The sequence below is a fragment of the Amblyomma maculatum genome, chromosome 4 (genome assembly GCF_055883805.1).
Source record: "Amblyomma maculatum isolate TAMU_Amacu chromosome 4, ASM5588380v1, whole genome shotgun sequence".
Taxonomy (NCBI): Eukaryota; Metazoa; Arthropoda; class Arachnida; order Ixodida; family Ixodidae; genus Amblyomma; species Amblyomma maculatum.
Window position 1 is genome coordinate 45,516,512 of NC_139347.1, and position 143,243 is coordinate 45,659,754.

Genomic DNA, 143,243 nt, shown 5'->3' on the forward strand with positions numbered 1-143,243 from the left:
GAATGGGCGTACACGATTAATTGTGTGCGCCGCTCGCTGCGCACTTTTCACTCGCTACGGTTGGACTGAATGCAATGAATGCAGCGGCGCGCTCTCTAGCCCGTTTTGTTTTCACGGGCACAGAGTGCCACACCCCACCTCCCACCAAATGCGGAAGAGGAAGGGGAATTTGGGTTGCAGAGGCTAGACGACCGGGCTGGAAAGTGAAATTTCAATAACATTTTGCACCGTTGCGTTCTGGGGGCGAAGTCTCACAGTCACTGGGGAAGAAAATATTTTCGACCGGAGGGTGGACAGTGGCCTGGCCCTTTAAGACATGCATATTTGAAAATTCCAATATTCGCATACCGCTAATAGCGACCCTTTTTAGTCTGTAAGGATGTCAAGAAATTGAATCATGTGGCGGATAGATCATTAAAGCCAATTTTTTCTGCGATTAATGAGCATTTCGCTGCTGTATAAATATCAGCGTAGCAAGAAAGAACCACGTGATAAATGTTTACTTCGTTGTCCTCAGTGTTCCTTAATTAAGTTGGCTTTCCCTTACTGGCCGTACGCACGCAACATGCAGCGTAACCGCCTCTTACTAATATGGCAGTGGAGCGACCCCAGAAACACTCCCCCCACTGAAAACTTTATGGCACCAGACTGCTTCCTCACTTTGGCCGAGCAGGGGAAGGACACAAAAGTCAACACTGGTGCTGTTTGTGAATGTTTTTGCTATGCTCATTTCCGGCATGTCCTTCACGCCATGGGATGACCAAAGTAAATTCCTGCGTGCTGTTGCCAGTGTTCATTATGCAAGCTCACAACAGGCCGAAACAGCGTGATTCCCGCCTCTATGCTTAAACTAACTGATTGAAGAATTTTCTGAAAAATTAGGCTTTTTACTAGAGCCATCAGACACAGATGTAGGATTGTATGTGGTACCCGGGTGTTTTATTCTTAAGGAAATACGAGCTTTTGTAGCAGCGTTTATCTGGCTTTGTCTTTGGTACAGTTTGTTGCTGCTGTCATATACGGTGTTCAAGTCAGCGAGTACCCCATCCGCCAGCTTAAGCTCCCATTCTGTGCACAGATAGTTAATGCAAAAAACAAAACATACTAGAGACAAGGCAGTTAGTTGCCCTGCCATGGTGGTGCAGTGGTTAGGATGCTCGACTACTGTGCCCAAGGACGCGGGATCGAATCCCGGCCGCAGCAGCCGGTTTTTCAATGGAGACGAAAAGCAAGGCGACTGTGTGCTGTGCGATGTCAGTGCATGTTAAAGAACCCCAGGTGGTCGAAATTTTCGGAGCCCTCCACTACGGCGTCTCTCGTAGCCTGAATCGCTTTGGGACGTTAAACCCCACAAACCAAACTAAACAAGGCAGTTAGTTGTCTATGGGAAAAACTTCCTCTTGAAAATTGTATTTACATTGAAGGCTCACATAGTTTTGTTTTCACTGCTGTTACCTGCAATTGAAATGATGCATCAGTTATGCTGATTGTACATGTTTCCTTCTTCAGAATGAAACTCAGCAAAAGCTGGAAGAGATCAAAGCTATGAAGGACAAGATGCGGGACATCTCTGAGCAGGCACGCACCAAGGAGGAGTTGCACAAACAATTGGTATGTGCTTGCCTTGAAGGAATTCACTTCTGCAGAAGTCTGAAAAAAATGTTCTAATCCTTAGGTCAGCGAGTACGAGAAACTGCCCAAGGACGTTAACCGCTCCTCCTACACCAAGCGCATCACCGAGATTGTTGGCAACATTAAGAAACAGAAGGAAGAAATTGCCAAGGTAAGAGTGAGCCTGCATGTAGGGCTCAAGAGTAGAAAACATGGCACACGAATGTAGAACGAGGAAGAAGATGACACATGCCAAATCTCTCTAGTCCCTCGTCTGTTTTAATTGAGGTATATCAATCTACCCATATTTCTGCCTTGTCGCAAGAGTAAATTGCTTGCAACTAAATGCCAGTTCATTAAACGTAGACTCGCAAATAAATATCTGTAACTTAAGGTAAAGCTTAGCATAGTGGAAATCCTGCGTGCAGCTTGGCAACTCTAAACACACGAAACTTCTTAAAGTGGCAACTCTAAACACACGAAACTTCTTAAAGTATATAGCTAGAATATCAGTGTAGGGCATAGTTTTTATGTTTATGGATATTTTAACATCTGTTCTGTCTTGAATTTGAAGAGTGCTTGCATTGGCAGTACTGAAAGAGTCATGGGGATAAAACTGCTCTTGTCACGAGGCGTGAAAAATTTTGTGGGCACTTCACTACCAATTCGGGGTACCCGGACTCAAACCTGTTAGGGCGGCCATGTTTGGATGGAGACCCCAGGTGACGAAATTATCTGGAGCCCTCCACTATAGCATTCCTCATAGCCAGAATCAGTTAGGGACATTAGGTAAGCACCATAAATCAAACTTGTCATAAATTTTAGATATGACATTGTTGCAGCATAATCATTTGTCTAAAGCGCTTGTAGCAACACTTTATATTTATTTGTATCCAAGTCGATACTCTGACTGACCTTATGCTGTGTGATGCTGTCAAATGTTTCAGGTCTTGCTGGACACAAGAAGCTTGCAGAAAGAAATCAACCAGTTGACTGGGAAGCTGGACAGGACCTTTACAGTCACGGATGAGCTCATATTTAAGGTCAGCCTAGCCAAGCATTGCATTGCTATTCTTTGATGCTTTGTCCTAATTCTGTGCTATGTTCTCTTAAAAGGATGCCAAGAAAGATGAAGCTGTGCGAAGGGCCTACAAGTATCTTGCTTCTGTGCATGAGGTATGAATCCTAACTTGCTTATCCTTTATATGGTTGAAAGGCAGTACCAATTATCTACACACAATTATCTATCCAGATCACCTTGCAGAAACATGGATGAGCTGTTTTCGTTTTTCAATTAAAGTTAAGTCACCCTTTCTAAAAAGCTATGCTAAAAAGCTTCATGTTTATTTTGAAACGGCTAAATTATGCAAAACAGCCATTATTAAACTAGAACCAACTAGCCTAGCAGCTGTTTCTCGATTATGGTTGAATTTTGCTGCTTAAGAGATGCATGCTATTTCGTAAATGTTCAAATTTTATATCAGTCTATGCAGCAACACAAGTTCATGTCGTCAGTGCATATCATGATTAATCTTGTTTCTTTGCATTACAGAATTCAAACCAGCTTTTGCAAGCAGTAGAAGAAACTGGGTCAATTATGAGAGAGATGCGTGATCTTGAAGATCAGATAGAGCAAGAGAGTCAGAAAAAAGTGACGGCCAATTTGGAGAGGATTACCGCTGACTACAGGCAAATGAAACAAGAGAATGCATCGCTATTAGCCCAGCTGAAAGGCCAATAACTGTTGCGGCTTAAGTATAAAATATGTGCAGATGTTATTTTTGTAGTTAATTTATATACTCGTACAAAATAAAGATATGATACTCTCCTTGGTTTCGTCACGGAACTTTATAAAGTATTTCACCATCATTGTCATAGTAGCACTTTCCAACTCTGTGGAGGGACGAACCACGGTTCTTGAGGTGACTTGGAATTTTGATTCGCCTTTTGAGTACTTCTCTATCGACTCCTTGGCCATCTGTAATTGCACTACCATCTTGGTGAAACATTGCAGAATTTCCATCAGTAGCCTCAAGAATTTCAAAAGTCTCTGTGTGTTGTTTTGCAGAGTTCACCGGAGTTGCAGTTTTATCCTCATTCCCAGGCACTGCAGCTGAGTGTGGAATCTGTTCTCTGCTGTTTGCGTACTCTGAAGCTCCAAGCTTGGACTTCCCGACAGCTGCAGCCTTGTAGTCTTCAAAGCGAACATGGGCACCACGACTGCTCAGTTTTCTCAGCGTTGTTGCAGATGCCACGTCTTCGATATAAGCATCATCGTATTCTTGTTCGTTTTCCGACTGCACATGCTTTTTACTGAGTAGCTTCTTTTCGGGGTTCTTCAGCTTCATATAGGTGGCGATAAGTTTGCTGTACTGGCCAGGCTTTGGGGCAAGGTCAGAAAGCTGCAGGGCCTTTGAATGACTGTCTTCAGGGGGTACAGGAAGTGCCTTATTCACGTACGACTGGTCTTCTTGAAGCTTGCCATCCAAGTACAACTCTTTTGTGATCGGTGAAATCTTTTCGTCCCCTTTGCCTGTTTTCAATGACTTCCACTTGAGCTGCACCTCTCGATCATGTTCGGCAATCCTCTCTGGAGTTGCAACAGTGAACCGGGACTTGAGCAGTTTCTGGAAAATAATGAAAACTAAGCATCAATTATGCTCAAATACTCAAAAATATGCACTGTGTCAAATAACAGACAGCTGTGCATACGACTTCCATGGGAATAAATAGCACTACAGTAATCGGTCCGCCCAGAAACGTTATCAGATGCACTCTACTGAGTGAATCTGACACTTATTCATCTAAAAACTAGTGCAGGTGATTGCTCTACAGCATCCTCCTGCAAGCTATGCTATTGGAGGCGGATAGGGGAGTGACTACAGCGATCAATTTCTGGAACAGGCCCTATGATGTGTGGTCTTGATGCACACAGGTCTCTGAGCAGCTGTTTCCACAGCGTTCCGCATATGCTGCCAGGAAGCCCTGTCTTTCTTCAGTCTTCTCTTAACTGACAGATAGAAGAATGCTGCCAGGAAGCCCTGTCTTTCTTCAGTCTTCTCTTAACTGACAGATAGAAGAATTCATTGCTTTCTCGAAAAAGCTGCCAAGCATCTAACAATGTTCTTCAATACCCTGCATCATTACGCTTATACATGCAAGGAGAAGGGTGGGGAAAACTAGCTGTCTTATATGGTTGGGACCCTGGTGAAAAAGGTGTCCATTAACCCATGCTTTTGCTGACACTCGCACACCACTCTACCTTACTAGCAAATACTAATAGCTAGCATAACAATGCAGTTTAGCTGCCACTTCAAGGCTATTTGGCAACAGTTCATCTACTCGTGCAGACTTGCATAGTTTTTATTCCTGTAATAAAAGTGTGGATTGTAATGTATGGTACTCGATTCAGTAACCAGAATATAATCGGGCTCTGAAAAAAGACGCAAGTTAACAAAAGAACTCGCGTCTTCTGAGGTTTGCTATTCGCTCTTGTATTTCATACATTGCGCTTCATGCGTTGTGGTGGTTTTCAACCTGCTCAGATCGCCCGCATACTACTGCGTATTTTGACACATGTGGAAACGCCGCCCGCTTACCTTCACCCCTTGCACGCTTATGGGAAAGGACTCCGATATCTTCTCTGCAGTCCACTCTTCGGGATCAAGACTGTGCAAGTAATGGATTTGTTGTTTTGCTGCCCATGTCAGCAGATTTGTTTCGGGTGGAACCTTGAAGTATTTCCGCCGTATAATTGCGTTCCTGACTTTTCTTCGTTCCAAGCGGAGTTCACTGGAAAACAAGAATTATCAGGGAGCGTTAACAACGTCGATACGAACTATCCAGCAAGATCGCTCTTACTCCATATACTGGTCGTAGTAATGTTCAGGATGTTCCAAGGGCTCTTCTGGATCTCCTTCCGCGTCATCGAAGTCATACGAATCGTTCTCTAGTTCCAAGTTTCGGTCAGGTTCATGCAAAGCTACTGCAAGCGGTTTGACCCTCTTGAAAGGGTTTCGAGTTATGACGTGCCTGTGTCTGACCGGCTGAAAAAGGGGATTTGCCGAGTTGACAATGCCATCACGCAGAATGCAACAACACAACCTTATCATAGCTAGTACTCGCTGAGGATCCAAGGCAAAACTTTTCCTTTGTACAGATCACCGCGCACACAGCGCACGCTTTCAGATTCAGCTAGCGCTAGTAGACTGCTATGGACGACGCCATTTTACCTGCGAGTGTATTCTAACGATGATGATAGTAGTGAGCTAGATTGTGTTTGGGTTTCTTTCGCCAAGTCAGTGTTTTTAGCGGCAGCTTTCTCGGGCAGTTTCTAGCTTGAGAAAGCAAACGTTGAACTTTTACGTGTTAGAATTTTCTTTTTCGTTTCAGCAACATTATAAAAAAAAAATGACATTAAGGACATTGTATCAAAATTTGACTCAAGTGAATAACGTTATTATAACGCTTCGGTGCTACTTGGGTATGGGCAACAGCCAACTCCCAGCTTTAGGGAAATGAGGGAGCTTATAATTTCATACTAAAACAGCGCAAAAGAACAAAAGTCAGCGCTCGTGTTGTACGTTTCGTTCTCTCGTCCCTGTTCTTTTGCGCTGTTTTAGAATGTATACATACCAACTCGCCCAGGCTTCTATTTTGGCAGAGCTTATAAGCTTGCCTCTGACCCTGAGTACACTCTGAGAAGGGACAGGCTAGTAAGCTATAAAGAGATTACTCAGAACTATCGGCTAAACCGGATATGCAATGCCCATCGGCAGCTAGGCTAAATAAGAACCAAGAAAGCACCTGCAGGCGCGTATTCCGAGTTTGCGTCGTTATCGAAAGTGTCGCTATTTCTCCGACCTCGAGTCATCTGATTGGTGGAAACGCCATAACATGATGTTGCCACCTCTTCCGGTTCCGTAGCAGCAACACCCGATTCCGGAATTTCGACCAATCAGATGACTCGAGGTCGAAATAGTGGCACTTCGATAACGACGCAAACTCGGAATACGGGCCCAACAACTTGAGGGAGGTGGTGAAGGGTGGCTGTTCTTGGCCCTACGAGGCTGGGACTGGTAGGTCACCGCCGCTTGCGGCGGTGGCTAGCCTGCCACCGAATATTTCTCTGTTGTAGGCCGTCATTGCACCCGCCACCGCTTAGGTGGTGGACGGCGGCTGTTGCGGCGCGCGTCTTTCTCTCCCTCTTCTTTTTCTTTCTTCTCTATTTTCTCTCTTCTGTCCGCACGAGGCAGCGGAGGTGTCTCAGCTACAGAGCCAGTAGCAGGCCCGTGCATTTTCTTTTCCTTCTTCCTACAGCCATGACAACAACGGGCCCAGCTACCCTTAGCCTGTGGTACCCGGAGCAGTTCGGAGATAGATGCAAACTATGTCTGGATAGGGCAGATCTGGTACATATGATATGAACGAGTCCAGAAATTCAAAACAATAGATCAAGAGACAAAAACAGAAGAATTTTTGAAGACTGCTGTTGAGCTCACACGCTGAAACTCAGCTAGGTGTAACCCGACTGGCTGAACATGTCGTCGGGATCAAAGGGCTCCAGGCCGCTATCTAGGCGGATACGCTGACGCCTATCCTGTATCTCTTGGACATTAAAGTTTTACCACCTGATACGCCTGCTCTAAATGCATTTCATGTTTACGTCTACTTTCAGTTTTTTTTTTGTTTATGGGGTTTAACGTTGCAAAGCGACTCAGGCTATGAAAGGTATCGTCGTGGAGGGCCCTGGAAATTCGACCACCTGGGACTTGCACACTGACGCTTTGCTTTGTCGCCTCCATGCAAAAGCGGCGCCACGGCCGGTCTACTTTCGGCGACGACATAGACGATTAGGTTTTAGTGCGAAATCACTAAAACCTAACAAAGTTAGCCTAGAAAAATTAGGAGGACTCTCCAGCCGCGAATTTGTGGTGTTGAGCCTGGCGCAGAGATGGGCAAGGTGTTACGCCTTTAGTAAATGCACATTGGTTCACAGGGAAAAAAAAAGCTGCAATAGCTGTCACACTTCTTCCTTGGACATCTCAACAGCGCCGTAATGAAATAGAGAAATGTGAAACAAAGCGGAAAGAGAGAAATAGGTCCTTAGTGGGGGGCTTCAGAGTAATTTCGACCATTTGAGAATCTTTAACATGCGCTGACGTCGCAGAGCAAATAGACGTCTCTCCATTTCGCCTCCATCGAAACGCAGCCGCAGCGGTCGGGGAACTCCGGCACAGTAGTCGGGCGTCTTACCACTGCACCACCGCGGCAGGGCACCTCCACTGCCTCGTGCGGATAGAAGAGAAAATAAAGAAAGCAAAAGAACAGGGACAGGAAGACGCGCGTCGCAACAACCGTCATCCACCACCGAAACGGTAGCGAGTGCAATGTTGTTGTTGTGGCTGTAGGAAGAAGGAAAAGGAAATGCACAGGCCTGCTACTGTCTCTGTAGCTGAGCGTGCGTCTCCGCTGCCTATATTAATTATAATTGGTTCACAGGAAGGGAAAGGCGCAGTATCTGTCATACTTGCTCTGTGGACACCTGAACCGCGCCGTAAGGGAAGGATGAAGGTGGGATTGAAAGTGGAAAGAGAAAGGGGAGCCGGTAGTGGAGGGCTGCGGAGTAATTTCGACCACCTGGGGTTGATTGATTGAATGTCCTTTATTGAGTGGGAAGGCTCATGGGTATATTTAACGTGCGCTGACATCGCAAGCACACGGACGCCACCGTTTCGTCTCCACACCTCCGCTGCTTAATTAATTGGTTCACTGGAAGGGAAAGGCGCGGTAACTGTCTCACTTGTTTTCTGTGGACACCTGAACCGCGCCGTGAGGGAAGGGAGGAAGGTGGGAGTTAAAGTGGAATGAGAGAAAGAGGAGCCGTAGTGGAGGGCTACGGTGTAATTTCGACCACCTGGGGATCTTTAACGTGCGCTGACATCGCACAGCACACGGACGCCTCTTCGTTTCGCCTCCATCGAAACACAGCCGCCGAGGTCGGGTTCGAACCCGGGAATTCCGGACAGTAGTCGGGCGTCTTACCACTGTGCTGCTTCGTGCGGACAGAAAATAGAGGAGAAAGGAAAAAGAAGAGCTAGAGAAAGGCGTGCGCAGCAACAACAGCCGTTGTCCACCACCGAAGCAGTGGCGGGTGCAATGACGGCCTACAAGAGATACAATTCGGTGGCTGGCTAGCCCCCGCCGCAAGCGGCGTTGACCTACCGTCCCAGTCCCGTACGGCCAGGAACGCCTTCACCACCTCCCCGGGTGCAATAACGGCTTACAACGACGTATATTCTTGTACTGTGCTTACAACAGAAAAATATGGTGGCAGGCTAGCTCCCCTAGCCCCGTAGGGCCAGGAGTAACCACCCTCCTCCTTATATCAGCGCACGTTAAAGATCTCCAGGTGGTCGAAATTACTCCGCAGCCCTCCACTATGGCGCCCCTTTCTCTTTCCGCTTTCACTCTCACCTTCCTCCCTTGCCTCGCGGCGTGGTTCAGGTGTCCACAGAAAGTGTTACAGGTACTGCGCCTTTCCTTTCCTGACAACCAATTACTACGTCAGACACACATCCACTTCCGGTTGGCGTGCTCTCACATCCATTGGACGTCGACTTTATCAGAATGGTTAATGTCAAAGTATGTTTGATTTTACTTTTACATATTTGAGGGGGGGGGGCTTACTTAATTAACCAATCATCCTATTCGCATAATTTTTTTTGCGAAGTTTATTGCCTCAGGGCATAAAAGGAATGTTATGATGGATGAAGGGTGTGGTCAAATAAATGAAAAAAGGTTGGCTGATGCAATGAAATCGAGTAGTGAACGATGATGCGGTCCCAGTGTCCAAGCAGCATATGACTGCGGATTATGGGGGGAGAGGCCAGCTGCCACCAGGTGCCGGATCCGCGTTGGCTTCAACGCTGGACAATCCCACAGTAGGTGATGGATGTCAGCTTCTACAGGGTTTTGAATATTTGGGGGCTGGGTTTTAAAAAAATCCTATGCAAAATCTACAACCCCATTCGAGCTGAAATTACGTTCACAAAGTAGCAAAATATGGTCTACGTTATCTCATAAGTGATTCAACATCGGTACTTGCCTAGATTTCTCGAAATCGAGAAAAAACTGCTCTCGGTGGCGTGCACAATTTTCGCAGAAGACAGTCGAAAAGCTACTTTAACATGACGCGCCATCTGTCGAGCAGTGAGACAAGCTCCATCCCGGCCGTTGGCGCGCTTGCCTCGCTGCCCGACAGATGACGCACCATGTTAAAATAGCTTTTCGACTCTCTTCTGCGAAAATTGTGCACGCCGCCGAGAGCAGTTTTTTCTCGATTTCGGAAAATCTAGGCAAGTACCGATGTTGAATCACTTATCAGATAACGTAGACGATATTTTACTACTTTGTGAACGTTATTTCAGCTCGAATGGTGTAGTAGATTTTGCATAGAAATGTTTTAAATCCCAGCCCCCAAATATTCAAAACCATGTATATTTCTTGACTTGCAGATGGGGCACCCAGGGTGTGGATATACATACCGAAATTGTGGCCACTTTCGGATCACTGCTGGTGTTAGGGCCACCCCAACTCGAATCCTCCGAAGCGCCACCTCCTCTGCACGGGTTAGACCGCGGGGGAGGCGCACCGTACACGGAGGTATAAGAGCACGTGTACGGCGCCGGAGGTGCTCCTTTCTTGTTAAAAGCAGGGTGGCATTGTCCAATTTTATGAGGTTTGGCGGTGTCTATGTTGAGTTTGAAAGGCGGGTCGCAGAATCTACTTGACTTTGATCACTTAAAAGGTCACGCGGGGTCCATTCAATACGAATTCGATTTGGTATGCGAGCCGCTAGACTGTGTATGTTCTGGCAGATTTCCGGGCTACTACTAACTCGTCTAAGTAGCTTTGTCACCTGGAGGGCATCTGTACGTATGATAATACGGGCCGTGGGAAATGGCGGTCACAGAGCGAAGCGCCTCTTGCACTGCAAGCAGTTCCGCACAAAAAGAAGATGGAGGTTCCGGTAATTGAAATGTTGACGTCTTATGAAGATTTGCTAGGACAGTAAACTGCTGTTATCACTTCACAGGCTTTGATGCTTGCGTCGACGTAAATTATAATGGAACCATGTGGCAAGTGGGCGTCTTGTTCCAAAAATTCGGTCGCGAAGTGACGACGCCGTTTCCTGTGTTCTTGGTCGGCATAAATCAGTTGGCTCGTTATCGCTCAGCTGTACAAAACGCCAAGGAGGAAGAACTGGCAGTGGCGGTGGTAGTATTGAATGTTTCGAAGCATAAGCCTTCAGAGCGCACGTTGCGTGAGAGAGTGTGGCCTTAAGCTTGCGTGCATCACGTCGTTGCTGCACCATGCAGTTCATCTATTGTGTTTAGTTGTGCGTTTTCTTGGAGCGCCACGACTGATGTAATGCGAGGGAGGCAGGTGATGACCCTCATTGCCTCTCGATTTATAGCCTCAAGTCGATCCCACTGTGCCCTTGTCAAATGCTGAAATTGGGCTTGATAAACAAGGCGCGGTTGCACAACTGCCCATTCGCATAATTTGTTCTGCAGCATCCTCATATCATCATCTATCGATCACTACCATTCGTATGATCCTGACTCTTCTGAGAATGGCACAACGGCTGCGGACACGACCTTACCGACATACCCTAAAGAGGCTGTGGACTTAATAATAATTGGTTACTAATATTAATCGAATAATTGGAAGTAGTAGTAGTGAGTGGTTTTTATTCAAATAAACAAAAACGGAAGTAAAAAGATGTTTATTGGCAATCTAATCATCAGAAACACCTAATTGGGGCGGCGAAACTAAAGGGATAGTAAGGCAGAGGAAATCGGAGGTGAGCGACAGAAAGAAAGGAAAGGGTATAATTGGTTCACAGGAAAAGAAAGGCGCTGTATATGTCCGACGTTCTGTGGACACCTGAACGCACGGGACTGCGTTCCTTGAGCCCAGAAACGTTTTCTGTTTGTCGTAGCCAGCGCCTTGCCCCGCCGGGGTGGTGCAGTGGTAAGACGCCCGACTACTGTCCGGAGTGCCCGGGTTCGAACCCGACCTCGGCGGCTGCGTTTCGATGGAGGCGAAACGAAGAGGCGTCCGTGTGCTGTGGGATGTCAGCGCACGTTAAAGATCCCCGGGTGGTCGAAAATACTTCGCAGCCCTCCCCTGCGGCTCCCCTTTCTCTCTTTCCACTTTCACTCCCACCTTCCCCCTACCCTTACGGCGCGGTTCAGGTGTCCACAGAAACAAGTGTGACAGATACTGCGCCTTTCCCTTCCTGTGAACCAACTATTATTCGTAGCCAGCGCCACTGTTTTTAATGAAATATTTTCCGATCGCCCCGTGTGCAGAGTTCAGCATAATCTCTTACTGGTGCATTGCATGTCATCGTCTCCATTAACTTCCATCTGTTAACAAAGGAGTTCGCATGTCCGGCTCAGTGTAACTATGCTAAAACCCTACCATTTTTATTAGCCACGTCGCAGAACATTAATAACGGCCACGCAGAGTTTACTTAACTACTTGCACATGAAAATAGTGCGCGCAGTTACACATGCCGTTTAACAGAGCTGGGCTCGCATTCACAACGGGGCATTTGCGGCCGTTTTTTACAACGGCGAAAATACGCTAGAACATTAAGCGAACCAGGCCTATGTCGCATTTGTATGGACAAGCTGTCAAGGTTGCTACTAACTCTTCAGTTTATATTTAGCGTTCTGTTATAAGCCGCCTCCAGCCGTATTTGCGCTGCACGGACACTTGTCTTCATAAATGGCGCATACCCACAGGAGGGATTGGCCACGACTAGGCGGTGATTACAGTTTCTGAGATTCCGTTGTGTAGAACTGAGATTAGAATTTTGATAAAATTATTGTCAACTTTTCCTGCAACTGCACGTGCTAGGGAGCCGCTGTACCTACACCAAAGAAGAGAAAAATCCGAGCCACGCATGCAGAGCCAGAGCACGCGACCGCGCGCCGGCCCTGGTCCGCCCGCAGAACACCGACGCGGTGTCGTGGCGGTTCAGCAGCCCGGCCACCCAACCATGCTATCGCCGCTGGGTCGTTAAGGTGCCTGCGATCAACGAGAAGCCGAGGAAAGGTGGTTGGGTGCCATCAGATCGCCTTAGCGCCTTTCCTCGTGGTCCGCCATGAAAGGGGCCTGCACCAGCTCCATGTACCAGCGCGGCGGTGAGTGTCTCGAGCAGGCAGCCTTCCGCGCCAGGCCTGCAGCCGGCGGCTCAGCGCCCGTGCTCTTGGGAGTGTATGTGGCGTTGTTCCTACTCGTCTTAAGCTGCGCGCTGTACACCTGGATGCAGCATCGAGTGCTGCAGGCAATCGACTACATCAACGGGCACTTCTTTGGAGACCTGAGCCATCCCCAGGGCTGCCCTGCCAAGAAGAAGACGGCTAAGAAGGCGCAGGCGCAACGAAAGAAGAAAAAGGCGTCGCTCCCAAAGAAGAACTCAAACACGCTGGGCGAAGCCGTTTCGGGCAAAGACGAAGCACCTGTCCTTATGGGCACAGGTGACGCTGCAGAGCCAGGCGAAGACGACGACTTGGAAGGCTACGAGATCATCCACAGAAGTGACACTGCCGACGGTGAGGACAGCTGCTTGAACTGACCACTACGTCTCGACTCAAATTCAGTGAAGCGCTCTCGGGGCTTCGAGGACATGATCTCTACTAGATGCTTGCGGGTGGGCGATGCCGGGAATAAAATTAATAGTGTTTGCTAATTGATTTCAGTGTAGGAGTGAAAATGTCTTAGTGTGAATCGCGAGAGATGAGCAAGCGGAACACTGCTGCTTCCTCTCTTATCGCCAGAACCATTACGTTGGCTTAAAACGATTTCTTTTTCTTTTGTGTATGCGCGCCTCTGAAAGACGGAAAGGAATGGATGAGTCAGTCATCTAGCTGCTCGCTGATACTCTCGTCAGCGGGTCACTCTCGCCCGCTCGGTTCTTTCGGTCGACGCGGCGATGGAAACGCGCCGCCGATTTCTAGATAAGCGTTCGTTGCGCGAAACTTCCGCGCCGCCTCGTGCGGCCTATGTGCTACCGCTGCAGTCGAGCCCCGCCGGCAGTGGACAGAGGCCGGTGCACGTCAAAAAGGCGTCCCGGTGGTGGTTCCCACAACTGTAGTGCTGCCTTCGTCTCGGTATGAGTAGATGTGACCGCAAGAGTGGTGCTTCGGCCGAATGTCGTACCTCCATTGAGAAAGGCGTCCAAGACAAGTCCAATGGCGGCGGAGCGCGTCCAAAGGCGAGGCAACAAGCACCGCCGAAGTCTGGCGGCGTGAAGAATTGGACGAACAACCAGAAACGCAGCGGTGAAGGCAAGTTCGGCAGATCTGCTGCTCCCGCGAGCACCACGAGCACTGTTAGAAGCGACAAGTCTGGAGCATTTGACTCGTTGCTCAAGCGAGCCCACCGAAGACGAAGCAGCGTAAACGCGCCCGCAAGCGAAAAGGCCACCACCAAACAGGGCTCGCATGACGATGATTGCAGCCGGCAAGGTGATTCAAGTGATATCAGCGACAAACACAAAAAACGGGAAGACTGCGCTGAAAATGAGTGCAGTCGCGAAGAAGCCGGCGACGAAGCCTTGTGTTGGAACGCTGAGGAGGGCGGCACGCCGGCTGACGAATCCGTCGAGTACACAATTCTTTCCAGGCCCGAGCGACATGTTGACTCGGAAAAAGTTCACCGACGCTCGCCAGGAACCAACTGCGATGACGGACTGACCTTGAAAGATCTGCGGCTCCAGGAGCGGTCGCGGCACAGTCCCAGCGTCCACCCTACGGGCCCCTACGCAGAAGCAATGGGCACTTACGCACCTTATTCCCCGAGCTCGCCGCAGGAATGCGGCTTTTTCCCGCCAGAAGCTCGCCGTGCATCATCTTCGCTTCCCCTACCCAATGCGCCCGGATGCATCGCTGACGAGGTGAGCTACCCGAGGATCGGCGAGATCGTTTTCCCTGACTTGCCGTATCGAGAAATCTACCCACCATGCCCGCCGCCACCCTCACCCACAGAACCGTCGCTCGCGCCTGTTGGCTTGGGGCCGTCGTTCCCATATCCAGGTTATTTTTCTGACAGGGTCGGTAGCAGTAGGCGACGAACCAGGAGCTTCCCTCGGAGAATCCCGGAGCGAAGGCTTTACGACTCCCATGGTAGGTGGACAGGTCAGGACCGTCGGCCGCTGCAAGACATTCCTTTCGATCAGGGAGGCTGGCTGCTCAACCCCGACGAGCACCGACTGTATAGGGACGGCTGCTTTCCGTACTTCGGAGGCAGACAAGCCGCTCGCGAGCAGAGACCATTTCCCGGCAATGGACGAGGCTACAGCCGCCGCCATTCTTGGCCTTATTCATCTGTTCCGGACGATGACATCGAAGACCTCCTTCCACTCATTGATAAGCTCGGAATCGAATACGAAAACTTGGACTCTTCTGTAGAAAGCTCGCCTGAAGCGCAGATGCCTGACGAGGGGTCGTGGTTTTCTGTGCTTCCCGAAACAGCCAAACCGGAAGACCGTTTCATATGGTCGCCGCGACGTGACCTGTATCGACCCCAGTCCGTGTGGTCTCCGATAAAGCCGAGGCTCGGCGGCAGTCCGCAGGATAGTTTCCGAGAACAGCTGGCCAGGATGAAGTACCGCTCCAGGACGTTCACCGAGCACGTGTTTCAGGAAAGCATGGATGCCTTCGTTGAAGGTCGACGCTCCGTATCATGCGAGTTGCCTTCGCCCACTAGCGACGACTGCGCAAGTGGCTGCAAGACGGGCGACACTGGCTGGTCACCTTGGAGCTGTCAACTGCTCACTGCTGACTTGCTAAATGTGCCGTAGGCGCTGCGTTTGGCATGCGACAGTCAGCTCCGCATGTCTCGGTGCGTCTTCTAGCGTGTCAACGCTTTTTTTTTCTTTAATTTAAAAGCGCTGTGACAGAGCGCCTATTTTCGCAGCACGAATTTTGTGCATTTTGAAAATAAAATTTTCTTGACTAACCATATTGCCGCATTGAATACTGCCTGTGACTCCATATTCTACGGCATGTTTATGCAGTGGCTTGGCGCCCAGGACCACTGCGAAACGTGTAAATGTTGTTTGGTAGGCATCAAAGAACTTTGGAACAAATCCACTATGGGGGGATGTTATTTGCATGAGACGGGAGCATTTAGACAAAAAAGGTGAAAAGGACCCTCGTGTGACCCTTTCGCTTCATTTTCGACGCCATTTCCGCCCCAATAAAGAAAAAGGTCTGTTCAATGATGTTCTCAGCGCCGCTGTGGGGCTCTCGAGCCTACGAGTTTTGCAAGGGCATGTCCGATGTACTTTGCGCTTCACCCCTCGTACAGATGTATAGGGTGTTGCACAATTAGACGCGCGCTGTAGAATGCTTCTCCCAGCTAAACCGCGGAATCCTTGCAGTTCAGATTTCGCACAGAAATCACATTTTGTCGCTAGTATTTTTTAATACTAAATTTGTTTGGGGTACTTGCCTGATTCGATCAGAAGAAGTGCGATGTTCCCATCGCCTTTGGCGGCGGCGACGCCAGACGAACCGCTGCCACAGCGATGGGACTGGTGGCGCCACCTCATGCTGCTTACACCAACTCTCTAGCAGAAAAAGAGCGGGCGAACGTTTCTGGCAGAAGGTTTGAGTTGTTGTAAGCAGCATGAGGTGGCGCCACCAGTCCCATCACTGGGGCAGCGGTTCGTCTGGCGTCGCCGCCGCCGCAGGCGATGGGAACATCTGACTTCTTCTGATCGAATCAGGCAAGTACCCCAAACAAATTTAGTATGAAAAAATACTAGCGACAAAATGTGATTTCTGTGCGAAATCTGAACTGCAAGGATTCCGCGGTTTAGCTGGGAGAAGCATTCTACAGCGCGCGTCTAATCGTGCAACACCTTGTATGCATGCTACCCGCACAACGTTACGCAGTAATTTCTGATAACAGCAGACGTAAAGCGTCCGAGACGCAGGGCGATGGAACGCACTTTTTTCTATCAGCCAATGACTGAGTAAAGTTTGTCACGAAGCAAGCATGTAGTGAGAACGAAAAGAAAGTAAATCTCGTTAAGCCTTGTAACTTCTAATACAGGCAGTGAAACAAGGTCGAAAGAAGAATACAGGGCCTGATTGTGGGCGTAGTATGCATATGCTGACCACCATTTCTGACCATCTGAAACGCCCACTCGGCTTCGGCGTGCCCCGCACGCGCGCATTACGCGCGTTCTTCTCGAAAAAAAAAAAAATCTGTTTTTCAGCAGCAAAATTGTGGTGGTCGGCATCATCGACAGTCAGTTGTTTTGTAGTTTTTTTATTTTTCTCAGGTAGAAATCAGATTTTACGAAAGGGCGCAAGCTCGAAAGTGGAAGAAAAAGGCGTCAAGTTGTTTATGAACGCTATAGTTGTCGCTCTACGGACACGTCTGTGTTTTACGCCGGTTTCCAGCCAGTACTCACCGTTACGCAGCATTTATTCGTGCGAGCACTAGCGGAATCTGTGGTACTGATAACTGATAGCGATGACATTGCAGCGGCCCGCGTAAAGGGAACATGCGCTGCGTAAATACGCAGCCGTGAAAATCATGCTTGTTTAATGGCGTCGTTCGCTGGCGCGCTTTAAATGCTTGACGTTGTGTTGTGTTCCGAGCGCGCGCCGGCAGCTTACCGGCTTTTGTCTATGGCGCGCTTGCATGCAGAAACCAGCGCTTCGCGTCTCCGCTTGGCGCACAGTTCGGTCCTATAGACTATCACGTCAGCAAAACCGCGACTGGGCCTGCCGAGATTTCCGTGACCGTCTTCCTTACTGTCTGGTTACGACGGGAACAAGGGAAAAAAAGAAAAAAAGTTCTTACAAGTCATGCAGAAACTAATGAAACTGCATTGGGAGAATGCGAAAGGATTACCGTTGCCGCGACGTTTTTGTCATAAACATTTTACTACATTATTCCGTTTATTTTATTTTATTTCTTTATTACTTAGACATGGTTTGGTTGATGGGGCTGGGACAGGTAGGTCACCGCCGCTTGCGGCGGGGGCTTGGTTGGTTGGTTGGTTGGTTGGTTCAAAGGAAGGGAAAGGCGCAGTATCTGTCACACTTGCTCTGTGGACACCTGAACCGCGCCGTAAGGGAAGGGAGGGAGGAGGGAGTGAAAGTGGAAAGAGAGAAAGAGGAGCCGTAGTGGAGGGCTACGGAGTAATTTCGACCACCTGGGGATCTTTAACGTGCGCTGACATCGCACAGCACACGGACGCCTCTTCGTTTCGCCTCCATCGAAACGCAGCCGCCGAGGTCGGGTTCGAACCCGGGTATTCCGGACAGTAGTCGGGCGTCTTACTACTGTACCACCCCGGCGGGGTGCCTGCCACCGAATTTTTATCTGTTGTAGGCCGTCATTGCACCCGCCACCGCTTCGGTGGTGGACGACAGCTGTTGCGGCGCGCGTCTTTCTCTCCCTCTTTCTTTTCTTTCTTCTCTATCTGCACGAGGCAGCGGAGGTGGCTCAGCTACAGAGCCAGTAGCAGGCCTGTGCATTTTCTTTTCCTTCTTCCTACAGCCACAACAATATAACGACGTCCTAAAGCGACTCGCTAGAGAGACGCCGTAATGGAGGGCTCCAGAAATTTCGTCCACCTGGGGTTCTTTAACGTGCACGGTTCGAACCGAGGTCGGGTTCGGCGGCTGCATTTCGAGAAGGCGAAACGAAAAGGCATCCGTGTGCTGTGCGATGTCAGCGCACGTTAAAGATCCCTAGGTGGTCGAAATTACTCCGTAGCCCTCCACTACGTCTCCTCTTTCTCTCTTTCCACCTTCCTCTCTTCCCTTAAGGCGCGGTTGAGGTGTCCACAGAAAACAAGTGAGACAGTTACCGCGCATTTCCCTTCCTATAAATCAATCAATCACCTTACGAGAAACTGGGGGACCGCACGAGGCAGCGGAGATGGCTCAGATACAGAGCCAGTAGCAGGCCCGTGCATTTTCTTTTCCTTCTTCCTACAGCCACAACAACATAACTGGGGGACCGTTTGCGCATGTGCAGTGAGGCTGCATGACAAGACGAGTCGGCGCAGCGGAGGAACACTTGTGGAACGACGCAGTTGGTTGCCATAACTACGACGCGCGCAGTTGTGGCCTCGGACACGCACGGCGAAACCATGCTTCGACTAGCCTAGTGTAGATTTCACTACAAAATACCGCGGTGTCCCACCGTGGTGGTGCAGTCGGTTAGGTCGCTCGGATGCTATGCCCGAGGGTGCAAGATCGAATTTCGGCCGCGGCGGCCGCTTTTCGATGGAGGCGAAAAGCAATGCACGTGGTGGTGGTGGAAACGTTTATTGGTTAATTGGAATTTGGGAACAACAGAGGGGTCCCGCTACACGGTCGTGTGCTGTACGTTGTCAGTGCACGGTAATAAACTCTAGGTGGTCGAAATTTCCGAAGCTCTCCAACTACGGCTTCTCTTATTAACGCGAAAGCGTTACTTCGTTATGTTCACAGATTTCTGTTCGCAGACCGTGCGCAGACCATGTTTGCAGACCGCGTCCGCAAAATCGTGTCCGCAGCAGTTGCGGGTAATTAAGAAGTGGTAGAGGTTAATGAGTGGTGTCAATCAAAAGAGGCTGACGTAATGTTGCTGCAGAAAAAATAATTGCGACAATAGGTTAATTAGGTAATTAATTAGAATAACTGGTTCACAAGAAAGGAAAGGCGTAGTATCTGCCACACTTTTCGGTAGACACCTGAACCACGCCGTAAGTACTCTTCTTCACTGTACCGTAAGGGAAGGGAGGAAGGTGGGAGTGAAAGCGAAAAGAGAGAAACCGGTGCCGTGGTGGATATGATCTCAAGAATGTGACGTCATGCAACCGGAAGTAGAGCTGAAAAAAGGGGCATAGGAAAGGATTGGCGCGCAATTTGAAAGTACCAAAGACTGAAATGGGCTAACAAGAAGTGAATTAAGCTACTCGAAGCAACCAACAGCAGCATCCGTGCTTTCGCATTACTTCAATGTAGATTCTGCAGTGCTCTTTAATTTTGTATTGCCTGAGTTGCTTTGGGACGTGAAACCTTCAAGCAAAACTAGCCCAAGCAATAATCCGCGGCAATCGGAGGTCGATACGATGGGCCCGAAAGCGAGACAATAAATCTTCACGACCGATGGCATTCTTCTAGAATGCGTCTTTTCGATTTCGCTTTGCAATTCACTCAAACACTCAACTTCTCACTCTTCTATTCGTTGCTGTTGCTGGCTGCTGAAACAGCTGATGATTTGTTGGTTGGTGCATAGGAAGGGAAAGGCGCAGTATCTGTCACACTTGCTCTGTGGACACCTGAACCGCGCCGTAAGGGAAGGGATGAAGGTGGGAGTGAAAGTGTATAGAGAGAAAGGGGAGCCGTAGTGGAGGGCTACGGAGTAATTTCGACCACCTGGGGATCTTTAACGTGCGCTGACATCGCACAGCACACGGACGCCACTTCGTTTCGCCTCCATCGAAACGCAGCCGCCGTGGTCGGGTTCGAACCCGGGAACTCCGGCACAGTAGTCGGGCGTCTTACCACTGCACCACCCCGGCGGGGACAGCTGATGAGCTGTGCTCAAATTTCGCATTAGGAAGGAATGTAATCGTCGGAAATTTTTTGTTTATACTTTTATCCAGTGGTGGCACCAGTCTCCTGCTTAAAATATAATTTTCGATTCTCCGATATAATTGCAGACGCTGGCCCATGCTCCGGCAGTCGGGCGCCACAGAAAGACACTGCGCCTTGCCTTTCCTGTGAACTAATTATTATTATTATTGTAAGCTCTAATTTAGAGGAGCAAAGACACGCCGCTTTCATGAACGCTAGGGTGCTTCGATACTAGCGCCGCCGTCCTCGTTGTTGTTGTTGTTGTGACTGTAGGAAGAAGGAAAAGATGCACGGGCCTGCTACTGGCTCTGTAGATGAGCCACCTCCGCTGCCTGATTGATTGATTTATATGAAGGGAAAGGTGCGGTAACTGTCTCACTTGTTTTCTGTGGACACCTCAACCGCGCCGTAAGGGAAGGGAGGATGAGTGGAGAGAGAGAAAGAGGAGCCGTAGTGGAAGGCTACGGTGTAATTTCGACCACCTGGGGATCTTTAACGTGCGCTGACATCGCACAGCACACGGACGCCTCTTCGTTTCACCTCCATCGAAACGCAGCCGCCGAGATCGGGATCGAACCCGGGTACTCCGGCACAGTAGTCGGGCGTCTTACCACTACACCACCCCGCCGCTGCCTCGTGCGGACAGAAGAGAGAAAGTAGAGAAGAAAGAAAAAGAAGAGGGAGAGAAAGACGCGCGCCGCAACAGCCGTCGTCCACCACCTAAGCGGTGGCGGGTGCAATGACGGCCTACAACAGATAAAAATTCGGTGGCAGGCTAGCCCCCGCCGCAAGCGGCGGTGACCTACCAGTCCCAGCCCCATCAGAGCCAGGATCAGCGACCTTACACCACCGCCCCGCCCGGCCTCAGCTGCAGAGCCAGTAGCAGGCCATGCATTTTATTTTCCTTCATCCTACAGTCGCAACATCATAATCAAAACAGCAGTGTAGCCGCGTCCATAGCTCTCTTACACCACTGCAGTGGTTCTGATCACCGAGCGACTCGGAGCTGAGGTCGAGGCAGCACAGAGCATACATTTCTGGTTAGAGCGTACACTTCTGCTGTCCGTATAAGCCTTACGCTAGGAGAGCGAGTCCGAATTTGAAAGAGTGCGAGCGACGCGCAAAGGGAAAGAGAGCGCAGGCGCGCGTCGGACCGCCATCAGCGAAATTCTGATTGCGGCCAGAAAAGCTACGCACTAAAAGCACTTAAATACGCAATTACCCCTTGCGCTGCGACTTAGTTCGTTTTATCTAAGGCCTGTGTACTGTGCAGTATCGGTGGACGTTAAACTCCGAGTGATCAAAATTTCCAGAGCCCTCTACTGCGGCGTCCCTCATAGCCCGATCCGAGGCGCTTTGGGACGTCAAACACCATAAACCAAACTCTCTCTTTCTCTCTCTCTCACACACACACACACACACACACACACACACACACACACACACACACACACACACACACACACACACACACACACACACACACACACACACACACACACACACACACACACACACACACACACACACACACACACACACACACACACACACACACACACACACACACACACACACACACACACACACACACACACACACGCACACACACACACACACACACACACACACACACACACACACACACACACACACACACACACACACACACACACACACACACACACACACACACACACACACACACACACACACACACACGAGATAGTTGTACAGGTGGACTGTGCCTAGTGCATGTTTCCTTCCACCTGACTTTACAAGACAATCATGACCCAAAGAACGCTGTGTCACGCCTCATCTGGAGCACCGAGCATCGCTGAGCACCGCAGCGCGATTTGGTGGATGCCGCCGAGCGCTCACCGCAGGCCCGCGATATTCGAATTGCGCCATATATGCAAAATTTGCTGAGTCGCAGAGCGAACGGTAATTACGCTTTCGAAATTCTGAAGTAAATAATATGGCTCTTATGAATCACCACCTCGAAATCTCTGGACGTAAGTAGGCGCGTATCTATCACGGTTCAAAAGTTTGCAATTAAAATTCAATAACTAGATTATTCAGTTAATATTATTCATACGTTTTCTGCTGTCTGCCAAACATACCATTACTATGCCGCAAAAGGAATGTTATGATATCAGAGAGCCTATTTATATTAAAAAATTGACGCGAGCTTCCTGAAACACTTGGTATATGAGCACTGTTGAAACAAAACACACTGAGAAAGTAGGCTGAAGGGACGAAAAACCGCAGAAGAAAAGATGACTTCACGCTGGCAATCCGCTTCTTCTACTCTGTACTCTGGTTAATATGCCTGCGCGAACGTTCACTCGTTTTTCCTTTCTTTAGGAACTTTACCCTTTTGCTGTCATCGTGAGGGTCGGGTCCCTTAGCACGTCCCTTGATTTCCAAGCAACAGGCAACAGCGCTCGTCCTGTTCACTTTCTACGCCTGTGTAGCTTTTTTGCTCTCCTGTGTCTTCCTGAACATGCGAAGGGCTGCAAACAGCTCTCTCGCCCTCGGTCACAACACGAGTAGAGCAGCAAGGAAGTCAAACGGGAGGAATATATATGCGACACCACGCGAGTCCCTTCGCACGGAGTCCGCATAGCTGGCCACCGACTTCTTTTTCTTCGCTCGAGTTTTTTCTTCTTTTTTTTTTTTCCTGACAGCAGACAATGGTACTGTACGGGTAGACCGGATCCGTCTCGAGTGGAAGGGGAGCGTACCCGTGGTGCGCAAGCTGCATCCGCCGTGCAGTCGAGACGAGGCTGAGACGCTCTGCCCGTGATATCAATTCGTACGGCTCCTCTTAATGGGTTTGGCGAAGATTACGCTGGTTTGGATGCTGCTTCTTTTCGAGCAGGGTAAGCTACAACCATTTGTCTTCTTTGTTTACTACTGTCAGTGGTTATACCCGCGATAGAATAGTGGTGCGGGAGAGGTCTGAAAGCGCACATATTCTTTCCAAACTTTTAAGTGGTTTATTTCTGCAGCCAGCTTGGTCAAATTCATAATAACACAAGTGAAATTAAACATCTTGTTTGACGCGCGAAACTCATTTGGGTCAAACGCTACGTATTTTTCTTTGCGCAGAAGAGTAGCACTTGAAGATTTTTCAGAAAAGTGTCCCGGCGTGATAACTGACACCCAGCAGGAGTATGTGCTGAACTTTTTGCTTCGAAGAGGCGGTTTGAACGAGTAATTAACGCCAAAGTCGCTACCACTTAGAAAACTTACCTGGCCTCCCTGGTTGCCTGCGGCTAGCTTTTTACGAAGTAGCAACATTGATGTCAGCCTTGCCATCGTGCGACATTTTCACGTCTCGGGGACATGCTGTTGAAGAGCCGAACGTGTCTGCTTTCTTCGTTGGCACAAAAAGTTGCCACTTCTCACGTGTTAGAGCTAAAAAAAAAAAAAAAAAGGCAAGTGAGGCTGACGCGAAAGATGCAGCCCGCGAACAAAGGCTATTTAACAAAGGCTACAGGTGTAGAAAAATACCAAACGCTCCTACAAGATTTCGGGGGAAATTATCCCCTTCCCCTTTCCGTGCGACACAGTACGGTACTAAGACGTTGCAGCGCTGATGATGATCCCTACAGATGGCATATGTTGCCCTTTCGTGATGGAGCACGGTAGTATGTGGAATTGTGTGTTTTATTAGAATTTCAACATTTTTTGGGAATAACATTTGTTTTTCTTAAAATCATAGCTAATAACTAAGATTCGGAACATCGTAAAGATGGTTCTAAATTTGTACATTTTACGGATAATTGTGAAGATCTGGGAGATATGGGCGGCCCCTGTTTCTGGAGCATCGCAGAGCAGAGAGAAATATGGCAGGCATTATCTGAACCAGCGCCAATTATAAAAAAAAAGCTTTTCGGAAAGTTGAGCATATTCAATTTGTTTAAAAAGATTCGTTTTAATAATCAAATGGGAGGATTCGAACACTAGTCGAAATTTTCGAATATTCGCATACCCCTACTTACAAGTTATTACTGCCTCTTTTGAAACTTACAGCTTTTTTGGATTAAAAAAAAAAATAAATACTGGAGTCATACAAACACTGTTTTTTTTTTTATTATTATTATGGTGGCTTAGTGGCTTTAACATTCGGCAAGTGATCCCAAGGTCACGAGTTCGATCCTTGAATGCTGTTCTGCTGACGAGGTGCATTTGTACCTGTGCTTGGATGGAGCTCGCCAAATGCAAAATATGGGTGCTGTGTGACATCATCGCATGCTAGAGAACTCCGGGTGTCTAAATTAATCAGGAGCACTTCACTACAGCGCATTCTATGTTTTGCTTGAACAGATTATCTTCCGGTCCTGTCCGAGCTATACAATCAAAAAGAGGCGAGGAAATGTGAGCCCCGGGTGCACTACCTCTTATTCTTGTTGTGTTCTTGTCATACAAGCAGATTTAGGGCGAATTGGTGTTCCTTCTTGCCACTGCGTGCGAACCTCGCCATAAGCGGATATGAAATTATGGCTCATGTTTTTACCCATTCTAGGCATGGAGCGAAAATCTGTGCGCGGGAGCTGTGCGCGTGATCTTTGCGATATTTCACTCGCAAATAGCGGACGTGTGAGAAGGGAGATTAAGAATGAAAACGATTGATGGGAATAGGTAATGAAAAAAACATAAATAGATACCGATAGATTTAGTGACTAATGCTAATGACTGATAGTGATGAATAATAATGACTAAAGTTACTTGTAATGACCAATATGTAAACCTACGACTTGAAATGACCGCAACTGATTGGAAATGAGCAAAATGCTTAGCGATGGTTGGTAATGACTACAATGACTAGGAATGACTCATCATGACTACGAAACGACCGATATGTCAAACGACGACTTGAAATGACCGTAAATGACTGGAAAAGAGTAAAAATGCTTAGCGATGAGTGATTGTGATTACAATGACTAGGCATGATTTATTATATGACTACGAAACGACCAATACGTCAAACAACGACCTGAAATGACCGTAACTGATTGGAAACGAGTAGAAATGCTTAGATATGAGTAATAACGAGTAGAATCGCTAGGCATGCCTTATCATGGCTGCTAATGACTATGTAAGACCAATATGTCAAATAACGACTTGAATGACCGCAACTGACTGGAAACGAGTAAAATGCTTAGTTATGAGTAATAACAACTACAGTGACTATAGGCATGAGTCATCATGACTTGGAATACTAGAATGATTGTTTAGACCAGCAATTATGTGCTGCTCGAAACCGTTAAGTGTAGAGGAATGTCCTGCTCGCCTCCCTCAGGAGGGGCACTGCATGGTGTCAAAGCCGTGCCGGAATGGTGCAGTGGTTGGGGCACTTCACTGCTGAACCCAAGGAACGGGTTCAATCCTCGCCACAGCAGTCGATGTAGTTCGGATTATGCGGGTAATGTGCGCTATTTGCTTTCATAGTGGGCACATTGAGCTCACGCGTGAAGCGAAATGGAAAGACATTTGCTTCGGTTTGTTTCAGGAACATGCGACCTTTGCGACATCTGTCGACGAAAGCGGGACAGTGCAGTCCGGATACCGTACAACCAGCGGTGGTACTTCGACGCGTCTTCCTTCCTGTGCCAGCCGTTCAATTTTTGCGATGACGAGATCACGGAACGCATGAAGGGTCGTAAGTCCAAGGCCGAAATCAACTGCGGAGGTGAGCTGGCATGCCTTCTTTCTTGCTGCTTACTTTCCGAACGGCGCGTGGACAACAGGGCATGCACGTTCGCATGCACGTGTGACTAGGATTTTGAGGTGTGCGTGGCCTAACCACTTAAAACGTGATTGAATAATGCGTTTTGGAAACCCCAACGTGGAGTATAATTTGTAATAATAGTGTAATTAGTAATTAATGTCCACCCCGAGGGTCAGCCATTTGACTATAAAGGAAATTGATCTATACGACTTTCACATTAACTTTGTAGTTGAAGAAAAATTCTCCCTGGTTTGGAGTATGGCTACACTTGGGTGTATTTTAGTAAGTAATCACTCCCTTAATTACTAAATGGGAGCGTTGCTTAACCGCTCCCTTTCTATATATAGTGGCTTTCTTAGCTGAAAGCTAGGCAGCCGGGAATAGTTCGTACAGACTTTGCTAGGAGTGTAGAGTCCAGGCGGTCAGCTTTAGAGCTATGTATAGTGGCGCTCAATTAGCATTAGTGGAGCTCTTTCCCATTGGAGAGGGTAGGACAAAAGAAATCTTACCATCAAGAAATCCGGAAGACTCGAAATGCTAAAGAAGAAATTTACCTTCCCCCCCCCCCCCCCCCCCCCCCCCCCCCCCAAAAAAAAAAAAAAAAACGAACACACAAGGGGATAATGGACTAACAACTGATTTCTTTATTGAGTACAGACCTCCTGTGTTTGGTTTTTGGCTGGTATATTTCTTCTTTAACATGCCATACCTACAGGTCACCCATTCAGCCCTGCTTACAAGCCGCACGAAGTGGCTCAGAAGCAGACCCTCTGGGCTCTACACTTTTGACAAAGACTGTACGTTGTCGTGTGATACGACAGTGAGAGAATGATTTTCATCTGCGTATGCCAAGTTTTACAACTGATTCGCAGCCATTTAAAATATCTTAATTTGTAAAAGAACTTACTAGCACGAATTATTAAAATAGGCATTAAGTGTTATTCGCCGCGTCTCAGACAAAGCGCTCTTGGACTTAACCCTGCTGTGCCTTACCGGCCGACACAAAACCGGATTTCCTCGGACGGGGATTGCCATCAAGGCCCTCCATGACGTTATCTGCAGACCAGGTGTGGCAACCTAAAGTCCCTAGGCTTTAGGTTGCCACCGGGTAAAGGCATCGCACGTTTCAATGGTCGTGAACAACACCGTGGCGAGAAACACTGATGCATCGTGGCTGGGCCACCACCACGGCGGCGAAGAGAAGATTACTGTTCGGCCACTCTAGGCGAAATGTGTCCTGCCAGCCACAGCACACTTAGAGCGAAATGCTTGTCGGCTTGAGGGGAATGCTCGAGTCAATCTTCGGCCAACCAGGACATTGGAATGTTCAGTTCTTCTCACGTCATATCGCGTTTATCACAAGAGGGACGTCTAGATTAAACACTCCTACAATTGCAGTCATACCAAAAATTGCAACAGAGACATTTAGGACAGCTTAGGTCTGATAATGCGAAATCATTAGACTTAGCATTAGAAGCCACAGCCCAGTTTTGTTTTCGAATGTGCCCGCCTTTGAACAGGTGGCATTCGGAGATTACAGCTGTACTGTAATGAAGGGGCATATTTGCAAGCGCACGTCGCTTTATATGTACATATCGGGTGGATAGGCAGAGGCGTGGCATTGACGGAAATCATCATTAATTTGTCATCTGCGAAATACGTAGACCTCTCTTTGCCGCATCTCTGTGTCTTGCTGCTGGTGCTTCTGTTGCATCCACTCGATCACTAGTAGCTGAGGTTCTTCGAAGACATGCTGTACCGTATTTTGAGGACTCGCGCGACGATCACTTAATTTGTACGATTTTCCTCACATCACACGAATCTTTTTTTTTTTTTTTTTTTTTTTTTTTTTTTTTTTTCACGGTGTGCCTCAATATTCCGTTAGCGCGCGTTGCTGTTTGCGTATTTGCCGGGATGCCCGCCTGGAGACCCAGTCACGGTGGACGGCGAGGAGGAACGCACAACTTTGGAATGAATCGATAGTGCCTAGGTGGTTGAAAAGGCTCGACTTCTGGTGTCCATCTTGTGTCAGCACCTCTCCAAACCTTGCACAGTGAGGATGTTCTTGGCGCGAACTCTGGACGATAACCTTACGCTGTCGCCACTACTCCCAGCACGGGTGCTTCGATAGATCGCACCTCTCCCTTTCAACATGCACCGGCTCTTTTCGTACTGCTGTCGACGACAGCTGGGCTTTGGTACTCTGTGAGCTGCCTCACCAAACGCCAACGGATGTTTGATCAACGGGGCTGAGCCGCATTTTCTATTTAGCGGCGCACTGCAGCCTATTGAACCTGGTTCGCAACAAAATACGCAGCGTAGAGAGGGCCAATCAGACCCATGTAAATAAAAACTCAGAGCGGAACCGATATCGTGGCATCGTTACCTTTATTTTTTCGTATGCGATAAAATTTCCTGTTCTAGAAGGCCACAAATGTTACTAATCTGAACGTGCTAAAGGAGATTCGTTGAGCTGTCTGCGAGTTTATTTGAGGATCCTCGTTTCATCATCATCCTGACTATATCCACTGCAGGGCGAAGGCCTCTCCCATATTTCTCCAATTAACCCGGTTCTGGGCTAGCCCAATTAACCCGGTTCTGTGCAAATTTTGCGTACGCAAAATTTGCTACTCACTTAATCCCAAATACACTAAATTGTACCTTTATTATCTCGCACATACTAATTGATGCAGTCGTAAGTTGCCCAGTTATGTGAAAAATCATCCTACATAGAGACCTACAAATACATATTCGATTGTCTAACCAATCATGAGGAAACGGCTGAAAGGAGTGAAAGAGAAAAGAAAGAGAAAGAGGGAGGGAGGGATGGAGAGAGAGCATGATGTCGATCCATAGGAAAAAAAACAGGTCAAAGTTTTTAGAGCTAAGCTTACCGGCTTATCACATTAATTAAGAAAAGCTGATTTGCTGTAAAGGATAGGCATGAGCTGCCGAGAAGTCCGCAGCGGAAGCCTTGACTTCACATTTCGCCGGCCCTTCTCAAAGGTCTGTCTTACTGTCTCTCCGATCGCGTGTACAAATACTTCAGTGGCGGCTACTGGTTCCTAGTTTATCATATTCAGCTCCGCTAACATATCGAATCTACGAGCACCGTACGATGTCATCTTTGCAAGCGGCGTCTGTATACTCCCTGGCACGGTGAGCCGCGTATCAGTTGCAATTCGCGGCCTTGACCAAAGTAACGGTAGTGGTAATGCGCGATCTCCCACTCGTTGGTTGCCAACTTCTGGTCGTGACAACATCCTGGGGAATCGGCATCCGGGACGTGATAACAGAACACAAAATCAATAGACACCACATCAGCGTCATCGAACTATTATTTAGCTCCCACTCAACACAGTCTGCTATACTCGCGAGCAGCTGGCTTCTATTGGCCCAACCGCACCAGCTGATACATGTACCGACGCAGTGTTACATATCGCACAACTTGATGCCTACTATCGTTGCCATAGCAACCGGCGCGACCTCCGCTCTCGTTGAGAACCTGTGTTCCGCCAGGCTTTCACTCTTCCATAGGTATCCACTTTTCTCATTTCCCCTCGTGGTGCACCGCGGCTTGACATCGGCTCTACCTTGTACCCCTTATATTTTGCTCTAAATTATTCAAGCTTTAACTTTAAAACGTTGAAGACGTTCACTGTCTGTCGACAACGCAAACAAGCACGAGACCTAGAAGGAAATGCGAACAAGCATTTTCAACTGATTTTATTAAAGAAAGAATTTGCATACAAATACGATGCAAAATAAAAGCCAGACAAGCATTTGAGGCTGGGACAAGTGGGAGGCAATAAGATAGCCCGCTTCCTTGTTATTCTCAGCTCTGCTCTTTGTTTCCGTCTAGTCCTTTCTTTGTTCGCACTATGAAAACAAAATGAACACTTACCGACACACCTAAATACCAGTTGTAATGAAAACCGGGTAGTACGTGGCTTCACAGCGCTTTAAGAAATTGCAGCGTCGCATAATTTCTCAACGTGAACAGTCCAGAACTCGTCCTCATCATATTCTAAGCGATCAACTAATCCAGCTATGCGCTCTACTCAAAGCTTTAAACTACTGGGCTGCGGACGTCCAGCTACTGGAGCGCGTAATACTTGTAAACGTAGACGTGCTGTCGTTTGCTTAGCGCAAAGCACGGCTGCAAGTTCTGCGCTCGTCCGCTTTTGGCACAAACGAGGCGGCGCTCGTGCTTCTCTCGATCTCGCTCAGGTGTGGACTGCTTCGAATGGCTCCAAGAGCTGCTGAAGAAGAGGCAGGCGCAGCAGAGCGACCTGCCCAAGGCCATGCTGGGCCACCACCACCCTCACCCTACGCATCACGCTGCCACGACTGCGGCGGCTCCGCCTGTACGACGCGCTTCCACTGCGGTGGTCGCCGCTCAGCAGCAGCAGCGTAGCAGCGAGGCTGCGGTGGCAACTACGTCGCAGCGTCCGGTGGCCAAGGCTTCGCCTCAGGAAGACCCGCTGGCCACTAACGAAGCTGCCTTCGAGTTCGGGATCACCAGGCCAGATGCGGTGCACATCTATTTAGGTCAGCATCGGACCCTTTGTACGGCTTACTGTCCGCAAAGCTTTAAAGACGAAGGGGTATATAAAGGAGGCTTTCACTTTAATGGCATCGACCTAGGCCCGTATTCTGAGTTTACGTCGTCTCCAGAAGTGTCATTTTCGCCTTCACCTCGTGTCATCTGATTGGTGGAAACACCGGAACCGGATGTTAGATGGATTTCCACCATTTCCGGTTCAGACGTTGCCGCTAATCAGATGAGGGTGAAAACGACACTTCTGAAAACGAGGGAAATACGCAATACGGGTCCTAGTTTCATGGAGTCGGGATCAACCATCTCGTTCCTAGCTTGGCTTCGCAGTTAGCTGATAAGTCGATGGTGATTGACAGCAGTATATTATCCTAATATAGGGAGGCCACTGCAGGCTCGCGGGCATTTTTTAGGGGCGAGGCTACTACTTCGTCCTACTGTTTTCTACCATGCAGTCGAAAAACAACAACCATGTGTGATGTAATTTACAACTACACAGTTGGAACGAAGTCACTTGGCAGTTGGTTGTTTTAATATGCATTGGAATCCTTATCAGGCAAAAATGGAATGTATTTCATAAAACTTGCTGAATGGCGGGCGGGAAGTGCCGTCGCCAGATCGGGAGTGTTCCCTAGCTGTTATATGTAAAGCAGTTATATCATCATGTCGAAAGTTACAGCACTGCATTTTGACGTACATTTATTACATCCGAGTTGCCACCTCTGGACACCTTCCTCGGAGCACCCACAAACCAGATATAGAGGATCCGGATAGATATGCGTGCAGGGGTCCATAAAGCATGACGTGAAACTGGATGTAAATGTGTCAGGAGCCTTCAGTGCTCTCGAATTGCAAATACGTAATGTAATTAGATGCATCAGTGATTTTTAACGCATATTTTAGGCGCCGGTTTTTGCGTTGAGTGGCGCCGGCGTAAATGTTAGCAAGCAACGTTTTTATTTCACTGTATCACTCCCCGATATCCGAACCTTCTATCGAACCATTTCGATTTTGTCATTCAGGGATACCTCGAAAATTTTGTTTGAATGCTGGCAGTAGTAGTGAGCCTCAGGACGATGTTATATAGTTTTGAGGGTGGACACGCAAAAACAACGTCTCGAAACAACTGCTGTTTACCGGAAATCATTGTTTCCTGCCTGCTCATACTGTAGTAATTTTTTTGTGCCATCCAAGACGTAATGTGGATGTTCACAGTATACTACGGCTGCTGTTTGCCGTCTATCTATATTACATGGCCAAGATTTGGTACCTGCAGCTCTAAATTGCAGCCATTCTACCCGAAAAAAGAACAGGTATAGCGGCGGCGCAGTGGCAATAGTATTCCATAAAGAAAGCAATAAAGTTCTAATAAGGGAGACAGGGAGACATGATCTCTCCCATGCCGTTCTCTGCGTGTTTACGGAAGGCGTTCAAATACCCGTTTTGGTAAGAGTTAATGGAGAATAACTTGAAGTAATATGCGATTCGCTGATGACATTCCTCTGCTAAGCAACTCAGGAGAGCAAATGTAGAGCATATAATCAATGACCAACGTAGGAAAGGCGAAAGTTTGCTGGATGCGGATCCGCGAAAAATATTCCGGTGTCAAACCGCCAGAAATTAGATCGGTATCGGTTCTATAGCTTATAGAAGATGTAGTCTAGTCATGCAACTATGCTGCGCATTGGCTCGCTTTGGTCTATCACAAAGAAAGAAAACGTTTTCCTCTAATCCGCTCCCACAAAACTTTCGAATATGATTGACATTAGTTCTGGCATCCGGCATACTGATAACAGTCGTAGTTTTTAGTAACTCTGCGTATAGTTGTAAGATATGTCTGTTACTTTCATTTTCCTAGATATTCAATTATTCCGTAAGAACCGTAAGTGACGTCATTGTGTTCGAATCAATTAGCAATCAGCATTGTGGTAAAACAGCGCATGACATTGCGCGTGATGCGCTCTATTGGTAGCAGTCATCATTGCGCAGTCATGACGCTGAGTAAGTATTTAAATGTAAGGTTTGAAAGAACAAGAAAAAAGCGTTTGTCTTTACCACTTTCGTATAACAGGCACTTATGGTTGGCTTCGCTCAATTATGACTCTTCAGTGTTGAATCTTGTGTTACAACGCAGACGGCATATAAACAGAAGACCGCCTTTAACAGACATCGTTGTAAAATTACGGGGTTGGTCTCACTTAAGCGGTTTGACAGTACACCTGAAATGTTCAATTTAGCACGTCCTTTTCCACGCGCCGCTAGACTTGAAAAAAATACTGTGACCACTGCCTCAGTACTTTCAGCACAACAATCACCAGCTTATCCAGCAGATTCTGCAGTAGCGGCATGTTTGCCTGTTCCGTAGAACGCGAAGTTACGCACAACGCGCGGTTTAAAATTGAGCTTGCGAAAATTCTTTCCTCATTTTTTTGTATCCGACGTTAATAACCGATGTCACTGAAGTCTCCTTTATCTACTGCGCAAAGTGTACAATAGAATTTCAGCGATAGACATAGAGTACGATCAAGGTGGTCACTTTAATACCGTAGAGTTCTGGTGCAGTGTACATTCTGAATTTGAAATTGTGAATAGAAAGAATGTGGTGGGCTTAACAACGAAAAATATGCATGCTTAACTCTTCTAAACCTAGATACAGACCAAAAGCTGTGCATCTACGGCACAGTGTAGTCGCAGACGGTGCTGTTGGGCTCTGCTCCGAGCCGAAACTAAATGCGAGCGGTGGCCTCAGCATCATACCAGGCTCAAGGTCAAAGGTCAAGGTCGTTGGGGTAATGCCTACTTAACTATAAACCAACCTGAAAGTTCCATTGGCGAAACCTGGCGTAGTAGAGCTTTCGCTAAAAGCTTTAGTTGATTCTGTTTTGATTGCTCTGCGCATTTTCGTCCCACAGCTCCCCGACCCAAGCACAGCCATCACCGCAGACCCGAGCTGTGTACGCTGAAACCGAACCGGGGCAGCCGCTGGCCCTGCTTTCAGCGCTGGTACTACAACGTGGCCGAGGACACCTGCAAGACGTTCACATTCTGCGGACAGAAGGGGAACAAGAATAACTTCCCCACAAACGAGGCCTGCCACAGGGAGTGCCACGGTTAGTGGAGGTCACGTGCATGTAAGGCGACGTGACCGCTCCTTCGCCGCCAGTGGGCGGCGAAGGAGCCCACTGCAAACATTGTTGAGCGAAAAACACACTCGGCATGGCTGAACTTCATCTTTTATTCTCGGCAAAAGTTCATTTTGCTGATCTTTCTTTCGACACTGACGTTTCCATGCAAACACTGCTGAGAATTTTACATTCCAGAATGTTTTTTTTCTTCCTGAACCCGCGTAGCGTAAAGGCCGTAAAGGAACCCGTATTCACTATTTGTAAGCGACTGCTATGGTATGGTATAGCCTACATAAGTGATATGTGACAAAAAGCTTGTCGTTATGGAAGAACGGCCACTGATATAACTTTGACCATTTTTATTCTATAACTGTTTCGTTTTCAATGAAAATGACATCGTTGTCTTTAGAATGCTGTAATCTACCGATGCAGGCCAACGTAAGTTCATTCCCAGTTCTGTCTCTTTCTCTAACACACACACACACACACACACACACACACACACACACACACACACACACACACACACACACACACACACACACACACACACACACACACACACACACACACACACACACACACGCACACGCACACGCACACGCACACGCACACGCACACACACACACACACACACACACACACACACACGCACGCACGCACGCACGCACGCGCACGCACGCACACACACACACACACACACACACACACACACACACACACACACACACACACACACACACACACACACACACACACACACACACACACACACACACACACACACACACACACACACACACACACACACATCATAATCATCAGCTGGGCTATACCCACTGCAGCGCAAAGGGCTTTCCCATACGCCTTCAATTAACCCGTTCATGTGCTAGCTGCGTTCACTTGACCCCTGCGAACTTTTTAGCCTCATCCGCCCACCTAACTTTCTGCCGCCCCCTTCTACGCTTTCCTTCTCTCGGAATCCAATTTGTTTCCTTAAGCGAACATCGGTTATCCTCTCTTCGCACTACATGTCCTGCCCATGCCCATTTCTTCTTCTTAATTTCCACTAGAATGTCATTAACTCGAGTTATTTCTCTTACCCACTCTGCACTCTATCTCTTGACGTTACGCCTGCCATTTTGGTTTCCATAGCTCTCTGCGTTGTCCTCAACTTAAGTAGAACCCTATTCGATAGCCTCCACGTTTCAGAATCATTGGTGAATACCGGTAAGATGCAACCCGTAATCTGTTAGTGATAATCTGTGAGTACTCGCCAAATGCGCTCCATTCCAATTTTATTATCTGAAGTATTCCCCTTTAATGGTCCGGACCTGCAGTTACTACCTGTCCAAAGCAGACATATCCTCCTATCACTTGCAGTGCTCCGAAGCCTGTGGTTACCTGCTGTTTCTTTCTGGGGCTGTTGAACATTATCTTAGTCTTCTGCATATCAATATTTAGGCCTGCCTTTTTACTCTTTCTGTCTAGGCCATCAATAGTTATTTGCAATTCCTCCCCTGCGTTACTTAGCAAAGCAATGTCATCAGTAAATCGCAGATCAACTCTTGTTCCTAGCTGCTCCCTTTCCAAGTGTTTGAGTGCTTCTTCTCTAAGCAAGCTCTGAATAGTGCTGAGGAGATCGTGTCCCCTTGCCTAACACCTTTCTTTTTGGGATTTTTATTGCTTTCTTTATGAAGAACACATACACATGCACACACACAAGCGCACACAGAAGTAACAATCTAGTTTTGTTGAGTTTAATACTCGGGAGGCTGGAAGGGGGCGAGCAGCAGCGATGCTCACGTTAATTTCTATGTCATTCATTCTGCAGTACACGAAAGGTGTACAGCAGGAGGCAGGAACAGGAGCTGTAGTCTCATTCTCAACATTGCCTTTGTCTAGGTTTTCGGCCTTTTACATATTGGAAGGTCACCATGCCCTTACCTTTTTTGACTCTAGAAGCAATGACGCTATGGGGCTGGACCAATCAGGGTTCAGACCGACTGCTGTGTACCGATGTAGAAGTGAAGAAACACGGATACGTCTTCCTTAAACGATTCTGCTCTTTATTTTTGCTCGCAGTTTTGGCACTGTTTGAAATCCACGGATCCATGGCAACGTCTGCCCTTTTTCAGGTGCCCATCCCTAAAAGCGGAGCTATAGGTACCATGACTGTACCTTCTCCCGCAAGGATAACGCAAGGAGCTGTGGAGTCTACGTATGCTGGAACGTGGCCACGGAACGACCGCCTGAATCACACTTTTTCGAGCATGCCTTTTGCAGGACAACTTCCGGGAGGTCACTTGCGTGGATGCCCATTAAAGTCTATTGGAAATTTTGCCAGTTGAAGTAGACACACTAAATGTTAGTAAAAAAAAATTCAATCATGTAACGAGAGGAACTAACCGCTCGAGTTGCGAGAAACAACTCGTGTGAGGCTTCTTAACGACTCTAGCATGATTTCGTAGAAATGGATGTCAGTTGTACACTCAAGGGAAACTTATGTGGAATGAAAAGAAAATAGAAGGATGGAAGATGGATAACCTACGGATGATTCGTGTAGCAAAGTGCAAATAAATAAAATGGGATGGATGGAGAATGACGGGCCTACATGCTCAGCAGTGCACTTTTTTCCAATCCCGCACATTTCGTACAGTGCGAGCTTTCGCCAGTTGGAAATGAAATTACGGCGTCAGACATAAGGCTCACCTTAATGAAGCTGCCATGGGAGGCACTGCACGTCATCATTCGCTGCATTTTGAAAACAGAATTACTATAGTAATGTCCTTAGCTCCATAAGCTGCGATGCCTGGCGATGAAGCATGCCTTGTTCATTCTGTACCTGCTATGATTACAAGCATACGCAAGAAGGAAATGATGAATGCTAATGAGCGTGCAATGACGCATAAGTAGCTGCGCTGTAGCTTAATTGCATTTTGTGTGATAGTTATTGTTAGTTGAAAAACAAAAGGAGTATTGAAAGCAGCAGCAATCAGTGTTGCGTGTTAGCCGTACTGCTGGAGAGCACGTGTATCCTCTTTTATAGTCATTGTGCAGCGCACATGCTGGACGAAGCGTGTAAAGCTTAATGCAAAAAAAAAAAAAAAAAAAAAAAACGAAGGGGAGCGCACAGGAGAAAGTGTGTACTCGGAAAGAGTGCAGCGGCGCCCATAACCGGCGTCGTGACGACGTTGGCGGTAGCATCGCCCGGTCTTTCAAGGCGCCGCTTTGGTTGCCCCCGGTCTCGGAGTGCGCTCCAGGGCGTCATTGAGGAACATCAGTAGGCTGGGCGGCAGGATTTCGGAGGCCGGCTTGGCCAGGGTCCAGAAGAGGACTCTGCCCACCTGGGATCCCAGGCCGTCTCCGGGTGCGGCCGGAGAACCCTGCTGGACCTGTGTGCGCGCCGCTCTTTATACAAAGGTGCCCTTCCTGCAGGCGGAGCATTTTTGTGCGCAGGAGCTGGTAGCTTCGCGAAATTTTAGATTTTACCAAACCATTCTTGATAAATGGTTTTCTTTCTAATGGGGGGGGGGGGGGTTATATCATATTGAATTATATTTTCAAAATTACCTTTTCAGTCCTTTGGGGCACATCAAATTCAGTTGAAGTGTTGTGGCGTTTCAGTGCATTGGAAATTGTCGTTGTGCGCTGTCCTAGCACCTTTGCAATTTGATAGAGCTTATTCAGTGTATCAGAAGTCTAGGCGAACAGAACGCGTATTCTGAGAGTGCCATATACAAGTATTCGAGAAAAAAAAAAGAAAAGAAAAGAAAGCAGCGCGAACAAGAAGAAAACACGAAGGGAACACGCTGCAAGTATTGACAATAGGAATAGAAGACTAGCATACTAGAAGAGAACTTACTGGCGCACTGAAGGTTAATACCCGTAGAACATACATGTAGGACACCAAGACAGGGAGGGATCCTTTAAGCATCATGTAATGATGCGTCTGGTGGCGCCAAGTACGAAGGCGACAGGCCTCGCCTACCCATGCCGCAAGCGAACAGATTTGGCAATAGAGCGGCATATTTTCAGTGTTTCTAGGTTGCCGCCAGCTCACCTCGCGCCAAGTGCTAGTTTCACGTTTTAAGACTAAACATCCTAAACTATATACGATAAAAGCACTGATAAATATTATTCCGGCAATACATTTAATTACCAAACATCAAAGAACACAGTGAAGGGGCGCCGAACATTACATTCTGCGGTGCTAAGACCTGCAAACAGTGAAGTCTGTCTTTCACTCTTTTGCATAATTATTTACTGCCAGAATAGCCTCCCTTGATCAATTATTCCTGCCAAGCTTTCACTGAACTACGTCCATGCGTTTCTTAGACTAAATGAGCGTCGCAGCTTCTTCGCTGTAGTCACTCTAGAAGAACAAACACTCGCAGGATAGCTAGCTGGGAAATTAAAATTCCTGCAAGGCATTCTGCTGTTGGCTACAATCTCGTGAGCTGGTTCTGGGTGATGAGGAAAATTTTCTGCGAACTCAAACTGAGCGGGGCCCTCAGCTGAACGCTTGGCGTGTCGCCGCGAATTATATGCCACTTGTGTTTAGGAATTCATGGACAGCGCTTGCTAACGTTGTTTTATTAACAATCAGTATGCAAATATATCCGTCCTTGGCTGATTAAGGCCCTCAATTCATACCGCTTGTCCGGGGCACGTGCGTATATAACGGGGATGGGGTGATCGTTCTACACCCTGCCAACGTAGGAAAGCCAAGCTGAACCCGTTTCCTCGAAGAAAAAGTCCAAGAAATAAATGATTCAATGACACCCCCCTTCCTTTCCTATATGAGTGTTCCCTTTCCAGTAGTGGCCCATAAGTCTCCCCCGGTTCCGAATGCTATTCGTACGTTTTTCCATCTCACTTACGCTGCTTAAATTAACGACCAACTCGCTTACGTATGCACAATGAATATACGCGTTTATAGATACTTACGGATACTTCATCGGACGCAAAGTCGACGGTGGAGTCTTCAAACTCAGAAAACTGGAGCCTTCCATTTTTTTCCTTGAGTTTTGCTACGGTGCTGACAGTGACGTCATGATAAGAGACGTCACAACGACCACTGCCCCGGAGTGGAAAAACTTCGTAGAGGGAGCCGGCCACGGCGTAGTGCATCCTCCCGGATATCTTCGGAGCTTGGAAAGCCAGACGAACTTTGAGGTGCTCTGTGTCCGCTCTAAGCTCGGTAATCTCGAACGTGGAGAGATTTCGGATCTGAAACGGATTAGCATGAAACAGAAATGAACGCCGCACACAGAGACAGACATATCGTATACAATGCATCACAGCTTGGTCTCGTATTCGTATCAGGTCGCTGTTTCTGGTGAGCCCTCTGCACTTTACCTTATAGTTCAGAAATTCTCACTTTAGCTTTCTCACTTCTGGACTAATTCTTTTTTTTCAAGAATTAAAATAAATAAATGTGGTCCGTTGACGAGCATAAGGAGCGCTCATGAGTACATAGTTCTGTCTGTCGTCTTGTGATATACATACGTTGTGCCGCCTTGTGGTGGTGGTGGTGAAAACATCTGTTGCGTTCTACACACTAGGTGGCATCTTTAGTCTGGGACGCCACTGGACAAGACCGCCGCTAGTGACATCGCACCAGGACCTTTTAATCATTTAGGTCGGAGCTAGCAGCCAAGTCCCAGTGTGGCCATGTGGCATAGCTGTTAACTGGTATACGCTTGGCCAGAATTTGCTGTAAAGTAATTAACCAGAACTGCCTCAAACTTCAAAGTAGTCAATATTTAGTTTCTCTGTAGGATAGCAAAAAGCCTACGGGCAACAATGCCAGATGACTCGAACATGGCTACCTTACACCGTCGATCTCGCTGGGATGGACACAGTTGCAGAGAAGGCCTTTGGCCACTGACAAACAGCAGCAAGGTCAAATGCGTTTGCTGAATGACAAGGTTTTCAGGGGTGCCGTTTATTTTGGTTTTGCAGAATGGGGCCGTGGTTGGGTTCCTGTTGGCACAGTTTTTCTGGAACTTGCAGCGTTGAAGAAATGACGGCTCGCGCGGTTTCTCTATTGAAAAAATTAGCGGCACAGTTAAATGGCCCCTGAAACGGTGCTTACGGTAATATTCTGATGCAAGAAATCTATAAAGGTGGTTTCTGTGAGTATTCAATTCAGATTTAAAATATTTGCGTGGAGTCTATAATTTACAAATCATTTTTTTAAGAAATGGTTCTGATGGCTGCTCGCAACTGGTTATGGCGACACATCCTCGCGCGCAAACCTCCCCCGATGACGTCAACGGGCTTGCTGGGTGCGCTCATTAATTGAACGCTTCCAAGCGACGCGGGTGGCAAGGGGTATGGTGGGGCGCTGTTGCGACTTATTCTTTCTCTTGCGCACCGGTGTGCTCTTAGTTGAGGAGGGAGAGCAGGAACATCATACTCGATCGTGGATATGATCGATACTAATGAAGTCAGCTTTAAAAAAATTTGCGTTCTGGAGACGACTTGTGCAATACCTATTGCTCGTGCGCGCCTTCTAGTGTTAGTAAATAGCTTTTCGTGAGCTCTTTAAGGTCCACCTGAGGGGTATGAAGTAACAGCCGCCTGTAAGACTCTGGAGTGCTTCCACATTCAGGAATCGATGGAGGCGTGCAACTGACCCTGTGAAAGCCACCTTCGAAGTGGGAAAGTTGAAGCCGCAAAGCGGTTCACCCAGACGCCATCTATTGGACAGTGGCGTACCAGATCGCGAGGGAGTTCCAATGATCGCCGCATGCCAGCACCCCTGTGCCACCTCACGCAAATAAACGCCAAAATCCACTGTACTTACCTAATTACTACTTCCGTAATTAGAACGTCTCTAATTAGACACATACTAGCATGCACTCGTAAAATTACACTTTACGTTAAAGAATTGCACACTACATATTATACGTATACGGCCGCTTGTACGAGGTCTCACAAGCTTTCCTGCATGGCACGGCGTAACCGTTCGTGTGCATGGCTGGTGACCGAAGATTCATTAGTTCAAATCAAGTTTCGAAACATGGGTCATATCACTTTTCTCACGTGACGTTTCATCGGCCACTGCCACCTTTATTCTGCTTTTCTTTAGCTTTCAGTGTCTTTTTTTTTTCTTTTTGCTCCAAATGAAGGCATGGAGGCTATATTTGGGAGAAAATCTTGGGGGTGACTGCAGCTCCAGCGCTTTTAAAGATATTATAGCTATAGATTTAAAGACTCCCGTCAGCAGGTCCTCTAAGGGATCCTCGTTGGCACATGCACTCGTTTAATCCCTACTCTATTTATTTGCGCCTACATTATCCCGCGTATACTCACTAACAATAGCCATAAGCTACGGCATTATGTTCAAAATAACCTGACATAAAGCCCTGCTTTAATCAAGCCGTGAGAACGTGCCTACCCGGCCTAAGGGTCTGACACGATTTAATGATATGCCAGATGATTCGATTCCAATCTCGCCCGCCTATCTTAAAGGAGAAGCCGGAGTTGTATGCTTCAGTCAGCTTGGCCATGCCACGTGGTCTCATGACGTCACAAAGCCCGCCTACCAATCAGTCAGTGCTCGGTCATGTCCCTGCCAACATCCACCTGATTGCCCGTGATATTTAGTTCACTGCGACGCCGGGTTTTTTGGAGAACGGGGCCTTCAACGCTACTGCGTTAGTATGTGGCTCGCTGAATCGTTAGGTAGACCTGTACATTTATAACTCGTTTTTACCTGCGGGCTTAATATGCAACAAACATCGCCGTATTTCAAACTTCCGGCACACTAGCATAAAGTAACTTCATCCTTAAGTTCAAATCCCAGCAAGAGCAGGCTTCGCGCGCTCTTTAAAACTTTCTCGCAGATCGCGTACCCTTTACGACAAGCTTATGCACGTTCTCTCCCTTTTCAGACATGAGTCCTTGCAATGCCTTCAGGCGGCAACACCTCGTTCCTGTTTGAATGGCCTTCTCCTTCTGTGAGCTTTACAACTTGGCCATTTGTAACTACACTGCGTATGTCTCTCCCGTATCGCAATCTCTGTTCTCGCCGAGCTAATTGGCACATATTCTTGGTACCACGACTCCGGTGAAACAACAGGCCGGCTGTGTACTCCACGGCGTACTAAGCTCGTCGCGTCGCAAGTTGTCGGGACGGATTCGTCACCTGAATGTTCTGCAACTGAAAGCGGAAGGCGTCCCCGCCGAAGATGGAAGACACGTCTGTGGGGGGAAGGTTGAGCGGGTCCATGGCGGGGATGGAGAGGCTTGGGTAGCCTGTGGGCATCACGGATCGGAACTTCTCCAGCTTGTGGTGCAGCAGCTCCTCCATACGCCGGTCGTAGTAGACGCTACCCGGTGAGCGGGCCTCTGAGCAGGGAAAATTAAAAGTTATAACTTAAAGGAAAGCTTACGCAACCGGATAAGTTTATTAGATGCAGTTAAAACAGTCAGATAAAAATACAACTATTAAGAGGCTTTACGACGCAAAAAGTTCAGTGGAGAAAGTCACGGTTTTACGAGAAATCACAATTTTTGTTGCAGTTTCTTAGCGCAGGCTTATCGAGCTGTTTAAATATGATCTACCAATTCGCTCATGAAACCCGAGGAAGTGATATTTCGCATTAGAAGCGAAAGCCACCCGACTTGCGCGCTGCTCAATTAGCGGAAGAAGAACAACTCGGACGTCAATCCCCTCAAACAGAACTGCAGGTGCGAATTAAGGTACAGCTACTGCAACGTACTTGCATGCGCAGAATATTGTACACTCGTTCACCAGCTTACTAGCAACAGGCCACGTATAAAACCGCTTGCAAGGCCCTTACCACTTTTGTTTTCCTCTCTACAGATTCATATACAGCTGTAGTGTTGTTACTAAAGCTGAAAATAGAGGGGAATCATGTAGCAACGGTGTAATTTCCAACATCGTCGAATTTTTATCTATCTCACGCTTTGAAGAATGAATGCGCGCAGAACTTCATACGTGATACAGGTCGCCCGTGCGTACTTTCAGTGCGACCGCTATGCTAAATATCTGCGAGGAATAGACTGACGATAATTCAAACTTCATGCAATCTGCTTGTACAGAGCGCGGAGGGCGTTTTCGTAACGACGCTGTAATTATGAAAGCCGCAATATATTTTATTTCTTTTTATTAACTAAAACTTCTGGGTCAAAAATTTCAGAATAGCCCAGTTACTATCGAATAAGAAGTTATATCACCGTCTATAAAAACAAAAACGTTCGCCTTAGGATACCACGAATGGTACTGTTTTAATTGCATTGACACACATCAGCTTAACCCCTTAGGTATCAGTTAGTTATGTTTAGATGTCAAGAAAATGAAACTGCCCTGCAATCTATTATTGAGTGTATACTAACGAGAAAGAATATCTTAGTAAACTTATTGCGGCTTGAATTGATGTCTATGTGCATGTCGCCAGAAATTGAAACTAAGCAACAATGGTGCTACGCTCGCACGCTGCATTCTCGCGGCCCGGAAATGCGATCGAGTGACCCAAAGCCTCTGCCGAAGGACAGGTTTGGTTCCGCATGAAGCGAATACTTACTCCTTTCACTCGGCTGGCTCCTTGCGCTCACGGCGGCCACAAGGCAGAGGAGTAGAAAGCACACTTCCATCTTGAATGGAAAATGAGAGATGACGGATAAAACAGCCAGCAGCAGCTGGACAGACAGGCTGACAACCAATGCAAAGAGATGGTAAACGAATGGAAGAAGTCGATGCTCGCTACTTAAATACATGTGCAATCCAAGGACATGTGATCAGTCTCTATCAACTAATCAAAATCAAGCAAAGTTCAATGCGCGTGATATCGTAGGCGATGCAGCGAATAAAGAGATCACAGGGTTTCAATGACATGTGTGAAGTTCGGGTCATGCAGCTTCAAAATGACGTCCACAAATAAAGAACAAGCAAAAGCAAAACACACCGCAGAAAAACATCGTTCAGCAACCGCCATCGATGAAAGCATAGCACATATATTCACTTGACACGTAGCCGTGTAATACAGAGGAACGATTACAATGTTGTATATAAACATGTGTGCAGTTCTAATGACGCATCCTCTATAGGTTAAACAGAATAGCAATCACAACTATCCTAATTTAAAACTCTAAGCATGGCTACATAAATAACATATACAGTGCTAGCAGCAAGTAGGTGATAAGCAATGTGTCCGTCATATGTTGGTGTACAATGAAAAACGGAAACGCAACCAAAGCCAAAAGGCGTCGCACTATTACAGAGAAATTGGGGGTATGGACGGAATGCACGAATAACTGAAGGCAATGGAAACATCAGCAATGTGTGGGCTCATGAAAACAGTATCGCTATTTTGGAAGAAATCATATTTTCCCCCGATTTTAATTATTACCAGGAGCTATCGCCTTGAATTTATAGATCAAGAAGGATCCTAGAATATCTCTTTCACGGTGAGATTCAAGATAGATTTAGGTATAGCGGATGAAACTTTGCCAAACCAGTGACCCGAAATATTGACGTGTTTTGAAAATGGAAGATTAGGCAGAATTTGTGTGTTTTGATCTGTGGTTAATAAACCACGACTTAAATGGCAGTTCAGTGTCTCCATTACATACTGTAGCTTACAAATATCATTCTAGTAGATAACATTGCAGCTGACGCAAATAAATTTCCATTATCATCCCCGCACGAGACATGCAAAGCTACAGACCCCCCACAGGACATCTAGCCGCCTAAACCATAATCATAGCATTGCACGTATCAACTGTCGCAGCTTAGCACTAAATTCTTCATTTTTTCCGGACGCAATAGTACTATGGAACGCCCTGCCAAACACCATCGTATCATGCACTGATCGCAAATCATTCAGGATAAAATTAAACGACCATCTTTCGTGAAGAAATCGCTGATGACGTCGGCAGAATTGTGGGCGCGCGGGGGAGGCAGCGCTTACCTTGTCTTGACTTTTTTTTACGTGTGTTTGTAGTTCTGCTGACGTTGCCATCGATGACGTACCAACCGGCTCAAGTTTCACCAGTTTCGTGAAAGCGTTTTTCTCATGCAAATTTGTATAACATTTTCGGCGTCATTTACTTATGGTATATTATTATTTTTGTTTTTAATATTGTTTCGTCTAACCCTTGCATTATTTTTCTTGTTTCTGTTCTTTTCTTGTTGTTTTAATGTTTTCCTGTTCTTGTTCGCATTGTATATTGAGTTTGCTCCCGCCTTATGTAATGCCCTCGGGCCTTTAAGGGAAAAATGAAATTTATAATGCAATAAATGGGGCTGAAATGGGGAGGCTAACCAAGAGGGTTCTACTTAAGTTGAGGACAACCCAGAGGGCTATGGAACGAAAAATGGTAGGGGTAACATTAAGAGATAAGAAGCGTGCAGAGTGGGTCAGAGAAATAACTCAAGTTACTGACATTCTAGTGGAAATCAAGAAGAAGAAATGGGCATGGGCAGGACATGTAGTGCGAAGAGAGGATAATCGATTGTCGCTTAGGGTAACAAACTAGATCCTAAGGGAAGGTAAGCGTACCAGGGGGCGGCAGAAAGTTAGGTGGGCGGATGAGGTTGAGAAGTTCGCAGGGGTCAAGTGGACGCAGCTAGCACAGAACCGGGTTAAGTGGAGAAATATGGGAGAGGCCTTCGCCCTGCAGTGGGTATAGTCAGGCTGATGATGATGACAATGATGATGAATGTCAGATACTATGTTTTTAGCTACTGCACCAATATTCATATGAGCGCACACCTTACAACGTGATCTTTGGGAGGGGCGGCAGTTGTTTTTTATGAAGTTAGCATTTCTAGCAGGCTTCGTGACCTCCGGCGTGGATAGGGGAATATATGTGTCAGGCGGCTGTTCTGCATAGGGATATATTGTCGTGTCTTCTGAGAACACCGCTAACATTACTCACTGGTGCGCAGTGAGTAATACTTACGTGGAATTTGGCGGTTGTTCAGTATACTTTTCTGAGCGGAGTAGTATCGTGGTCAAGTTTATCGGCACGTTTTGTTTCGTCGACAGTGGTCTACAGCAATCATTTTTGTTTTGTAAAAGCGTTGCAAAGCTTTCCACGATAGTCCACAAAACCTGAGTGTCTTGAGCACACATTTTCAAAGTGTAGTGCTTGGTTGCACGGACTACTAGTATTGCAGTGTCTCACATGGATGATTGGAAATGAAGGAATTGATGCCTCTCAATCGGTTTCCTATAAAAGTTAGTTGACCGGTAGACATTTCCGCTCTAGCAACCCTACTGTTCCTAATTTTGCAATTGGATAATTTAGAATTCAATGAGGAGCATTTCGTGCAAGTAAGCGGCACCTTAGTGGTGTCAAAGACAAGTCCAAATTACGCTCAAATTTTCATGAGTAAACTCGAGGACAAATTCATTAGAGAATGTAACTTAAAACGCTTCTTTTGAAGCGTTTTGCTGATGGATTTTTTTCTTATCTTGTATCACGGCGATTCAGGGCCTCTGCCTTTCAAAGTCAAAGTCAACATCGTTCACCCGTCTATATCGTATAGACCCTATTCACTACCAGGTTTAGCTGGTGGCAGTTATGGCAACCCTGTACTGCGTAGACACCATCACGTTAGGCGGTTCGAAACTAAAAGCAAAGGAAAGAATGTTTCCCAAGCGTCGGTCCCGGTCTACTGGCCTACGCCGTTTCCAACGCCGCCCAACCAGCTCGGATTTCAACGACGCCGTGTCATGAATTGCCATAGGCCCTCTTTCTCTCTCTCTCTCTTTCTTTCCCCCTCTCTGATACTGCGTTGTGCGTGTCATGGTTGCCAGTAATGCTGCAATGACGTCACGTAATTAAGCTCTATACGGAGTCACACTCGTCGTCATCCATTAAGTTTTTTCCATGTGAATGAGTCCTTGTGTGGTTCGAAGCTCATGAGCTTCGTGCCATGCAGGGGATGAGGAACGTTGCACGATCCGGGACGGGGCGCTGTTGGTAAAGCGCTCGACTGGGGATCCAAGGTATGGAGGTTCGATTCCAGGTGGAGGCAAGGTTTATTTATTTAATTATTTAACTATTTTCCTCGAAAGCGTGCCATCTTCTATCGACAGTCTCTGACAACGATGAGGCATTAAAGGTTTTAGCCTTAATAATTGTCGGTACATTAACTCACAGAAAGATAGCAGGGTGCACCAAAGAAAAAGTGCGAGCTGATAGTATATCCTAGCGAAATGGCGAGGACCTGGACACGAGGAGGGCATGTATCTCGAAGAGAAGATGACCCCTTTACAAAAGACAAGCGTCATGAGGTGACGGACAGTCGAGTAGGCGAATGCGATAAGGGATTCTGAGAGGGCAATGTGGTTGCACCTGTCTCGATACAGAGATAATCGGGGGTGCGCGGGAGAGGCTGTCGTCCTGCTCTTTAAGCGATTGCGAAGTGGTCATGAGGACAATGAGGACGTAATCAGAATGCCGAGTGTCCGTAACTGAATTTCATTCGCGTATTTTCAGCCACACGTCGGGGATTAAGTAAGTAAAAACATTTTTCGTAGGCAGCGAAGTTGCACTAGCTATATTGCACTAATTGGCTCACCAACTAATAGACTGTGCCAAACTTCTAGACATCATCACGCATCTGCACTTATAAGCAAATGCATGCATGCACACTGTGTGTAAGCATTACCCAGGGTCTGGGTAGTGCGTTGTAGTGTAAAGTGTCAATCCTATTTTTTTTTCTAAAATTGTGCTTATTTTGCCTTTTCCTCGGCATTTATCTTCCTCTCTGCGGACCCACACTTCGTTTTATGAAACAAACGATCAGTCATACTCCGAAAATTTTGTACAACTGCATTTTTCAATAAAAATTTTATGATCAGAATTTTTGATTTTCAGTGTTGTAAAAAATCTACTTTACCAATCAATATTTCCGCGCATCTAAGTACGGGAGGCTCGTAGATTTTGTTATAAACGTTTATGTTGTCGTCACGAACGTTCCCCATTCATATTTTTACGGTAGTTACTCGATGCGAGAGGAGTGCAGTCATTTTTTTTTTTTTTTGCTGTTCAACGCGTCTGCAATGTATACTAAAATAACAGTGTGTTGTAATATTTCACAGCTGCCTCCCAATTAAAATTGATATCCAGGAATCTGGACTGCATGCGTAGTCCCTGCCATATTTTAAGCGCTGCGTTCTCGGCATGTGTTATCTGCTGCAGTTTGGTTTCGGTACCAAGACAAACTACCAGTTTTCATGGCACTTGCGTGATGCCCTACTTCCGTGTTTGAGCCGGTATATAGTTTCTCAAATTTACGAACCCGAACTGAAGGCATTGAAAGCGAAATAAAACCTGAGAGGGACAGCGCACGAATTCCGTGCTGTGCTTGGTTCCCTGGTTTGCGACAAGTAGGAAGAGAGTAGGAACACTTGCATGCATAGGGTTGAGAAATGAGGAGATACGAAAAAAAAAAAAAATCACAGGCTGCTTAGTTTCCGGCTATCACGAACTATCGTGTACTATATACCACGGTTATCCCTAGAACTTTTTTATGGCTTCGTTGCTTTGAATTTTAAGGGATTGGGGAATTGATGGCAGCACAACAAAAAAAAAAAAAAAAAAAAAAATTAGGGATCGCTTCCCGCATCTGAACAGGACATTGAGATATCGGTGTGTTCTGAATACATTGCGCACGGATTGAACTTAATGAAGATGACGGCATTATGTGAAAGACTACGTGACTTATATAGAAAGCCTCAATTTAACTAAACCGTATAAATATGTCCGCATAACCTAGGAGCAACTTGCCTGACTCGTAGTTTCAAAGATTTCGATGCATTCGATCACCATGTGAAAACTGCCCAATTTGGCAAATCCTGCCAATACGGCCATGGCATGTAGTCTTGTGACGATGCAAAACCTGCCTATCAGTGCCCGCCATATCAGTTTCTGGCTACCAGACAAGCATCGGCGAAATCGATGAATTGGGGTTCCAGCTGCCTGCCAACCATCAGCCAAGGTCCGCATAGACAAGAGCTTGTTAACGAAGATGAAGCCCTATAGTAGCGCACTGAAAAGAAAATGCTAGGATGTTTCACTGTATACATAATAATAGCGAAATTTTATATTTACGCCAATTACCGTCGTCTAGCAGCCTCGCATAGACGTCAGCATTACACACAGAAGGACTGACAACAGCTTGTACCCAAGTTTGTGGAGCTGGTGACTTAATGGCGCAGTTTAGGGGAACAGTGTGAACTATACGGCGCACACAGAACAGCCAGCACCACCGCGCTTGTGCCCCGCCGTGGTGGTGCAGTGGTAACGGGCTGTACTTCTGTGCCCAAGGATGCGGGATCAAATCCCGGCCGCAGCGATCGCTTTTCGTTGAAGGCGAGAAGCAAGGCGCCCGTGTGCTGTGCAATGTCAGTGCACGTTAAAGAACCTCAGGTGGTCGAATTTTCCGGAGCCCTCCACTAGGGCGCCTCTCACAGCCTGAGTCGATTTGGGACGTTAAACCCCACAAACTGAAAAACCAGCCGCAGCGCTTGCGGCATGCGTTGCTTTCTTTTTGTTCTGCGGTTCTTATAAACCATGTAGCGAAAGTGACGACGAGCAGTGACCAGTGTAAGCGCAGGGTCGCGAGTACGACTGTTGGCATTAGTAGCCAAGTAGTAGCCGTGGCCGTGAAACCGCGAGTGGCCTACGCCAGCACGCCCCGGCAACCTTAGCGAGACGCGGCCGCTCACCTTATCGAGGCTGTCTGTGCCGGCGTTGGTGCCTCGGGGGAAGACGGCGTGGTCGACGTTGACTTCAAGAGGAGCCGGTATGCGCTCGTGGATAGCGACGCTGGGGTAGAAGCACCGGAAAAGACAGACCGGAGCAGAGGAGGTTTGTAAATACGAAGCGAGCCAAATGAAAGGACAAAACAGAAACCCGGTGAACCGGTTTGTATCGCTATGCGGACTAAGTGTGTGTCCTTGGCTGGCTTCAGGAAGTGAGATAAAGCGGGGGAAGCAAAACACAAGCAAAGAAATAAATTAAAAGTAATGCAAGCCTAGCTGATCGGTCCTGTATGATTGGCAATGGTGGAAGCAGAGGACATTTCATACCTGACCAGTGTGTGTATGCTATATATACCCCCGGATATATATGGCACTGAAAGAGCGTCGCTTAAACACTTGAAGGGCAGCATGTGAACACAATATATTTATTTTGGTACTTGCATTCGTATCAACGTAGCAATTAGGCAATGAGACAAGCTACTCATAAGAAACAAAAAAAAAAAAAAAGAACATAGTATGTTGTTTTATGTTGCGAGGGCTTGAACGCGAGTCACTGGGAACGAACACTGATACTGACTTGGAAAGGCGCTTCCTTGATAATCTGTTGAAATGGCTACTGCTTTATGCGCTCTTGGTACGACCACATGCGTTATGTAGGCCAGAGGTCACCTGCGGCATATGGGTGCATAGTGTGTATCCGTGTCAGCAGAAAAATGGGATATTCATGTCTATGACAGCAAAATGTGACATTACCCATTACTAGTCGGCTACTGATATTAGCGATGCCGTCGCTGATAATCAGTGTTAGACAGCCGCCATACATTGTCAGGACTCCCTCGCACGTGTTGTATTCACGAAGAACACCTCGTAATCAGGCTCACAGTAGGGTCGACAAATGGCTATAAATTTTAATGACATTTTGTCATTTTTAATTTTATCGGCTTCCTTGACCCAAGTGCAAGTTATACAATGAGGATGCATTGCCGATAGTTCCTTATTCACCTGGCGGAGATAACTTATCAGGTGTGAATGACCAACATGAATTCGAAACAAGGAAAACAGTTCACCTGCACTGAGCCAATCTCACCCGCAGAAATTTCAATGATGCTCGGCCACGTACATGCACTTTGCTGCTTGGTTAATGTCGTGTCCAGCATAGTTTCGTTTTCCCTACGGGTCATGCTATCATCATCAGCAATTTACTCTCTCTCTCTCTCTTCTTTGGAGCGCATACGCTCACACATTCTTTTGGAAATAAACAGTCTACCTTGAGCTGCCATCTGTGTCGGTTCGTTCCCTCCGTCTAGATACCGCGTGCACACCACTGAATGGCGACGAGGACTCGAACATAGTGTCCCGTTCCGAAAACTGTACTTTCGGAATCATGTATACGGCGGATCGTTCCCGCCGCCCCCACCGTTCCTGACTACACCATGTGAACTTGCAGTACCTTGGCAACAGTAGAAGCTGGCCTTCCTGAACTTTCTGGAAGTGGTTGGAGGCGACCGAGCTGCAGCTCAAACGTTGCAAGGCAATACTCCTCAACTCTCTCGGCTGCGCCGGGAAGCAGTAGTCGAAGTTTGGAAGTGGGTTGCGAAACGTCAACTAACCTGTTTGTGATAAAGCCAGCCACGAAATCTTTGATGTAGTGAAACTCTCTTCTGTCCGGATGTCAGCGCACGTTATCCCCGCCGGGGTGGTGCAGTGGTGAGACGCCTGACTACTGTGCCGGAGTACCCGGGTTCGAACCCGACCTCGGCGGCTGCGTTTCGATGGAGGCGAAACGAAGAAGCGTAACGGATCGGCAAGAGGAGACAGAATTGAGCAGAACAGTGCGTCTGAGACTTCGTGCGCAGCAGGGTCACTTAGTGCGGCTATCCCATGGCAACCATTTTCCAAGCAGCACGATACAAGGCGTCAAGGGAATGCCGAAGGGGGAGATGGGTTCGAAACAAAGGACGCAATGACTTCGAAGGCCACCGTGTGTACCACAGCCTTGGCGTAACAAGGGGCACCGCAGATCCTTGGGTGTAAATGTCACGTTAAATGCTGACGAAGACCCCTTCAATGCTGTTGTCGGCATGTTGGAGGCTCACTTCGCAACGTCAACAAACGACCTGGTGGAACGTCACCGGTTCCAGCAGCGCAAGAAACTATACCCTGTGGGAATTTTCGAGCTTACCCAAACGGTCTTCGAGAACCTTTCACTACGTGCAATTTTGGAACTACAACAGACAGCATGATCCGTGACCAACTACTTGAGGGAACAGCTCCACAAAAGATACGAGAGCGCTTACTTTACGAGGGATCGTCTCTCCCTCTTCAACGCGCAGGTAACATTGGAAAGCAGACCGAAAAAGAAGAAATGCAATTTGAAAAATTCACCGTCAGCGCTTCTCTGAACGCGTTCGAGAAACAAGAACGGAAGCATTCAACCCCTCTCATGGCACCTGCTACCGTCGTGGTTCGGCTTCGCATCTCGCAAATTTCTCTGCATGCCCAGCAAAAGCCAGAAACCGACGCAACTGTGGTAAGATTGGACATTTTGGAAGCGCCTGCAAGTCAAAGAAAGATAAAACTGCTATAAGGAGAGCCCCCTGACATAAAGCTGAGGCAGCCAAAGCCATCACAATTACGATAGGGGAACGACATTTTCTCTCATTGTTGACACTGGCGCTACAATCCATCTGCTAAGCGAAGAACATTGTCGCAGATTCTTCGCAGATATATATGCATTGTGCTCTCCTGCTGTTACCCTCCATAACTATACCCTGGTGAACAGGTAAAGATCGTCGTATTCTTTATGGTCGAAGTAACTGATGCCGAAACCATGGACTGTCGGTGTGCTGTTCCGCCTCACAACCAAAGGACGTCTTTGCTGGACACTCTTGACGGAAGCTGCCGTCTGCGCCTGTTCGCTTCCTCCGTCCCGATACCGGACACCACAGTTAACAATCCCTTAATTTATGTATCTATAATCTCACACGTATTGATTTGCATATACTCTTAAAATACCACATGATATGAAAGACCGCCCGAAATATATATGATAAAGCCCCGCCTTAACCAAGCCGTACGAATTTACCTGCGTGGAAAAGAGTAGCGTATATGATTTGAATCCAAAGATGCCGGAAGGTTCACTTTCCATCTCACCCTCCGATTTCAAAGGAGAATTGCTCGATTTGGTCCCGCTTTCCATTTCGGTCGTGTCACATGTGCTCACGTGACACCACGCAATCCGCCGACAAATCAGTGCGTCACTAGCCATTCACTGTCACCTGCCGAAGGCAAGGGCGTAATTTTTTGCTTACTACGCCGAGGCCCCATTATCTGGAGAATGGGGCCTTTACCGCTATCGTGTTTAAATGGCTTTGAGATCAGGGTCCTAAGTGTTTCGGTAGCATTCAATTCATACATTTCAGCGCAACGAAGCTTGAAATATTGATCTTCACTTCTATGCTCCTGAATCTCAGTGATCCAGAGACTATCACTGGCCGCTAGTAAAATGCCACCAAACGTGTTTTAGCTAAATGGGGCAAGTCAGCCTGTCAGGCAGGCCACAATGCATTGCGTCGATGGAGAATTTGAGGAGCTATTGGCCTTCGGATAGCATGAGTTAGTAAAAAAAAGTGATGGTTCAATTGCCATGACTTAGCGCAGAGTATTGTGCAGTAGCACTGCTTGCACTAGTTTAACATTGGTAAATTATATCGTCAGAGCCACTAGCTTATGACCCGTTGATTCCCACGCTCGCCGTCGTGTTGCCCGCTGCTCCCTGCCGCGGTGGCGCAGTGGTTAAGGCTTTCGATTGTTCTATCCAAGGATGCGGAATAGAATTCCGGCCGCGGTGTCCGCTTTTAGGTGCAGACAAAGAAAGAGGCGCCCGTGTGCTGTGCGATATAAGTGCATGTTAAAGAACCCCAGGTGGCCGAATTTTCCACAGCCCACTACTATGGCGTCTCTCATAGCCTTAGTCGCTTTGGACACGTCAAACCCTAAAAATCAATCAATCTTGCCGGCTGCTCTTATAGTCGTCTAGCATGACGGTACTCGCGGTGTCAGAAAATTCGTAACAGCCCGGATGAGCCTCCATACTGTTAAAGATGGCGACGACGAGCGCGAGAGCTGCCGCTTTCAACCATCAAGACAAGAATTCCCGATCGAAAGAGGTGAAGGGGTCAAGAACGGCGACAGCGAGACCGGACTGCGAAGGACCATCACAAAATAAATCCGGAAAGGAACGCGGGGTGTTCGGCCGGATGGCGACAGCGGTCAAAGTCGGGACATCGGGAACAAAGAGGTTCAAGTGGATCCCGGCGTCTCCCGTATGGGTCAGTATACCCTCAAGGCGGCCACGCGGTCATCCCCAAGCTTCGTCTGGCCGACAGCGCGCGGCGGCCCTTGCGACGCAGACGGCTGTGCCCAGACCAAAAGGCGCTGACAGACGCCGAGCTACTCTCTTGCCATTTACACTACGCTTCTCCAATTCGTCTTGCCGTCGGCGCGCGGTGGCGCGTTCGACGCAGGTGTGCCCCCGACCATGAGACGTCGACAGACGCCGATCGACGCAGGTATGTCCCAGGCTATGAGACGCCGGCAGGCAGCGCGCTCCTCGTGTGCTGCCCTCTACACCGCCACAGCGGCTTCCTCCTCAGCCTCAAGTCCAAACTTTCGAGGGGGCGGGTCTGCAAGAGTGAAAGTGCGCTAATGTGAGTGACATTAAAGTGATAAGGACACTCCCTCGACGAGGAGCCCGCCCTTCACCTAGGGAACCTGGGGAACACGAACCCTTTAAAACTATGTGTGCGTGCGGGCATCATCAGTTCTTTTCTAATCCTCCTAACAATGTAAATAAACCAAGTTTTCATCCTTCAACTCCTAACTCCTTCGTTCAGCGGCACTTATTCCTGGGTGGAGCGGGCTTCGATGCGGCCGAGGATCCGTCCAGCGGCACTTGAATCCCACCTCTAACAATACTGACTCACGAGAGTGCAGTTGCCGACAGAATAAGCAGAGCTAATAACACCTTTAGAATACAACCTCATCTCTCTCCGTACTTACCCTACAAGCAAGCCCAACCTGCTCAATCAACAACGACGTCGTGAGGGTGCTTCGATGAATGCGCCCTTCCGCCGCTCTGTGGAGGGCGCATGGTGATCTACAGCGCTTCCGCGGAAGTGGCCGACATATTTGCGCCCAATCGGCACTATGCCTCCACCAGTTGCACGTGTGGAGGATTGCGTCCGCTCTACTGATGTTTCTCTTGGGTTGCAAGACTGCCAAGACGCCGAAGGTGTTGTATGCCTTTATGCCCAATCACTCTAGAAATGGGTGGAGAATGTTAGCTTTCCTAAGAGACCGCAAAAGACTCCTCTGGACCATGAAGATAAATCAGAATAAGCGACAGCCAATAGACACTTCACGTACGTGAAGCGTAAGGTACAACAGTCTTTGTTTTGCTTGCTATTCTTTAGTGGTTACGTCTCCACGTTTGAATAACGTCTAGCGTGCTGGCTAAATATGGCTTTATTGCTTCTGCAGGCATTTGTTTGAGTCAAGCATGATACCAGATAAATCTTTTGTACACGCATGAGCCACTTGGAGCTGTGTTTTTTGTTTCAGGTGATTATTCAGGCATCATTTGTCTAATACGGAAGTGCGAACGTGAGTTGCATTTTCTATGTTGCTGTAGAGGCTAGCAGGCATGGAGGAAGGAAACAACTTAGGAGAGGCCCTTGCCATTCCCAATGCATTGGAGAAAGGGTGGCGGAAGTGACGTCAAAATTTAGGGTTAGCCAAGTCGGTCCATTAGCAACGGCGACGTTGTTGCTATGAAAACTCGCGTCACTAGCAACAGCGTTGCTAAGGGCCCTAGGTACGTGAGCGTCGCGGAGAAAGAGAATGCGGAGGGTAAAGGAGGAGGAGAGACGTTGCAGTGTCCGGTCGCGGCGTGGCCGCGCCGGCTTCAAAAAAAAAAAAAAATGACGTCAGGGCCTCTCCTAAGTTCTTTCCTCCATGCTAGCAGGAAATTAAAGGAGATGAGCCTCTTCGTCCTTGTTCTGTAGGGTACCATTGCCCGTTTCTCGGGATTGGGGTACAGGCGGTGTCTACTCGCAAACAACTTTCTTTCGCTCTTCAGCAGTGGTTCGGCAGGAAAGCAAGTAATCTTCGTCCACGTTATACGGGGAAAGCGCTATCTATGAACAGCGAAGTTCACAATTTATGCAGATGACAGCACTGTATTATTTTCCGGTCCAGATGCACCCGAATTAGTAATAAAATGTAATGACATGCTTGACTCCTCTTGCTCTGGTCACAACGCAACAAGACAAACATTAAGGCAGCAAAAACAAAAGCAATTTTTTTTTCGAGCAAAAAATAGACCATTTGAAAATAAAAACGCTATTAGGTAGGCTGGTAGTGAAATTTAAGTTGTACATGAGCACACAATTCTGGCAGTTGTTTTATCGGCTAATCTGAAGTGGGATGCGCAAGTGAATAACATCTGTAAAAAGCTTCTGCGACAACGGGAGCATTGTCATTATGCCGAACACTATTGCCCTCAAAGGTTAAGGCACTATTTAACTCTCACATTAATTATTGTTGCTTAATTTGGCCAGCCACTACCAAAACAAATATCGCGAAGATTCTCTGTCTCCAGAAGAAAGCTTTACGCCACATCGCAAATGTACATTACTTATCTCCAACAAAAAGTTTGCTTCAAATATATCAAATTATCCGAATGGACCGCATGTATGACTTCTGCATACGTTTGTTTTCTTTCTCTAACTGCTCTTACAAGGCTTTTATTAGCGAAACGGCATCGTTAATAAGTAAACATACTTCTGTTAATACTGTTAAAACATTTCAGAACTAATTATAAACTCCAAACACTAAAACAAATATAAATACACTGCAAATTTCAAATTCAAAGAATTGCGGAAGTATTTTATTGAGCTGTGAGACATTTGTATTTTTATTACTTCTGATCTTGTAGGGGCACACTGACGTACAGAGCAAATTCCATGCATTTTTCTATCAAGTATTGATTGTGTCGTACTATTTGATGTGTAAGTCAAAGCAGAAAGCTGGGCTAGTTGGTGTGTCATCATAAATAAAAAGACTAGCGCAAATAACACAGACACAGACATAGGAGCGCTCGTCCTGTCTTCTCCTATGTCTGTGTCTGTGTTATTTGCGCTAATCTTTTTATATATGTTGATGTGTCCATTTTGCTGGTTACGAATGTACATCTGTTTAAACTGTACATAGAGAAAAGTCAGCGTGTCTGGGTGAATTTTCTACATGTCCCTACACATAGTACTTCTAATTTTTCTAATTGGTGACCCTAAAGCCTGCATAGTTTACATAAAACAATTGCATTTATCGAGTGTATTAACTTTATGTACCCTGTAGTGTGTATTTTCCTCTTTTTTACATGCATCATTCTCATGTAGTATTTCTCTTACATGTCGATGCCACTGCTTTGTAAAACTTTATAAGGGTTTTCCGGGCCCCGTTAAGCTGTAAAAGAAACTTTTTGTCAGGAAATCCCTCCAGTTGTACTGGTTAAAAAAAAAAGAATAAAAAAAAAAGAAACACCCCGCACCTTTTATTTCCAACCTCGGCCCTTCACACAGCTACACTTCTAGCCAGAGTTGTGAACACCCAATTGCACAGCACACACAGCAGATCCCTATCCACCGTGAAAAAAATGCTGTCTGCGAATTGAGTGTGGGTTCCTCGCCAGTGCACTCACTGTCACAAATTTTCCTCACAATCCCTCTGCTTCGCTGGCTGCCGTATTATACAATCATTGCACCATTGGATGTCCCACCAGTTAGTGATTCGTTTGGGACCGCCCTCACTTCTGCGGCATTGTGGTATAGGCTCACGTTTCCCTCGTGTTCCGAGCCTGTCGGCATCAGAGACCCTCACGTTAACCCTTCCTGATATTAGCGCAGTACAGTAGGGCAGGACTTACGCCGGCGTCAGCGCGCCTCTGTTCTTCGTTCCGAAGCGACCACATGAGCCGGGATTCATGCTCGCCACTCCTGGGCCATCTTGTCGTGCGTGCACCATGCTTGGCGTCTTCGTCTCGTCGCCACGCAAACTCCAGCCGCTAGCCGCAGGGATCCAAAACGCCACCCGACATTGTCTGCCTCACGGTCCTTATTGTTAATTCGAAGAATCGTTAGTTTTGCATCCTTTACTTCTCGATCACGCATTTCTCTTCGCATTCTAGTTTTTCTCAGCACGTTGTCAGTTATCTCTAAGTCCTGTATGTCATAATTACTAAACAATTACTGCAGTAACAATCCTGCCCTGAAAAATGATTGGATGATACTAACGTCTCCCGCGCGCCCTTAATTCAGAGCTTCCGGTTGGGCTTTTTGTACCCAAGGAATAATTACTGAAGTTGAAAGCAGTCATTCATCGACCCAGTCTGGCTAAACTTTGAGCGACCCTGTTTGGCGGTGTGTGCTTTGGACCGTCTATTAGGTGAAAAAAAAAAGAAAGAAAGAAAAAAAAATGTGCCGTTTAACTTCCAGAAGCGGTTTCATGGGGCACAAAGTTGAATGACCAACTACGGAATAATTTAGACCATCTGCGGTTATTTTACTTGAGCGAACATCACACAGCGAATGGGTGTTTTTTGCCTTTCGCCTCCATCGGAAATTACCCGAACGGCAAAGTAACCGACAAAGAGCGGCGGATGTCTTGACCATGCATTCCGGGATATGATCAATGCCAAAAATCTACGGGCGTCACGCCAAGGCGACATTGGGGACCTCCACGACGCGGTCGTGGCCACGCAATGTCTTCCTCCATATATATGATATATCTTCACTGTTGCTTACCTTTCTGACATATATATCAGTAGCGTGGCTTTTTGGGCTTGTTGGTACATAGTTCCAATACACTATAGCGCAGGTGTTTCCTGAGAGACACAGCTGAAAAAACAACAACAAAAAAGCGTAGTGCATGTCCTCTCTGCACGCAGGAGGCGAATGATAAAGCCCAAAGCAATGCTGAGTATGTAAACATTTTTATTCTTTAGGATTATAGATTAAGTACAAATCTCAATAATCTCGTCGCGACTCTTCACAGTCAAGCCATATCCCACAGCGTGTTATCACACGGAATATAGATGCCGCACACGGTCTCATATATCAGTTCTATATACACATTCGCGCACCAGACGCTGGGTCTCGCATGAGCGATGACCACAGTCGGGGCACTCTTCCAGGACGTCGACATACGAGACAGCGCGCGGCAGCAGCTCACATCGAGGAGACATCGACAGGCGTCGCACGGTACGTATCATCTTTTTTTTTTTTCTTTGTAGCTCTCGTTTCTTCTTACCGGGGACACGACAGTTCGAGCCAAGATTGACACACCCCGAAACACACACACACACATGCACACACACGCGCACACACACGTCAACAAGAACTGGATCCAAGGACGCGCCCTTTTCGCCCGTCGAGAGACCGCGGCTTTTTGGCACCTCTTAGCGACAACTTGTATCCCAGCTGGGATGCGAATTCCGGGCGCAGCTATAGGTGCCTTCATTCTCTTACGTCTTCCTTCCTAGCCAGGCTTGGGCACCACACAAAGCAGGTGCCAAAGGATTGTTAGCGCTACCATCAGTCACGCAGTCTTGACGGGCCCACTCTTCGACCATTGCATGCCCCGTTAAAACGATGGCCCTGAGGCGAGCAGCTAAATAGGTCCAACGACGCCTTTTCTGCGCTTAAATATATATATATATATTTTCTTTTTATTCTCAGCGATGAGAACTGTCTCTGGTGAGATATATCTTCTAGCAGATCCGTGATAAAAGCTTCGACCTCGACGGAACAGTGCATCGATTGGGAAATCTAACACTGACCGAACTTTCGGTACTTCGAAGAAGCGCCAAGGCGCCTTATTCGTGTGATGTGGCATGAGGAACGAATGAGTAACCTACGTGGACAGTTCGCACAAGGCTTTCGAGCTCGGATCACGTCGACATACAGAAAGCTCGGTCAACACTCAAAGGCGGACGCGAACAGGGATTGAGACTACATCGACACGAGAACGCAGAACACACGTATGACGGTGGATACGAACAGAAAGAGAAGCCGAAAAGACAGCTGAGAACACCGAGGCATCAAGGTGGGGAGGTAGGTACAGTGTTTACGAGGGACAAATCAAAGGACGCTCTCATAAGGCACTTCATGTCACGAACCAACAAAAGCGGCACATTTAGGTGTACGCACATTTCTCTGCACAATCACACGCCTCGCCATAATGCGCGGTCGACAAGACCACAAAAAGTAAAAGGCGAAAGAAAGTATGCAACGCACCGAGAACCTCAAGAGCACCGTCAGAAGTGTCATTCACGCCCAAATGACTTAACCACTCGAGACAAACAGAGAGCTCAGATGACACCGACGAAATCACGTAGGAAGGAAATGTACAGCGTGTCCTTGTCTCGTGTTGTCCAATGGACACACCAGGTCTAGGGCACGAAATACCCTGAAAATGGACCGAGAGTTTGTCTTGCGAGTCGCGACAGCGAAGCACACCGTTCAGACAACGAGAAACAAAACGACATCTTGTTCTTTCACGGACTGAGTTTAGGACATATGGCTTTTTGTTTTATGTACAAACGAAAAACTGTGACACGCACGGCTCATTTACAAAAGAATGCCCATCGCGCGAGAACGTCGTCACCTCTTGTCCTCTGTAAAGCTCGGCAAAATAAGAGTGCGATTGAGCGTGGGAACAGGCCTGAAAGATGGCAGTTTAATGCTTACGCAATGAGCCTGGCTGAGATGAACGTAAGAACTTATGTATATATACATTACAAAAATAAGGAGAAACATTGCACGCCATGAAAACACAAGTGAGACCTTGTGAAATGGAAACACTTGCAGGCCCTTTACATTAGTCGCAGGAGTGCCTCAAGACCGCTGAGTACGAACAACTCTTCCCACTCGCTTCAGCCGAGGTGGCTCTGCAAAAGTCAACGAAGAGTTGAGAAAAAAATGTATATGCCGAGAAAAACCAGTGGACTAGTTATGAGAAAGTCAGGTGCTACCCGCGCACCTGTTTCCGGAACACGAGAAACAGTAACAAAAAGAGTATTTCCTTCAGTCACACTCTCACGAGCGGTACGGACAGAGAAGCGGCAAATATGTTGTGATGGTCGGTTCCATAACGACCGCTTTCTTTTGTTGTGGTGCGCACAACCAGGTGCTGATTTCCACAACTTGGGCCGCGATGATAATTGAAAACAGAGACCTATGCTTTTCCTAGCAGTAGGAATACGGGCATAAAACCCTAGGTTTCTGCCTTCAGCCTGGCTCGGCGCGTCTTTCCTCTGCGTTTCCTCGAACTCTCCTTGCGAAACGCCACGTTACTCGGGTCGTCGGCGAGTTCGGGGTACTTCTCGATGTCGTGCACGTCCGTGCCGAAGTACCGCGCCACCATCCCCGTGGCCATGAGCTCTTCGCGCTCGCCCTTGGTCCAGTCATTGGAGCCCTTGTGGCCGTTCTTAACGAGCTCCAGCTCCTGGGTCCAGGCGTCGTCCACGGCGCGTCGGCGGGCATGTCGCATGAGGCGATGACGTTCTTCTTGCAGCGACGTTCCGTAGCGAATGTTGAGCACCACACTTGTACTGTGCATGCGAATGTCCACTTGACCCCGGGGCCCCCCGTCACTTTCGACCACGTGCTTTGTGATGTTGAACATGGTTCCGAGGCGGCCCAGCTGGACCCAGTCTTCTTCCGCCTTGGACAGCTGGGGCTGGACGAAGAAGAAGGAGTCCTGGCCGTGTAGCGAGAAGTGGATGTCCACCATGAGGGTGTCATTGAAGATGGCGACCATGACGTCCCGCAGGATGGGGCTCGACTCGCTCACGACGTGAACGGCCGCGCGATGTGCGTCGCCGCGTGACAGCAGGATTCCGTCACCCAGCACCGACGGTAGGTTGGAGACGCGTGAGTTGATGCGCCGCTGAAAGCTGCTGCTGTCTAGCTTCACTGCCGTCTTGGGGACGGTAGAGAAGCGGTAGAACTCGGCCTGAACGATGTCGGCCATGCAGCTAAGGCCGGAGATGACCGGCACCGCTTCGGGCACCGGAGCTCCCACTCGTGTGTCCGCCGGACACCTCGTTTGCGGCGCCACCAGCACACGTCTCATGTCGTAGCCCAGGGCTGCCATCCAGGCTGGCAAGTCTGCGCCGAGAAGAAAACATCGGTCAGAACGAGAAACATACGGCCTGTGAGGCAAATATGCGTAGGAATTCGAACATGTGATTCACCCCACATGAAAACAGTAGGACAGTGACGCGCTAATAAGTGTTCGAAACGGCGCGACAGGCCGATGCGCGTGCCTGATCTCAGCCGCGGGATGGCGTTAAGGAAACCGAAACTACACAACTGAGCTGGACTTCGGAAGTGTGGGGGTGCAGACTCTCGTCGTGCCTGCCATAGCACGCACAATGTGCGCGGGCACCGCTGTTTCATTACATTCTGATTAGGGAGGACTATTTTGGTTTTATGCTGGCTGTTGTACCTCGATGCGGATACCCCGTCCAAATTATATGGTACAAGTTCGCCATGTGGGAATTAACAAACGGCCGACACCATCGACTTACATGGGCCCGATGGCACTCCTAGTCTGAATTAACGAGGGTCGAATTCGCAAGATTTTACAAAACTTGCGTAGCATTGAAGCGGTCTCCGCGTAGTGACCGCAGCAACACATGCGTGCTTTGTCCGTTCCGCGATGTTCCCAAGACGTGTTCCGCATTTGCCGTGTCTCATGATAGTGACCGAAAATAGTTCCTGCACTGGCCCTGTTCACCTCCTTTGCGTTCATCGCCATTCTTAGATTGCGCCGTAGCCGGACGCTTTATGACGCGCCTCTCTGCTCCACACCTCACCCGCTGTTCCCACCGCGTCGGCTCTGGATGCCGTCAAAGCATCGCTTTCATGCCTAACTGGCATTACCACATATGTCGGTTCCAAGAAAAGTGAGCAGGTGGTGTGAACTATTTGAAATGCAACAAACAGTGAATGTCATGTGGAATCCGCGATGCCTGGCCGCTAGCTCGGACACACAAAACTCCCGTGAATTCCGAATATTCACACGGATCGAACATATACAATAAATGCGCGGCGAATTGAATAGCAATCGCTATCACAAACCACTTCGCATGTTCGGACATCCCCAGAAACCACGAAACGCTGGTAAAAAAAAAATAATAAAAGTTGTCGCGCTTGCCCGCCCTTTTTTGCCGCGTACTAGCGCAATTTTGACCAATTTGATGCTTTTGGATCCGCACGACGCAATAAAAAAAATATCGAAATGGCCCAATTGGCGCAGCTGTCCCATCCCTGTAACGTGACAGCCAGTTGCGGAGAGATATCTCGCGGCAACGCTGAAAAGTATGACATAAGCATGTTCGCGTTTCGTTCTTGTCTGACTAAAAGAATCATACTGCTGCAGCAAAGTGCAAGACCCTAATGTCAGGTTTAAAACACCCAGGAATGACCACGTCGCCTACGTACGCGTACAAACCGTTGCGTGCGGCTCTAGCATACTCGCATGGTGTGACCACTAGAAACACTTGCCCAAAGCCACCTACGTAGCCAACGATAGACAAATGCAGCCATAACGAAGAAAATGAGCGAAGTTCCGCAGTCGGACGCATTGCTAACTTGCGGGAAGCGCCAATGTGTTGGAGGCCGAATTTCCCCCTTTTTTTTTTTTATTTCAGACATGTTCAAAATAGTGGGAGGGTAACTAATCTTCTCCTTTTTGAGATTACGACACTACAGCGTTGATAGACACCGTCTGCGACTCCAGTTGCGGATCCTCGTTCGTGTACACGCACTTTGCGACTCGCTTAATCACTTATCCCTTAATTAGTGCCACGGTTATCTGACACATACTCAATAGCATAAAGTCACTAGCTACCTGATTAAGTGGAAGGACACCCGACATAGATATAAAGTCCCAGCTTAATTCAAGCCGTACAAATGGGCTTGCGTGACCTAGGGTATAGCGTGTCTAACTGGAACCAAGGGTCCTATGTTCGATCTCTATCTCACTCTCTCATCTCGAAGGAGCTGATCCATAACTACAGCGCAAACGACAGGACAGAGATGAAGGAGGGACACCTCAGAGTAAGGGAGTAAGGGGTCTAACCCTGTGCGGTTTTCCTTCTTCATCTCTGTCTTGTCTTTTGCGCTGTAGTTATGGATCAGCATAAACACCAACTTGCCCAACAACTACTTTTGTCGAAAGAGCTGCCCGAGTTGGCAGCTACTCTAACTCTTGTATGTCACATAGTGTCGTGACGTCACACAGCCCACCGATCAATCAATGCCATGACTGATCACCTGTTAAATTCCACCTGACTGAAGCACGCTCGTGTATTTAAGCTCACATCGCCGACAGCGCCGACGCCGAATGCTCTGGAGTAAGAGGTCTATACGCTATCGCTATCGCTGGAGTGCGGCAGAAATTATTACACCATTAGAAATTATTACGTCGCCACCGAACCGAATCCTCTCGCCAGCCAGTGATATCACGAAAGGCCCACGATCACAATTCTTTTGTTTTTACGACATAAATATTAATCGAAGGCATTTGGTCCAGTTTCGACATATATACCCACAATGTTTATTGAGAGGCAGAATTTAACCCGATGATTAATATAGACCTTACAGTGGCAGCTGCGCCCCGATGAAACACCTCGAACGCGTGGCTCACAAACTTACCATTCAGGTGCCCGTCGTCCTTCTGTACAGGGTTGATGGGATCGTTGCCACGGAACCTGTACAGGTGAATATCGTAGGGCTTCTGCAGGAGCATTGGCATGCTTTCCCAGTTTGGCGTTAACCATTGCACGCCAAGGGCGTCGTAGACTCTTCCGCCAAAGTGGATGAGTTGGGTCACCGGGTCTCGTAAGCCGCCTTGGAAATCCACCGGCAGAAAGAATTCTGGATTCGAGTCGTAGGTGACTTTGCCGAAAGGATTCCGTTGAACTTCCTTGATTATGGTTCCTTCCGAGCTGAAGACGGCCACAGGCGATCCGAGGTGGTCGCAGGCCACGTAGAACTTGTTGTTTCCTTGCTGCATGTAAATCAGGTGGCCCAGGGTGTCATAGATGAGGACGAACGTGAGGGAGTCCTTGGGGTAATGCATGTGGGTGATTGCGTTCGGGCGCTGAAGGTCAGCGTAAATGAACTGAGTGATGTTTCCCCTGTGGTCCTTTCGCGCTATAAGTCTGTTGTGCGCGTCGTACACGTACTGAACCTCGTACTGGTGCAGCTCAAAAGCGTGGACGAGCTGGCCCATGGCGTTGAATTTAAACTTTTCTTCTCCTCGTTGGACAATGAACCCGCGGACGTCCACAAGGTACAGCTCAATGTCTCCGTAGCCAATGAGTCGGTCTCCGTCGTCGTGTCGCAGGGAAATCTGTCGCGGTCCTTCCCAGAGGCTTTTCATGTTCCCATTGATGTCGTAGATAAATCTCCAAGGCTGCGCTCCGGACACTTCCTCTAAAAAGCCATCGACAGTATAAGTATAGTTAGTGGAATGACTGGCGTGGTCCTTGCCTATTTTGGTGTGCGCGTGTTTTATCCTGCTTCTATTGTCGTACTGTAGGCTGAGTGAAAAAATTTCTTTGTTCCAGAGTGTTATGGCGAGCACCACCAGTCTTCCGTACGTGTCCGTACCAATGGTCTTCGAGTACTGCCTGGCCTCGTCTTGAATGAACACGCTGTTCAACTTGGGCCGGTGCACGAGGAACTGTTGGACCTGCTCCAGAACTCCAGACTCGCTGTTGTAACGGTACTTTGTCGTGATGGTGCTCTTACCGTTGATCTCGACCTCAACTGACGAAAGGCGAGGGTCATATTGGTACCGGAACTTGGCCCCATCGAGCCCGCTTCTGCTGTTGTAGCGGTGGCGCTCTTCTTTGAGGAGCGAGCCGTGATGGCGGTAGTCGACCCTGAAGTCCAGCCCCGGAACGTTTTTCGTGATGCTCTTAATGAGGGCAGTACTGTTGTGGTAATAGAAGTCTGCTCTTTCCTGCCCACACAGGATGCTCTCCAGCCTGCCTTCGTCGGTGTAAGTGTAGACGACACGCCCCTTGTTCTTGGGGAAGAATTTGGCCACTATCTGTCCACGGTCATTGTAATGAAGAACGTACGGGTGACCCACGCCCGGTGCCAAGTACAAAAGTTTGTAAAACCCTATCGACGTCTGCGTGGCTATCTCATGTTTGTGTCCGTTTGGAGTAATCACAGCTTGGAGACTTCCGGATACATCGTACTGGAGTATGTAGCGGCTGCCACTGGGAAGGATGATTTCCGTCGGCTGGAAAAGAGGAATAAAGAGATAAACACGCATTGTTGCAACGAAGCATGAAAAAAAAAAATGTTTCGCAAAGTGACGCCGCGGTCTTTCGTTCTCTGAACAATGGTGATTTAGACCCCTCCAGGTTACCTGCATATGCGGTTTCACATTCCACAGAATTTATTTGAGGCGCAATGAAAAAGCACGATGCTGCCTGACAGTAGACTTGCTAAAGTAAGCCGGTATACATTTAACGCGTTCCTAAATAATGACAACATGCACGTATTGATTTATCGATCTTTCTGTAATTACGTTCGAATTTTTAACTGGCGCTCAGATAGTAATGGGAATTTCAGGAGTGTCACTTTTCTTGAAAATATACAGCTCAAGGGTCTGGATCCTCAGTCGCAAGTGCTACATTTAGGAGGGATAGAGATGAGAGCTCCTCTAAAATCAACAAATATGAACACAAATACTGAAAAAAGAACCAGCCTGCATGACCCAAAAGCAAAGCAAACCCGGAGGCTGCACACTTTCGACAAAGGCTGCACATGTATCACTAGACTCCCCTCATTGAAGAGTGATGGTAACTAAATCCTCAATTCAATGTTCTGCGACTTACGAAACAAGACAGTGAAAATCATTTATTGCGCGCCCGTGTTTGAAGAACAGAGAGAACAGAGAAATTTGGTCAAAAGTAGTTCTCAATGAGAAACTTCCAATGATTTTGTTCCAGACCAAACTTTATAGAACTAACGTTACTAGCCGCACTTCGCTGACACTGCCGGCCGGTTCGCCGTTAAAGCAAGCGCCACCGACTTTAGCGCCACCATGCAAGCGGCACCGCTCCGTGGCTGCGATTGTTTGCTCCTCTCCGACTCTGCTATGCGATATGGTATCCTCCTCTCTCAGCAGGCACCACGGCCTCGCTATTCGAGGCTTTCTTCCTTTCTCTCGGTCAGCGCAAGGATTACGCATCATTACATCACGAAATGCAGACCTTACGACGGCTAAGATATAAAAGCGAGGCTATTACAGTTATCGTGGTAAAGTAGCACTTTGCTTTTCAGAGCTGGGGCTATTTCAGTGCGATGTTGCAGAGAGCGCACTCACCACGCTGATGGGGCCGTCGTCGTACTTGTACATGATGCCGCTTCCGTCCGCGTACCGCACGTCGGCCAGGCGACCGCGAATGTCGAACGAGTACTTCTCGCTGAGCTGTCCGCGCTCCCAGCGGACGAGGCGGCCGAAGCGGTCGTACTCGAGGGTGACGGACGTCACGTTCTGCGTGGGTTGCCAGCTGAGTGGGTGGCCCAGAGCGTCGTAGCGAACCGTGAGAAGCGCCAGCTGGTTCCGGTCGTACAACGTCTCGCTGTACTGCTGCCGGTCGAACTCAATCGCCAGAAGGTTGTCGCCGTTCACCTGCGCGCGCAGTACAGACGTCAGGCGTGCCTGACCACGCTGAGCCCTCTAACGTGCGAAACAAACAAACAAACAAAAAAAAAAAAAACCTGGCATCCCTGGCAGTGTACGTGAACGCCATAAAACAGGACCGGCGACGCTTTCGGATTAAGACGCCAGAAAGTTTATTGGCAGGCAACATCAATTAGTCCAAAGGCATGCACCTAGCCTACGATAACGGCCTTTTCGCCTGCACGAAAGTTCGCCGTTGATTACGGAGCTAAATTTATAACCATCCGGTCATCCAGAAAAACCGAGCTTATTATCCAGAGTTTTTATAATTCGGCTAGATTTGTGGGGTTTAACGTCCCAAAGCATGAGAGACGCTTTAATGAAAGGCTCCAGAAATTTCAACCACCGTTTTTTTTTTTTTTAAGTTCATTCACATCGCATAGCACACGGGCGCCTTTGTATTTCGCCTCCATCGAAAAGCGGCCTCCACGGCAGGGATTCGATCCGGCATCCTTGGGCTCAGCAGTCGAGCGCGCTAAGCATTGCACCACCACGGCGCGACTGTTTCTATAATTCGCGAAACGGCGCGCACAAAAGGACAAAGAGTTCAGTACACACGGCTTCCTTGCCCATACTCAAATCATAGGAAAACAAGTGTATTGCCCAGTACGAAGTTTCCTTCCATTACTGCATTAGCAATATATCCATCGTTCAGCGAAAATGTCATGATCTGTTCGTACATGTGAATCCTGCCCCTAGAGAATCGGAGCGGATCGGAGCACCTTCCCGGTACTCTCTGGCGCTCTCCGCTCCAACCTCCCGAACCTACGCAGCTCCAGAACGGTGAGGCGACGGTGAAAACAAATTCTAAAAGGCAATGGGATAACGATCAATGTAAAAACGCAATGTACATCTAATACTGCTGAGGTGGATTTGTCGCATCCCTCGTATAATTACTTGCGTTTTTTTTTTGGTAGTGTGCGATGTCACTGCATCGTAAAGAACCCCACTTGGTCGGAATTACTCGGATCCCTCTACTAAAGCATCCATCGTAGCCGCAGTCGGTTTGGAAAGTTAAACTTCATTAACTAAACCAAACCATTCAGTGTCGTTTTTCCTGCAGAGGCATTTCTAGATACACCTGGAGATTTAGGTATGCTGAGCCCAACAGAATAAACAAGACGGCGACATTCCACATGTAAGGAATATTTTCAAACGCAAACTATCTACATTGTTTGGGTTACTGCTCGTGCGTCACGGAATATGTGCGTTAGGTATGTATGAAAAGGCGCTACAAAAATTATTTGTCCATCGGCACGGCTAGATATTCACGGCTGACGATGACAAAATTGCGCGCGATGTAGCCATCAAACACACGGGTCGAATGCGTGAGAAGCTGAGAGAGTGGATCAAGATGCCCAGTCCGTATACCTTCAGCTTGCGGCCGACTTGCATGATCTGCTTCTGGCGCAGTTTTCCCTCGCGGCGAAGGTAGTAACGCCACTCGAACCGCTGGTTGACGTCGTCACTGAGGCTGATGCGAAGCTTGGCCGGCACCGGGAACGTCTCTCCCAGCACGGGGCTCAGGTCGGTGATGACGGGGTTGGCGACGGTCTCGATGTCACGCGAGCTCGCGTCCTCCGAAAGCAACAGGAGGCTGCCGTCGGAAGTCTGAGTGATTCGTTCTTCCGAGAGGCCTGGAGCAAAGCATAGCAAAGATATAGCCAAAGCATATATTTTTGGTTTCACATCCCCTCCTTTCAAGTAGTAGATAAGTGCACAATAAAAGCTCCTTAATTCGAACTCTACGGGAACGGAAAAAGGTTCGAATTATCTGACGTTTCAACTATCGAATGGCCTCGAAAAAACAGGCAAGAACCATTTGCATAAAGGTAAATTTACTATATTTACTTGCTTAACAGCCCCCCCCCCCCCCCCTCCACTTTTTTTTTGCCGATTAGAATTTGCGAGGACAAAAAAAAAAAAGCGTTAGTCAGCGCGTCCTTCCGTTACGCGCCTTAGTGTTTTTTGGCAGCGCGCCATGCTGCTGCACAGCGATAACATCAAGGTGTGTACCTTTTGACGTTAGTTGTCCCTAGCGGTGATAAGGGGCGGAGGAGGGGGGGGGGGGGGGGGATGTCGGAGGCGAACTTGGCAGAGTGCCAGCGGAGCCGAAAGTGGTTGCTCGGCTTGTCCGGTTTCGCAAGTCTGGCTTTCAGTACGTTCGCTTTATCACGTCGCGACTGGGAAAGGTGCCATCCGTTGCCACAAAATCATTCCAACGCGTGATAGAAGCGCCTTTTGAATCGAATTATGCTAGAAGCCGACGCCGAGAAGGGGATCGACTGCGTGATTTCATTGATGACTGATGGGCGGAAAGCATTCGCGAATATCATACTAGTTAAAAGCAACCGACTTATTGTAGGGAAGACCATGACCGAGAGCAGCCCTTACCGATACGCGTGGTGACGTCAGAGCCCTTGATGAGCAACGACACCGGATCCTTGTTGTCGCGAGTCACAGTGACCGATGCGCCCTTTGTGCCCAGGTTGTACGATAGTCGGATGGTCTGGCCGCTGGGTGTGATGGCCTCCGTGAGCCTGCCGTACTCGTCGTAGCCGTACACCACGGAGCGGCCAGAGCTGTCGATCTTGCTGCGCACCAGGCCCGTGCTGCCGTGGTAGTCAAAGACAGTCTTGAAGTTGTCCGGCGTCACGAAGCTCTGGAGCAGCTTCATGCGCGACATCTCCAACTGGCACTTGGCCCCCTGCGTATTCTCTATGGTCTTCACGTGGTTGCTGTAGTCGCGCAGGATGTAGACTTTGTTGCCTTCGGCGTCAGTCACGGTGTTCAGCTTGCCGAAGGAGGTGTTGACGTTGTAGGTGAAAGTGTAAATCACCTTCCCCGTGAGAATGTGGCGCGTCGAGGTGTGCTGTCCGTGTCGGTTGAACGTGTGCACTTGCTGGGTCTCTGGCGAATAGATCTCGTAGAGGTGCTGGTCATTGGGCTTAGGCAGCGACGCCGTTACAGAGCGCACCCGAAGGTTGCCCTGGTCACAAATGTGCAGAACGCCATCCGGGGTAACGGTTATGGACGAAATAGTGCTGAGCTTGGACGTGGTCGCCAGGAAGTGGTCTTCGTCGAAGCACTTGCAGTTAAGCTCGAGGCAGGAGCACTTGAGCTCGGCGCCGGCGAAGCGGCTGATGCGGCCGTCGCTTCCGAGCACGCGCACGCGGTTGACAAGCTGCGAGTCAGACTCTGCGATGTACAGGTCTCCGTTCGGGCTGAAAGCGAGGCTCTGGGGCGCCTCCAGGAACACGTCCGTTGCGAAGTCGCTTCTTTCCCGCCCCGACGTCGACGGACAATGCAGGGGACGGCCGGCGACGATCTTGATACGCTTGTCCGGAGTGAGCCGCAGAACCATGTGGTCATCGAGGATGTGGAGGGAATTGTCGAGAGGGTTGATGCTCAGCTCAGTAGGCCAGCGAAGGTTAACCTGTGAGAATTACAATCCGTCACCGCGCCGCGCAATGAGAAAAATAAAACAATAAAAAAAAAAAGACAGCAGGAAAAAAGGCCGCAAAGCCCCAGGTGAAAATTTCCAGTTGGGAATCAGCTGGTTTCAGTTGGTCCCAACAGCGACCTTGCTGGTTTCAGCTGGGCTAGCTGTTCCCAACAGCAACAACAGCTGCTTTCCAACTGGGGCAGTTGGGAATCTGCAACAACACCAGCTGGTTTCCAACTGGGTTAGTAGGGAATCTGCTGGTTACATCTGGGCCAGTTGGTCCCTACAGGCGTCGCTTGATAAACAGAATGTGTGCGAAGGAGGTACAGCAGCAGAAAAGATTCATTAAAGAGTTGTGCTCTTAGGTTTTCTGTATTTTCCGCTGTGACAAAGAAACAAGCAAAATCAAATGAATAGCACCAGAATATTGGTCAGTGACTCACCTGAGTGAGTGAAAACGTTCCCGTGCAAGGAATAGGTTTCCAGTGGTTTTTGTGATAGTGATCTCCGACAATGGTATGAATAATTCCATTCTTATCCACCATACGGATGTTTGTACCATCAGCAATAAAAATCTCGTTATGCATTGAAATGGATATGCCTGCGAAAAGAACAATTTCATTGATAAGCGATACAGGGTCACAACAGGAAAAGAAGTAGCACTGATGCAGACAAGGTGATCGCGCTCGTAATCGGTATCGGTTTCTAACCTTTCGGGTAAGCGAGTTTTGAGTCTCTTGCTGGTCTTCCATCACCGCAAAGCATTTTGTCACCGGGTAAGCACTTGGCACCATTGCCCACTACGACCATCACATTGTTTTTCACGTCCGGAATGTCCTTGTAGTTAACGACTTGGAGGATTTGGTATCTCTCTGGGTCCGAGAGGTATAGCCTGCCATCAGCGGGACCCACGGCCAGGTGATAGCGGTATGCAACTTGCGCGGCACTGGAATGTTACGAAAACAATTCAAAATTAACACATTAATTTCTGAGCGAGAGTAATAAAATAAACTATAAAGAATTTGCGTACGCATCAAACAAATCAAACTAGCTCAACAGTCGAGTTTCCTAAACAAAGCAGCGACGAGTACTATTCTGACTAGTTTTTTTACCTGAGCTCCACTATTGTGCGAATTTTGCCATCTGTGGTGATCTGTCGAATTAAGTTGAAGTCGCCGACGTAAATGGAGCCGTCCGGGGAAGAAGCCAAAGCCACGGGCGCGAGCAAGCGCTGCTCCTTGGCGACTCCGTTGCACTGCTGACAGTGGAGGGGCCTCTGCTGGCCATCGCCCACAGCTGTGAGCAGTACTTTGGGTTTGTTCTTCAAGTAAATATTCGTCCCGTCTCCTTTTTGCAGGATGCCTGAGAGCCGAAATAGAGGGAAGTTTGTAAATATATGAAAGGTGAGAAATCTAAAGAGTTGTGCGTGCCAGCTGCTTACCTTCATGGAAATTGTATCTGTGATGTATATCAAGATTCCAGCCACCGATTTCCGATATGCTCATGTCATGCCCACTCACTTGTGTCGCTTGCACTTCCCATATTATGGAGGGGCAGTTTATATACTCGTACCCAACGTAAACTGAAAGAAAAAAGGGCCGGCGAAAAAATTAACAGCAGGTTGAGTAAGCAAACTATACCAATGCGTTTTCAGAGGGCACACTCTGGGCGCAGGGAGTGATTAATTTACTGTAACGTAGCGTTTTCTTCCAATCTGCAATATCTAACAGCAATGTTCAAACTGGCAAAAAATGCACTACGTAGTTTCTGAAAATTGCCGCGGAAAAACAGCACTTTCTTACGATTGGAAACGTGATCATACGTCAACAAAAGAAGGAGAAAGGTAGAGAAAGAACAGCATCCATGGAGTATCCCACAGAGTCTTGCAAACATTGTGTACTTGCCTGTTGCAACTGCCACTCCGTATACTTTCTGCCTATAGACATTTCTGCGGTTCCAGGCATATGTAAATTTGATTCCTGGGTCAGCTTCAAACTTCTTCTCAAAAAGGATGCCCTCTATCGATATCTTGAGGTGGATCAGCCTCAGAGTCATTGGAATGGTTTCTGGGGTCAACTGCAGTTGAATGGTGGACAGGTAACCTCCTGCTCTGCTGCTGTGGTACACTAGGTGTAGGGCAGTTCCAGGTATGGCGATGCTCTCTTGCACAACCTGGAGAGAAAAAAAATGAAAAGGACCGCCACAGTGCGTTACGGCAGTGTAAGGAAACGGCCACTCATTCGGTTAAATACTCGCCACATCTAAGCTCAACTTTAGTTGCACGAATATCGGCAACCTTTATTACTACAAAATCGACCACGAAAATTTGAGTTCCATCGGGCCAGCCGCAGGATGGTGAGAGAATACAGCCAATGTTAGAAGCTCAGCGTCCAATTCCTAGCCCCAAATTACCCACAGCAGGCCGCTTTCTGAAAAGTGATCTAGTCAGCGAATAGGTCCAAAGTTCCGAGAGCCAAACGAAAGAGGTTGCATACACGCACAATAAACTGTGTACCTCTAAGTGTTTAATCCGTAATTTTTACGGCCCACAATATCAAACTATTAAAACATTTTGAAGCTATAGCAATGACATTTTTTTTTAATGGCTGCGATTTTGCAGGTTGAATTCACGGAGACAAAAAATGAAGACAAAAAATAAAAAGAAGACAAAGAATGAAAAGTGCCTGGTAATTGCGTAACATGTGTTTGAAGGCTTTAGAAATCCTAAACCAATATGCTTTTCTCAAATAATATTTTCGTAACGTAGAAATGCGTTTTTGGGAGGCGAAGGAATGGAATAGTTTGGCTTATAGTTGTAGGTTTGCACGTAACAAAATCCCAAAGGAGAGCTTTCGCGTCTTCTGCTAGGCCGTTCTGATTATTGCGACGCCACACCTGCCTATGACTGGTTATGTATAAAGCCTCAAGAAACCGCCACCACTTTGTTTGATCCTCTGCATGCATTGCGGCTGTTATCTGGAAGAGAACACAATCAAATTCAACTTACAGAAGAGCCGATAAGTTGCGAGAGACAGTGGACCGACCGAAGCGAGGCGAGTGCACGGGTGACCGTTCGCCCATGATGTATGTATGTATTTTAAGCATGTTGCATTTTCACGAATTTCAAATTTCCGACAAAAGACACGCAAGTGTTCAGTCGTGCATTTGCGCACTTTGTTCACGAGCGAGGCCCCATGCAATGCGCGCGTTTGCGCGAGAGCTCTCGCAAGCTCCCTTCAGCTAGTACACTTTTAGCCTAATTAGCCATTGGTGCTGCAGAGAGGTCATGCTGCACTTGAGATGTTTGGTTCGTGTGTGCGTTCCTCAGGTCGCACTCCGGGCGCGCGAGCTAGCTGCCTTTAGTGCACTTATTCGCCTACCTTGCCGCAGCTGCTGCGAGCTGGTCGCAGTGTCAAATCCAGCGCTACTATCTCACAGCAGCAATGACAAAGTTGGCGAAAAAAAAACGCATTAAAGGCATCTCGCTCGCGCGCATACGGGCGTACGATCTCCAGAGACCATACACCAACTTACCCCTACTTCCAACGTCCTTTCCCCAGCGCCAAGAAATGAATCGGTCCATAGTTCGGTCCCCGGAATGTAGGGTGTAACTAGGCACTATAGTGTAACTGAAGAAGGAATTGGCGCTAGCGCTGTAATTCGTGGCTACTGAAACGTATAAGAAGTTTCCGCCCTCTGCCTTTGTTTCCAAATACTACGAGGACATCATGTTCTGGGCTGCTCAGCGCAGTGTTCTAGTAAAAGCTACTAGTAGAGGTCGCAGTGGAAGCTGCGACCATTAAATGCGCGATCAAAGCAATCAAAGTAGCCAGCCGGCTTCTAGATGACAAACCAGCCAATTTGAAAAAAAAGAAAAAGAAAAAGGCTGGAGTGTGTAACTTGTAAGAGATAACAGTAAGCTTCCCTGATAGCTATCTGTAACATCTGGTGGTTGTCTGAGACAGCAGATAAAGAAGTCGTCAAACAAGCGCCCACTATTTCCAGGCCGCATGCGTTTGTCGTTGAAGCGGAATTTCGTACGCGCGGTATATTGAGCAATCGCGAAACCTGTTCTCGACATCTTGATATGCCCGCCACGGCAGCCTAATGACTACGGTATTCGGCAATGCACCCGAAATCGCGGAGTAGGATCCTCTATCCCTGCGTTTCGATGATGTCGATATGCAAATGCCTGTGTGTGTTGCGTGACGTTAAAGAACACTACTTAGCCCGAATTAACTTCGAGCTGGCCCCTATAGCGTCCTTAACGACTCGGTTCATGTGTCCACCGCGATTGGGACAGTTCGTGATGAGTGTGCGGCGCCAGGAAACAGAAAGACAAATAATAAAGGCGGACGGAACAAATCGCTGAAATTTACCCAGGCTATATCACATACAATAAAACTCGCTCCCAGATGACGTATTGGATCATGCGTATTCGTTATGCGCTGTGGTTTCTAGTGCCGCGCGCTTATCGCGATCTCGGACTGGAAGTGCAGCGACAAAGACATACCGAGAGAGTTACTGCGCCTTTTCTCGCCTTACAACCACCCAGGCCCTAAACACCTCGCACATTGGGAATAGCACGACTAACGTAAAGCAAGGGCGGTGATTTCCCATGACACAGTAGAGGTGTTGCTGTCTTGCCATACTGTGGCAGGTGGCGACTGGCAACTATTACTTGGCTATGCGTGTCCATTCATTAGCCGTTCATTTCAGGAGTTATATTTTTCAGCCGCGTACCTTTGTCATTTCACGCTACATATTTCACAGTCGGGACAGGTCCGAGCCAAAACTCAGTGAACGTAGTTGGTATATGCGTACTTATGAATGCACGAAAAAGTTTGGATTGGTTACTGGTTTAGCGTCCCAAAGCGAATCAGGCTATGAGAAACGCCGGAATCGTGGAGGTCTCCGGTAATTTAGACTACCTGGGTTTTCTCCTTTCCTTAGGCGAGCTCGAGGTGCAGATTACAGGAAATGCGGGTTTATGATGGCTAAGCCATAGAAGCAAAGCTATTACAGCTTTCGCTGTAAAAAAAAAAAAATGAAGAGAAAAGTTTCTTGTGCACTAATCCCCCTTCATTGGCACGCAATGTCAGGCAGCTTATGAGCCCAAGAAAACAGGCAATTCTGAACGCACCTGTGATTCGGCTAGGACAGCACTTCTTTCGGGACACCCGCCCTGGAAGCCATGCTTCCAGGTGGCTAGGACTACGGGCCTCATGGTGTCGTAGTCATGATCGGTGCAGGCCAGTCCTCGGTTCTCCAGCGCCTTGTTTTGACTGAGGCTCATGATCACCTGATCCATGACGACGATCTCATTCCAAGGCACCATCACTGTCCGCTCATGAAGATCGAAAGGGTCCCGTCGAAACTGCAGCGTAACTGCTCCACCACCGTTGACCATCAAATCAAACCTGGTGAGATCAATAAAGGATGACACTGAGTGAATGCAGGTGCCTGATATAGTTGCCGCGAGAAAATAATGTGATGTCTAGGCGCCATTTACAGACAAGCATCTCAGTCTGAAGTAACCTTCACCATGCCTCAGATCACTTTAAAATATAAAAATAGTGCCTCTTTTTACTAATGCCTCCATGAAAATATCAGTTTGCCAATAAAAATAACGTGTTTAGACTAAATGAGAGAGCTGCGGTCCGCGGATGATTCTTTGATAGAGTTAGTATTTACAATGAGCAATCATGGTCCTGAAGCATGAAAAAAAAAAGCTTTTTTTTTTTTCCCTTTCATTCTTAGGAAACGATCTTAGGAAATTATCTTTTTTTTTTTTTTCATTCTTAGGAAAGAATACTTCTGTAGATAAAAGTTTGCAGTGCAAAGGTAGATTGGCTCAGAAACAGAGTGCTGCAGCCAGTGCCACTCAGCTGCCATACCAGAAGTATGGGCAAAACTTAATCGTAAGTGACATAAAAAAACTTGGGTAATTTGGACCAGTTTAACTGCTGAGGAAAGTGCTGTTGCGGATTGATCCAGCTTCTAGATTGAAGGGCGCTATATGGAATATATACAGTGCTGAAAATTAGTTTTATTACATATCTTAAATGTACATGTTTTTCATATCATTTTCAGGATGCAGTACTGTTGTAAATTTGGTCAATCTAATTTCCCGGTTTCTGTCAATGTAATAGCTTCGCTCGGAAGGGTATGCTAATATGCGGTGATTACATACCATCCGGAGTCTCTTGTAACCGTGAAGCCAAATAAGCCATCTCCAGCAGTCCCAACTCTTATTCCTTTCAATGGACTTCCAGAAGAACTTACTACTTGACCTCTGACGACAGAGGCCCGGCTGTAAATGAAAGTACAACATAATTAAACATGACTGCACACACAGTAGAAATCACCAAAGACGCTCCTAAGTTAGGAGTTGAAAATGAGCGAGCATATAAAATGCTAACAACAAGACAAGCTTGCTAGACAACTGTGAAGCACACTTGCAAGGTAGTCTTACAACAAAGAAGTAGAAAATACGTGCAAGCAAGGCACACTGGAAGGAAAAGCGTTCATGCAGATTTTGGACGCACACCCTCTGAAGAGGTTTTTGGAACAAGAGAAACAAGAGAAAGCTAAATTTTCTCACAGTCTAAGCACTCAGCCGAAAATCACCGTGTGCAAGCTGAACGTTTTCAGCTATTTTGTCCTTTATTTGTTCCAAAATTTTTTGGGAACACCTGTACAGGTGTTTCCACACAACAAGATCGTTCGGAACGCATGCATAATAAGAAGCAACAGACACCGACACATACAAGCAGCTTCTGGCTGTCGCGACTGTCGAGCAATGCGATGAAGTAATGCAATGGCTGATTCCTTGTGCACTTGTAAAATAATCGAGCCCTGGCAAATGCCCCAGTTGCCCACCCAGGTCACTAGAGCTCACTGCTCGACTAGGGTCACTGCTCAAGCTTCCCTAAGACTAGTTTCCCATAGTAGACATATGCTGACAAGCAGGGAAATGTATTACGCACCAGAGCGTTACGCACTACCACTCAAAATTGCACTAATATATCTATCATAGTCCACAACAGTTAGTCTGGAAAGCAGATCTGACATGCATGCAGCGAAAGAGAGAGAGAGAAGGGTCAAACACGAACCTACCTTGCATTGAAATGATTCCGTATCACACTGAAGCAGCAGGTAAAGAAACGAAGTATTTGGTTAATGGATGCAGAGCAAGAGAGAAGCATGCACGCTGGCGCACAAGTTAGCGACAGAAAGCTGGCATTTCGCATGCACTGCACCTGCAAGTAAATAACACGAGGCTGAAGGCATGGCACAACACTCAAGCACAATCACACTGCACAGTATGAAGCATTTGCGCACGTTGCTACATAAAGCTTGAAGCTAGATGTTAATAAGGAAAGTTTTTCCATCCTCGGAAGCATGCCAGCTGCATACACATACACACATGAAAACCAATCTCGAAAATTTGGCAATTGAAGAGAAAAGTACAGTAAAGCTAAAGAAAGTGCTTTCCCAATACCTGTCATTGAAAGCATCCTTCTTGGCGTAACTCTGTACTGAGTCTTCTTCAATGAGGAACTGCATCCTTTGAAAGAAAGAAGCCGTCACCGCCGGCGGTTGTTTCCGCAGCAGGATATCCAGTGGGTCAGACGAGGAAAAACAGAGTGGGTTTTTCACGCAGGCCTTGTGTGAGCAGCACTCGCTGTCAGCGCAATCAGTCAGGCCGTCTGTGGACAGGGCAAGAGGCAAACACTGTAAGCGGGATATATGTTGACATCTACATCATTTCAGTAGCAACAGTGTGCATTTGCGGAAGAAAATAAGTCTAATAAGAACTAGGAACAGCGCCGACATTCTAAATAGCAACATTCGGGGCACGGGCTTCTACTGTACAACTAATAATTACGAGATACAATTGATTTCTGGAATATTGCACTGTAGAAGCTTAGTTTCGTTTTCTTGGCTTCTTAGTAGTCAAGTAGTGCATCAGCGAGGTTTTAGTATAAATCGACAGTGAATATTTCAGCTGCTGACCATTGTCATTGTCAATGCGGTCGTCGCACGTTTTTTCCATTGGAACGCTGCAGTCCGGACCATCCCAGCCTCCGTGGCACTTGCATCGCCAGTCTCCGTCGGACATGATGCAGTCACCGTGGCTGTTGCAGCTATGAGGGCAGCCCTCTGCAAACGGCGGAAAGAAACGAGGCGAGAGTTAGTCTATCACGCTTTCTAGATACTTGCAAACTAGTTCGCACTTGTTCGTGGTTGAACCTATAGCATAACGTGCGAGAAAACTAGTTTGGAGCAGTTTATAATGGCAGTCGATCTTCTCGCCATTAAGCTTCAAACCACGCTGTGCGAACGGGATTCAAGAGTCCCGAAACGATGTATTCTGACCTCATCTATAATGGCGAAGCCCGAGTTGGCAGCGCCTGCCATTTTGACGACAACGCAGAAAGAAATTGGTGAGCCGGTTGGACCTCGTGAATTAATGCTTACGCATTAGAATGACAAGATGGTAAATGCACTCAGTGGTATTATAATTCCTTTGTCGAAGCAAAAAAATTAAATCGGGACGAATTTTACAACGCTAGGACATCTGATAAAATGCAACAGTAGCTTTATGTTCATCTCACGTTGCTGATACATTTGTTGAATTTAGCGTCATGCTTCAATTTTGGAATGTCAGAGCCACAACAGCTCTGTCATTCAGTACAGAACAACCGGTCACTGAAGAGTGTCCACAGTTCACGGAGATGTGACACCAGGTGGCAACTGCAGTGAGCTTTCTGTTTCCTAAAGACCGCGGAGTACAGGATCGAACAATGGAGCGAGTTGAAAACTTCACACCTTTTGCAAAAATAGTACTTGGCCTGCGCCAGTCACTGCACCAGAAAGAGAAACGGAGAAGTCTTCAATCGTTCCACGTCATATACACAGCAGGGATGCGTGCTAAACCTAAGACCACTCTATCGTAAAGCGTCCAAAGCCACAATGTCAATAAAAACAATGCTGATGACAATAAGGACGGGCATATAGGCACAACAGGGCTGAGGCGCCAATGTGTCTAGCTGAAAGAGTTAGCACAAACGTGCTCGCTTCATAAGCCGTTGACGAGCGTCCAAACGGCGGAGAAACAGTATTTTAGCATTTCAGACAAAATGAGGCGCTCTGAATCAGAATTCTAATTAGCTGCACCGCCCTCAGTCTGGAAGTGCAGCAACTACGACACTGGTGTAAACACTCCTTCACCTCCAATTTTACAATACCGGATCCAAAACTGAAATAGCATCGGGACAGGGTCTTTTCAAAAACATTTACCAATTATAACCCCGTCATTGCTTTGAATCGAAAAATATCGATGTCAAACGCCGTTTCTGCTGTCCATGAGAACAGTCCACCTTGCGCAAAGATACGACATGCAGTGTATCGAAGTGATACACGACCATGACGAACGCGCCGCGCCGTAGCGGAGGGCTCCATTTAATTCGTACCTCGTGGGATTCTTCGACATGCGCTGACATCGCCCATAAAATAGACTTTCTTGCAATTCGTGTCGACCAAAATGCGGCCCTCGCGGTTACCTGAGGTCAGAAACCAGTGTTTAGATGAAGAGTGAGCGTTTACCGAGCGTGCAGTGACGTCCGTTCCAGCCCTGGATGCAGAGGCAGGTGCCGTTCTTGCACTGGCCGTGCTCCACGCAGCGGACATCACACAGCTTTTCGTTGCACTTGGGCCCCGTCCAGCCGTCGATGCAGATGCACTCGCCTCCCTGGCATCGCCCGTGCGGCCCACAGTCCAGGTCGCACTTCTCTGTAACAACGTGTCGCAAGCGCTTTGTGAGAGCCGAGTGACGTCCTCGGGTTGCGGTCTATTCGGGCGCATTGTCCCAGCTTCTGCAGTCATGGCCGAAAGTACTAGGGCCGCAGGTCGCGCCGCCTACTCAGAGAGATAGTAGAACTAAAGCACGCCACTTGAAAAACTCCACAGCGCCGCCAGTGCCCCATCATTCGGACCACGTGGTCCGGCGATCGTCGCGGTAACGGGCGCTATGGCCCTTATGCTCTCGTTCGCATGCGTGTGTTCGCCTATAAAGGCTTCTGTAAGATAAGTGAATTATACTGAATGTCATCGGCTGTGATTAAATAACGGAGCAGGAAAAGAAGACGAGGAAACGAAAGAAATGGGTAGTAAATTGCTGCTACTACGGAATAAATTGACACATACAAAGCTCTCACAAAAAAATGTCAGCCTTTGAAATTTTTGTGCATCACTTATTGGTTCTCCTTCAGGATGTCGGTTATTTATCATATCTGGCGAGATAGGAGTCAGAGTCAAAGCGGCAATTGCGGGGTGAAGAGCAGTAGCAACACTGACCCTGTGAGCAGTCTGGTCCGGTCCACTGATCGTCGCAGGCGCACCGTTGCAGGTCCAGGTCGAACTGCCCGTGTCCCGAGCAGTCGGGAAGGCAGCGCAGGGCGTCGCTGTCAGGCTCGCTGCAGTCGTTGCTCTTCCAGCCCTTGCGGCACAGGCACATTCCGCTCACGCACACACCGTGGCCGGAGCACTCGGGGTCCAGGCAGTCCACTGCGGGCACCGCCGCGCACGGTCAGAACTCTTGGCCAAGCGCTTCAGCAAAAAACTTAGAAGCATCGCGGCTTTCACTCATGCATGGCAGTGTGAGTAAATATGGGCCACATATGTCCAGATATGTCCAGATATGCCCAACCCCTGTTACCGATGTCTGGAAATATAATATCTGACAGTACATGCAAATAAGGTACAGTCTTGGTCAAAAGCCGGGCCAAACGATTTTCGTCCAAGTCGCGAAATGGACCGTCACACCATCATTAAAGGTGAAAGGGCATTTCAAATTCTAAGAAACAATTTCTTATCCCAACAAAAATCTGTCTCAAGGCGTCATTTTGTTGCTGAGATGAAAATCCTTTGGCTTAATGGTTCTTGACCAAGGCTGTAAATATATATATGGCCACATACGCCTAGATCATGAAGTTGGCCCTGTACAGATTACAGGTACATATCTATGTGTACATATATCAGGTGCTTTAGGAAGTTCAACCAGGAATTTTTAACAATTGGCTTTTCAGTGTGACAAGTTTAATTTTGCAGGACAGTTGATGCCAGTGTTGGCGGACATCACATATCATAAATAATGACAACTAAAATTAACGAAGCTCTAATAGTAAACCTTTTCACTATTAGATACACACCAAGTTGCAATTAGATATTTGTTCGTGATCACAATCATTAGCCATATCAGCTTTCCGAATATAATCAAACGCAACCTTGCGTGAAGTGGCTCAATAATTTGACCATTTCTAGAACAATTCAAAATTGGAGCCAATAAACCGCGTCGCTCCGTGACGCAAGTGCCATTTGACCTTCTTCGTCCCGCCGGCGCTGCAGTGCTCACCACTGCTCGCAGCTGTCGGAGTTGCTGTGGAAGCGCGACAGGTAAGATCACGTTGCATATGCGACATTGCATGACCTATTTTGATGCACATAAATTAGTATGCTATGCAGGCGCATAATTTTTGAGTTGTACGAGAAATGGACAGAAGTGGTCGAGCCACAGCGCGAAGGGACTTAGTTGCGCTGTTGAAATAATAAAAGCTGATATGGCTGTTACCAGTGACCAGTTACAAATATCTTCATGTAACCAGAATCTCAGCTCTAATAGTTAAAACTTTATTATTATATTGGTTAACTTATCCCTAGCGTGATTATATGACTATAAAGCAAAAGTCACGACTTTACCAAAAATATTTAAATATTACTGGCGGGCTTCTCTGAGACACCTGATATACCCTCATATGCTGCCAGATTTGAAACTGACAGGCTCAAACTCAGCTCGAAAGTAAGCGTGTCGCCACGTGGTAGCGCACGGAATGACTGACCTTCCTCGCAGTGGGCGCCCTTGTAACCGGGGAAGCAGCGACAGACGCCGTCCAGGCAGTCGCCGTGTCCCGAGCAGTCGGCCACCTCACACTCGTCTTCACGCAGCTGGCATTCACGGCCTTTCCAGCCCGGCTGGCAGACGCACTCGCCCCCGGTGTACTGACCCCTCCCGCTGCACAGCACCGGGCACACGCCTGCGCATGCGCCAACGCAGCGTCTCTCACAACCCACACTCCCGGCTCACTCTGGCCTAGAGTCTAAGGTAGTATACCAGCGCTAGTTGTGCACAGTTCAAATGTTCCGCGAGCGTTTAGTGCAACGAAAATATGGCGCCAATAATGACGCCAAACTGTTTTATTTCTTAATTAGAGACAAGTAACAATGAATTAGCATAGAAATAAAGTGTCAGCTAGCTCAAAGCGTCACCACTTACGACAAAAAAAAAATTTAGCTGCTCAGCACGAGCGACCAAAGAGATGGAACACTTGGTACGACAGCGACAGAGCATGCAGAACTCACGGTAGGCGCAAGTATCGCCCGCGTAGTCCTGATCGCAGTCGCACTTCCCCATGTTGCAGGTACCGTGCCCGTGGCAATCGTAAGGGCAAGGGAGGCTCGATACATCTGCAAAGGGAAATAGGAACAAGGGCCGTCGCTCACGCTCTCCTCTATTGCTCGAAAGAATTCTTTTCTTGTACCATAACAAATTCTTTATTTTGCTTTTCTTGGGTGTTTCTCTAGTGCAAACTTCGATCAACTTCACTCGTCACCACCGTGGTCTGTTGCCTGCACAATTAACAGTATTTTCACACGGTAATTGAAATTAATAAATTAGCGGGTCTCTTATCGCATCGTCCATCAAGCGATTTTATTTGGCGCAGAGATTCCTTTAGTCAAGAACCCACGTAGTCCAGTACGAAGTCTTCCAAAGTGAAATTTTACTCACTTGCCCTTCAACAATAAGCATAGTCTGATGAGCATTTGCTACACAGCATTGAACATAATTTTCGTGTTGACTTATATTATCCACGAAACGTTTTCTTTTTTTCCATTTTTTTTTGGTGATGGCACCGATGCTTCATTCATTTGGCCTTCTCACTAGTCAGTAACAGGGAGGATTTATAAGTCACTCATGCTAAGAGGGAGGGAGGTTTCATTTGAGCCATGTATTTCAATTGCAAATTGAACATTTCGTATGGGAAATGGCAGTAGCATGGTTATTACAAACATAGCTTCTCTTTTGGTGGTGGTTGTGGAGGTGAGAAAAGAAGTCGGCATAATCCGCGCCTGGTCTATTACGCCTGCTCGCTATACTGAAGGAATTATTCAGACAATTCAGTTAAGCATTTGCTTCTTTGATTAACATATGTGGTAAAATTTTGCAAGCTGCGGGCCGTTGTCTGCCGGCCAATTCCCCGACAATCAATACTTTCGCGCCTTTTTCCGAGTGTGGAAAGAGGAACCGACGCTCTAATGGTTTCTTGCAACTGCTATTACGTCGTGCATATTGATACCATGGAGTGGCTACAGTGGGTAGGTGATAATAGCCACCCACTCACCAGTGGCCACGCTGATGAAGGAGATTTCCTGCTGCTGGTCGCCATCATTGTAGACCGAAATGTACCACCGACCATGGTCCAGGAAGTGAATGAATTCCATATTGAAGCTCTCCTGCTGTTGAAAAAGGGAACAGAAACGCTAGTGTCAAGACAGAACGAGGTCCAGTATACTGGACATTGCCGAGGTGATGGGATGGAGTATATACTCTATCGCACCAACTATCTATTGGAGAAAGTTAACGCGAAAAAAGAATTTATGCCGCAAGGAAAGAAACATTGATGTGTTTCTTTTATGATTATTTGCGCGTTTGCAGCTTGAGAGTTTTGAGAACTGCCTGGCTGTTAGTACTGGAGCTCCGCACAAGTAACAGTGGGCATGTACTCGCAATATTCCAATGCAAGAAATCCACAGAGGAGGTATTTTTGAGTATTGGAGTCAAATTTGAAAGCTTTGAGTGGAGCAATCCCCAAGAGGAATTCAACTCTGACATTATTTTATCACGGGGTTGATTATTAAGCGAATAACAAATTCTAGCACGCTTTTCTGACGCCAGCGCTCGGAATCCACCGTAGAGAAGTCAGGCTAGCCAGACGTTGGCGCGGAAAGATTGCGGGAGGTTCGGCCATTTGGCAGCGGAGGCGTGCTGTTGTTGGACGGCGACTACGTGCACAATATTTTCAAACGCAGCTTGCTTTGTCCAACGCCCTGTTCATAGCCGATGGTCGCGTCAATTAGTCTATTGCGACATTTTTAGATCGGGTCAGTTGGGAAAGAGCGCGCCCCTCGCGTATCCCGCGCAGCGGCGGCGGTGCGGCTGCGTTTAGTAACGATTGCTCTTTCTGCGCAAGGTAAGTCACCACACATTCACACACAGGTCCAAATACACACTATGAAGACGACTCGAATGTGCTGTGACAATTAAGTGGAAAGGAGCGCACCTTGGCCGCCTTGCGGTGGCGCCTGTCCCGCGCAGACAGGATCTCCACGAAGTCGTAGCGGGTGTGTGTGGGCACGCTGTTGCGGCGTCCGTAGATGCCCAGGCTGGCGCCCGTGGGCAGCGTGTAGTTAAATTTGACTAGACCCGGCTCTTGTTGATGGAACTGCACGTTCCAGTGGCCGTACGAGGCGACCGCCTTGCTATGCCGCTTGCCCACGGTCATGTCGGCGAACGACTCGCTGCTCGGCGGCAGCGTCTTGGGCGGCAGAACAGACGGGCCTGTCGGCGGAGGAGACGCACTGGTTACCAGCAGTGCCTGACAACTTATAATGACAAGGATTGCTCATTACTAGTGGTGTGCGAATGCTCGAAATGTTGAAATAGCGAATCGAATATTCTCCTATTCAATTTGCTGAAAGAGTCAAATAGTGCCTGTTCAAAATTATTCCGAACAAATCGAATGTGTTCACATATTTTTGAATAGATTTAAAAAATGCAGAACATTCGAATAAGGCAAGCCACAGTTTTCTTGGGCGACTATTACAAAACAAATGGTCCACTGTATAACATGATGCCGTGATTGGTTTGCGCAAGATGGAGAATCTGACTCTGACTCCATTTGCGTCGTGCAGGAGTGTTGAAATGCTCATACATGGTCTCCAAGATAAGGCGACGCTCAAACCCCCGGAAGGTTTAGCAAACTCTGCTTTAATCCATGGTAGCCAAGGCCGCGACACATATGTAGCTGTGGCTATTCCCATCTAGTGAGATGTAGCGCTGATTAATTCGTTGTCGTCATCAGTATCAAACGTTCGTTACCCGAGACGTAAGAACTAGTGGTCATAGAATAAAATTATGAATTCGTATTGCGTGCCTCCTAGTGGAGATAGAGCTATGCATTTTAAAAACTAGAGGTATAACTCCGCAAGGTATTCAACCACACCACAGCGCCCCGCTATCTCTTCGCTGTTTCAAACAACGAATTACTTTATACGACTATTCACACGAGTAGCGAATAATCTTCAAAATGTTAGACTCAGCTTTTCGCTACTTCATTCGTATTCGATGCGGTAGCGAAGCTGCATTGCTCGTATTCGATTCGGTTTCGAAGAAGTACCGTTCGCACACCCTGATTACAATTATTGATAGTTCCAGATCGTATTCGATTCGGTTTCGAAGAAGTACTGTTCGCACACCCCTACTGATTGCACTAAACAGTAGTCCCAGAATACTCGAGAAAGCCTATCAGTGAAAAAAGGAAAGCACTGTTTATTGAGGACAGCAGACAAAATCGGAAGCACATAGCACGCTGAGTTAGCAAAGCGGAAGCTGCAATTCGACAAATCGGATAGAGGAGAAAAAGCGATCAGCTCGGAAGCTATACGCACTACGACGACACGCAAGCGCTCCACACAAGCACACGCGCAGAGACGGCGAACGAAGGGCGGACGCGCACCTGTCAAGCACACAAAAAAGGCGTGAAGAGACCAGCGGACGTAGAGCGTCGACAAGGGACGGAGGCGAGGCTGGCGAAGGGAACCCGATTAGCAGGCCCAGGCAGAAGGGAAGCGTCTTCGCAGTGGACCGTTGCCCACTCGCTTTGGAAGCTCTTTCCTTACCGCGCTCCTGCATGCGAAGGCCTCAACTTACCAAGATCGTGAGGCCACTCTGTGGACCCGGAGGCAGCGGTAGTGACAGCTTTCGAATGCCCGGAGCCTCCAGCCTCCTTGTCGGCACCCAGCCGAGGATCTATGTCCATCTCAGCTCCGGCAACATGCTCAATCGAGTTCAGGTTAGTGATCGCGTCACCGTCGTCCCGGCCAGACAACGGTGGCGCACGAGTGCTATCGTCCAGCCCATCTCTATCAACGGTAAAGAATTCGTCGGCGTCCGCCGCGGAAAGCCCCTGTTCGCTCGAGGACTCTTCGGCGCTCTCCGAAGAAGGAAGACGCGGAGACGTTTCGAGACCTTTCTCCGCGTCCTGAGGAACTGGCGGGGAACCGCCACCGCTATCGAGCTCGACCACGTTTTTTTCGAGATCGCTGACATCACCTATATGACGAACATCGTCAGCGGCGTTACTTTCATCGTCATCAGGAACAGATATGGGGATTTCATTGCTCGTCGCGTTGTGATCAGGAGAGCCTAACAGGGACATGGTGCGCGGGACCTGGGAGGGGACCTCTGCGGCTTCCGATCTCTTAACCGGGGGAGACCTCGGAGCCTGGACTGGAGTCGAGGTAGAGGCAGGCTCCGCATGGTTGGGGAAGGATCGCTTACAGACGCAACGTAAGCGGCTCACGCGAGTGGCCGGGGGATCTTCAGGTATCACTATAACCGTGTCCGCTTCGAACTCGGGCTCGTGCATGGGACTGCGGCTTCCGCGATTTCGCTGCACTCTGGAGCTAGGCTCGTGAGGGCGCCAGAGATCGGGCGGCTCTTCGCCGCTGCCTTCGATGTTAGTGGGCATGGAAGTAGAAACAGAGGGGTATGGGGGTGCTGCCCTCCGGAGGCGCGGTCGAGGGTCGTCGCTGGCGTCGGTGCTGTGGTACGTACTTTTGTAGCTTTCTCCAGCAGCAGATGGGTCTGCGTCATCGATGACTACTGGACACCGGTGCTGACCGCCTTGCCAGCTGAGAAAAGGGACTGCTGGAAAGAGAAGAGGAGGGACAAAAGCGGAGTTACGCGACGCTTAAAAATTCAACAGTGAGTTGAGCATAGAATGATGTGAAATCGCGACTAAGGGGTGCGCAAAAAAAAGTCCAACAAACACGGAGCGCTCCATCATCCGTGAAGTGCATACCGGATCACTTTGACACACTTGCGTGTGTCATCTGAGACTGTATAGGCGCATTACGACCGATGTTCCTTAGACTCGAAGAAATTAGGTGCACAATATTAAACATTGCCTTTCTCATCAGTTTTTCCTCTGTTTTCTCTAGAATTGTGCATCAGGGAGCCTCCTCACTCTGGAAGCATACCCGCTTATCAAAGGCACGGCAGGAGCCGTCGCTAACGGAAGTTCTCGAAGCAGTATCTTAAGCGGTGGCTAGTCTTCGCTGCATTGCCTCTTTTCAGATACCCTCTCGGCCCACTCTTTTCAACATAAATAATCGCTACTCCGCATACTCCTCCTCCCCAGTGGCTGGTATACCAAAAGAGGAGCTTGAAGAGGTGACATCTTACTTCATCTCACCGTTGTTCTGACTTCATCTCACATTTAGGTTGGTCGAAGCGTATTACCGGTTACCGGACGCCTCTTACGCAAGCACAGTGGCCCAGTGGCAGGTGGGGCGAGTGCGCATGCGTAGCCGACATCCGGTAAGCTCAAGAGAGTTTAAGCAATTTAAAGTTTTCCTAAACAAACATCTGAGAGCGAGTTTCACTTCTTTTACACTACTGTTCGTTTATTAGATATGTTTGCTTTAGGTCTCCGGATGAGCCACTTCTCACGAGTCAATGGTAAACGAGAATGAAACTGAAATTAGAATCAATCATCCATCATTAACTTAATGAATGAATGAATGAATGAATGAATGAATCAATCAATCAATCAATCAATCAATCAATCAATCAATCAATCAATCAATCAATCAATCAATCAATCAATCAATCAATCAATCAATCAATCAATCAATCAATCAATCAATCAAAGTACACATACCTATGAAGTAGACAAGGGCGATGACCAGGGCCACCGAAAGCACCAGAGCAGCGATGGCTGCGCACTTCCAGGAGCACCTCGACGACAGCGTCTTGCGCAGGTGCATGCGTGAGTGAGGGAAGTGGCTCGAGGCGAGCGGCCGGCGCACGTGGTTGCGTAGCGGCATGGCCGCACCGCCACCGCCTGGTCCGCCAGCCACGCCGTAGCCTAGCCTATAGGGCGACACCGTGCGGTGGGACGATAAGTGGCGGGGCTAGCTGGCACGCGCACCTACTAAATTAGAGCTTGCTGAATAACACGAATCTCATCCACATAGTGCCCGAGATTTTGGCCCAGATCCAAGCTAGGTTCAGTCCTTTAGCTTATGCTGCTTTCCAGCTACAGAGAGCCCCTGGAGAAAGTAAGCTGCGAAGTGATATGCGGGTCTGTTGCTCAGCTTAACAGGAGAACCCATATGCTTACGCGGCTGAACTTGACAATACGGAGCGCAGTTCAGATTATGTGCGTATAGAAGGAAGGAAAAGAAAATTGTTTCGAAGTCCTGCCTTGCATGGACTAAATTTGTACTGATTCTTACAGAACATGTATTTGCATGAGAAAATTGGATAATTCATTTACTGCGTTTAGCTTTTGTAAACCAATTTATTTCATTCATTCATGCACACTATTTGAAACGCAAATGATGGCATTTCCTTTTGTTTCACAAGCAAGTATTTCACGCCACTCGGGGCACCCATATACACTACGACATTGCAGAGTGCTTGCTCTGGAATAATTTGTCCGGACTCCGTCCACTGTGGGCAGATTACATTTCCTCTGACATTCTAGGGAACCTAGACGCTATACTGCGGCTGCTGCGCGAAACACGATGCTGACGAAATTCGAAATGCTAATGCGCTTGAGGGGAAAACAGAAGCTGGAAACCAAATGTTTACGTGCCTGTCAGGATTTGTCTTCGTCTCGTCCTGGATGATGTTCGACGTCCGAAAATCTGTCTTCCCTTGAGGAGAGCCAGGGCCTTTCGTCAAGTCTGCAGTGAGGAATAAAAAAGAAGAAACAAAACGAAGCTCTCTCTCGGCGACCGTCGCGACTCGAGCGCGCGCTCCATGAGGCAACGACAAAGCAGCGACCTGGCTCTGCTCCGCTAAGCTCCGGCGTCGTGCGGCTAAGACAGCCGACGTCGGCGCCAGCAGCCAACGCGGTCGGGCCGAAAGGCTTGGGGGCCTTTTCAAAGATTCATGGAGAGCCCGCCGGTGCTGCCTTATCCAAATTCAGGAGCGCCTCGCAGTGCCACGTCTCACTTGTTGTTTTGTGTTTTAAGCGCTACCACTCAGCTTTTATCCACGCTGAAAATTTTGACGGGTGGAAGCCCCGCTAGCTGGTAGCGGCGCATTTTCCGCCCGTGGGTTCTTTACATAAACCCGGTCTAGAAAAAAAAATATAGAATACTAAAAGCTTAACGCTAAAGTTAAAAATAAATAAAATAAAAAGCAAGCAGCTTATGCGAGCGGCAAACTCCAGGGCACGTACTTTAGAACGTCTCCCTTAAACGTGTTGTCGTTGGTCCTTACGGTAGTTTTGAATGTTTAATGTCCAGGATACACCGTTCACCTCGGCGACAGCCCAAAGAAAAGGGAGCGTAAACCCGCGCTGCGGCCGGAAAACTAAGCAGCGAATGACAAAGCCGTACGAGGGAAAGGGCGAGGAAGAGCTCCGTGGTCGAGAGATAGAGAGAGTGAGGCAGACAGTAAGCCTCGCGTTGCTGCGGGAGATCGCGGCTTCTGCTGTTCGGGGGCTTGGATGTTTAATGACACTTGCGGGTTGGCCACAGACAATGAAGCGAGCCATACCGTCGCGAACCGGCCCATCCTCGGCTTCCTGCTCTTCCTCCTCCATTCCCCTGAAGCGCCATCTAGCTGGCGCCAGGTTCATGATCGCATTCCGAAAGTGGCTTCACGTAGGCGCCGCGCTAGGCTTTCGTAAGCGGCGGTGAGGCTTCCGAAAAAAATTGCGTTCAAGTATAACAGCTTTTAGGGGCAAAATACAGGAGATGGAAAGAACTGCGCCGCGGGTGACAGCTAAACAATATGAATGAAAACAGGTATACGTAGCGGTACAGAAAACGCTGCCAGCAACGTTGAACAAGAAGAATAGCGGTGGACACCATTAGTACGTGTGCGCCCGCAATGTTCTGCTGCCGAGGAGCTGGCTCGCTACTTTTTGCCCTTTTTTTTTTTTTTTTTTCATCGCCACCGCGCGCTATTCGCATAACGTCGCGCGTTCAGCGGGAGAGCCCTCGAGTTCAGCAGGTCCGCGGAGGAGCAAAAGCCGGGCCAGGCCATTATCCGCGTGGTTGATGCTGCCTGCTCGGCGGGTTTCCAGCCCCGCGGAGCTGAACTGCAGAGCGCCCCGGGCGCCGCAGCTCGACCGCTGTAAATTCGCTTCATTCCTCGCCAGCGCTTTTCTTTTCTCTGCGCGCGTTCCTCTTCGGGGGTCGACCAGTGACTGAGCGAATGTGAGCGTGTCACTATAAAATGGCCCGCGGCGGCGACCCAGGCCGGCGGCCATTGTTTAGCTGAAGCAGTTTCGACGTTGGAGAATCGGATGAGCGGAGCCATTGGACTGTGCGCTGGCGCCGACGGAAGGAAGAGTAGAACGCGCGAGATTTGCGTGCGCTGCTTGGACCTTGGAGAGGAACGATATATTTCTTACGCGATCAGGCGACTCGTGTGAGGATTCTGTGCACGGTGGCACGCAGATCGAGCTCGGCCCAAAAAAAGAAAAAACACCTACGTACAGAATGGTATAAAAAATACGACAAAATGTTCTGTAGTTCTGTTGTAACGTCAGACTTGGCTTTAGTTCTGTACACTTGTTTGCAGTTCTGTAGTTGTTTCTGTAGCGGTTTTCTGTAGTCTGTCGTTCTGTGGTACTTTTATATTGTAACTACACAATATCCTGATGTTACTGCAGAAATCTGTTTTCGCAACAGCTTCATGGTCAAACACCGTCCAAATATTGTTTTCCGACAACAAAAATGACTATTTTCTTTGCTTTGTTTGTTTGTACTGCACTCGGTCACCAGGCGTGAGAGTCACCGGAAAACTGCGGCACCTGCAGGTATGCGCCTGGTTTGACACAACCGCACCGTGACTTGAGTGGAGGCACTAGTCTGTCGTGGCCGAACGACGTCATGCGACACCTATGAGACACGCGCCTAGCGCTTTCGCGGAGAGTATTTGTCGCCGATGCATTCCCGGTCAAGAAAGCGGTCTGTGCAGGTAGGCAGCACGAAAGTGCCAGGAAAAGAGATAGCACCAAGAAACGTAATAGTAATTATGTTTAAATAGAGAGAAATGGCAAAAGAGCCTCGTCAACAGCGCTATCAGCGGGCGGGCAGACACAAAACGTAGCAGCACAAACGCTTTACGCTTAGAATAAATACAGGCCGCCTTAGCTCGGCCACTGTAACACCGGCGGCGCAATGTTTTCGGCGAGTCTCCCTCCTTCCTGGCTTTCTATAGTATTTGCTGCTTTTCCCGCAGCTTAAGATTCAGCTCCCTGTTTTTTTCTCTGTCCTTTACACGCCTCACTGTTCGTGTTCTTCGTCTGCTCTCTACTGTCTGTCATGTCCACATGAATCGGTGCCAAGTTCTACGGACTTCAGCCACGCAATGGCTCTGGGTGGTCTCCCAATAGAGGTTCACGCCATAAAATAAACATTCCCACCCTTCCACCTTTCCGTACTCAGTGTTAACAAAGAGATAAATTGGACGTAGCTAGTAAAAAGGTGGCAAGACCAACTTGCGGACATTTCGGGGCTTCAATAGGCAGCTATCACATTTGAATATTGACACGCTGCATTCTTTATTTTCCCTCTGTGCTGATCGCGAGCGTGTGCCTCCTCGAGGCGAAGAAACCGACGTTCGTCTCCTCGAGGCGAAGAAACTGAAGTTCTTCTGTCGAAGCGGGCCTGCTAGTTCCTGCCGCACTGTGACTTCTGTTACTCCTGTGTCCCGCGGTGACTTCTGATCAGAGACTTCACACCGTGACATCTGGTGGAGCTGCTGGTAACGCAACCCATGCTCCGAACACCTCCAACCAGTCGAGACTCCAGCCCTCAAAGATCTCCTACCATCGAGATTACGCCTACCCATCAGAGTAGCCGACGGCTTCGAGGGCTTGATCCTGAATTCGCGCCTCTACAATTTTCTCGTACTGCGAGGCCGCCACCATCTTCTCCAGCACCACCTTCGGAGACAACACAACCACCCGTAATGACGCAGGTAGACACCACTGCCCCCTCCTTCGTGTTGCAGCAGCCGCGGGAGATACCCATCTTCCAAGCCTTTCCCGGCGACGACCCGGAAGACTGGCTGGATAAATTTGAGCGAGTAGCCCAGTACAATCGCTGGGGCGACGACCAGAAACTGCAACATGTATTTTTTTCGCTTGACGGTTCAGCTCGCACATGGTTTGAAAATCATGAGACTACCATCACAACGTGGAGTTCCTTCAAGGACCAGTTTCTGCAAGCTTTCACCACCGTTTTTCGGAAAGAACGCGCCGAGCTGCTCCTACAGACGAGAGTTCAGCTCCCTAACGAGAGCGTCCTCGTTTACTTCGAGGACATGACGAGGCTATTCCGTCGCGCTGATCCAAACATGTCCGAAGAAAAAAAACTTCGATACCTCATGAAGAAAAACTTTTCCGCCAGCCAAACGCCGTACCTGATTGTTGTACCTATGTGTCTACGTGATGAAATCTTACAAGCTTGCCACGATGAACCAACCTCTGGACATTTGGGAGTCACGCGCACGCTTGCAAGGCTCAAGGAAAAGTACTACTGGCCTCGACTTCACTCAGACGTTTCACACTATGTGAAAACGTGTCGCAACTGTCAGCGTCGTAAGGTGCCGCCGACTAAGCCCACCGGACTCTTGAAGCCAATAAACCCACCGTCGAGGCCTTTCCAGCAGATTGGCATGGACATGCTGGGACCATTTCCCCTTTCACACTCCGGTAACCGGTGGGTCATTATTGCCACGGATTACCTTACACGATACGCGGAAACCTCCGCTCTACCCAACGGTACTGCCTTAGAGGTTGCAAAGTTTTTCATCAATTGCGTTGTCCTGCGCCATGGCGCACCGGAGATTTTGATTACTGACAGAGGAGCCGCATTTACAGCCGAATTGCTGCAGCAGATTTTAATTCACAGTCATACTGAACACAGGAAAGCAACACCTTACCAACCTCAAACGAACGGCTTGACCGAACGCTTGAACAAAACACTCGCTGACATGCTCTCAATGTACGTCGACGTAGAGCACAAAACGTGGGATGAAGTGCTCCCGTACGTTACCTTTGCATACAATACAGCGGTCCAGGAAACAACGAACATGACACCTTTCCGTCTGGTCCATGGCCGCGAAGTGACCACAATGCTTGATGCCATGTTACCACATCTAGACGACGGCAACCAACAACCAGATGTTCACACCTTTCTGCACCTCGCCGAAGAGGCCCGTCAGCTGGCCAGGCTGCGAATTCAGAATCAGCAACGCCGCGATGCCCAGCGATACAACTTCCGACACCGTGACGCCCGGTACACAGCTGGAGACCGTGTCTGGGTTTGGTTTCCTGTACGTCGACGAGGCCTCAGCGAGAAACTGCTGTGTCGTTACTTTGGCCCGTACAAAGTGGTAAGCCAAGTTGGGGACCTAAACTATGAGGTTGTTCCTGATGGATTTAAAAAGTCCCGACGCTCCACGCTCCCGGACGTGGTCCACGTGGTCCGCCTGAAACCGTATTACGACCGATAGTGTTGACTCTTTCTGTGCGTGAGCAACTGCCCTTCGTGCAATGGTTTTTTCTTTATCTCTACCCACACTCCCAGCATCGGGACGATGCTTCTTGTACCCGGGGGGCAATGACACGCTGCATTCTTTATTTTCCCTCTGTGCTGATCGCGAGCGTGTGCCTCCTCGAGGCGAAGAAACCGACGTTCGTCTCCTCGAGGCGAAGAAACTGAAGTTCTTCTGTCGAAGCGGGCCTGCTAGTTCCTGCCGCACTGTGACTTCTGTTACTCCTGTGTCCCGCGGTGACTTCTGATCAGAGACTTCACACCGTGACAATATATATATATATATATATTCGATGCGTTTAACATGTTGCACGGGCTCATGTGGACTAACAGCTACGGACAGGCAGCCTTTTACACGGTTCTTTCCGAGACAAGTGGTACTCGGCTAAACAAAACCAGTTCTTTCATACATTGCGCAGAGAGCCTAACGCAGGAGGGCCAAGCGCTTCCAGTTCTTGACCACCCAACACAAATATTCTCAGTTCTTGACTGTACCTAGTGTTTCTGCGAAAATACACTTGTAAGGAGGCGGAACACGGACAAGATACGCTTGCAGCAAGAGGTAGCCGCGGTCACTTGTGAGCGCCTAAGTTTCCTGTTGCAAATTCAATAAGAACATAAAAAGAGCCCACTCTGACACGAGCGGGCGGCTGTGTGGGAAAGCACTGACCGCTGGGAATGAATAGAGAGCCGGAGGGCGTCCTTGCCAGACAGGTGGGCTCGTACTCGGGCTCCTGGTCCTGGGCGTGCATGGACTGCGGCGCCGTGGCCGCGGGGTGCCCCGTCCTGCCTCCGCCGCCTGTCCTGCCCATGGACAGGTTGCGGGGCGGGATGGCCGGAATGCCTGCGACACACACGGGGGAACGCAATCAAGAGAAGGGCGGCTACAAATAAAAGGAATGGGGGGGGGGGGGGGGGGGGGGGCGGGGCTGTTGTTGTTGTGGCTGTAGGAAGAAGAAAAAGAAAATGCACGGGCCTGATACTGGCTCTCTAGCTGAGCCACCTCCGCTGCCTCGTGCAGACAGAAGAGAAAATAGACAAGGAATAAAAAAGAAGAGGGAGACAAAGACGCGCGCCGCAACAACAGCCGTCGTCCACCACCGAAGCGGTGTCGGGTGCAATGACGGCCTATAACAAATAAAAATTCGGTGGTTGGCTAGCCCCCGCCGCAAGCGGCGGTGACCTGCCTGTCCCAGCCCCATCAGGGGAGTAACAGTGTGCAGCAATCGATATTATAATAATACAAGTAACAACATCCCCAAGAAGGCACGCGAGAAGATTAAACTAGGAAAGGAGACAAGAAATAATCTCATCACGACAGGAAGTTACCGCAGCATAATGAACTTTTGAAGGCAAGTAACTCGCACCAATCACGAAACACAAGCATCAAGGTTAGTTAGTTATATGGGGTTTTATGGCGCATAAGCAACGGCGGCCATAATGCGCCAAACGCAAGGTTAGATGATTTGTTATGTGAAGTGCATAGAGTTACGATACTCATATTTGATTTAAAACATCGGCTTTCTTAAGAAATCTACGAACAATAGAAAAATCTACGAATGCTTGTTCCCCTTAAAAGCAGTGTGGGACGAAATGGAATTTGCTCGTCGTAAAATATAGTTAAATATATTTTCCTATGTTGCTCAAGTCGTGGGCATGAGATTAAAATGTGATTAACTGTGAGCTCATCACCGCGCATTTCACATAATGGTTTGTCTTTTTTTGTTAACAGGAGGCTATGGGTGATGCGTGTATGTCCTATGTGTAGACGACATAAAATAACTTCGATAAAACGCTGCTGATGTCAGCACGATTTCTGTTCCCCTAAAAGAGCTTTACAAAACGCAGACAAGCATCAAGGCGATGAAACTCACAATCCGTATCTACAGCTGCTACCCAGTGGGAAAACGAATCACGGAGGAAACAAACCTGATGCTCTCTACTCGTCGAACCGCTCAAATGCACCTCCCTCCCCTCCCCTCGACTATAGGACAGTTCTAGCATACATCACAGACATATGTATGGACTTCGAGCATGGGAAGCCTTTCGAAATAGATTAAGTTGACTTCTCCTGCGAAGAAAAAGAGAAAATGTCGATATTTATCGACTACTTGTGCGGTCTACACAGAATGGAAAGCTTGCAAGACGCAAGAATTGATCGAAATAACTGGCAAACCGAGGCAGAAAATCAAATTGGCACGCATTGTTGACTATATAGATACAAGCGGAGATGGGACTGCATTGAGGACCTCGTGATGGAAGCTGCACTGTTTGAACTATATTGGCATGCGCACACGTTGCAGAACAGATGAAGGCCGAACTCTAATCTGATTAAGCAGCAATCCCCGGTAAACATCAGTCTGTTAACGCCAGCAAACCAGCGCCGCTACATGGATAACTCTCCCTGTATGGACTAGTGACTACAATGTAGCCGAGGCCCCTCATTGGTTACTGGAAGCAGGTCCTCGCAATGACGAAGTAATGGCGCACGCAATAATTTTTCAGTTTTTCTAAGGCGTTAGCTGAAATATCAAACTGTGCAATTGTCACACTTTTCTATAATGGTACATAATTGAGGTCGAAGCAACGAGCTTTTTGGAAGCTGGTCGATAAATTATTCATGGATCGATGCAATCGACGAAGGTATGCAATAGCTAAAGCATAGAATAGCAGCACATGCAGAAGCTGCTTCGCACTACAGTCGACTCGCCCGGGAGGAACAATGTCATGCACATCATTTATCGGAACGGCGACAGACGACCCTTAATCGCTCACTGCCATCGCCCCAACCGGCTTCATTTCATCACTGGATCGGTGGTCTAAGCGCGGTCAAACCGAGAGAGAGAGAGAGAGAGAGAGAGAGAGAGAGAGAGAGAGAGAGAGAGAGAGAGAGAGAGAGAGAGAGAGAGAGAGAGAGAGAGAGAGAGAGAGAGAGAGAGAGAGAGAGATGAAGAAATGGGTGCGAGAAAAATAAAACGAAAAAGAAAGCAGATATAAACAGTGCTTAGCTATAATCACCTACGGTGGCGAGCTCGCAAATAAGTTTTTTTCTTTCTGCAGCCCGGTGCTCAAAGAAAGCCCCAACTCAATCGCGTACAACGCGGGATTACCATCTCCTCGCCATCTTCACGCAGTGCTTCCACCGCGTAGTAAGGCGGCAGCGGCAATCAAGCTTAAAACAGCGCTTCTAAGGTCACACGAAGAAGCGCGAACACTCAAAAACGCCCTCTGCTGGATCCTCCTGCTGCTGCGCAGAGCAATCGTATTTTTTTTTTTTTTTTTTTCAATTCCTGCCGGGGCCAGTGTCTCTTCCTGCACCTCGGCAGCAGGCTCTGGGCAGCTTCCTACGCCTCGAGCTTCGATCACTGCTGCGCCCCGTCTTCCCGATTAATTTCGCCCGGCCCTCATCGGCCTCTCGAAAGAGATTTTCGCGACAGCGCCGCCGAGCCCTTCCAGAGCACGCCGGGACTTGAGCGGCGGCGCGACGCGCGGGCTGGCGGCGGAAAATTTCTGCGCTTCCAGCGAATCGCTGGAGAGAGCGCTGCACTAGAGGCGGGCCGACGCTAGGAGCAGCTGCCGCTCGCGTGGCTAAGAGCAAGAAGACTGGTGGTGGCCAGGGTTAGGAAATGACGACGCGGTGGGGCCTAAGAAATGATTTACAACTTTCCGGACCAGTAATCCGTCTTAGCGCTTTTCTGCTTCTGTTTCTAGGCGGCCGTTCTGCGAGTGAAAGGACGGACGCGGTGCGGCGAGGAATGGGGGGAAGTGAAAAGGGCAGAGCCGAGTGGAAAGGAAACGTTCGACGGGGAATTAAAACGTGGGAAGAGACAGTTCGAGGCTTTGTGTCCCCGCAAAAAGATTTACCTCGATCGTTACTCGTCTAGGTTGAAGAGGATTGAGTGCCGTGGGGGCAATGGTAGTGGAAGAATTGGAGGAATAATTTATAAACTTCATGGGCATATTGAGAGGCGACCGGTTGAAGCATCCAGTTTACTAGTAAGCGCGGTGCGAACGGTGGCTTCTCAAGGAAGGCGTGCTACGTACAAGATTCGAGTAATAGACGTTACTGTCTGGACTGCATTCATATTCCTTCCGCATCTACGAGGCGGTTCAGGAAATGCATGTGACCTCTTTGGACGTTAACAGCAGTGTCCAGTAAATGCACTGCTGCGGGTCCTTTTTTTCTCTTTTTTTTTTTTTGTGCTGGTTACGCTGCCAGGGAACGTCATTGTTTCAAAAGCTGTCGCACTAGCAATTCGTAGGTGCTCTATGATACAGCGTGATACACCGGTTTGAGAAATAGGGTATTCCAGTGGCTGGGTCGGTGAACTCGAACGGACGTGAAATGTAAATATTATTTCCTTTAATTGAAGCGAATGCACCGGAAGGTCATTTTGAAGTGAGGAAAATGAACTGCGAGTGGTCCTTCGTGCCAACCGACCCGAGAAGTCAGAAAAAGAGTCTCTTTCACACGTAACAGGGAGATGCTTTTAGCACTGCGTACCCGAGTGTGCGTGCTTGAGGACTGGTGCCGAGGCTGCGTGCCGACGCACAGTCGCCACCTGCTCTTACAGGAGCCGCTGTAATCGGCTCAGGGACCTTGCCTCACGATGGCAAGTATAGGCTAGGCAGAACAGGCGTCGTGGCGGGGCATTTGAGGAAGCCTTGTAGTGACGCCAGGTAAGGCGCTGGCATTGACGCGCCGCTGAGTCGGGCAGGCCCGTAATCTCCCCGACGCATTTACTTAACAGCTTAATTAAGAAGATACGCCACGACGTCGGAAACAGGGGCTATCGGTCGCCCCCCGGCAACAGCGCTGATGCGTCTAGGGTGCCTAGGCTGCAGGGCGCTTGTCCTCCGCAGCGCTCTCTGGCGGGAGGCGAAAGCAAGAGAAGCGGCGCGAGACACCTCTTTTCCTCCGCACGCAAAGAACGGACGGCTCGAGGGCGGAGAGGCGAGGTTCGGGATAAGTGCCTGCGCCATGTGTCACGTCCAGATCCGCGGCATGAGGCGAGACCGAAGTAGGCCGACGCGGATGGCGTGCATCGCGGCCCGCTGTGCTGCTCCCTGGCGTGTGGCGTCTACTCAGGACAGCACGCACTTATGGCGAACAAGCTCGCAAAACCCTACACCGCTGAATGGCACCGGCGACGTTTTTATCCTTGCATCAGGAACATGGAATAGCAGTGATGTGTTGGCTCTATAAATAAACTCGCAGGACGGTCACCAGTCTGTACCGAAAGGCGGCTGAATCGATATTCGTTATTATTTGAGATAAGTTCGTAGTTCATTATTATTCGCAATGTTTTCTGCTAGAGCACGCGCGACGATGCATTGTCTCACTGCTGGATGGTCAATGTCGCATGGCAGACCCGCGCTTCGCTCTTCTTCCTTTTATCCTTTCTTTTTCACGCTCTATCGCGTAGCGCCTGCGCCATTGTATCTAAACGTGGCCTAAAGAGCTAGCTGTCGCTGTGAATATGTATGGAGAATGCGGAACTTGTGAACAAGCAAATTTAACTATGAAATTTGCGATAGCTATACGCGACATCCGTACAGATTCAAGACTGCTGCGCAAGTGAAACTTGTCAGAACGTGTCACAACGGCTATAAAAGGAACATCAAAGTGAAAAAAAAGGGCAAAGTTGAAACGAGTGCGTCACGTCCCCTAATGAGCAGCGCCTACAGGCCCACCAAATTACTCGGGGAGTATTCCTGCCGAAAACGGTACGCGTACATTTTTTTTTTTTAAACAGCTGCTGGTCGTAATCAAAATTTCAAAGTGAGCTGCAAGGAAGCCTCACACGATCATTATAAAATCAGAGCAATAATGTCTTTCAAGGTATATAACAAGATACTTTAGCGAGGAACACCGCAATCGGGTATCGGCATACTAAGTCCGCTGCCTAAAAGGAACCCTGAGCCACCTGCCAGTAAAATCATCTGATGTCCCTGAAGGCAACGTAAAACGTGCAAGGGAGCTGGAGTCCGCCCTGAGTCCCGAAGAACGCCGCCCAAGAGAACGGTGGGGCGGGTTTGTGCGTGTTGCTGTTTGACCTGGGCGACTGAAACCTGACACCACGTCCGCACGCTCAGCCTCGAGCTGGTGTGCTCGCATAATTACACCCTCGGCGCCGGAGGCTAATGATGGCATGGGTGCCCCCTTCTCTTCAGGGCCACGGTGCGCAATTAGGTGGATTACGGGCTCAAGGGGTCGTGCGTGGTCTTCCGGGACCGTAGGTTATGCGATAATACGAAGCGGCCGTAATTGTAACTCTCTCCTTTCCTTTCATTCTGTTACGGGCCACTGTAGTGCAGCTGTCCCGTTCTCTTCGCGCAGTTCGCTGAACTCTCTTACGCGGTCTCCCCCCGATGAAGAGACTCCCGACGCCCGCAAGAAGCCGAGCTGGTCTCATTACGAACCGCAACGCTACACTCGGCGACGGAGAAAACTTGGACGCAAGCTCTTGTGAAGAAAGTGCGCTCTCCGGCGGTCGCTATTACTCCCGCCGCCCCACGCGCGTATTTTCTACGCCGTTTCTTCACGGTGCGCCGTTCACTCGAAAAAGTAAAGGGCTGTGACGGACTTCTCAGGTTCCAGACGTCTTCTCTTCCTTCGGGGACGGCGGCGTCGTTTCCGGTGGAAAACTCTGATTACGAAGATGAACGCCCTCCTAACTGCACTGCCGCGGAAAAAAAAAAAATGAAAAGAGAAGAGAAACGGCTCGGGGAAAGTTTATTGGGCTCCAGAAAGTGCGGCTCTTATTTCTCCAAAAACAGCGGGCTCTGTCCGCAAGAATGGGAGGGAGGAACTTCCCAAGAGGCTGCGTGCCTTGAGCGAACCTGTAATGACGAAAATGAAGGCCGCGCTTCACATCGCCGTTATCCGCCTATTTGTTCATTAATAAGTGGTTCCGAAAAATCAGCGTGACTTCATCGGTACAGTTGTGTGGTCACGGTGGTCATGTATACAGTCATTACGGTATACACACATGACTACTACAAATCTACCTTAATTCACTTCTATCTAATCGATTAATTCAGCCTTAACCTCCATTTTAATCCACTCATTACAGTCCACTTCAGATATCTGTATGCACCGCAAGTGGAGCCTCTTAAATTCAGGCGCCCAATATCTGTTTTCAGTGTTGCGTACAGTGCCGAAGTCGAATAAAAATGTCGGGACCGGACGTCATGAATGTGCGACTCAGTCTGCGCGGAGAAGCGTTCACCAGGCACGGGTAGAGCATGCATGGGTGTGTCATAACAGAAGAAAAACGCAACCACTCTGTTATATTTGAGATCTCAAGCATCACATGCCGACCCCTGCCCCATTTTGAATATTGTCAAAAAAGAAAAAAAGAATTGCTGGAAGTTACAAAAAACGTTCCGCAGAGTACGTGCTTTGTATTTGTTTTAACATTCATCATAATACCTACACTATATATTTCATATTACGTGAAAGACCACCCGACATAAATCTAATCACCGTTTTATTTAGGAAGCGCGAACTTGCCTGCGTGGTCTGGGGTTCCATGTTGATTTCTGACTCACAGCTACGCAAATTCCTTCTCAGAGAAGTTAATTTACATTTCATTTGCGAAGTTTCACGTGTGAAACAAAGCTTTTTGACCAATCCGGACTTTCTGTAGATGCCAACAGCGCCGCCTAGTTGCCCTCTAAACGAGAGCCTTAACGCCGTCCATTTTAAACGGGTATTTTAGCGTGAAACTCCAACAACGGTGGACGGTGGAAAACCTTCAGCGACAATTTACAACTGTCGACATCGATGTATGAGCGCCGCGCAAATTTCAAGAGTAACTTAATTATATATACTAGGCGAACAGACATTTGATGCGACAATTCTGCTAAATTTTGTGCGACCTTATCGTCGCATCAGATGTCGCATCCGAATTTTTGCAAGCGAAAATGCCACGTCAGAATCGCTTTCGCTACGAAAGCAGTGCTTAGACAGTAGAAGTGCGGGTTGGCGACAGGAGCCCCAAATATATTTGATCTCTTGCCGGCGTCAGCCAATAGCACGAGCCGCGCCCGGTCACTAACACATTACCTGATCCTCTATTTTGCGTTTATAAAAGGCACCCGCGAGCCCTCAAGTTGCCGATAGGCGTGTTTCATATTAGAGGCAGCATTTAGGCTTCAGACGCGTGAATTCTATGTACTACTTGATCTGCGGACTGGAGTTTACCGCAGAAACAAAATAATGTGCCTGAAAATTGCATTCCCAAGTTACTAGCTACTAATTACCACATCGCAAACAAGTTCACTACTCACGTCTGCTTTGGAGCACCAGCGTGGTGTCTCGTGCGAGCGCGAGCTCGGATCCAGTGAAGGTGGCGTCGGAGCGGTTCTCCTCGTCGTCCTCTTCCTCCTCCTCTTCGTCGTCAACCTCTTCGTCGGGGGACTCGGAGCCGGACGAAGAGAGGCCCGCGGCCAGTGGCGCGACCGGACGCCCTACCCTGCGCTCCGTGGTACACTGCGCCAAGAGGAGAACAGGGAAGGAATGATCGTTCAAGTTGAAGACAATCGCCCTCCCTATGGTAACTGGGAAGTCAGTTTCTACGATACGTCCCACATCCCGCGTCTCCTACCCTTCTTCCCCAATATGACTTGCTTGGTCCTGAAAGGGCAGGTTTACCCCCTGTGACTGTTTTCGCGTTATCTGATCTGAACAAGGGTATGAAAGCTGAGCTGACCATGGATAGAGCTATAAAAGGAATTGCATAGTGGGTGGAACAGAGCGAAAAGACGAAACACAAGAAGAGACGCACAACAGACGAGCGCTGACTCGCAACTAATTTTAAAAATTAGTTGCGAGTCAGCGCTCGTCTGATGTGCGTCTCTTCTTGTGTTTCGTCTTTTCGCGCTGTTCCACCCACTATGCAATTATACCAACTCGCCCAACTGTCCATCCTACTATAAAAGGCACTGTTTTTGCGCGCTTTCTGTGAGTGCATCCCCGAGAGGAGAGGCCATGAGGCACTGAAGGTACGGATTCTAGGTGCTCCCGTGAATACCACAGTTCATAAGAACGGGCAACGCCCGACGCCGTGCTGGTGTCATATTATACAGGTAGGACTTTGTCGTTGAGCTATTGCCACAGATTTGCCCTTTTATCATTCGATTTATCTCGTCATCTACTGTGACGATAGGGTTGACTCAGTGAGGCTATGGGTGACGAATTGTTATAAGAACCTGGTTCTGAAAGGAAAGTGACAAGGCAAGCGTTTTTGGGCCACATGTTTCTCCACAACAACAGGCTTGTGAGCTAGGAGGGTTCAATTTGCCGTGCATGTAGTCAACGGGTGGCAGCGCAAGGAAGGTTCCCATGAAATACCTTGCGCGCTGCGTGGGGGCGCTGCTGCCTGGCCTGGTGCGCGCCAGCAGATGGCGGCGGCAGCGACGAGTACTGTCGCAGAGCTGGAGGCGCCAATATCCAGGGCCGGAAGCCCCGCGGCGGGTCCGGCGGGGAGTCGATGGTGGCGCCGCACGGCCCCGCGGCTGGGGCCCGGGCGAGCGCTGCTGCCGCCTCCGGGGTGGCCGCTACTGCGGAGAGAGCAAGGAACACAACGTTAGTGTTTTGCCCCGCCTTCGAATTATCTCTCATTTGAGACGAGCAGTGGCGCATCGAGCAGGGACCACTGCTCTATCGGCATATCGACATGCTTTCTTTCTTTTTTTTTGCTAATGGGCGTCGATTGTTTGGTGTGTAATGCAGGGTTTGTTGGCACGCTTTATTGGCAACGAAAGTCGGCGTGATCGACACAGTCGACAAGAAGAGCAACGGTACAACAGAAGTGTTCCTTTGACTTATACTGTGTCGTTCATGCTTCATTTTTTTTAACAGCATGTCCTGGCCTGGGCGGTGCTAAAGATCAATGTTGGTGCACAGCGCCATACTGTTTACTGCACATGTACCACTAACAATGGACCCACTGCAGGCAACCTTTGTTGGAGCATTCGTTAACAGCTGGTCAAGTATCTGGCCCTGCCCTTCATAAGTATTCATGACCCGCACTTTCAATGGTGTGAGGTGAACGGGTTCCCACGCACGGACCGACAAAGAGGCCTCCGGAGAAAAGGAACTGACATCCCCACCCTCTTCGAAAGCTACTGTAGTCAAGACGAATAGCCGCGGTAGTGCCTAAATATAAGATTAGCTGTACGGTACGCACAGGTAAGTGTTAACGCCCCCAAGAACGCTTAGTCGGCAAACGGTCCCCGTAATACAAAGTATAAAAGTATAGGGTGCTTTGCCGCCATAACCACGAATAAGGAAACGGAGTGCGCCTTTAATATCCTCGATTTCTGTTATTCCGGATAACAGAAACCTCTAAATGCAGGAAACCAATTTTGCGAGGGAAACAGACGCAGGAGCGAAAGTGCAAGAAGCCGCAAAGCATCCGGCTCGCTTCGTGCTGGCGGCGAGGCGAAAGAGAAGAGACACATTCTAGATGTCCTCCACGAAAGCGTCGTGTTCCGATTGGAGCCGCGCTACTTAACACCGAGCAAATTGCACATCGGCCGCCGAGTGACAATTAGGGCTCTCTCCCAGGGTCTCATTAGAGGGGCGAAAAATGGCTCGCCTTTCCCGCCACCCGGGGGCGACGTGCTCTTCGGAGGACTGTGCGCGTAATCCTCCCCTTCGTCGCCGAGGAAGCGTATGACAAATGCGCTTTCAAATAAATCCGGCGGCCGAGAAACAATCACACATTACGCAACGCTTGGCACCGCTGCTGCCGCGCGCACCACCTTTCGCGAGTGCGCGCCCAGCTCTTTCAATTTAAACTTTTGCTCCCCGCGAAGAGGCGCCAGCGGTCGCCAAACGTTCACAATCGAACTTTTCTTCTTTCGCCTCGCGAGTGAACACGGAAACAATGGCGAAAACGAAAAGCAAGAAGCTCGTCCGCTGCTGCGTTCCGAGGGTTCAATCAAATTACACACGCGGGGGTTTATTCATCTCGCAATTGGAAAGTTGATTTCTTTGTTCCAAATTCCGTTGGGCTGGCGAGTCTTTGTGCCGAGCGCCCGCTGCTGCATCCCCCCCCCCCCCCCCCCCCCCCTCTTTCTCGTGCTCTCCGGCGGGCCTTCGTTATCCAAATGGCCTTTCGGTAAATCCGCGGAACAAAGGCCGCAGACTGCGGCACCCGCTGCCGCCGCCGCTTTTCCTCGGGTATTCGTTTTCGTTTCCTCCTCCTTTGTGTCCTGCGCTCAAAGTTCGCCCCTTTGCCCGATTCGGAATGAAATAATGACGCTCCCAAAGCTTAGAGCAAAATGAAGCCGTTTTAGACCTACCCAAAAACAAACAAAAGAAAATATAAATAACGAAGTATGAATGTTTTCATCAGAGCCGTAATTGGCAGAAGTATTAAAACTGCAAAATAGAGTTGGGTAAAAGGCACAAATCTACGATCTCTTAAGCCTGCGCTGAGAAAGATCAAGCAACTTCTATCACGAAATGTGTGGAAAGTTCCGCTGCAAGAACAAATATATTGATTTTTTTTTTTTTTTGATACGCGCTAGTGGTTGAGCGGATTTTTATACGGGTTGCATACACTCATTTAGTGGTTATTCATTCTTGATCCCAATAATATTGAGAATTTTTCTTCGCGAGCTATCAGTAGCTCTTGCGTAAAACCATTGTCATTAGGGGACTAAACTGAGCACCAACGGCGACACATCCTCCGGAGTAACGCTTAGAGTTTTGCGCTATTTGAAAGTTATCGCATGAGCGTCGATCATGAATAGAACAGCGCCATGGCACCGAATCCTCTTCTGTGGTGAAGGAGACGCCTGACCGGCTTCCCTACCCATTTCCGCTGCTAATTAAGCAGAAGTCACCACGTAGTAAGAAAGTTGTTCAATATATATCTTTTTTCTTTTTGCTTCAGCAAATAGGAAATCGTGATATTACGTGCGACACATTCGCATGACACCACAACATCACACTACCACAGGTAGACCCAACCATTAGTCTCGTCCATCCCACATCGCTTGCTAAGCGCCCTGCTTCGCTTATAAACTAACCAAGGTAGGGCGCTTAGCAAGCGATGTGGGACGGATGAGCCTAATGGTTCGGTCTACCTGTGATAGCTAACCAAGACTGAAGGCATCCCAGGCACTACTCCGCTTTATGAGAAGCACAGGCCTAATCGAAAGACTGATTTTGCTATGAGATGACTGTGACATGATGTGATGTGACGTGTCTGTTATGTGACTGTACCAACTTCAACTATCCCTCTCTCACAACTTTTATATCCACTCATCCCCTTCCCCCAGTGCAGGGTAGCAAACCGGTTTCTTTTACAGGTCAACCTCCCTGCCTTTCCTCCTCATCTTCCTCCTCCTCCTCCTAACCAAGGCAACCGACGTCATTCTGGTGCTTTTTTTTTATCCTTTAGCTATTTTATACCAGAGCAACATGACCTATTCAGTCATCGAGTCATGGGGCAAATATTTTCTTCAAACCCGTTGTCAGCATGAGGCTCAGCACTTTCCACGCTGCCTCTCGACACAATGCACGCACTTTTTTAGCCAACCCGGTTTCAGCTCGCCGGAGAATGCGCTCGTCCGTCCAGTATTTGGACGACGACAAATGATGTTCCCCACCGAGCTAGCGCACAGACTGCGTCCGCTGCGGACCTGGGCGAGCTACAGAAAGCTTTAGCGCACATCGGCCGCACAACGATCTACATTCATTTCAGCCGCCCTCGCGGACAGTGCCGGCAGAGAGCGCGCGCGTAGTATCCGTCGCCGAATGGACGGTAATACGCGGGCCGTATTAATGACAACGCCAATAACAAATGGTCGGCCACGATATATGGACGGTCGGGAGACAAATCATGCGGCAGAGGAAGAGAGGAGATCAGTGGGGGCGGCCCACGGACAAAGGCAGCGTCGCTAACAATGTCGCATACAATGCGCGCCTGTAGAATGGACGGAGAAGCCGTACGGCGGTATTTGTGGTCGCTTAAACAACGGAAAGCAGAAGAAATCGGAACGACACTGACGATGAAAAACGCGTGCGAGATGAGGAGAGAAAGGAGGAAGGGTGGTTGGACACGGCGGACCACACACGCGTGTGCGCGTGCGCGCGCCAAAGTGCGCGCACGAGCGCAGAATGATGGAAGCTTCAGCGCTGTCTCCACCCGAAAACCAAATTCTGCTGGTGGCGAAGAATCGATTCCGCTAGCCTTCCTGTCTCGCTTCTTTCCTTTCCGGTCACCGGGCAGGTTTTGTCCCAGTTATTCTCGGTTTCCCGTTTCTTGCCCCTTGCGGCCCATAGAGACACATTATTCCCTACACTTGTGTTATATCCTTTAAGTTACAGTTTCAATCACGGCTTCTGTGCACGCGACGCAAGGTCCGACGGCATACAACCATTAGCTGCCCATTTCTTGCACGTCCAGTCTCGTCTGACACGCAAGCAGAATAAAACATCGGAAGAATAGGAAACAGAAACAAATGAGTCGCTGACCCACTTTCCCTCATTCATACCGTGCCAGGAGCTTAAGTACGGACTGCCTCTGCACTCGGTCCACGGACTTCATAAATTTTCTGCGCATGGCACAGCCAGCCAGCCGCTAATTTGGCGCAACGAGGGAGCTGAGGCGTTCAAGTAGAACTTCCAATGGCTGCTGGTGCGTGATCCCCGCATTCAGATAATGCACAACAATTTTATAGCTGGCTCTGAACTTACACTCCGGTGGCCGAGCGTGGAGGGATGTAGAAGAAATAAAAACGAGAAAATTGTTCGTTTGCTGAATAGTGCCGTGTTGCTTATTGACTTTTTTTCCTTTACTGCTGGGCCACGTAGGAACATTACGTTTCATATTCGCTGTCTGATTATTGATAATCTATGGCTCATTACGTGGCAAAAGTAAACTATAAGCTAAAAAGAAGTCTAGGGAAAGGCTGCAGACATAAGCGAAAAGAATCAACGCAAACGAAATCTATGGTGCTAGCGTTTGGTGACTCGATCCAAATGCGCCAGAGGGCGTCGTTGCGGTCTGCCTATTTTCTTATTCATTCACGCAGACATTTTGAATTTTAAGATAATTTTTCTTTTTAACGCGGAATAAATATATAACGTGCCATTATAACAGAAGCCGCCGGCAGTGGCACCCACGGCACGAAAGTTATGGGCACGCCTCTGGCAGGGGATATTTATTTTCCACAGTAGTTGGTAGGTGACATCTTGGGTAATATTATATTGCTCACAAGCATGCCTGTGGCAGGTGACATGCATAGGCACTAGTTAGCTAGTTGGCCGTAGCATGACTCAGCACTTAACGCGTAACATAATGTGAGATGTAGAGCATGTATAAACGTACATTACGGACAGTCATGGCGCCAGCCATAGTGATTACTCCAGCCTTTATAGAACACAGCATGACTCTGCACTTTGGTTTGGTTTGTGGGGTTTAACGTCTGAAAGCGACTCAGGCTATGAGAGACGCCGTAGTGGAGGACTCCGGAAATTCCTACCACCTGGGGTTCTTTAACGTGCACTGACATCGTACAGCACACAGGCGCCTTCTTTTCGCCTTCATGAAAAAGCGGCCGCCGAGGCCGGGATTCGATCCCGCGCCCTTGGTAACAGTAGTCGAGCGCCGTAACCACTGCGCCACCTCAGCGGGGCACTCAGCACTTTGCAAAGTGACGGAATGCTTTCGCACTCTCACATGTAAGCAGTTTCAAGTGTGAGAGTAATTTTTAACGCGAGAATTCGGCATAGGCACCGTTGGTGTTTTGAGCCACAAATAACGAGCATACCTCCGGCAGGTGGTAGCTGGCCGGCAAAGCGGACGCTGCGGCCGGGATTCGATCCCGCAAACTTAGGCACAGCAGTCGAGTGTCCTAACTTCTGCGCCACCACGATGAGGCTACCTTTAGGATGGGATGGTCTAATCAAAATGCAGCCCTCCCTTGGATTCCGAGTTAGACGCACTATACTCCTCGGTAGTGCGGGGAATGACAGCACGCAACCGTACGCTGATAGTATGTGTCGGACAATGAAGGCAAGAAAGAAAGTTATAAAACACATACACGTTAAAAAGGAACCGCAACGGGAGCCGGCAAACGTGAGCCGGGCGACGTTGCGTCATACCCTCAAAGGCCGAGCATACCCCCCCCCCCCTCCCCCCCCTCTTCTTATTTTGTATTCTTCAGATGATTCGGATAGGTCTTCTGGTGGTCGACTCACGTCGACCGTCTCAACTTGTGAAGCTGACGAATATTTCTTTTTCAACGTTGATCTGACACAGCCTGAACTCAGGTGCGCTCATATGAGCGAAATGAGCTATATTTCCGCAGCTGCATCTTGGTTCGGTTCTGAATCCATTTAGTTGCAGACCACGCGTATCACTACTACGACACGGGAAACTACTCATACGCTATGTGAAAGTCCACCCGGCTTTGATGTAAAGCCCCGCTTAACCAAGCCGTTCGAACGTGCTTGCGTGGTCGAAGCGTAGCCTGCTGGAATCGGGATCGAAGGTTCCCTGTCATTGTGGATGCAATTTTCAACGCATCCATTAATTTTAAGTATCTGACCATGTTAGCAGCTTCTGCTATGCCACACGGCCGCGTAACATCACACAACCCGCCGGTCTATCAGTGTCGGCAATGTCTCCTGCAATATATTATCTACCATAAGCAGGCCCGTGATTCCGTATACATATATGCCTTCTCCTTCTCTGTATTGGTGGCACAGGCTGGCGTTGCGTTGCTATGGGGTGTATCTCCGTATATGGTGGCGTTTCTCTAAGGCACCGTAGCTCTTGCTAGGACATGGTATAATTGCCAGGGTACGGTAGAGTTGCCAGGGCACGGTAGAGTTGCCAGGGCACGGTAGACTTGCCAGGGCACGGTAGAGTTGCCAGGGCACGGTAGTGTCGCTTGGGCACGGTAGTGTTGCTTGGGCACGGTAGTGTTGCTTGGGCACGGTAGTGTTGCTTGGGCACGGTAGTGTTGCTTGGACTTCGCTGCGCGTGTACCCTTCACAGTGTGTTCTCCGCGGCACGGCACCTCTGTAGCAGAAAGGTTGACATGACGTCTAAGAAGTTAATCTGCGCTATTCATGGGTAAAGAATTCGCATAAACGTTGCCCCACTGCCGGCGTTATTTTGAGGGAGAATCTGCTTCTCATTTATCGCTGCTTGAGTAAGCGCTACTCTCGTCACACAATTACGAGAGGGAAGCAAAAACAAGCTGTCACACTCAGCAGCCATCGAAGACGGGGCTCGACTGCGGCACGTACTGAGCGAACGCGTTGATGCGCTCAGCTTCGTTTTATCTTTCATTTCCCGGACGCCTCGCTAAAAGCCTCCAGTGCCGTTTGCGAAACGGGCGCTCCAGGTGCGCCGACAGCCGCACCGGAGGCAGGAAAACTGGGAAGGAAATTGCAAATCAGAGAACAAAAAGAGGAAAGTGCACGCGGCACTAAACAAAGCGTGTCGGTCCAAGACAAGCGGCGTGCCGAGCACAAAGAGGGAGGCAATCTTTGGCGCTCTTAATTACTCAGCCAATCGGAACGGAGTAGTGGCTGCAGCAGTGCCTTCGCCATCAAACTCGGGAGAAAAGGGAGCCGTCTCGTCAGAGAAAGGGGAAGAAAGGAAGCCAAGCCAATCCGAGCCGCTCATGGGCCACTCAGCGGAGACAAGCCATAAGGAAGGAATGCCGATGAAAGGAAAAGACGCTAATGGAGCCGCCTTTGTTTCTTCGCTCCGCGCTAACGAAGCGAAATAAAGCGGCTGCGCATCTTGCGGGGCTCTGCGGAGAGACGTCAAGGCACGCGCGAGTCACTCGCTCTGGTCCCTGGCTGACGGTGAGACTGCTGGATTCGCACGGTGGTCCTCGTAACAGCTGAAGCCGCTGAGGCGGCGCGAGTGTAGTGAGCAGAACGGAATCGAGGACCGCACTCTTCTAGCGCTACTTGCGTTGGAAGCGCCATCTTTGAGACAGCCTGGCGAATTGTAGGGCTACTTTGGCGCCGCCGAGAGCAAATTGGAGTTCTTGCTACACAGATCTGGGCAATTCTGGGCAACGTTCTGCAAGACTTGAGGTCGGAACCAAGGTCGGCCATCTATAGGGCTCTGTTCTGTAGCATATCAGAAAGTTCACTTTCGTAAGAGTTCAGGAATCGTGGACAAGTTGAGTGCCAAGAAGCTACTTTAAAAGCCAGGTAGCCTACTTGCGAGTTTATCCTCGTGGGTAAACGTGGCTATGTCGCCTCTGAGCAGACACCCAGGTACTCTGCGAGCTAAGGATCTTCAGCCTGGCCTGGTGCAGCTCTGGAACAGCTATTCTATAGGTATACGCACGGCACACCTGACAGTACTTCTGTACACTTCGTGCACAAGTGTAAGACTGTCACTAGCCATGGGCGCCTGCTTTGCAAGAGCTGGCAGGCGGCATGCTCTGTGCGCTCAGAAACCGTTTCGAAGGAATTATCTTTAGCTGACTCGAAACTCACTATAGGTTGTACCAAATCTCATTTCGTTGCGCGCAATAAGTCACGGAAACCAAAGAATCGACGCTACGACTATGTGGACAGTACCTGAGATTAGTTTTATACTGGGAGAACCAAAGCACTTTTGGTGTGAGATAGCAATCGGAGGTGATGCAAATACTCGCAGATGGGACCTATATCGTGGTAGCAAGCAATGTAACTGAAAACAGTATGTTTTCGTGGCCTCCGGTGCACGCTGTGTCTATACTCACTTAATAGTTAGGGTTACCAATAACCATTTATTGAAAAGGAAGGTAGGTACAAAAGCCGTGCTTAGAATATTTGATCTGAGTGAAACTAAGGGAAATTAACGACACGTGCAGTTAATGCTGAAAGACAAGAGTTCGTTTTTTGGAAAGTAGAAGAATACAGAGCATACACTATATGGAGGAAAATATCAATTAAAAAAATAGAGGCTTTCTAAGCCATGGCTCTGCTCATGTATGAACCCACGCCTTGCATATGTCCTTCTATAGGCTAAGAGGAGGCCTCTTAGCCGTTGCGCTACTAGGCGTAACTCCTAATTGGGAGTTAGGTGAGCAGAATTTAATTTCGGCAATCTTCCCTTAAAAGACCGTTTTTGTATCTATTATTTCTGTCTGTAGACATACACTTTAATAGCCCATGAAGCCTGCATCGACGCAGTATTCCGCAGCTTTTGAGACAAGCAAGAAAAAAGCGCCCGTCAGCGCCAACTCCTGTGATCCCAGCGGCAGCTAAAGTAAAATACAGCCACCGCGAGTCATTCGCTCTCCTCCCGCTCATCGTACCATCCTGCTGCCATTCACCGCAGCGCATCACGCTGATCTCTGGCTTCGCTGACGGCACGGAAGCAAATAGGTCCAGGGCGGTGCGGATTTCACAAGTTGTGTCGGGCGGACGAATGCTGCAGGGAAGCGTGCCTCTCATTTCGCGGCGGCGCCACGGGGGGGAGCCCGGCGCGCAGGGAGCGAAGAACGCATCGTCTCCCAGCGGGGATTGGCCGCCCGCTGATGCGCGCGCGGCGCGCAATGACCCGTCCGCCGACTCCGGCAGCGAGCGCCGCAGGGGGGATGGGGGCAGGAAGGAAGTGTCACCCAAACTTCCCGCCACGAGGGGCCCCGTCAAAGTCGGCTCCTCTCGCATCGTTACCAGGGAAACGCGCGTTCGAACGCGTAATGAGGAATGATGCGGATACTGCCCCCTCCTTCCCCCACTGCGATGCCGCTGTCCCCCCCTTTATCCGCGACACCTCTCGGCTCTTCCTTCAGCGCCAACGATGATGCATCGCATTGTCGTCCGGAGCCGAGTAGTCCGAGGCATCATGGACCGGGGGCGGGAGCCGCGCAGTTTATTGCTCGGACCAAAACAAAGCCAGCGCAGCGGGAAAAGATCCGCATAAGAACATGAGGAGGCGAAGGAGGACGAGGAGGCAAAAGGAGAATGAGAGGGATGGACCGGGCCCCAAAATACTCTCCGCAATTACTCGGCCGCATGAAAGCGGCGCGTTTAGAAGCGAGTTGAGCGCATCCCCGCGCCAAGACCTCAGCGCGCTGAGGGGTACCGCTCACGCCCGCACGGAGGCGGCGTTTAGGCAAACAAAACCCCTCGCGCTAGAGTCGCACAGAGACAAATAGGATTTCGATCTCCGTTTCCATATCTCCTTTTTATATTTTTACAGCGACATCGCGATGTGTAATTTTTACATATATTTTCCAAGAATGAAAAAAAAAAAAAAAATCCATGCGTTGGTTTTCTATGGCAGACTTAGTTACTGATTGTGAGTGCAGGACAAACTTTTGAAGCGAAATTTCACAACGCATTGGACGCTTATAGACCGGTTCTATCAATTGGCCATAAAAGTATCTTACAATATTGCGCAACTGCCTAGCAATAACTAAAAAAAAAAAAAAGAGCTAGCCCATTAGTTTTCTCTGGCTGTTTTAACTGGTTACTAGGTACGATCGTATCAAAAGGTTTAGAATTAAATTTTTGCGACGCATCTGAACCTTTAAACATTCCTATTTCATCAGCATATGCATAAATAAATTTTACAATGTCCTAGAGCATGCCTCCCAATGGAGAGAAATCTGGACTTGACAATGGCAGATGCAACATGTTACATGCGCAGAAAGCGTCATATTGGCGCATGTGAATGCCACCACCACATACCCTTGCGTCATAATTAAGAGCAACTTTCGATTGGTTGAGTCACGGTAAGCCTAATTAGTCGGTATTGTGATTCTAGTTAAATGGTTACATTATGAAAACACGCAAGCGTGCGCTGGTTTCTTTACAGCGTTAGCTGTACTTCACCATGTAAAAGCCCGGGGACCGCTTCGGTGTACCCAGATGGCATTCAAGTTTAGCCAAGATCAAATTGTGACTTGGCAAGCCGAGGGACAAGTCTGGTTTAGTATAATGTACTATAGTGAATTGGTGCATAATCACAGGACTTACTGACCGTTTACGGCCATATGCCTAACTGGCCGTTTTGATAACTGTGCGCCGTAATTACGGCTAATTTGTCAATTATGTATAAAAATTGAATATTATGATAAATAGCCAAGGCATATCGTTCGATAGCTTATCTAGTGTAACTACATGGAACTATTTATGTTTTATTTACCGTTAACTAGCTAACCGTGACCAAAAAATTGAAATTGTACAACGGCGGAATATTTTGTAGAAAAGATTTCGATGAGCATAATACGAAATATCTTCGTGCAGCTACCGCTCGACCTTGGGCGTAATAACCTTTAAACCCCTATGGTTTTTTATAAGGAAGAGAGAAAAGGACGGCGGCACGAAGCAAGCGTCGAAAGTTCGCCGGCCGATGGCGGCTCACATTATGACACAAAAACCAGATATCATACTGTGAGCGAGTCATAATGGGGCTTCAACGGAAGTTGACTTTCAAAAAAAGGCGGTGGTAACGACTCCGTCAATTGCCAGCGCATGGCGCGGGCCAATTCGACAGCTGTGAGTTTGGAGTAGTTGGGCACAAGTGTCCCACTTTTTTTATCAGAATTGTGCAGCTATACTGGTTTGGCGCAGTTGGGAGCTTAGTGGTGTGACTGCAAGGTCAAATTCAACTGCCTCATATCGCCTACCTGCTGGCGTCGTTATTTCCCGTTAGGCTACGAATTCCAGCTAAGTTTCGGAAAAATGTGCGACCGCGCGCTAGAAAAGAATTACAGTGTCGAAAATTGCTTCCGTTCTACATATATAAACTTCGTAGAAAAGAAAAATTCGTCCTGATCCGGAGATCAGGACGAACTTTTTCCTTATATATATATATAACGAACACCCTCATTCCCCTTCATTTATCTGCTTGTAGCTTACGGGGGTCTCGGTTCTGGCAGTCTTGAAGCCATAGGTAGCGTAAGAGGGTTCTAGCACAGCTTTCGCCCTCGCTCTTGATCACGTTCTACGTGACGCTGGCGGTAACACAGGACGTTCCACGTCCGCCGCTATGGTTGAGGGTGGCGCTGGTGAACTCTCCAGGTTCGTATACAGACAACATTAATACCCAGGAAAGTAGCAGGGGGGACAGCGGCCGATGTAGCTCAGTTGGAAGAGCACCGGACGCGATATTCGGAGGTCATGGGTTCGGTTCCCACCATCGGCACGTTGTATTTTTTCTTCTACTTTGTCTTTAATTCTCTTTCCCTTAAGCAGATTACATTACTAATTTATGTGATTATCGAAGTAATAATTTAAAAAAAGACAAAAAAGTAAAATCCCCAATGCTCTCCTTGGCCTCGCCGACTGTGTGTGTGTGTGTATATATATATATATATATATATATATATATATATATATATATATATATATATATATATATGATGCTATCTAGAACTGATTAGTGGGTGCTCCGTCATTGGTGCCTCATGCCAGTGCTCCATCGTGACGCCACGATCAGTCATAGAGGACCGAAAGAAAGGGAAGGAGACTTACAATAGTTGCTCCTAGATGTACTTCCTGGAATTATATCCTTAGCTAATACCGACAACTAAGACATCGACATTTGGTTTTATAAAAAAGTAGAAAATGACAGTTGCAACCTTAACGCACAGCGGAGAGTTGGAAAGAGTTAACACAGAAACACTGGGACTTCACTGAAACACGAGCGGGGGCCGTCGGAGTGCTGAAAACAAGCAAGAGCAGAGTATAGGGGGGAAAGAACGGGGGAGGGGGGAACCATCGCATGTCAAAAACACGCAACGCGCGCAGTGTCACGGAAATGCCTGCCCGCCGGGGACGCAGGCGGCGTATATTTATGTTTCCCCCGAAGAAGTCACGCTAACGCTCACGCGATAACGCGACTTTCGTATCACCACGGTTGATTGGTCACCATGGCGACGCGACTCGATAGGCGCGCCCAGCGGGAGGATTGAAGCAGCATAAACACGACACCCTCCTCCTTCGCCTGCAGGAGGAACATGTCGCGATAACTCTCGCCCTGCGTCCTGACGAGGGTGCGTGATGCATGCGCCTTGGACAGTGTAGCACTGGAAGAGGAGGAGAAGAGCCGCAGGGAGAACTTGAGGAGACGAAATTTGAGCGCACCCGTCTTGCGTGGGAAAAAAAGACGCGCGTCTGCCGAAACGTTGCCCGAGTCTTCGCCCGCCTCTCGTCCGAGCCCGGCGTGGTGTTCCTGTCCCCGTCCGGACCGCAGCTGAAATAATAATCCCGGCCGTGCGTGCTTAGCACATTGCGGAGAGAGGTCTCGTGTAGAGCACAGCGGTGTCTCGCTCAATATTTCGCTTGGTGCGCCTGATGTGTGTTAAGTACAGCGCACGTGGTTCGTTCGCGCCCAAAAGACAAACAGAGGGTCTTGAACAAGGAATGCTGCATGAATACGTCATCGTGTTTTGACAATGTGAGTATTCCATGAGTAATGGGGGAATCTGAACATGACGAGTCGAAATCAGATTGTAAAAATTTTATGGCTCTGTAACGCAGAAATTGGGCGTTTAGGGGAAAAAATTAATTCCCATTACAATTAGGCCTCTATATTCGTCAGCAAGGCATAGAAGATGAAAATTGAAGCCTGTTGTGAAGACATTCCAGCTAGGAAAGAACGGCAGCTCCAGGGTCAAACTTCTGGTAGTTAGCAGCATGAAGTGCGGTCGCCTGTCAACTGTGCACGCATTTTGAAGAAGCCCGAAGCGCAAAAACAGAGGAACGTAATTCTTATTTCTTTTCCTCATCAGGCTTCGCCATAATGCAAGCTGTGCCAACCAGCCCAAGAAACAGCCTTGCTGTGCATGTGTTTTTCCTTGGATGGTAGGCAAAAGTTTATTGGAGTCACTTGCGTGGTTTGATTAGGTTAAAATTAGTCTGAAGCAGTTCAGTTGTGTTCAGTCGTGGAGTGCCCCCACCATTGAAGCGGAGAGGCTGTGACGTATCCCTCAATTTATATGAGCGAGATCGAGGCGCACAAACCAGAGGGAACTTCGTTCAATGACAACAGTGTCATTCAGTAAAGAAAGAAAAAAAAATGACTTCATGGAATTGTGCCCGAACAACGCCGAGAAATGTCTGGCCATAAACTGGTGGCAGCAATAAAGCAGTAGTAGAATTTGTTTTGTAATATTTCGTTTTCTTGCCGTGTAGTAAGCGTGGTGGGTAGATAGTTGAGCTGTTTTCGATAACTTTCTTCCACCAAGGGAAGAAATTGTTCCATCTCAAAGCTTATTTCAAACACAGCAAAGCAAAGCAACTTACTCTATGTAAACACTTGGAAGGAGGAATATGTGGGGATACAAAGCTAAAAAAAAAAAAAAAGAAAAAAGAAAGAAGGAAGACGCTGTTATTACCTAGACCCGAACTGGGACGGCGAAAATATATGGAAGTAAGAGCCGGAACCGACAGTGCCTCGAACGTATGAAAAACAGAGAAAGGATTATGAACAAAGTTGAGAACCGTGGCGCTGCACAGCGCGCGGCGGCTGGCGGAGCACCAGGCGAGTAACTCGGGGGAAGAAACTTGGCTCGCCGAGGCGGCGGTCCCGTCGCTCGCTTCCTCCTTTGCATATTTATCCCGGCCCAAGTTCGTCGACACCACGGCGCTTCTTTCGCAAACTTACGTGCTCATCTCTCGAAGCCGAGACGGGAACAGTTCCGGGCGCCTGCAATGAAGGAGCCACGCTGGCACACGCCCAAGCTGCTCTGGGTCGCCCGGCGCGCACTCGTATATGCAGACGGTCGCGGCATACATTTTCCTCCTAAAATAGATGCCGCATATTCACCGAGGGAAACAAATCTAGAGACGAGTGCGTAGCAAATTACATTTTTCGCTGCTTGGTTTGCGAATAGCGCCCCAGAAAAAAGCCGCGAGATGGTGGGTCAAACCTCGGAAGGGACTACTACCCTTCAGAATGGGCCACTATATAGAAGCCCTACGTTGAGGTCATTAGAAACTGCTGACGCATGGTAGTCTCGCTGAAGACCTGGACTCGGCATGAGTTGTCAGTCTCCGTACAGCGCTGTATTCTTAGATCTCCCCCGCATGCATGTTAGCAAAAACAAAGAAAGGGTTGCACACGCTTATATAAAGGCACGGTTAAGGTCGCTTTTCCTCCTGCCTACGCTTCAGCCTTTACCGTGGCAATGAAAGGCAGACTTCTGAGAGACCCCGGCCGCGAGGCTTAAAAGCAAGCCACAGTCATGCTGACAGTTCGGTGCGCTCATAAGCAAAATTCGAGAGCGCGCGCACGTATTGATTTTCTGGTTAGCAAATACTGGGTCCAGCAATGAGAGCCGATTTCAATAAATACTGCAGCATGTTGAATAAGAGCTCGGGTTTCTCGCCGCGCTGGCAAAGAAGAAGTCCGCACGAGCGCGTCGACTGCATACACATTACGAAAGTCGAATCCTTCCGAGTCAGACTCGAACAGCGCAATACAGTTCTGAGTCAGACTCGAGCAGCGGCGCTGCGTCAGAAAGTTCGCTGATTGCCCAAGTGATAATTAAGACAAGCAATCGCGCGAGGTGCTAGCTGGATCCAGCCACAGGGTCGAGGTGAAAGCACAGGAAGAGTCTGAAAAACATCCTCTGCCTACCGGAAGGAATCAGTCGCCGCCGGTCGAGATCCATTGTACACAGCCGCGGCAGCGCGAGTCCCGAAACGCTGTCTGAGAAGCCGCTTTTGGCGCGAGCGGCCCCGAACGCGATGGTTGGGAGAAAGAGGCAAACATCTGCGCGGTCGCAAATCAGCTCTGCGCCCTTTCCCGACGGCTCGACAGAGAAGACGGAGCTTCGTCCCGCCCTTGGGTCGCAGATCGAGGCCCTGGCGAGGGGTCATCCACAAGAGGACCCCTTGTGACCCTGCCTTTCCGGCCGCGGCGAGACGTTCCGCAGGCGCCTCGAGAGACAAGACCAGCGGCGCCCTGTAGGCATCTTCTTGCAGTTCTTTTCTTGCGCCGGCGCTTCAACTTCATCTTTTACGAGCCAGACTTTTTTTTTCCTTCGTGTGTAACCTCAACTACATCAAAAGAGGGAATTCAGAGAGACGCACCCCCGATAGCATCAGACACTTTCTGGAAAGAAAGATACGCCTGGAGAGCACTGCTCATATGCTATACATACGTGCAGCGCACATATACGTGTTATACAGTGAGACTCAGACGGCAGTGCCTTACTCGAATGAAGTCTGCAGCAAAGCAGATGGACGGGGGCCGTCCCTATGAAACAGGAAGACTGCCACTAAAGTTCACTGTGATTTCTTGCATTTAAATCTTGGCGCCATTTACGAGGCGAACGTGACAAGCGAGAGGAGGCCCCCGTATGCACTCCATCATGAAGGCGGTAGCGTTGTGGAACAGCACGCATTTACTGAAGCAGGAGCGATGCGTTGTGTGCGATAATTAGACCTTAGAAATGAAAAAGCTTTATCACCGCCATGCATGTAAATCAAGGGCAAGACAAACTGACGCTAATTAAAGCAGTACGTAACAGACCTCAGGACCAACGCAGATTTGAAGCTATGACAGTATTATCCAAAAACGATTAATCAAAAATATGTCGCAAACAAATGTTTATTTGCGGAGAGACGGTGCGACTATAAACATACGCAATATTTCATCCTTTGACGTTCTGTGCCATGCTACGCCGTAGGATTTCTGACAGCCAAATTCGAAGAAGCCAAGTGCAGTGAAAATAAATCAGCCCACCTAGTCATCATGAAGATGTGTTCATAGAGATGTGTCCATGGAAACCAGCGCCGGCAATGAAAGCATTCCCACGCGACCTTTTAAAACGCTTGGTTGCTACAGGCACGTCTTTATAGTTCCAGGACAGACGAAGAAAACAAAAAAAACGAAGCCATCGAACGAGAGGTGTGCACCTTCATATATGGTAAAGGGAACGACCGACATACACCGCACGAGCTTCGCTCTCCAAACCAAACGGCAAATGCTAATAAGCGGGCGCTACGCGCGGCCATCACCGGGTTTTGTGCGTCCCCCGGTAGAAGCACGCCGCACTTTTGCCGCTTCCATGAGGCAGACCATGGCGGCTGCCTTTGCGACATTATGCGGGCCCAAACAATCCTCATGACTGGGGGCCAAGGCACCGCGAATGCTATACAGAGAAGCCCGAGGCAAAGGAAATCCATACGGCGCCTGCGGACATCGGCGTATAGTTATGTGCAGCACCGCTTGATTGCGGAGCAGGGTTCGCAACAGGGCTACGTGATTGAGTTGAAATTGCGGACACAACACTTGCTACATTGGATGGCAGACACTAAGATGCGTGCTCTCCACGGCGGCGCGAAAGAAAAGTGTCGGGATCGGCTCCGTGTTCGTCTCGAACGATTTTAACTCCCGTTCAAGATGCTGTCATGTACTAAACTAGCGAGGCTTCCGCGTAGCGGCCGCGCAAGCAGACGCGGTGCGGCTGGGTGAACGCGCGGCCGAATTCGCGACAGCCAGGCAGCCAAAGGAAAAAAAAAAAAAAAAGGAAGAAAGAAAAAACCGCGTAGAAAAATGATGTTTGCTGGGCCAGCCCCGCTCTCTTCGTTCCTGCCGAGTGTCATTTGTTTGAGCGACGTTTACTTTTGTGCGGCCACATTAATAGCCACGCATTCGTTGCGAGTCCATCGATACGGTTTATGAAATGAAGAATGGCTTAGATTTCGTAGTGCGCAGTTCCGCTGATCTCTTGCTGGCACGTACATGCTTCGGTGCGACAGCCGCTTCTAGCTATGAGCCTCGGGATCTATAAGTTCGATAGCCGCACAAATGTAAAGCTCTCGTTTCTAGTCGCACCATCATAGCATACAGTATAGGACGAACCTCCATGGTTTTGAAACTCGTCGACAGACACGTGCATCAGTTCGCCCGTTTCCAATGTTAATGATTCAGGATAGTGCTGATGACAAGCGATATCGGTTCTCTATTTATCGATCATTTAAGCGTAGGTGTGTCAGTGACAAGTGAGCCTGATGCAGCCATGCATCGAAATCAAGTAATCATATTTCGAATGCAAAGTCGGCAAGTTCTAAGCCAATTGGTTAAACTTTTTCATGAAGATTAACGCTTTGAAGCCCGTGTTGTTTTCTTGTTGTTGTGTTTTTAAATATAGACTAGTGTGCAAGCGTCACTGCTCTCTTTGTCCCGTTCTGATAGCTGTGTGCCTAAAAAGTAGCAACAGCAAAATTCAGTGACGTTCTTTGGAAAACGATAGTCTCTATTTTCTTTTTTAACCCAACGGTCAATCTCCGTCAGTTAAAACTGCACGCGAAAGGTCAAGATGGCAGTACAGCGCTTCGTGCAATTTATGTCAGCAAAGTTTAAAATCTCTTGCTGCAAGCAGAATATAAACCTCTTGCATCGAGTTTTGGAGCCTCCATTTTCACCCAATCGAATACTTCACAAGCAGAAAGAGCAAAATCCAATGTTTGTGGCAAAAAAAAAAAAAAACAAAAACAAACAGCTGTTGACAACCGAGTATGAAGTACCGGATCCCACAAAGGCCGACACTTATTTGTTCGTATTCCAAAACCGGGAATGTGTAATCGGTGAACGCATGGCGAATGTAGGCTGGCAAAAGCAAAAGCAGGAAATTATACTGCAACCTCTGGAGCGAGAACTGCTCATTTTGCGGATATATGAAGCTAATATATTACAAGCATTTGGCAAAGCAGAGACGCGCTGACGTACACCGGTTCACCATGCTGGTCTTGTCCATCGCGCAGTGGCATTGGTGCGGTCACGTGGGACAACCGCGAAGGCGCAGCCGTCGTACAATAAATGGGTATACGTCTAAGCTATAACGCGTCTCTGTCCACGCAAGATGTCTATGTAGACTCATATGCTTTCAAGTCCGGCGGTCTCGCGAGTCGCTTCTAAAGTGGAAAAATGACATTTATAGTTGCATTGGATCTTCGTGGGGATTAATCTGTATGTCTGGAAAGCTAACTATGGGCTTGCTTCAAATCAATTAGGAATACGACTCTGTTTGATACACGTATGCACCTTGGCATGCTACCTAACTATACTTGGCAGTAATAGAAATACTGCCCTGGAATTACTGTAATTTATTTATTTGTTTATGTATTCTTAATGAAATGAATTTGTTTACTTGTCTAGTAATGTAGTGATTTAATGGATTACTTTAGGCGAATGATTACGCAGGAAAAGATTATTCCTATTGAAATTAATTTCACTAGATGCGTCACGACTTCACATAGGCAAAACAACGACCGCTAATTAACTAATTCTGGTCCGCTGGAGTACTCGAACATGTACACGAGTTAAGGTGGACGGCCACTGTCGCAGTCGTTTTACCATTGGCGTCGCCTGACTCGTAAAGCATTCAAACTACAGTCAGCTCAAAGCTGCTAGCCTGCGAACTGATGCTTACGCAACAGTTTGCAATAATGAAGCAAATGGCGGTGATTAAGCTTCCTAATGTTATACTCGTCGCCTACTGAGCTCCCAGTAAACTGGAATCCGCACGAACAAAAGTAAAAACAAGTTCCGCTAGGCGCAAATGCGCGTTCCATGCCTGTTCTATGCCCGTGCCGTGCAAGTTCTATGCTCGTTTCTTTTTTTCTTTTTCTTTTTTTGTTTATACATGGGAAACGCCGGCTCCCTAATAAAGTTATACATACATACATATACATGAGAAAGCAGGAGACAAATTTTGGCGAAGTCTGAAGTGCAAAAAAGACAGGGGCGTGATAAAGGAGGCAAATGACAAAGAGACGGGAGACAAAGCCGATTTGCAACTGCTTGGACCGAACGCGCGGCTTTTGTCAGAACAAGTCGCTACGTGTTCTCCCGGACAGGCTGACGCTGGCGGTGTCAGCCAAGCCGCGGTAAGAGGCGCACTAACAGGGTCGACTCAGGAGGTAGCAACTTCAGACGTTACGAGCATCAAGCGACGACCACAGGAACCTTCCTCGGGAGAGAAAACGACAGGAGGAAAAGCGGCCGGTGGTGCCGCGCGCTCTGCCGAAACTCGGCGATCACATCCGGACCCCGGAGAAAGCGCCGTCAAGGAGCCCGAGTGTAGCTAGAGCGCGCACGAAGCGTACGCTGCAGAAACCGTCCGAAGAACAGCGCGGGGTTGGAAGTCAAAGAAGGGGGGGGGGGGGGGGGGGGGTAGGGACTACTGCGGTGCCCACAAAGGGCGACGTCTCGAGAATAATGACGGCGCGCTTCCAACATCCGGACCAAGTCCGCGATCCAGCCACGAACACGAGCGGGAAACGAGGAGGCAGGAGACCGGTGAACGTAGCTAAAGAAACTCGACAATGTCAAAAAAAAAGAAAAAGAAAAATAAACAGAAGAAAGAGCCCAGAGCAACAGCAGCTAGCGGCGCGCTGTAGACGAAGCCGTCTGCTGGAGCGAGATCGTTTGCACAGCCAGCGCGCCTTGTTAGAATGAGGCCTATCAAAAGGAGGAACCGCGATGAAAGCACACACAGGAGCACCAAAAATAAAAAAAAAATATACATATAAATTCCAAGGCGGCCACTTAAGGCGAAGAGTAAAGGCTCTGAGAGAAGGAAGAGAAAAGGCTGGAAGTTGCTGCAAACAAAGGCGAAAACATATCCTCCGCAGTTGACACGCTGCTCAGTGTCGTGTTAGTGCCGTTCTCGCTTTCTTTGCTGCTATTTCCCCGGCACTGCCTGTGCGTTCTTTGACGTCGGTAGCAGTGCGCGCAGGAAATTCAGAAAATAAAATCCGAAAAAACGCAGCGTCGTTCTTAACCAGGCTGAAGGGATGAAACATTTCGCGTCGCGGAGCGGACAAAAAGCAGCGCGCGCGCACGACAAGCCGGAGCTGAAAACGTCAGCCGCAGCTGTGGTAATACAAGGCTCCGGACAAGCAAAAGCCAGCTTTGGAATAAAGCGAGTCCCGTAAAACCGAGTGAAGCAAGAAAAGAAATGAACGGAACGTAGCGATGGTGATGGAGAGAGAGAGAGAGAGAGAGAGTCCCGTTAAGGATGCGGGGAGGTGGCATGCAGGTATGTCGGTGGACTCGTTATGCTCTCTTTACAAAAAGTGGGAAGCCAGCGAGGCGGGGTTGTCGCTCAGTGCACCGGCTACTGTCTATTCCCTCGAAGCAGTTAACGACCGGGTAAGGAGCGCAGAACCACCTCGGCGAAAGAACTCGTTCGGATAAGCACCTCGGAATAAAAAAGAGAAACTAGCCGCCCCAGTTACGGCCTCACTAAAAGAAGCCGTCCCATTTTCTTGCCATTTTCCGGCCGGCCATTTTCTGGGCTCAGCAGAAAAGAGAACAGACACCGCGAATATTCGGCGAGTCAAAACATTAACGGGGAGCCGGTCCGAGTATCTTCTCTTACAGGCACTGGTGAAAAAGAGCAAAAGCAACATGGTCAGACGTAAGAACGTAATGTGATCGAAGCACAATATGCCCGGTAGAGGAAATTATGGCGGCATTAACGAGTGGCTGCGGCGCTCCGCTGATGGTCAGCCATATCTGGCAAATGAACTCCGCGAACGATGTTGCGAAAGCGGCCGCCGCGGTTTCTGAAGCCATAATTAGGATAGACAGCTACGGCTCTAATGTGATGACGGCGAGCACGTCACTGAGAAATTTCTACGATGCCACGCAGATTAGTAAAGGTTAAAGAACGAAAGCGCGGACAAATGTTTGAAGCAGGATAGCTAACCGTTTGCTGAAGAGTTCATTTAGAGCGAAACGTACGCGGGCGTGCTCTTATTTTAGAGCACAACATTGAGAAAATGGCGGTTTCAGAAAAAATTTCTGAAGCCCGACTACTAATCTAGTTAGCCTATTCCGTTGTTGCGAGTCGGTTTTGAAGTCATAACGATTCATGCGACCACTGCAGCAGACGTAGATTCTCATTAGCGTGCACAGAGTGCAATTTTTCAAAGCTTTTGAAGCGCTACCTCGCCGGTAGCATGAGCCAGCTCTGGATGCACACACACACACAAAACAAAATACTTGTGGCAGCGCTTCTAGAGAACTTTTAAACCGTGCAGTATGATACCCGCGAATCATATTATTATTATTATTATTATTATTATTATTATTATTATTATTATTATTATTATTATTATTATTATTATTATTATTATTATTATTATTGTTATTATTATTATTGTTATTATTATTACTATTATTATTATTACTATTATTATTATTACTACTATTATTATTACTACTATTATTATTACTACTATTATTATTACTACTATTATTATTACTACTACTATTATTATTATTATTATTATTATTATTATTATTATTATTATTATTATTATTATTATTATTATTATTATTATTATTATTATTATTATTATTATTATTATTATTATTATTATTATTATTATTATTGTATATTGCACTCAGGCAAACCATTAGGAATACTTTGCGCGAGGTATGACGCATGAAATAGTAGCTTTGTCTGTATACCCATGATATCGCTTTTTTTTGCAGTAATTAAGCTGCGTTTTAATGTCTGTTCTAAAAAAATGCGAATTCTTTCTCAGGCAAAACATGTGCGGACATTTTGGCTTGACATGCACGAAACATGCGCATCTCTCGCCGCTTGTTTCTGCGAAGCTGTCATGCCAACCCGCGGTTGTTAAAAAAAAGTTGGCTTTGCCCCGGCGCTACCTTGAGAAAGGAGAAGCCTCATTTAACGAAAATGTGATTGCAAAGGTGCAACATAAACGAAGTTGGCTTTCCCCAAGACAGCTGAGCGTAATGTGAAGCCTTCTTTAACGAAAATGTGACTAAGGGGCCGGGTTTTGTGAGTACGAGATAGCGGCGCAGTGATGCAGATGCAGTGCTCGTTGCATGTGCCGCAGATGGAAACTAGTAGGAAATGAAGGTCAAATTTGTGAGCTTGATGCTGAGGCTCTTGCAAGCTATTGACGGGATTACCCCTTGCGAATTCTGATGGCAATTGAGGAAGGAGGGCATTGACAATAGTAATGGGATTTTGCGTATATCAGGAGCTCGTCTACTCGGTTAGGACAAATAAAAATAATGATCTATGGGAAGTGTTTAAGGAGAGAAAGGAGTACCGTTCGTAATCACGTAGCGTAAGTTACACCAAATAAAAGCGGGACTATCATTTCTACTGAAAATCAATAGTTGTATCCAACTTCACTGTTCTAAATAAATAAAAAAGGGTAACAATGAGAGGCGATTTGTGGCCTCAGTGGAAAGAACTGCGAGCGAAGTGACCAAGGCACGAAGGAGGAAAACAAGAAGGAGCAAAAAGCACGGGAAAAGGTTCCCTGGCGCCTAAGTGCGGCGCAGAAGCAACTTCCCTGCGGTCGGAGGGACGTTGTCCGAGGGAAGCGAGCAGGAAAACAGCGCGAGAGAAATGTAAATAGTGGAAGGAAAGGCAAAAAGGAAAGAAAATGCCAGCTCGAGCACAGCCACTGAAGGCGGCTGCAAGGGCACCTTCTCCTCGTCACGCCAGTCGCGAGCAGCGGTGAAGAAAAGAACAAGCATGCAACGCCAGAGGCGCGGCCAGAGCCATCCGAACGTGATCAGGGACGTCGGTCCGCAGATCGCCTCCACAGCAGCAGCAGCGACCGAAACCGGATCGCCACTGCTTTACCGTCTGTGGCGCCAGTGCCGCCGAGACCAAGAGTCCGAGCACGCACTCGCACATACACAAGGAGGCAGCGATTCCCCGGTGAAGCAATAAACAAAGCGCGCGACACTGAGGACGAAAGAAAGTCGAGAGCACCGAGGAAAAGAACAATAGTGGTGCAAGTGAAATCCGGTAAAGGGCCAAGCAGGGAATGGAGCCGAATAAGGAAAGACGGCGGAGAAAAAAAAAAGAAAGAAAATGAGCGAAGTGAGAGCAGGTACGAAGGGAAAAGAAAACAATGCGGTGGCTCGCAAGGAGCAGTGGAAACGGTACCAGCGGGAACGATGCCGGACCACTCGGAGGAGGTGGGCTGTCCAAGAGCAGCGCAGAGTCAACGGACGGACGAAAAACTAAGGCAAGGTGACAATGCGGAATAGATGCCAGTGACGGTAAGGAGAAAAAAAGGGGGGAGGCAGGCAAACAGACGCCTATCGACTGAGTAGCCGCCGTTGACAAAGTAAGAAGGATACGAGCAGCGCCCGTTGAGAAGCGAACAAACATAAAGGGGATCCAGCGGGTATAGTATCGGAGAGGAGCGCCACGCGTTTCGCTCTCTACAGCTCAGGACATATTCGCCCGCTGGCCGGCAGCGGACAATCGAAATGGCCGAAGGGGGTGCGGCGGATCGAGAGAACTGAGGAGAAGCTCCTCGCAGTCAGCTCTTCGTCCCTCCTTTGTCGCGCAGAGGAGCGCGGGATGGATCCGCGGCGAAGAGAGAGAGAAAGATGGGGCACATTTCTGAGAACGTGACAGTCATGACCAAGGGCCGCGGCAGAGACGTGTAACGAGCCGCCCACTAAACCGCGCCCGGGCGGCGGCCCCTTCGTCGTAGCTCTGGGGTGCGCGTCCGCGGGTCGAGACACGGGGGCCGGCACGGCGGCGGCGACCAGCTGTTTCCCTCAAGAAGCGTGCGAAGACAGCGTAACGGCCTCGGGTCGTCGAGATGGGGGAAAGGGGGGGGGGGAAGTAACATGAACGAAAAAGAGAAAAACAAATCCACGAGTGCAAGGAGACACAGAGGAGAGAGAGTGTGTGTACCTTCACTGTTTCCGGCGAGCATTAAAAGTCGAGAAACTAGCGGGTGGACGACGCCGTTCGCTGCAACATAATGCGCGGATATACACGCCAACAGGGGCCCGGAAGCCTTTTACTTTGCGTTGACTTGTTTTGCCTCCGGTTGTGCGTTTTTCACACACACTGCCGTCCGGCCGATAAACAGAAAAGAGCGGAGTTGAGAATAGCGCAGTCCCGTCCTCTACGCCCGCGGGACGATTCGAGGGAAGAGGGAAATAAAAGGCTCGCGGATATCGACGTACAGTTCAATGTTCGTCCGCGCTTGTTCGTGGTGGCTTTTCACGACACTCGCGGGCTTGTGAGTATTTTTCCAACTTTGCGAACGAAGAAAGAAAATAAACTTTCCGTACGTGCGTGTGTTTCTTAAGAAAAGAAATCTTGAAGAACATTGTTTTCACGTTCGTTGTGTGAGAAAGAAAATATATCGCTGTGCCGGAGAGGCTTCTGCTTCTTTCTCCTTCCTCGGCTTTTTTTTTTTTTTTTTTTTTTTCCTAACCACGGGACACAATTGGACTGGAGAAACGTGAGCAGCCGGAAACCAAGGCTATTTGCCGCCCGCGTACGTTTTTGGAAATTGTTATTGAGACAATTTCGAGTCTCTCGGCGTCCGCGTTTGATGGTGGACGTCCTATACGAAGCTTTCGTCCTTTGGTTCATCTCGGCGGTAGTGTAAAGGGAACGAAGGGGACGAGAGCATTCTTTCTGAAGAAGTAGCTCCCTGCGACCCTTATGTTGACGACGCCAGGTGATCGTATCAACAACCCATTGTTTCAAGTTTCTTGTCAAACGGGGGCTTCTAATATCAGTGCGCTGTTTATGAAGGGAAGAAAATAAGGGCTAATGGTTTACACGCGCGCGATGATTAGGCTCCCTCTTTCTGTGTTCCAGACCTCATTCTGTTTAAAAAAGCCAGGTCAGAAATTAAAAGAAAATATTTATAAGTCGGTGTAACTTGCCCAGCACCTGGCGGTCCACGCCGCACTTAGTGATTTCTATATAAACAATTATATATAAAAAAAAAGTGTTTTCAGCTGGTAGTCGCTATTTTATTTTCGAACCCTTTCATATTTTTAACTCTGCACAATACAAGAGTAAAAGTTGCGCTTAAAAGTAGCCAAGAAGGTTAAACAATGGTTTGCCGCACGTTGAAAGCATTCGTCTTAGATTGCATATGCATGGAGGGCGTACCTGCGAACATTGAAACCAGACCTTGTCCTGACACACGGTGGCAATGACGCGTGGACGCGTGTTGTACTGGTCACTTCAAAAATGCATCCCGAAATTTATATTTCTTTAAAGGCGCGATGCGTATAGGCTCATCAGTTATGTGTTTAGCACAAACCCTAGATTAATACTGTCTAAGCCTTGCGTATAGAGGCGCTTTCGTGTTGCTGTACCTAACGAAGCCTTTAGTACTACTGCGAAGCTTAACACAGTGCACATAAACACAAGAAAATGCGTCTTTCGCGAAGCTATAGCCCCCCCCCCCCCCCCCCTTCCCCCAGCAGGGGGCACTAAAAGATTCCCTGCAGCTGCCTTCAATGACGTCACCACGCTGAGTTAATGCGTCGCTCATATTACACGTCTGCGTTTAAGCCCCCATATAGACCCTGTTCTTGACGTAAAACCTATACGAGACAAGATTGTTTTTTCATTTCGTAAGATAATATCAGGGAAATTTTGCATAGCGAAATTCAAAATATGGGAACTTACAATTGCAAAAAACATTTAGAGGATAGAAATCGGTGATTCTGTTTCGAGCAAAAATAAACAAAACAAAAAAGAGGGGAGGGGGGGGGGGGGACAAAGCACGGTCATTCGCTTCGAGACCCGCAAATATATACGTACTTCCCTCAGCTGGAGGGCAACAAAAAAAATTAACACTATTTTTTTCCACGAAAAAGCGAGGATGAAAACTGCTCATAGAAAAGAGAAGAGAGAAATGAAAAACCGACGCAAGGCGCAACTGCAGACGGCAATGGCGGAGTGGAGCCCCTATAGCTTCGAAGCAACAGAACTGAAGCAATGCAACAGCAGACACTTCCCCGGGCGCAGTCCTATCAACGTGCGCTCGGGGAGAAGAGAGAAATGCTATGGGCGCACATCTGCGGAAAAGAAGAAAGAAAGAAGCCGTCAAGCGAGAAGAAGCGACGGCAGGTTCAGGCCAGGGGGCCGCGGCAGCAGACGGAGTTCAATTACACCTAGTCTGCGCAAACTGGCTGTAGAGACAAAGGTTCGCCTCTTTCGGCCTCTCTCTCGAGGATGGTCCCTTCTTGGCCAGTTTCTGGCTTTAATCTCTCCTGCGGCCGTGTGCGGACGGAGCCGACGACAGCGCGAGTTCGCCTCTGCGAAGCTGGCGCGAGGAAGAGCAAGAGGAGTGAGGTGGAGAGGGGGAGCTCAGAAACAAAAGCACGCGGCCCCGGATAAGCACCGCCACAGCCGGAGTCCCGCAGCAGCAGCAGCAGCAGCAGCCCTGGCCACTGGGGAGACAGTCCGCGCTAGCGAAAGGATCATGAATCATTTATTTGTTTCGAGCCAGAAATCTCCGAGCCATATCCTCCTGGGTCAGAGGGCTGTCCCGAAAGAAGAGAAAGCTGTACGCTCCGTCTTCCTACCCCCCTCCCCCTCCCATTTCCTCTTTCTCACATTTTTGTTGCAGTCTTCGTTCCCTGCTTCGACGTTAACTTTCACTTTCCTTCATTCGATCCGATACCGAACTTTAATTGTCGTACTTTGCGTACCATCCGTGCTGTGTGCCGCCAACCATATATAGTCACCTCTGTCTAGCGTGAGGCGCTCAGTAGGGTTCTTCGGATGTTATGAGTGCCGTACTGGAATCACGAGGAGGTTTTGAATTCCGCGTTCATTCCGACAGTAATTAACTTCGCAAAAAAAGAAAAGAGTCATAAAGAGACCATCATGAGTCCTTCGTCCTATCAAATGTGTAAGAGCTTTTGCAAGCAAACGTAAAGAACGGCAGGAACGAGTAACAGATCCATAATGCAGAATTGTGATTACTAAGACGCATAATCCAAGCTAAACATAATCCCTGAGCAAACTAGATGAAAGGAGCGTGTAACATCGCCACGAATAAGCGACATGCAGAAAATGATAAACTGATATCAACGGAACCAGGAGATCATTGTTTACAAAATGTAGCGAGAAATATACGCGCCACATTCTATTTTAAAATCACGTTTTGTTGCTCGCCGACAAGCGAGCAGCAGACAAATTTTAAAATATCGCTGCGAGCTTCTGGGTGTACACAGTACAAACCGGGGAAACTGGAAAATAAAAGCCGCGGTTGGGCCTAATCGTAGAATGCTAGTGAGAGAGAGAGAGATGGCGGGCAACAGCGTCATGTTTTACAGCGGAATTAGCACCAGAAAGAGCAAAGATATTCCATCTGTTTGCGTAAGTGACACACCAGGCTTCTCCTAGTGTTTTCCCTCCTCTTTTAATAAAAAAGCAGAATCGGGAGGCGAGAATGTACTGGCAACCAGGGTAGCAGCAGCTTTAGCGCCGCCAATCCTTGAAGCGCAAACCGGACGTTGGGAGGGGTTATAAATGATCAGGCCGCTGTTTTCCCAAGTGGAATGCAATGTTTTTGCTCGCGGACACGCACACAAAGCGAGAGAATACGGGAAAGGTCGAGTGGAGAGAGAGAGAGAGGGAGAGAGAGAGAGGGACGGGAAAGAAAAGGAGCACGCCACCGGACAAACACCAGCTGCGCTGAGACGGCCATCCACGAACAGCCGCAGAGGAGCGCAGAAGAGAGAAAGAGTGAGGAGGAAGGAAGAAAAATCAAAGCGACAATGCAGATTGCGCGTGCAGAGAAAGTTGAGAGATAAATGGGACCGCGGGACTTTCGGTGGCCTCGCCCAAACTCAGAACAAACGCTGACCTTATCCTTGCCTGCAGCTGCGCGACCAGGAAGTCAGGAAAGCCGAGGATAAAAAGGAGACGAGACAGAAAGAAAGAGCGCTCAGGGACTGTTTCTGATTTCTTGTTCACAAAAACGTGCGCACAAAAAATAAAAAAAAAAAAATCCTCTACGACTCAGGAAAAAAGAAGTAATGGAACCTTTCCTGAGAGAGAGAGTGGAGCCACCGCCGAGAGAAGATCTAAACAGAGTAAAAAGAAGACGGATTGAGAAACAAAAGGTGAAGACGCGTGGCAAGGTAAGCATACCAAACGGCTCGCTGGCACAACATGAAGAGAACGAAAGCGCAAGTGGTTGCAAGAGGAAAGAAAACAGAGAAAGAAGGAAGCGGAAGGAAGAGTGAAAAGAAAGAAAAAAGTTTGCGAGGAGACAGTCCGTGCTTCGGCGTAGTTTCTCGTTTAGTGAGACCGGAGGAGAGCGCTTTCTGATGGCCGAGCGCGGCTGGCAGCGAGAAGCCTCTCCGTTGTCTGCAAGGCAGAGCTGCAGAGGCAGAGACCTCAAATGGACTCGCGTCTGCGCCACCTTTCAGGGCGGAGGCAGTTTCCGAGCACAGGCACGCTATTTGGGTGGCGCGCAGAAACACCCGGAAGCCCTGCTTCGATGGACCCACTTTCCGGGCCAAATAGAAAGAGAAATAGTGCGAAGGCAGCGAAACTTTAAAATGAAACTTGGCTTCTTGACATCGCTTTAGCTGTCAGACGCTACAAGTGGTGCCCATAAGAAGTTCCATTTGTCAGTATTTCTCATTTAAAATAACACGTTTAGGTCATGTTAGTGTTGACACAGACTGCGCAAGCTGAATACCATGCGTCCCAACCAAAATAAACGCCTCACTGAGGATAACAATAATGAATGCAATGACTCGCAAGGTTATTCAATACATTTTTCCCGCCAGTTAACGTGTGATGTGGAACGTCCCTCAAGAAAAATGATTAGCAGTATAGACAGCACCATTAACTCTTGTCTAAACAGATGAAAGCTTTTTTATTTATTTCTTTCGTGCAGACCGCATCGACTCCACTGAAATACTGTGCGTAAAGGAGAAGACATGTCAGAGATTCAGGAATCTAACTCTGAGATAGAAAAAACAAACACGCATGAGGTAGCAAGTGTGGACCTGTCCTTCTGCGAAGAATAAGTTGAAAACGAGGATAAAAATAAAGAGGAGCTAGGAGGGAGACTAACAAAGTTCGTGCACCGACTCATGTGTAACTTTCTAGTCCTACAATACTGCGCTGCAGTGAAGCACGCTTTACGAGTGTCGCAGAACACGGATAGCGAGAGCGAACTTCGTTCGCCACCCTGTACACAAGAGCGACGCATCGCAACGCGCATCTCGGTAAACGCATGCATGTCCCTACGGGCTGAAAACAAGGTCTTATCGGGGGCCCGGTAGCTTTGCTTCAACGTCGGTTGGCTTAACATTCTAAAAAGGAAGGGGCCATCGGGTCTACCAAGAACAACCCGTAAAAAACAAAAACAAAAAAAAAAACAAAAACAAAAAACAAATGGGAGAACACGGAGGCGAGGGACCACTCTGCTCTTCTCTCCCGCAAAGACAAATACCGCTCCGTGCCCCGCGACTGTGCAGAAGAGGGACGAGGGGCGGATGGGGTTGGGGGTGCTGCTCGCGGCGTTCGGAGCAACAAGGAGCCGCCATCTATCAAGAGCGCGGAGCGAAGCCCCGAGATTGCGGGTCCGGCTCGATTCCGGGAGGGATTGTTCGTCGTTGGCCCATAACGCTCGGAGGAGGCGCCGGGTCCAGCCGCGTTCCGGCATCTTGTCTTCGGGAGATAGCGTTCTCCTCGGCAACGCTATGGGCAACGCTTCGAGGCTCTTCTCCGGCCGGCCGCTTCACACCGCGGGACGAGCCTTGACGCCCTTTCCCGTGCTAGCGCCGCGCAGAAAAAAACATAACCGCATTCATATTTCTGCGCCTGGAAACCGGCGACCAACCCCGTCCGTTCTCATTGTCTGTGAGCACTATCGTGGCACGGTGCTTGCCTTTTGTAGCTGTCTCTGTTGGGGTGCGGAGTGGACGACGCGAGGAAGGCGTCGTGAAATACGCACTTCTCTCTCTCCGGGCCAGATGGCAACGAGAGAGCATCGATAAGAACGCGCGAGAAGAGGCAAACGCGAGAGAAACCCTGCGAGGTCTCTTCTGCGATTGCGGAGCGTGAAAAATATAATTCCCAGGCGTCCCGTCTGCAGCCGAGCGATGCGAGAACAGCGATCCGTATGCTTCGCGGGAGGTGGCGGTGCGAGGGCTGCACTCAGTCTCTCTCCTCTCTTTAATTTTTTTTTTCCTTTGCACTCCACGATGTCTTCGCGCATGAAGCACTGAAGCGAGTTCACGCAACGCAACTCATTCGTATGCGAGCGCTCCGACCAAGATAACTTATTGCAGGCAGGACAAAAATAACGCGGAAGAAAAATAACGATGCCGGTGTGTTCTCTTCGTTGCCTCTCTCTCTCTCTCTCTCTCTCTCTCTCTCCTACCACCCAAGCTTATGAACTGACTGCAAGCATTTGCTTCTACCTATCGTCTGCAATAGGGAACGAGCAGAAGACTATGATAATGAAACTCAACTCCTCTGTCTCCCATTTATAATTCTGGGCCCACATTTACGTATAATCAGTTTCTCGCTGCTAGTCACTCACTCGCCCACAAGCAGACGGCTTTAGGATCGCACGAACGAGTACACGAAGAAATTTGACCGTGCTACTGAATCTTAGACTTACGCAACCTCTGTCCAGGTGGCGCATAAATCAGATGTCACAGCTTCGCAATGCATGCTGTTATTGCGGCATCAGCGGATTGGCGGGCCGCTTCCATGTTCAACTATCTCACAAAGATCTGGGACAAGAAAAAGGCCATCTTTGCCTCTTCACTCTTTTTATCTCCCCTCCAACAGAAAAAGATAGGAAGGGTGCCTGCTGAAACAGAAGAAGAAGAACGACGTCAAGGCAACACTACTGCAGCCTGCAAAGCAGGAGTCGTCGAAACACACGTCGATAGCGCCAGCGCGTCCCTTAAGAAATATGCGTGTGCGGAAGGGAAGCATGTATAGGATATTGAACACGAACGCGTCCTATCGAATCCGTCGCGACCGCACACACGTCCCACAGGCGGGAGCCAACGTGAGACTCTTGATCCCCGTATCTTAGCCACATACGGGCACACATTTCCGGAGCAGGGGGGTGTGAGGGAGGCCGAGCAGCGCCTCCCGTTTCACCATCACGGCCATAATCGCCACGGCAAGCAGAGGCGTCACTCGCTCCTCAAGTCCACGGTGCTTTGGTGCGCAAAGCCACGAGTGTCCTATCTCTGAGGATGTAGTGCGCGGAAGCGACCGAGGGATGGGGGAGGCGTGATAGAGGGGATGGACCAACAATAAAGAAAGCCCTCCCGGCTCTCCTGCCGCACGCACACACAAAACGCACAGCACCGCCGTAGAGAGTGCAGGGAGTGGAGAAGGACGGGGAGGCGAATATGAGCAAGAAAAAGAGCGCTGTTAAAAAGAAGATGTGACGCGAAAGAGGCCGCAGTTTCTTCCCCGGTGCGTGCAATATTGCTCCGAAAAGCAAACTTGAGAAGGTCGGTGTGGGATAAAGATGAAGAAAAAGCGAGAGTCTGGTAGCAAGTACCCGGCAGAGAACTGGAGGAGGCGAAGGAGTCAGTCGGGGTGGCATGCCTCCCCTGCCCATCGCCATTCGGACGTGCACATATATCAGGCGACTGGAGTGGGGAACAGGCCGCGGCCGATTTCGGGGTGTGTACACCGACGCTACAGTCAGCGAGTTCCACTGCCACGGGAACGCAGCAGAACGCGAAACGGTTGCGACTCCCCCCAACGTCGGTTTGCGGTCGCCAGAGTCGTCGTCGCCGCAACCTCTTCTGCATTCTCCTCTCCCCCAGCATCCGCAACACCCTTTCTCTGGAACCCCTCTGCGCGCAGATTTGCATTTAAAGTGCCACTTCGCGCGGGGACCACAGTCAGTCGCGCTAGCGGCAGCGGCGCTCGCACCGCGAGTCTGTCGCCCCCGGCTCGCTCGCGTATGCTTCTGCGGAGCGAGAAGCCGGAGCAGATCTAGCATCAAGCAGCACGCACTCTTCTCCAGTGGAAGAGACAGGGCCCGCCGGGCGTACAGCCGAGTTACGGCGGCTGCGGAATGCTACCGCCGCGTAGCGACGCCGCAGACGCCCGTGTGAGGAAATGAAAGAGCCGCGCGAATGAGGCCGTCATCAAGCCACGGCGGCGCGCAAGGAGATGGGAGAGAGGGATCCGAAGGCAGCGACTACAGACGTAACTCTTCAGTCGTGAGAAGAAAGAAAAGCATGACCAACAGAGCAAGAGATGCGACACAGGAGCTCTTCGCAGTGCCGGCAGTGCCGGTTCAGAATGGAGAGAACCCTGAATTTCCCAAGTTTGCGTAGCGACGAATAAAAAGGTGTGCGACGTGCACTCCTCGGTGCACGCTCTTTTATTTTATATACTTGGCTCAGTGCGCGGTTTTTGCGAATTATTGCTAGCGTCACAACGAAGCATAAGGGAATGAAGTGCCAAGGGGTAGCGAGGGAATGTTCTAATAGTTGGCGCAGTTCGTACATTCTAAATGCCAGGCGGAGCTGTGTTCGCTCGAAAACAGTGGGTAAAGTGAATAAAGGGCCAAAATGTGGAAATAACAAGAAGGTGGCACCATTGAAGAACTAAAAAAAAAAAGCAAGAAATCTGAAAGAAAGGCTGTGTCCAGAAAATAAATGGAGCGTGGACTCAGCCACGCTGGGAAAGCACGAAGTGGTAGTGGACTGCATCACGCAGCCTTGCTTGCAGTGATGTACACGTCCGTGGAACGTGAAATATCTGGCTTTGCCACTTACCCGCTAAACGATTTGTCGACATTGCGTGCAAGTGTTAACGACACGTTCTGTAATGATAGGTGACCGGGCTTTTGGACTGAATCATTAAATTCCCCAAGCTTGCCCGGGAAGTTTTGTTCCACGTACCAACAGAAAAAGAAAACAGGCACAGTCCAAAAAGACGCAAAATATTCTCAAAATCATTAGTGAAAAGTGTCCGGCAATCACTACTAGGGCCTAACATATTTGTTCGAAAATCGGGTAGGCAACATCAGACTACAGTGCTTGTACGGTGTCTGAGCAGAGCTTCAGGAACCGTTACGGTCCCGAAAATCCGAAAATAGGCAAGAGTAGGACATCAAGCTCAAAGATATCGCAGCGAGAAGAGGCTATCCCCATCACCACCGCCTGCGGAATAAGTGACCACAAGAAAGAACGATGGTGTGAGCGGACGTGAAGCGTCGACTGGTGAGGGCAGGGATTGGCCACTGCTTTGGTTATGACGGGCGACGCAGTGCATATTAGTATTGTTGTACAAACCTTCGAATTTCGCTTAACTATAAACTAACTGTTCATCATTCGTACGTTAATTCTAAGCTAAACAAACGTATGCGAGTATTGATCGCACAGGACACATTTAGGGCGCAAAAGTAGCTCCATACTACACGAGCGATCAAAAATTGCGTACCCTATATCAGCTGGCGCGTAACCGAAATGTGCCGTCCTAGAGCGGTGCATGTGCAATGAGAGACGCCATGATAGAGGCCTCTGTACCAATTTCGACCACCTTAAAGTGCCCTCTGAAGAGCATAAGCACAGTGCACGGACGATTTTGCATTTCGCCTTCATGGAAGCGCGACCGAGAACTGGTACTGCGCCTTTAGCTCAGCAGCCGGACGCTGAAACGACTGAGAGAAAGACGTGAAAAAAAAAAAAAAAAAAAAAAAAAAAAAAAAAAAAAAGAGAGAAAAAGAAGCATCGCAGGATAGCTTTCTTTCTCCTTTCGAATATCAGGAGGACAACGGGAAAAGAACAGCCACTTGGACGCCCGGCAAGAATCGAGCGCTTTCCAAAAGCAGTACGGTGGAGGTAAAACTGCGAAGGCGCCACAATGTTCGTGCGAGCACTGTATGAAGAAAAAGAACGGCAGACAGAGAGAGAACGAAGCTTGGGGAGAACAAGTGCGCTGTGCTGGCGGCGGTACTCAGGCTTGAAGCGCCATTTGAGAGGTGGACGCGGTGGCGGGGAGAGAAAGATGTAGGGGAAAAGAAGAAGACCGGCGACGAATTATGGGAATGGCGACTGCGGTTTCCCCTCGGCGTCTCCCGCCGCGAGAGACGTGGCCGTCGCGTCTCCCTCCGGGGAAAAATGCTGCGTATCCGTAAGTACAGCCTGGGGGGGACTACGACGACAACGACGCCCGCATAGCGCGTGCCGTCGCGTAAGCAAACATTGTACGGTCCGCTACAAACGGCCGGTGGTGGGGAGAGAGAAGAAAGGCGGGAGGGGGGGGGGGGGGGGGGGTTTATGCGTGCTTTTAAGGAATGCGCAACGCGAACGCCCAGCCCACCGGCATCAGACAAACATTCAACAAAAAATAAAACACGTTAAGAGCGCGAAGAGCCCACGAAAATGCTGGGGACCACCAACTCCATCGCGTTATTATTTCTCCGCGGCCAAGCGAAGCAACGTTGGAAGAGAGAGAGAGAGCACTCGCACATACCTGCATAATAAAGAAAGAATAAAGAGACAAAAGAAAGTCGAACCCGTGTTTTTCTTGGGTGTGCAAGGCACGTGTGGGTCCTGAGCATAAAGACGCGCAGCCCGAAAGCAGCGAGGAACGCGCAAACAATCACTTTAAAGTACGGCCTAAGATCTCGCACAGCGAAGCAGCACGAACGGCGGTTGTGGTGCAGAGCCACAGGGGCGAGGAAGACAACGAATTTAATAAAAAAAAAAAAAAATGTGGAAGGAAAGGACCGGAAGGCGGAGGAAAGTTGGAAACCATAGATCGGAAAAAATAAAACGAGAAAATTATGCTTGGCCGATTCGAGTGGAAAACAAAGAGAGACGCGCAGAGAGAAGATGCCTGCAGTGTCGTGTTTGCATTCCCGAAGGATGGACCAAGCGGCACAGCTGCTCGAACGGAGGGAGGGGGGCGCAACGTAAAAGCGCGCCTGGACGAACGGTGCGGGACAGGTTCGAGATGAAATTCGGGAGCAGGATCTAATACTGGGATCCACGTGTACTTAGATGCTCTCGTATTCTTTCTTCTTCCGGCCTCTGCACCCCGAAGAATCTCTCTTCCACTTGCACCACGGGTTCTTTCGCTTGGCAAACGTCCTTCGTGCTTCTAACCGCTTGAGAAACACTCACGCGGAAGCTGGAGAAAGGAATGGTAGAGATGGGGGTCGTATATTATAAATTCGCACAGCACACTTCGCCGTAAATTCTGTATGACACTCATTCACACTCGCATTGACGGATGTTTTCTTTATTCTTTGGAAGTCCGCCTCAATTGCGGATATTAACCCCAATCATGCGCAAGGATTACGCGTCCACCTTCCCAACGTGGCCGATCAGATTGCTTGATTTTACCCCTGATAATAGGTAACATACACGCATATTTGTACAGCTGTAGAAGGAACGTGGGTAAAAAAAAAGTTATGATAATTTAAAGTCCACGTGAAATGAGCCTCGCAATAATTATCCAAAGTGACCTCATCGTTTCTCGATATGATGGGTTCCATGGCTACTCTGTGTCCTCAGAAAGCCTGGGAACACAATGTTAGTAAGAATTTCAGGATCCGGGAGCACACTATCGTTGGCATAGGGCCCGTATATCCTGACAGGCACGTAACGAAGCCACTTCACGCTTTTTGTTAATGGACAGTGAACTTCAGTCAGCGATACATTTCCTCTATTGTGTTATTATCAAACACAAGCGAATCAGTTATAGTGTGAGCCAGCTAACCGTCCGCCCACTTGCCCACGTGCATTCCCGCTCCCTGCTGCCGAAGCAATCGCGCCCCCTTCCACTGCACAACCGAACAAGGCACGCAGCAGAGGACTGATTGAGACGGGCGCCTCCTCCTGGCGTCCAGCGCCGTGGGAGACGGCGGCCGGCCAATCTAGCATCGTTAAATCCACTCGCCACCCTTTTATTACGGCCGAGCAGGGACGCTCCTGGCAGGGGACCCACTGGTCCCTCCGGGCTAAGAGTGTCCTGCCGCGGAACACCGAAGCGCCGCACCAGTTCCCAACAGCGCCAGCGAAGGCTGCAGGATGCCATTCACCGAGACAATGTCCCGACAGTTCTCCATAGTTCGAAGAAAAAAAAAAGCGAGAGAAAAATATCAAGTCACTAAAAACGTCACGTGCCTCCACGGCGTGCTGTATTTTGCCGGTGCTTCTGAGTTAGAAAACGGGTTAGAAAACGGCTCTATTTTACAAGTTATCAACAAAAATACGCGCGACAGGTGACTTCGCGTAGTATGTTTCGGCGCCAAGTTACCGCTCGCAAGCCCCGATCTTCACGCGTTGGATAAAACGCGGCGAAGACCGAGAAGGCGAGTCCGGAGCATCGGCAGCTCTGCGCAGAACCGAAGAAACCGTAGGGAGCAGTCACTTGCACCTCTTGTGGGGAAGACGTCACAAGGGAGCAACGGGAAGAGGGATTATGCGCCTCTACTCCTTGCCCTCATTGGTTGAAAATGAAAAAAAAAAAAAAACGACTGATTACAGGGGAAATCGTACTGAAGGGAGATGGTTTGGTTTGGTTTGTGGGGTTTAACGTCCCAAAGCGACTCAGGCTATGAGAGACGCCGTAGTGGAGGACTCCGGAAATTTCGACCACCTGGGGTTCTTTAACGTGCACTGACATCGCACAACACACGGGCACCTTGCTTTTCGCCTCCATCGAAAAGCGGCCGCCGAGGCTCGCAGAGCTAACGAGAGAGAATACCGGGAAAAAAGGAAAACAAAATTCTCTTGGTAAGGTGACTGCCTACGGTTTCACAGATTAGTCGTTCCGCGTAGTTACCAATCGTTTTTGCCCGTGGCATTTTAACAAATTATTACGCAGTTTTTCGCGCTAATTTCATTTCAAATTTTAAGAATAACCAAGTAGCTCCGACTGAAATTCCGAAAGAGCAGCAGCTAGCGAGCTGAAAATGTCGGTATTTAGCCTATCATCAGTGCCTCTTCGCTGAAGTCGGCCCTGTCTAGTGTTGCATTGGGCTGGCCAATCTTGCGCTTGTTTATTTTGTTTTATATTTATTTATTTATTATTTTACGCCCTTTAGCAGGGCGCCTGTGAGGTATATGAGCACAAGTGCGAGCACTGCGGTCATGCATTCGGCTCTGGACATGTCTTTTTCTGACTGCCATCCTCTCACCCGATGAACCACACTCACGGGACGACTAAATGTGTGTATAGACTTTATTACAACGCATCGCCAGCAAACTTCATGACAGCGAAAGCTAGACGTGCGAAGCCGAAAGCTGATCGCACACGTTCATAACTTCCGTATCAGCGTTCAACTCGCTGGGTCATCCAAAACACTTCATTCCCTGCACTTTCTAGAAGATCAAATTAAGAGGGAATGCACTTCATCACGTTGTCCGCGCCACGCGACCAAGCCTCCAAGGAACGGGCAATATCGAGGAGACTCAAGAAAAAGGCGCAACAGCGTCGGAAAAGCGGTTACGTAACCCAAGCACGAAAACACGCCAGCTCATACATCGAAATGAACAGAGTGTAGCAAGAAGCCGCGTTAAATATTTTAGCTGCGCTTTGCTGCGACATGTGCACTAACGAGATCAAAGGGAAGAAATGCAGTACTTACTCTCTCGAGCGCTGATCTCCGACCCGGAGGAGAGTCGGCGCGCGACCCGGCCTTACGTAAAGACGGATCATATCACTTTCGCGGAGGTGCACGCCCGTCGGCTCGTTTCGTAAGCGCCTTCTCCGATCACTGATGAAGATGAATGTGCGCCAGGTGCAATATCAGTGTCGGCCCTCATCGCTGGCGATAACCTCGCACAATGTCGTTGCGAGGAGACGTGAGGCAGGCAAGGGATGAGTTGCAATGAACAGTATACAGACATGGCAGTAATTGAATTACAGTAATGAAATTACTGTAATTTAATTACGTTTTCGGTAATTTCTAGTGTAATGAATTACTTTTTCAGATTGGCTATTTAGTAATGTAGTGAATTACTTTTTGGTAGTAATTTCACAGCAAAAGTAATTAATTCCTCTCGAAATTACTTTTACTAAAGTGCGCCATCACTCCTTCAATAGACAAAAAAGTAGACAGCGCGAAAGCTGGAACGACGTGCTGCAATCCGAAGCCAGCGTAACGGATTGGCAAAAGGAGACAGAATTGAGCAGAACTATAGTCAACTAGAATACTCTGGAGAGCAAGTTGTTGTTTTGTCTAATAGCTTTACTTAGTTTTTGCATTTATCGAAACTAGAAAGTAATTTCAAAGTAATTGAATTACTCAGTAGAAGTAATTGTAACGTAATTTCATAACTTTTGGGGAGCAATAATGAGCAATGTAATTTAATTACTTTTCTGCGATTTTCAACAAAGTAATTAGTAATGTAATTTAATTCCTTTTCAAAAGTAATTTTGCCATGTATGACAGTATACTTGAGGAACGCTGACTGCTCTTTTTCACGCAGGTGCTGATGCACGAACGGCTGGGGAACCGGACAAAAACTCGCTTTCTTATTTCCCGACTCCGAGCAGAAGGTCATCTGCTGTAGGTTACCGTAAGTGTGGTTATGGTTAGGTTAGCCTTAGCGTTGAATTTAGGTGTAATCATTGACAGTAAGCTATTCACTGAATGTGTTCGTGATAATTTGCTGTAGATTTGGTGAAGGCTATAAGTTACGCTTAAGGTAAGACCTTAACAGATGAGTGAACAATTAATGACTAACAGTTCATCAGATAACTGCGCACGTTCATGAGAGTTTTATAAATCATCATTGCTTACTTAAGTTGAATGCACCGCAGAGGTGCCCATTCTGCAATTAGTGGTGGCAGGTCGGAAC

At 48.5% G+C, this 143,243-nt stretch overlaps 5 protein-coding genes across 9 annotated transcripts in view; 2 read left to right on the forward strand and 3 right to left on the reverse strand.

Moving 5' to 3' along the window:
• The window catches only part of LOC146190919 (coiled-coil domain-containing protein 22 homolog), a 13,320-nt gene extending 9,968 nt beyond the window's left edge, over positions 1 to 3,352 (forward strand). The window contains exons 10-14 of the mRNA XM_084601304.1: positions 1,510 to 1,611; positions 1,676 to 1,783; positions 2,559 to 2,654; positions 2,728 to 2,787; positions 3,164 to 3,352. Coding sequence (XP_084457430.1) covers positions 1,510 to 1,611; positions 1,676 to 1,783; positions 2,559 to 2,654; positions 2,728 to 2,787; positions 3,164 to 3,352 — 555 coding nt within the window. The remainder of the gene's footprint in view (positions 1 to 1,509; positions 1,612 to 1,675; positions 1,784 to 2,558; positions 2,655 to 2,727; positions 2,788 to 3,163) is intronic.
• Positions 3,353 to 3,449: 97 nt separating this feature from the next.
• LOC146190920 (uncharacterized) lies at positions 3,450 to 5,856 on the reverse strand. Its single transcript, XM_084601307.1, has 3 exons — positions 5,473 to 5,856; positions 5,211 to 5,403; positions 3,450 to 4,238 (listed from the first exon to the last, which is right to left on the reverse strand). The coding sequence occupies exons 1-3, from the start codon at positions 5,721 to 5,723 to the stop codon at positions 3,450 to 3,452; spliced, it is 1,233 nt and encodes a 410-aa protein (XP_084457433.1). The 5' UTR covers positions 5,724 to 5,856.
• Positions 5,857 to 22,985: 17,129 nt separating this feature from the next.
• Positions 22,986 to 36,028, forward strand: LOC146190921 (uncharacterized). The gene is made up of 5 exons (XM_084599861.1): positions 22,986 to 23,167; positions 25,804 to 25,983; positions 30,253 to 30,573; positions 33,493 to 33,690; positions 35,844 to 36,028. Exons 1-5 carry the CDS (start codon positions 23,116 to 23,118, stop codon positions 35,855 to 35,857), a joined length of 765 nt encoding a protein of 254 aa, XP_084455987.1. The 5' UTR covers positions 22,986 to 23,115; the 3' UTR covers positions 35,858 to 36,028.
• An 895-nt stretch (positions 36,029 to 36,923) lies between these two features.
• Positions 36,924 to 43,335, reverse strand: LOC146190922 (uncharacterized). Its single transcript, XM_084600255.1, has 4 exons — positions 43,266 to 43,335; positions 41,864 to 42,066; positions 38,656 to 38,937; positions 36,924 to 37,100 (listed from the first exon to the last, which is right to left on the reverse strand). Exons 1-4 carry the CDS (start codon positions 43,333 to 43,335, stop codon positions 36,924 to 36,926), a joined length of 732 nt encoding a protein of 243 aa, XP_084456381.1.
• Positions 43,336 to 58,493: 15,158 nt separating this feature from the next.
• Positions 58,494 to 104,235, reverse strand: Ten-m (teneurin transmembrane protein Ten-m). Of its 5 annotated transcripts, XM_084601312.1 has the most exons (26): positions 104,030 to 104,235; positions 102,967 to 103,168; positions 95,342 to 95,515; positions 89,745 to 89,835; positions 88,806 to 89,017; positions 86,792 to 87,790; positions 85,143 to 85,420; positions 84,204 to 84,318; positions 83,164 to 83,268; positions 82,644 to 82,838; positions 81,103 to 81,312; positions 80,353 to 80,538; positions 78,760 to 78,906; positions 78,245 to 78,452; positions 76,934 to 77,053; positions 75,884 to 76,160; positions 72,645 to 72,912; positions 72,182 to 72,322; positions 71,853 to 72,102; positions 71,451 to 71,686; positions 71,184 to 71,341; positions 69,690 to 70,731; positions 68,667 to 68,932; positions 66,936 to 67,244; positions 64,241 to 65,843; positions 58,494 to 61,687 (listed from the first exon to the last, which is right to left on the reverse strand). In XM_084601312.1, exons 3-26 carry the CDS (start codon positions 95,481 to 95,483, stop codon positions 60,792 to 60,794), a joined length of 8,454 nt encoding a protein of 2,817 aa, XP_084457438.1. In that variant the 5' UTR covers positions 95,484 to 95,515; positions 102,967 to 103,168; positions 104,030 to 104,235; the 3' UTR covers positions 58,494 to 60,791. The 5 variants fall into 5 exon arrangements, with proteins under 5 accessions (XP_084457438.1, XP_084457440.1, XP_084457436.1 ...); XM_084601314.1 differs by lacking the exon at positions 104,030 to 104,235 and having other exon boundaries at positions 87,698 to 87,787; positions 102,967 to 103,100; XM_084601310.1 differs by lacking the exon at positions 104,030 to 104,235 and having other exon boundaries at positions 86,792 to 87,787; positions 102,967 to 103,100.
• Between the last annotated feature and the right edge of the window lie 39,008 nt (positions 104,236 to 143,243).

Coding starts and splice junctions, on each gene's coding strand:
- LOC146190920 (XM_084601307.1), bottom strand. CDS start 5,723: ATGATAAGGTTGTGTTGTTGCATTCTGCGTGATGGCATTGTCAACTCG. Junction 5,404..5,472: donor TACTACGACCAGTATATGGA/GTAAGAGCGATC, acceptor CTTGTTTTCCAG/TGAACTCCGCTTGGAACGAA. Junction 4,239..5,210: donor TAAGCGTGCAAGGGGTGAAG/GTAAGCGGGCGG, acceptor ATTATTTTCCAG/AAACTGCTCAAGTCCCGGTT.
- LOC146190921 (XM_084599861.1), top strand. CDS start 23,116: ATGGGTTTGGCGAAGATTACGCTGGTTTGGATGCTGCTTCTTTTCGAG. Junction 23,168..25,803: donor GCTGCTTCTTTTCGAGCAGG/GTAAGCTACAAC, acceptor GGTTTGTTTCAG/GAACATGCGACCTTTGCGAC. Junction 30,574..33,492: donor TGCGGTGCACATCTATTTAG/GTCAGCATCGGA, acceptor TTCGTCCCACAG/CTCCCCGACCCAAGCACAGC.
- LOC146190922 (XM_084600255.1), bottom strand. CDS start 43,335: ATGGAAGTGTGCTTTCTACTCCTCTGCCTTGTGGCCGCCGTGAGCGCA. Junction 42,067..43,265: donor GAGCCAGCCGAGTGAAAGGA/GTAAGTATTCGC, acceptor TTCCCTGCTCAG/AGGCCCGCTCACCGGGTAGC. Junction 37,101..38,655: donor TTGCGTCCGATGAAGTATCC/GTAAGTATCTAT, acceptor GCGCGCACACAG/GTCCAGCAGGGTTCTCCGGC.
- Ten-m (XM_084601312.1), bottom strand. CDS start 95,483: ATGGGCAGGACAGGCGGCGGAGGCAGGACGGGGCACCCCGCGGCCACG. Junction 78,453..78,759: donor CCGCATTGACAATGACAATG/GTCAGCAGCTGA, acceptor CCCTGTCCACAG/ACGGCCTGACTGATTGCGCT. Junction 71,687..71,852: donor CGCACAATAGTGGAGCTCAG/GTAAAAAAACTA, acceptor GTAACATTCCAG/TGCCGCGCAAGTTGCATACC.